Source organism: Leptopilina heterotoma, unplaced genomic scaffold, assembly GCF_015476425.1.
Source record: "Leptopilina heterotoma isolate Lh14 unplaced genomic scaffold, ASM1547642v1 Lhet_10, whole genome shotgun sequence".
Classification (NCBI taxonomy): Eukaryota; Metazoa; Arthropoda; class Insecta; order Hymenoptera; family Figitidae; genus Leptopilina; species Leptopilina heterotoma.
The window spans coordinates 1,427,306-1,571,484 of record NW_025110813.1 but is presented as its reverse complement, the minus strand read 5'-3'; the positions used below and the strand labels follow the sequence as shown (position 1 = coordinate 1,571,484).

The 144,179-nt window shown below is 26.4% G+C and overlaps 1 protein-coding gene across 1 annotated transcript; it reads right to left on the bottom strand.

Moving 5' to 3' along the window:
* Positions 1–73,703: 73,703 nt before the first annotated feature.
* Positions 73,704–134,876, bottom strand: LOC122498137 (lateral signaling target protein 2 homolog). The gene is made up of 2 exons (XM_043605743.1): positions 133,383–134,876; positions 73,704–74,983 (listed from the first exon to the last, which is right to left on the bottom strand). Exons 1-2 carry the CDS (start codon positions 134,437–134,439, stop codon positions 74,616–74,618), a joined length of 1,425 nt encoding a protein of 474 aa, XP_043461678.1. The 5' UTR covers positions 134,440–134,876; the 3' UTR covers positions 73,704–74,615.
* Between the last annotated feature and the right edge of the window lie 9,303 nt (positions 134,877–144,179).

Below are 144,179 nucleotides of genomic sequence, written 5' to 3'. Positions count from 1 at the left end.
TAGGATAAGAATTTTTTTGACATTTATGAAAATAATTGATTTTTGGAGAAGAATTTTGTTATTTATAAAGATAATTACGATTTTTACTAGAATTTTTTTCAAATTTTGAATATAGTTGAATTTTATTTTTTTTTAAATAATTGAATCTCTGCAATATATATTTGTAGTTTCTCCAAAATTTAATTTTTTTAGTGTTTTCAATAAAATTTTAAATTAGAAACTTTTTAAATTCTATTATTTTTAAAATTGCTAATTTGATATATGCATTTATAAGTCAACAGTGATACTTAAAGTGTATAAAAAATGAAGCTAAGCACAAAAATTAATCTCAATTTCTGCTGTCATCGACAAAAAAGAAACAACCGGAAAAGATCATTTTCTTAAACCAGTAGCGGATGTATTACATCGATAGAGAAAAAAGCGTATTTTTCCGCCCACAAGAATTGTCATTTTCTACTTTGTAACACTTAACCGCGGCAGACAATTAGTGTAAAAAGGGTTTTTCTAAAATAGAAGGAAAAATATGATTATTATCGTTTACCGGGAAAATAAACTCTTGCAGCTGATCGTTAACCGCATAATAAAAACGCGCCTTTGACAAAAGTGCGTTAACGCAAACTGTAGACAAAAGCCTACATATACAATACAGTTACTAATAATGAATCTGGATGGCAAATTATGTTTGCGTGTTAAATAGCAACCCGAAGTCATTGGCACAAGTACTATATGATTACACTCTATTTTCCAAAGTCGTCGCAGTAAACCCCGCATGTCGTATATTATATCACAAGGGAAAAAAAGTGTATCAGTATAATATATATACACCAATGTTGCTTGACCCCTAGTTAAACACCTCTATACTTATACCGGATATATTTTCTTCAACATAATACACCACTCATTGTGTACATACACATATATGTGTTGCACATACGCGTATATGTGCAATTGTCGTTATGTACCAAGGACTCGCATATCGTGTGAAGATATATAAAATTAGCGTCAAAAGATAAAATAAAATTTAATGACATTTAATAGCATTGCATTTTTCTTTTTTCTCCAGAGAGAGAGACAGACAGAGAGACCGTTTCTCAATATAATTATGAATTCATCAACTCCGCTAAGTGATAATGACAGCAAATTGAATAAATTTTTCATAATTATATATACGTACAATATACAAGAGTGAATTATATAATTAAAAACTTGTAATTCTGATATGGATAATTCCCTCTCAAACAATTATAAAAGGAATGAGAAAAAATAAGAGGACATTAACAGCCACGTAATTAAAGATTATAATAATGATTCACGCTCTTTTACGTTAATTTCAATTTCAATTAGAAGAAATAAACTTTCTAGTTATTTTAAATTTTCAAAGAAAATTTAAAAATTTTAAGCAGCAGCAAGGTTGAGATTTTGTATTTTTACTTTTGATTGTTTTTCACTTTGTCAATGACTATGACTTTAAATATTTTAAGTTTTATTTACACTTTCATTTTGACATTGACTTTAAGTTTGGTACTGACTTTCAATTTGACGTTCACTTTCACTTTGACATTCATTTCGACTTCAACTTTGACTTTGACTTGAATTAGATTTTAAATTTAACTTTAACTTTGATTATAAATTTGACTTTGACTTTAAATTTTACATTTTTTTTCATTGATTTTGACTTTAACTTTGTTTTTGACTAATGACTAATGACTAATGACTTTAATTTTGACTTTAACTTTGACTTTCATTTTAAATTTGACTTTAAAGACATTAACTTTAAATATAAATTTGACTTTAACTTTAAATTTGACTGTAAATTTGACTTTGACTTGAATTTGATTTTAAATTACACTTTAACTTTGATTCTAAATTTGACTTTGATTTCAAATTTTATATTTTTTTTTGTCATTGATTTTGACTTTAACTTTGACTTTGACTATAACTATGACTTTAATTTTGACTCTAACTTTGACATTAAATTTAACTTTAACATTGATTATAAATTTGACTTTAACTTTAACTTTGACTTTGACTTTGACTTTGACTTTGACTTTGACTTTGACTTTGACTTTGACTTTGACTTTGACTTTGACTTTGACTTTGACTTTGACTTTGACTATAACTATGACTTTAACTTTGACTTTAACTTTAAATTTGACCTAAAATTTGACATTATCTTTGACTTTGACTTTACATTTAAATTAGATTATAAAATTCACTATAAATTTGACATTAACTTTAACTTTGACTTAACTATTAACTTAACTTTAACTTTGACATTGATTTTAATTTTAACTATGACTTAACTATGATTATAAATTTTGCTTAATCTTTGACTGCAACTTTAACTGGAACTGTGACTTTGATTTTAATTGTGACTTTAACATTTACATTTTACATTTTTTTTTGTCATTGATTTTGACTTTAAAACCTTGACTTCGACTATAGCTATGACTTTAATTTTGACTCTGACTTTGACTTTAACTTTAAATTTGACTGTAAATTTGACTATGACTTGAATTTGATTTTAAATTTAACTTTAACTTTTATTATAAATTTGACTTTGATTTTAAATTTTACATTTTTTTTTCTGATTGATTTTGACTTTAACTCTGACTTCGACTATAACTATGACTTTAATTTTGACTCTGACTTTGACTTTAACTTTAAATTTGACTGTAAATTTGACTATGACTTGAATTTGATTTTAAATTTAACTTTAACTTTTATTATAAATTTGACTTTGATTTTAAATTTTACATTTTTTTTCTGATTGATTTTGACTTTAACTCTGACTTCGACTATAACTATGACTTTAATTTTGACTCTAACTTTGACTTTAAATTTAACTTTAACATTGATTATAAATTTAACTTTGACTTTAACTTTAAATTTGACTATAAAATTTGCCTTTGACTTGAATTTGATTTTAAATTACACTTTAACTTTGATTATAAATTTGACTTTGATTTCAAATTTTATATTTTTTTTTGTCATTGATTTTGACTTTAACTTTGTTTTTGACTATAACTATGACTTTAATTTTAACTCTAACTTTGACTTTAACTTTAAATTTGACTTTAGATTTGACATTATCTTTGACTTTACATTTGAATTAGACTACAAAATTGATTATGAATTTAACATTAACTTTAACTTTGACATTGATTTTAATTTTAGCTTTGACTTAACTATGATTATAAATTTTGCTTAATGTTTGACTGCATTTAACTGTAACTTTGACTTTGATTTTAATTGTGACTTTAACTTTGAATATAAATTTGATTTTAACTTTAAATTTGATTATCAGAATGAAAGTCAAAGTAATAGTCAAAGTCAAATTCGAAGTAAAAATCAAAGTCAAATTAAAAAATCGCACCTCAAGTAAATTTTACAAAAATTTACATTAATTTTTTAGTTTTTAAGAATTTTTGCGTTAGTTAAGAAAATATTTTGCGATATATTTAATAAAGAATATAAAAATTCCGTGTTTATTAAAAAGATGTTTGTGTTATATATATTTAATACAAAAATATATTAAGCCACTTCGTTAATTTTATGTTAAAGTTATAATTCTTCTGCGAATTAATACACAAAAGTTTTGTGCGTTATATTTATTAAAAGATATATTTCACACAGAAAAAGCTTACGCGTTAATTTTGTAGAAAAAACAATAATAAGTTTCCATATGTGAATTAGAAAAAAAAACATTAAAAAAATAAACACAAAAAAAAGAATATTCAATAAAAAAATATGTTAAGCTGTGGCTTTAATTCTAAATTAGATATAATTCGACGTTAATTATAAAAAGCTTCAGCTCTCTTCCCTTATATTTTAAAATCCTTATGTGTTAATTTTATTAAAGATAAAAAGCTTCCGCGTTAATTTGCAAAAAAAAGATCCTGCGTTAATTTCAAATAAAAAATAATATCTCGAAGGATAATGAAGAGATAATAATTAAATTTAAGAAAGTAATTTCAATATGAACTCATTTGGAGTGAAGATAAATTACAAATTTATGCCCGCTTTTTTTCGGAATTAAGGGGGAGGGGGCAAATTATATTAGCGCAGAAAGGAAAGACGCTTCGATAAGTATTCACACTGACAATCTAAAAGATCTCACCTTGCTGATTATGCTCCCTTATAAATAGGGCGTAAATGGACGAATTCGATGGTCATATAATAATAAATGTATATAAACGTGCGAGAGTTTTACGCTCAAAAAAAAAAAAAAAAAAAAAAAAAAAAAATGAAGAAGAAGAAAGAGAAAAAAATTTCAAGATAAGAATTTAAGAAGCCGTTTGAAAATTTTGCTGGTATATATAAAAGTTATCGGATGTGTTATAATATGCTTATACATATATATGTGTATACTTGTGCCCAAAGGGTATCGATCAGACATCGTTCAATCACTCCGTAATACGGACGCTTTATACGTTTTTATTCATTTTGCCTGAGGTTATTCGTAAGAACCACTAAATATCCGCACAAGCAATATGTATATACGCGTATGAGCATACATATATATACAAAAGGCTTAAATCAATTTCATTTTTTGGGGCCACTTGTCAGTTTCGAAAAAAATTTCACCAAACATAAATATTATCACGCAACGTGCAGGTAAAAATTTTATAATTGATTATCGAATTACGGAATGTTTTTTTTTTTTGATAAAGTTGCGACATCAGGAATTATGTATGAATTATTGTAATTGATATTGGTTTCAATTATTGATGATAATAATTATCGTTTTGGTAATTAGTTCTCGCTTTTTAATGTTTTTAACAGTCTTAACTGTATTATTTTATTGGGTATTTAAAATAGTCGACTCATCATTAATTTTTTTATATTACAGTTGAACCTCGATAAGTGGGATTTCAAATTTTTGTTTTTTATAAATGACTAGAATTTCTCTAATTTCAATTAATGTACTTGTTGAATACTAATTTCTACACTAATTGAATACTATTTAGTGGACTAATTGAATCTTCTTATTTTGCATACTATTTAGTTTACTAATTAAATACTATAATTAGTACAATACTTGAATACTAATTACTGTACTCTCTAAATTTAAATTAGTAAAAATATTTACTAATTAGAATTAGTGACTGACTTTTTGCTTTTAAATTAGTAAATTTGACTTAAAACTTATAATAGAAATAACTTTTTATTAGTAAAATTTACTAATTCAAAAGCAAAAAGTCAGTCACTCATTCAAATTAGTAAAGTTTTTTACTAATTCAAATTTATAAAGTACTAGTTGAGTTCTAATTAGTATACTCATTAAATACTAATTAACTATAATAATTTGAATGTTCTTTCATTCATTCACATTTTCTGTCCCCCACACTCTGAAGTTGTCTTTTATTTATATTTTTGCTTTTTGTTAACTTTAGATAGATTGTATATTATATTATTATGTTATAATTATTTTTATTTTATAATTAATTCAAAATTGTAATGACAAATAGAAATCATCACAATTTTTTTCACTTCTTTTCATTAAAAGACTAAAATTTTGTTAAATATTATGTTTTGGCAAATTGAAATTATGCAGATTTTTGTTCTTTAGTTCTAAACAAAATTAGAAAATTTTTAAACAACTGTGATTAAGAAATAGAAATTTTTTTTTTTTTTTGCATTATTTTTGTTTATGAATTACAATTTTTTTAACAAAATCATTATTTTGTTTTAGAAAAAGAAAAAAATATTTGCACAATTTCTATTTTTAATCTTATTTTTAAAACAGGATTTTCCACAGGAATTGAGAAATTCAAAAATTTCAAATTCAAACCTTTTTTAAATATTAAACAACTTATAAAAGTATTGTTATAAAACATGAAGATATCGATTGCTCCGAGTCGAAGACTCGGAGTGATCGATTTCTTCATGTTTTCTAATAAATTAAAAATGACCAGATAATAAAATTATTATTTTATATTCTAAGAATATTGTTACTGTAACATCATGAAAATTATTTTCATCATTTTAATTCAATTATTATTTTCTAGAATTTTAAATATTATTTTTTATGAAAATAATTGAATTTTTGTAAAAATTTAATTATTTATGAAAATAATTAAATGTTTGCATACAATTTTATTTAAAAAATTTTAAATAATTGAATTCTTTTCAATTAAATTTTATTAAATAGTAGATATTGAAAATAATTGAAATTAGAAATTTTTTGAAAATAATTGAAATTAGGACAAGAATTTTTTTGACATTTATGAAAATAATTGAATTTTGGAGAAGAATTTTGTTATTTATAAAGATAATAATTGGGATTTTTTTCAAATTTTGAACATAATTGAATTTTATAAGACGAATTTTATTTTTTTTTTTTGAAATAATTGAATTTCTGCAATTATTTGTAATTTCTCCAAAATTGACTTTTTTTTAGTGTTTTCAACAAAAATTGAAATAAGAAAATTTTTAAATTCTATTATTTTTAAAATTGCTAATTTTATTTTAAAAAAGGCAGTAAGAAGTTAGCCGCTCGCTTGAGCGCGCGAATTGTTGCTAGTTAGTATATTAATTGAATACTGTTTAGTAAACTGAATGAATTTTATTATTTTCCACATTTAGTGTATTGATTGAATACTATAATTATTATACTAGTTAAGTACTAATTATAATAATTATTAAATATAATATTAATTATTTATTATATAATATACACAGAAAAAATATGTGTTAAATTTGTTGGGTGTAGTTTTCAGATGGTGTTGTTATAACACAATTTTGTTGTTATTTTAACACCCATTAAAAATGTATATTAATTTAACACCAATATAGTGTTAAAATCACATAGTGTCGCGGTTAAGAATGTTGCGTGTGGTTTTAAAACTACTTTTAGTTAAAATAACACTTCTTTTTTCCTGTGTATTTAATATTTATTTAATTATTTTAATAATTATTAATAATAATTAATATAATAATAATGTAAATACTAATGTCCGTTTAAAGAGGTTCTACTGCTTCCTTATACATTAAATCTCAGAATATTAAAATTTCTATTACGTATTTTAAATAATTATCAATAAGTTACTATAAATTTATTAATGAAATAAGAAATACCAGAAATATTCCAATAAATCAAAATTCGAAACTATAATTAAAGTTACAATTATTTTCTTCTCTTCAATTAATAGAGGTTTAACTGTGTATCAATTTGCTATTCACAATTTTCACTTTCAATTATTAACAAATAGAATAAATAAAAAAAAAGTAATAAAACAAAAAATAATTAAACAAAAATACAATCAAAATGGTTCGAAGTTAGGGATATATTTCTAATGTGTCCGTTTATGGAGGTTTCACTGCTCTCTTAAACATCAATACCAAAAATATAAATATTTCCATCACATTTATTAGAAAATGCCAATTGGACTAAAAAGTGATGCAAAAAAGGAGAAAAAGAGAAAAAGAATAAAAATTCCAGTGCAAAGAGGATCATTCTCATCCCCTCTAGAGATGAATGCCTCCTCAATTGATATTCGATGATTCGATAAAGACACAGCGATAAAGGCAAATTCGTTATGCACTGAAAAGAAATGGAGAGTCAAAGGAGAAAATAAAAGGAGTGAATATAGAGAGTAAGAGAGAGAGAGAAGGGAGAATGTATTATGGGTGTGACGCGATGTTTTTCTCGCTGTGAGTATACAAAACTTTATATAGTTAAACTCTCGATATCCATTGTCTCATGGATGCTGGAGAGATATATACATATATACTCGGTAAACTCTCTCACCTATCATCCCGAGTCAGGGGGGCCCACTCCTTGTGAGCCTCGTGGTCTCTCGCAGGAAGAGGACCACCCACCCAACCTATACTTAGCGAGGTGTCGGCAAATTGAGCTATAGATGCCCTGGGTAATGCAACGGAGGACCAACATCGTCGATACCATCCGCAACGCGAAAGCTATTAGGGGGTCTTTCAAATCCCTTTGAAAGTGGGAGAAAGAAAATGAAAAAGGGAGGGGAAAGTTAGGGACTACTAATTTGTTACCACCTGGTTCATTCTACCACCGCAAACTAGCAGTAACGGTCTTGTCCCTTCCTTATATTTTTCAACTACTTTCTTCCCTTCTCTTCATCAGCATCATTATCATCGTTTGTCTCTTCTTTTTTTCTCTTTGATTCTTTCTCAAGACCCTTTCTCAATAGATATATAGGTATATAGTCTTGTTCCATGACGAACTTTTCAAACTCATCGGCTCTCTCTCGTTTCGGTTCATCATTTATTCCTTAGGCATAACCTGTCCGAGTGAATTTTTGGGATTTATGGTTTCTGACTGACTACTGGAAATTAGCAACTGTCTACCGTCACAGCTCATGTCAATGGAAATGTGTCTGGTTAATTGATATTACTAATTTGTAATGACCAGCAGTACCGGAACACTCTTTCTTTTTACCTGCACTTTTAGCATATATTGTTCAGGGATATTTGAAAATCGTTTCCAAGGTGATTTTCTCACGCTGGTAGTCAAATAGAGTCATTAGTATAAAGTGTCTTCTTCTGCTGGTATTAATTTTCGTTTCCGCATTCGGCTTTCTACTGTCAGTGAATTTTATGTATTATTTAAATTTTTGAGTTTAAATTTCTTGCTCCAATTTTTGCGAATGTATTTACTTTATTTATTTAGTGTCTTTAATATATTTAGTAATTTCAATAAATTTTTTCCATTGAATGGAAAGTATTTACAATTACGGTGTTCTCTAAATTTGAGTTAGTAAAAAATAACTAATTTGATAGTAAAAAGTTTGTCACTGATTCAAATAGTAATATTTTAGTAATTAATTAGTTAATAATGACTAATTATTTATTAGCTAAAATAGCTACATTCTAAACTTTATAGGTATTTTTGTCATCGGAAAATCAACTGAGTTTTAGTAAGGATTGAGCCTTACAAAAATCCTGAATATAAAAAATTTTGTTTTAACTTTTAAGTAGTAGTAGTAGTAGTAGTAGGTCAACCCGTACGCTATCAGACAATCAAAATTTAAGAAAAAAACATTAAAAACCCGTGTAAAAAATGTTGGCTACCTCAAAGCTCTCAAGGTTATCTCAAAGCTACTCCAAGGATACCCCAAAGCTAACTCAAGGCATAGACTTAAAACTATCGACAAAGGCTCAAGGTGTACCTTAAACTTAATCATTACTCAAGACTCGCTTAAATATCAAGGCTCACTTTAAACTCAACGCGTACCTGAAGCTAAAAATTCGTTTAAGATTTAAGAATCACGTTAAGCTCAAGGCTTGCCTGGAATCTAAAACTGAAGACTCATTCAAGGCTTACAGCATATGACGTAACTGAAACTAAAAACTCGCGGAAAGATTTGAATCTTGCTTAAGGCACAGAAACGAAATAAAAGTCAGGGAAAAGCAAAATTTAATTTTTGTGACAACCTTGTACATTTACAAAATTATTATTTTTGTTATGACAAATTTAGTTATAAATTGATCAAAAAATAATTTAATTAGTAAATAATAACAAATAATTCAGTAATTTCTTTTTTAATATAAACCCTTCTTTTATTACAATTCACAATCTAGGATACTCAGGGTTGCCATAGTTCAGGGAAGTCAAAGAATTCAGGGAAAAGTCAGCGAAAGTAGAATTAGTCAGGGAAAAGTCAGGGATTTTTATTAAAAGTACTGGAAACAATTAAATTTTTAGAATTCATAAGAAAATTCCGAATTTTTGTGTCTTTTTTTTTGGTTGCCTCATAAACTATATGAAATTATCACGAAACCTTAAATTTGTTCTATTTATGATAATAATTTCTAATTAAATAACTTGATTCATAAATATATGAACTTCAAAAGTTTGAAATTTTAAAAAACTTCAATTTGGAATCAATTTAATTAGAAATTTGAAAGAACTTAGATTTTTGAAAAATTGTAATATTTTAAATTCTTCTGCAATTAGTTAAATTTTGTAATATATAAATATCTAACTTATTATTAAAAATCATGGATTTATAGAAGAATTTTAGTTAAAAACACTAAAAAAATTGCATTTTGGAGAAGTTACAAATGATTGCAAAAATTCAATTATGTTCAAAAATTTAAAAAAATTCTCGTCAAAATTTCAAATTCCTAGAAAAATGTAATTTTTCTTAAAAATTCTACGGAAATTCGTCGAAAGAATTTAATGATTTAAAAATTTTTTGCTAAAATTATTTATGAGAATTCAATTTTGAGAAACATTCAATTATTCAATAAATTATTTATTTTTGTATTTAGTTGATTGTAAAATAAAGAAAGAAATAAATAAATAATTGAATTCTCGTAGAATTATCTAATAAATATTTATTAAAAAATGGATTTCAGTTAAAATTTTAGATAATCATTGAAAATTAAAAGCATTACAGAGTAAATTTTCAGAAATAATTTAATTTTGAAAAGGTTTCAAATTAATATCTTTGAAAATCTGAAATTTCCATACTTTTAACTAACAATTCTGCAGAATTAATTTTTTTGAAAAAGTTTAACTGAATTTTCTAAAAAATTATTTCATGTTTTTATTTTCTAATATATTATTAATTGAAGAATTTCCAAATATACAAAATCCAGTGTCAAATTGAATTGTATAAATAAATGCATTTGAAAATTATTAAAAAACTTTTTCAAAAATTATTAAAAATAATTGATCTAAAGAAAAATTTTAGTTAAAAATTGTAAAAAATAATAATTGAATTGAATTGATGAAAATAATTTTGAAGAAGTTACAGTTTAACAATAGGGTCATTTGGGGTAAATGTAAACAAGGGGTAAATGTAAACAGTAGATGTTTCAGCTAAATTTACAAATTTAAAAATAAGTACGACGTCAATATATTTTTACCTCAGCTCACCTACAAGATGTTCTGAGTATTGCCAATATTTTATTTTGACAATTGGCAATGCTATAGTGTAAGTTATTTTTTAATGCAAGAAAGATTGAAAATCAAAATTTCACTGTTTCAGTATTTTGTCTCGCATTTGCATAAAAATAAATTTAAAAATCAAACAAAAATATGTAATTCTTTCTTATTAATGCTCTAACAAAAATTGACTTTGATTTTTGATTTTCGTCAATTTAGTTAATAAATAATTAAGTGTTTACATTTACCCCGAGAATTCGAAAACTCGGGGTAAATGTAAACAGAACTTCAACTACATTTTAAAAGAAAATAATTGAATAAATTTGCTTCTATTTCACAGTTTCATTAATTTAGCAATGTAAAATTACATAGAAAAAAAAATTAGGTCCTCTTTGAAAAAAAAATTTGATAAAAAAAAAAATTTTTTTTTTGGAAATTTGATCAATTTTTAAAAATATTTTTAGGTTCATCCGCCATTTTGAAAATTTAAAATTTGACTTTAAATTCGTATTCAGCGACCTCAAAAACCCCCTAGTAACCAGATTCAAACAAATTTGATCAATTTTTAAAAATATTATTTTTAGGTTCATCCGCCATATTGGATCCACCATTTTGAAATTTAAAAATTCGATTTTAGATTTTTATTCAGCAACCTTAAAAACTTCTTTTTACCAAGTTGAATGAAAATCTATTAAAATTTGTTCAAGTTATTCAAGTTTTTACATTACTAATTTTGTATTGGTTGATTGTTTATTTATATGATACATTATCAGTCAACTGGTTGATTTACTATACATCCACGAAGAATTTTTTTTTCAGTTTTTCCATCCCTTAAAACAGTAGTATACTTGAAATAACTTGTTTCTTAAACCTCGCTTAACTACAGTGGTGTTTACATTTACCCCGAATTTTAGGAAAATTTCAAAATCTCGGGGTAAATGTAAACAGTCAGTTTTAGGCGATTCAGGTGCATCAATATTTCTTTGTACCTCATAAAATTTTTCTAGGGAACACTAGCAACAAGTTCATGCAAAAGAAATTCGTCCGTTTTACCTTTTAACAAAAAAAACTAAGGTTTTTGGTGAAAGATACATATTCTGTTTACATTTACCCCAATTGACCCTATTCTTTTATAATATAAAATAATGATTTCGTCACTCGGTCATGTTTAATTATTATATTATTTCTTATACTTTAAATTTGAAATTATTAAAAATCTTATTTCCTATGGAAAAATAATATTGATTAAATATTTATTTAAAAAAGAAGTTATTGTTGTTTTCGAATAATTTTCCGATTAAACAAATTCGTAAATAAGTAATAAAAAATTTCTTTTGAGTATCTAATATAGTTTTTAGAGTGAATCAGGATATTCTTTAGGGTCAGGGAAAAAGACAATATTTTGTCCAGAAATCAGGGAAAAGTCAGGAAAAAATCTAATGATGATTCAGTATATGGGTAGTTCTACAAACGAGGGAATATATGATGTCCAAAGTTGTTTTATACATTAATTTTAGAAAAAATTAAAAAGTATTTTTTGCAAAAAATAAGCATTCAAGTGCTAAATTCTCAGTTTCCTGGCATGTCCCAATGTGAAAATGAAAGTTAATAAATTATATAAATATTATTTTTAAGCGATTAAATACAAATTTACACTTTGATAATAATTTCAAATAGTTGTACTTTACAAAGATTAAAATAATTGTTACATTACTTGATATTTTATTTAAAAAATATTATCTTGAATTTTGTCCATCGAATTAATTCTCAGTTTCCTGGCATCATAAAAACCGTTAAAATTATTAAGAATTTTCATTCCGATTAATTAACCATTTTTCACAGTGCTTAGTAAAGGTTAACTAAATATGATATCGCTTGCATCTTATTTATCTTGCAGTTCAATTAACTAAAATTGTGTACTTTGTGACCGAAATGGCCATTTGGTCAGACAAATTCTCAGTTTCCTGGCACGCATTTTAAAAAAAATATTTTATGTTTTTATACTTTTGTTGTTCTAGGTGTCGTAGAACCTTATTCCCTGTTGACCAGTATTCTTTATTTTGTTATTAAGCATTATTTTTCAATTTTTTAGACGAAAAATGACCAAATTCTCAGTTTCCTGGTTCTCAGTTTCCTGGCACTTTCTGACAGAATACACATGTGCTTAAGATGTAAAATTTACAATTTTTATTTTTTTGACTGGCCACTTTTAGGTAACTTTGATAATACTTTTAACTTCAATCTAACCTACTTTTTAAAACCTGAAGGTAAAAAAAATATTGTGCCAAAATTTTCTTCATTTTCGTCCTGCGTTTGTAGAACTACCCATATATAAACAATAAAAATTTTATTTTTCGAATAATTAAATAAAAAATGCGAAAAAAAATTGTTTCTGAAAATATTAAAGAGGGGCAATAATTTGAAGCTGGCCGATTAGTCGCGATATAGCGTACATATTTATTTATAATACCATACTGTATATATGCGGTTTTAGCATTACCGCAGTGTAACCTTTTTCCGGCATCACCGTGATGGTTGTACATCTTGTCAATGTTTTGTATGATAATCGCAAAAGGTGCGGAGGAAATAAAAGTCATATTCGAACGAATGGGAGACAGTGCGCGCCCCGGGTATTATGAGTATGCGCGAGTGGAACATTATAATACAAAAGAGTGGGAAAGACAAGTGGCGAATGGAAGATGCGACGTTAGAAGCGCGGTCCTTTTGATGATCTTTGTCGGTTCTCGCGGCACTACTCGATTTGCAACTAAAATCATCCCCTACGACGCCGATTCCTCGTATAGTCGAAAACGCGCTCGGATCCATATTTATGACAAATTTGTCTCTCTACCCCATGAATTTAGATATTAATAAATTCGTGACAAATATTTTTTTTTATAAAAATTGATCCATACTTTTTCATATACTCTCACCTGCACCCGCAGAGGGAAATTTCGTTCAAACCAAGTATAATTTATTTTAATTAGACAGATATTTTATTATCGAAAAAAAACAGGAAAAAAATACACAGAATTTAAAAATGTTTTATTTTTTAAACTGAATTACGCAGTAATAAGAAAATCCCGTTTTTTATTAATTTCTTTTTTTGAGAGAGGGGGGATTTATTATTATAATCCCTGAAATTGTTTTTGATTTGTACTTTGTTTTTTTCTTTAATATTATTATTTATGGAATTGATATTCAAAAAAGTGGGAATTTATTATTGGAGAGAGAATATTCCATTGACATGCTTAATGAGAAAGCATTTATTTATTCAAGCGCGTACAGTAGCAGGCAAACTCGACCTTTTCAAACACATTTTTTTTCGAGTAGCATTCCTCAAATAAAATCATAAATAAACTTCCTTAATTAAGTGAAAAACGTAAAACGTAGTATATGAGAGAGGTTCTAATGGATAAGCAGATTTAAGTCCACCGATAAACGTGCGCGGCAAAGCTTTTATAAAACTTAGAAGAGAATATAGCTGTATATATATACGGAATCTTTTTTTTATGTATGTATCAACGATAGACCACACGAATGAGCTAAATCCTAATTCACACCGCATTCCTAATTTCAGTAGCCGGTCTCGTGCGTTATATGACTTTTAGTATTTAGATTTCTGTCGTTAATCAACCATGGAACAGGTAACCAGGTGGGAAAATATATGTCTGGAATTATAAAATATGTTCTAATTGGCGCCGCAATTTTTTTTTTAAATGTTTCTTTTTTTTGGAATTGTGAACTGTTTTTAGTAGAGATTTATAGAATTTACTGTTTGATAATAATTATAAGTACCTATAATTATTTGCAGTATTTGTATTGTGAAATAAAAAAAATCAGTGACAATTATAGAAATTGTTAATTATAATTAATAATAATAAAGTACATGTTCCGGTAATTTGTTCGCAGTTTGAAGTTAGTTTTTTTTTTGTTTCTTAACTTTTTTATAATTTTTCTTTTTTAATATTTTCAACTTTAAAATTAATGTATTGAAAATCATCGAATTGTTGCAAAGAATTTTATCAAAAAATTTGATGATAATAGAATTCCCTCAAAGAATTTTATTATTTAGGAAAATAACTGAATTCTCGCAAAGAATTTTATTAAAAGTTTTAAAAATCCTAATTAAATTCTTTTGAAGAATTTCTTTGAATTTTTTTTAAACTAATGGAGTTTTTTTTAATAAATTTAATTGAAAATTTTGAAAGCAATTAAATTTTATGAAGAAGAATTTTATTTAAATTGAATTGTATTGAACTGTTTTGAAGAATTTATTAAAATTTTAGGAAATAATTCAAATTTATGGAAATATTTAAAAATATTTGAATTCATCCGAGGAATTCAATTAAAATTGTTTTGAAAATAATTGAATTCCTGCAAATAATTTTACTATTTATTATAGTGAAGTAGAATAAAACGAAATTTACTATTTATAAAATTAATTGTATTCTTGCGAAGAATTTTAGTATTTATAAAAATAATTGAACTTTTTCGAAGAATTTATTAAAATTTTAGAAAAAAATTGAATTTTTTCGAAATGTGTTAAATTTTTTTTAAAAGATTGAATTCTTCCAAGAAATTCAATTAAAATTGGTTTGAAAATCATTGAATTATTGTAAAGATTTTACTATTTAAAAAAATAATTTAATTGTTTACAGGATTTATTAAAATTTTAGAAAATAATTGAATTCTTTTGTGAAATTTTATTAAAATTTTTGAAAATTTGAACAGGAATAATTAATATTGTATATATTGTATATATTTGCATAACAATAATAAATTGAACATCACGTTCCGCGCACTAGCGCGCATAACATTTGCTAGTATTTTATTAAATTAATAATAATAAATAAAGATGATTATACAGTTAGATCACTTTATCTAAATCTATTTCTTGAATCTTTGAACCTTTTGCCCTTTTTTTCTTTAAAGAAAAGTTTTAAAAATTGTAATTTTTTTGTAGACTAGAAAAATTTTTATAATAATTTTTTTAGAAATTTTTTTTAAATATTTTGCAAATTTTGAAAATTTTTTGGTTTTTTGAAATCTAAAAATCTTTTTGTATTATTTTGGCAGAGTTCTGAACTTAAAAATTTTTTAAAAGTAACAAATACAAAATAACTTTTATATCACTTACAAAATACAACCCAAACTGTTTGGAATTTCCTGTCAACTTTTACTATTTCCAGAATAGATTTTACTAAATTGAAATCATATTTTACAAAATTTTTTATTAAAATCTATTATTATACAATTTAGCCTAGAAATAAAGATTTTTAACAAAAAATTTCACAATTTTCATAGTTAATTGTTGATACAAAAAATTAAAAAAATTTTTTTTCAAACGCAGAACAAATTGTTATTAAAAACTATTATTTTCATGGTAAATTTTACTATTTTTGGAGAAGATTTTATTAATTTTTACTGAAATTTGCCTTCGTTAAAGTAAATTTTACTCTACCTAAAAATAACAACTTTCCATTGCAATTTTTACTATTTCTGCTATTAATGTTTATTTAAGAATTTTTTATATTTCCTTGGAACGTTTCGAACGTAGTACAATTTGTTATTACGATTTTTAATAACAAATTTTAATATTTTCAAAATCAATTTTTAAACAAAAATTGTTTAATTTTTCTTTAAATTTGGTGCAATTTGTTATTAAAAATTATTGTCTTCAGAGTGAATTTTACTACTTTTCAACTAAATTTTTCTACTTTTTATGAAGAATTTTATTTTGAAACTATAGTACTGAATTAATAATTAATTAATAGAAAGTTATTCTGGAAATAACAATTTTCAATAGTAATTTTTACTATTTCCTACTAATTAATTTTACTATTAAATCTCTTTTTATTTTAATATTACATTATACATGAAAAAATTACTGTGACTATTCTTCAGAGAAAAAATAAGAACAAATTTTAGAAAAAAATTAATAACTATTTTTTTCCAACAAAATATGAAAATTATGTGGATTAAAAAAATTTTTCCCCACAAATCTATTAAATCACTGGCTTATAATATTATTTATGAATAGCAATAGACATCGAGTTTCAACCACCACGACAAAGTGGACCCGGTCATCCCGGATTTTCATTCAAGAAATAAGCGCAATACACTTGGTTATAAAGAGAGAGAAATGTAAATCGCTCTGTAAATCAATTAAGATTCGTGGCAAGATTCATATAATAATAAGTATATAGTATACGAGCAGATGTTATGCATTTCATTGCATTTAACTTTTTTTTTCTTTCTTTCTGTCTCTCTCTCTCTCTTTTTCTCGATACAAAATAAAAAATGGTTGATTTTAATTAAGTTTTTAATGGATCAAATTTAAAGGAAGATTGGCACATTGACAATGTACAATTTTTTTTCTTTCTTTTTCATTAACACATTATTATTTGAATAACCGTTTAAAGAAAAAATTAATATTCTTTAAAAGAAAACAATTTTCCGCCATTTAATTAATTATATACATTATTTAATTGGTCGATTAAAATTTTAATTGGGAGAAATTAACGTTGAAAATCTTTTAGAAAGTATAAATATGAGAAACAATAATTAGTCGGGATAATTATTAAGAGAGAGACTTCATGACGTGAATAATAATCAAATCGGGCTTTTAAGGAAACGTTCTAGTTTGATAAAATTTACAGGAAAGAAATTAATTTCAAAAAAGTGACTATATTTGTAAAATATAAAATTGGTCTGTACTTTTGAATCGGTCTACATTTTTTCATCCAGATTATATATTTTAATCAGTAAATTTTTTTCGGTTTATATTTTAATTTTAAATTTTAATTTCTAAATTTTTCTATTCGGTTCATAATTCAATGTCTAAATTTTTCCATTCTGTTTATAATTTATTCTCTAAATTTTCCCATTTTCGTTATAATTTGATCCCTAATCTTTAAAATTATTCATTCGGATTTTTATTATAATTTCTAAATATTTTTACTCGGTTTGTATTTTAATGTCTACATTTTTTTATTTGGTTTATATTTTAGTGCTTAAATTTTAATGTTCAATTTATTATTCAGTGCCTAAACTTTATTATTCAGTTTATACTTTAAAGTTCAAATTTTAAATTCGTTCTGTATTCTAAACTCAACTTGAAAATGAAAACGGTCGAAATTTTAGAAATGATCTCATTTTCTTCTATCATCGTTGAAGAAAGATCCTTGAAAAATTTTCAAACATAACATAACATTATTTAAAAAGATATAAAAATAAACTTTTTTGGAAGAAAAAAAATTCTTCTCAATGTCACTCTGTTCAATTTTGAATTGACTTGAATACACGTGGAAAATAATTATATTCAACATATTTTAAACACACGTAAAATATCTTTTGAAGAATAACGACCGAAATTATAGCTTTAACCCGCACGTGTTAAGAGGTTACGCGAACACATTATTCTTCCTAGTTTTCCTTCCGGGAATCATTTCCTACCTCAACTCTGTTTGTATTCCGCCCTTTTGTCCTTGGACGCAATATTCTCGGCGAACTCAAAACTTTTATTACCTTCCTCTGCTCAGAATTCAATAATAATATTTCTGCTTAATGAAATTCGAAAAAATATTTTGCTCACACGTGCGCGCTCACGGGAATCCTTGAGATTATGTTGGAAAAAATTTGAAAATTTTAATTAATAAATTCAATAATTTAAGTATCTAATTACTTAATTATGAACTTAATTAATTATGTAATTATTAAACTTAATAAAAATTACTGACTAATTTCAGTTTTAGAAATAAATTGGAAATTTGGTACTGTAATAAATTTTACTTTATAATAAAAAAGTAAATATTGTTTATTAATAATTATTTTTTATTATCATGCAACTTACAGATTTTTTTATTTACAACGCTATAAATTTTTGAATAATTTTAGATTCAAAATTTGAAAAATTTACTTATTAAGTACATAAGTTATGATTACTGTTTATTAATTTCAAAAATAGTAATAATATTATTCGGTAGAATTCAATTATTTTTATAAATAGTAAAATTCTTTGAAAAAATTCAACTATTCTCAATACAATTTTAATAAAATTTCACGAAAGGATTCAATTATTTTTTAAAAATTTTTTATAAAATATTTCGAAAAAAGTCAATTATTTTCTAAAATTTTAATAAGTTCTTGAAACAATTCAATTATTTTTAGTAAAATTGCTCACAAGAATTAAATTATTTTCATAAATAATAAAATTTTTCTCATGAATTTAATTATATTCAATATAATTTTAATGATATTCAATAATCAAATTTTCGAATGATAACTATTAACAAACACAATTATTTTAAAAAGTTAATAAAAAATTCTTTGTTTAGTAATAAAATTCTTCTCAGGAATTTGATTATTTTTAAGTATTTTGATAAAAATTTTTGCATAAATTGAGTGATTTTCAATACATTAATTAAAAAATTTAAAAAATTTAAAAACAAAAATTATTTAAAAACTCAGGAAACAAAAAAGCAAACAAAAACAATTATTAAAATTAATTTTATATTAATAATTGTAGTACTATTAATAGTTATGGTTTTGATAACTATAATATTAATAATTATATTACTAATGATTATTGTAATAAATATTATTACAAAAACAATTAATAATAATATTAATAATAGTAATAATTTTAATGAATAACATTAATAATAATAATATTATTACGATTGTAGTACATTTTTCCCGAAATACGATTTCCGAGAGGATATTTTTTCCAAAATCAAGTTTCCCAATCAATAGTGGTTGAATTATTTTCATAAATAATAAAAATTTCACAGAAATCGAATTATTTAAATTTTTTTTGTAAATTCTTTCATAATAATTCAATTTATTTTCATAAAAGAGTTTATGCTGGGATTCAATTATTTTCGTAAATTATAAAATTCTGCTTTGTAATTGAATTATTTTCATAAATAAGAAAACTCATCGCAAAATATCAATTATTTTCAATACAATATTTTAATGGGATTCCTTGAAAAATGTAATTATTCTTAAAAATTTTATTAATATTCGTCGAAAGAATTTAATTATTTGAAAATTTGTTGGTAAAATTCTTTATAAGAATTCAATTTTAAGAAACATTCAATTAATAATTTACTTTTGTATTTAAATAATTGAATTCTAGTAGAATTTTCTTATAAAAAAAATTGATTTAAAAATGAATTTCAGTTCAAAGTTTAGATAATAATTGAATATTAGAAGCTTTATATTATAGAACTAGCTGTCGTACCCGTCTTCGACGTGTTTTAGTTTCTACCAATACATTTAACAGTGTGTCTACCAATTTGGAAAATAAGGAAATAGCTCAGGAATTTAATTTGACCGGAAAAAAATAATAATTAGTTAGGTACCATTATAGCTATTTCAGTAGGAAAATATTACTATTTGAATCAGTGATTGACTTTTTATTATCAAATTAGTTATTTTAACCAATTCAAATGCAGAGAACAATATTTGTCAATTTGTAGTACTTTAATTAATGCATTAAAAATTTATCAAATTTCCCACCCAGTTTTTGGAGTTATAGTAGAGTCTAATTGGAACTAATTGTATCGCAAAGGTTACGACTGCTAAAACCTAACATAAGACCTATATTTTAGACTGAAAGTAGGGCTTAAATTTTGACCCGGGTCTGTTTTCATAAATATTATACATCAATAAAAATTAAAGTAAAAAGCAATTTTTTAAAAGCGAATTAATATAATGAAACTTTTTCTTAATTTGATTGGAAAATTCCCAGCTTTTTCCAGCTTTTCCCCGTTTGGTAGTTACCCTGTTAAATGTATTAGTAGAAACAAAAAACTGTCGTAGACGGGTACGACAGCTAGTAATATAATCTATATTTTATATGAACTTAAGAAAGAGTATTTTCATAAAAATAAGTAAATTTTTATAGCCATTTGTAGATTTATTTATGGATAAAATCAAGTAAATTTAAATTTAACAAAAAAAAAGATAAACCGTGAAAAAGGACAAAGCAGGAAATTTTGTTAAATAAAATAGACACCGTGTTAACTTTTGTCTTTACATTGCTCAAAACATCTCTAAAAGTTAAATCTAGAGTTAAAATAAAAAAAACGTTTTAACATATAAGTTTTTGCCTAGTGGCATATAATATGCTTGTATATTGTATCAGAGGTGACTTACAATTTCTTGACATCCTGCAATATCATTTTAATCATAAAAAATTTGCATTTTCAATATTTCTGAAATTCTTGAAAATATTAGATTAATTTGATAAATAATTCTCAATTACACTATTTTTACGTCAAAATAATAATCAGAGACTCCAAAAATACTACTGAATTAAACTTCATAGTAATTAGTATCGATTTTTTGATATTGAAAATATTTTTATATTTACTTATAGGATAGTATTTTTTGCAAAATTATGCTAAAATCTGACTAAATAACATATAATATTGAATTTTAGAAAGTTTAAAAGCTATCCATTAAAAATGTGAAATTTGGAAATTTTCCATTTTTTGAAGTTTTTGAAAATATTTTTATATTTACATCTTAGTTATAGGATAGTATTTTTTGCAAAATTATTCTAAAATGTGACTGAATAACATGTAATACTCAAATATAGAAAGATTAAAAGCAATCCATGAAAAATGTAAAATTTTGAAATTTTTGATTTTTTGAAAACATTTGTATACTTACATATTAGTTATAGGACTTTATTTTTTGCAAAATTATGCTAAAATGTGACTAAATAACATGTGATACTCAAGTATAGAAACTTTAAAAGCAATCCATGAAAAAATTAAAAATTTTGAAATTTTCGATTTTTTGAATTTTTTGAAGAAATTGAATATCGCCCGTTCTAATTAATATTTTTTAAATCTGTAAATTTATAAACCTTCCTTGGGTCAATACCTAATAACCTACCAAGTTGGACTTAAATCGATTTACATGTTTTTGTGTGATTGGGGTACAAAGTTTTTGTGACAGACATACGTACATACATACGTACATACATACGTACATACATTAAATTTTTTAAGAATATTTTTGGAATCCCTGATGTCCATAATAACTAATCATGTTAACATTTTGAAGTTTTAAGCAATGTACAGACAGACATCTGATTTTATTAATAAGGATAAATTTTGAAAATATTAATTTTAATTAACAATTCCATACAATTAATTTTTTTGACAAAGTTTGATGGAAACTTTTTTGAAATTATTTCTAGTTTTTATTTACTAATATATTTAATTAAAGAATTTACGAATAATCGAAATTACGTAAAATTAAAATGTGTACAAATGGATTTTAAAATTTCCAAAGAACTTTTTCAAAAATTATTAAAAATAATTTATTTAAAGAAAAATATTGTTCTCATAAACAATTTATTTTGTGAAAAATAAATTTTTGGGAAAAAAGTACTTTGGGAGAGACTTTCCTTTGGGAATACGATTTTTTTTTTGGAAAAATGGGTTTGGGAAAAGTGACCCCCTACCATTATTACTATAATTAAAGAGAAATTGATTGTCCTGTCTATGAATAAATAAAATAAAAGAATAAAATACATTACTAATTATACAATTAATAATTATAGACACTGTAAATCTAAATTCTTTTGTTCTTCCACAAAAAGATTTAAAATAATTCTCTAAAGAAATACTATACCAAGAAATCAGTTTTTTGAAATAAAAGAAAAGTTGTATATGTATATATATTTTTCCCAGTGATAAAAGGGAACAGAGTTTTTTTCTCTTTCCTCAGAAGTATATATATAGGGACGCAGATAATTGAGTATCTGTAAAAGATTGTGTTCCATCAATTGCTATCATTTTAATATGTAATCAATTTATTAAAGGAGGCATTGTCGAGGCTAACAATTTCTTTTGATTCTAAATTTTCAAGTCTCTGTTTCCCTTGGAGTAAATCATCAGGTGGATTGAAAAGGGAACGAGATGAATCATTAGCCAACTGAAGAATCATGTTCACTAGAACGAATTTATAATAAGACCTATTTAATCATGATACTCGAGTCCTATTAAATGATCATGAATCTTATCATCATTGATCGACAGGCTCACTGGAGAGGAGAGAGAAATAGAGAGAGAAAGAGCATCCACAAGTACTTAAAACGGATCCGTCAGGCATATCAGCTACAAAGTGGCCGACCCTGGGACGTATGGTAAAAGAGCGTAGATTGTCGAACCACATAGTCAGGGTACATGAGCGTGGAAATATGAATAATATAGGTAAGAGAGACAGAGAGAGACTTTTCAGTCTCTCTTTCTCTTTCTTACAAGAGAAAAGAGAGAGAGAGAGATTTTTCAGTCCCTCTTTCTCTTACTTTCGAGAGAGAAAAAGAGGGTAGGCAGAAGAGAAGAAGAAGAAGATGATGATGATGATGAAGAAGAAGAAGGAAGAGTGGAAGGAGCGCGGGTAGAGACCACCCCGTGGTTGGTCGGCTCGTTTGATCTTCTCCCACCCTAAAACTCTTTTTTTTCCTCCTCTTCCTCTTAACCACGCTCTCTCCCTCTCTATCCATCTCGCGCTGGAAATCTCATCCTCTCACTGTTGAAATCGGTCCTCTTTCTTTCACTCCCTCTTCCTTTTTCATCTCTCTCCCACCTTCACAATGCATTCACTTCTCGCGGTCTCACCTGCAGAGAAGAGGCGTCCGACACGTCAGAATCACACCTTCAACGACTACCCGCTTACTAATAATATTTCGACCTCCGTGGTCCTTCTGATCCCGGGAATCCTGCCAAAAACTGATTTCATTTTAACAACACCACCGAAACCACGAATTCCTTCCTCTTGTTTATATCCGTTTTTTGGGCAGGTAAATCCGTTTGAAACTCACTTTTGCTTATTTGCTAGTGGGAATTATCACTAGCAACTGACAACTGTTCATTGCTAGTAGCTGCACGTAGAAGTTGTTAATTGTTAGTTACTACTGGTTGTTATTTAGCCGGAGTTGTTAGATGCTAGTGGTTTTTGGTAGTAGTTGTTAGTGATTGTTGTAGTGGGAATTGTTAGTTGCTAGAGGTTGTTAGTAGTAATTTTTACTTGCTAGTGGTTGTTATAGTCTAAGTTGTTAGTCGCTAGTGGTTGTTAGTTAGCAGAAGTTGTTACTTGATAGTGGTTATTAGCTACTAGAATTTGTTAGTTGCTGGTAATTGTTAGCTAGTAGAAATTGTTATAATTACTAAGTAGAAAAAAGGAAAAATTTAGTTTGAACAATTTGCGAATTTTCGCATATAATGCATTTGTGCTCTGAGAATTAAGTGATGGGCAGCTGTTGATGACGAGCATTATGAGGCCAGTAGGAGGTTGGAGTTAACAAACGAGTTATTCCTATAAGCATCAGAAACTTCCGCTCCTCTAACGAACTCATCACCTGCACATGATTAAAACTGCGAGCTTCATTCTTAAATTATTATACTTTAAGGTTCGTGTCTAGTTTATCCAATCTTGCTTTAAATTTATACTGTAACATGTTTGTAGTTCTGATTTTCCCTCAGCGAAAAGAGGAGCATTTTCTTTTGACAGAAGGCGTGTTCTATATTTTTAGCAGATAACATAATGTTTCTTCTGCTAACATAAGTAAATTATATGAATATCTCTTTCCCCTTTAGCAAAAATAAAATTAACACACATTTTTCTTCAGCAAGAAATAAATTGTTCTATTAATATTTGAGTTCCTCCTTTTAGAGAAAAGATGTTCTTTGTTTATAGCAGAAAATACGTTCTTCCTTTAACAGAAAATGTTCCTTTACTAAAAAGTATGGTTCTGATTAAGATAAAAGCAAATTTTTTATGATCAATTTCGTTTTTGCTTTAACAGAAGCTATTAAACTTGATTTCTAGCAGAAGATATGTTTCCTCTTTAGCAAAAAGTAATAATTTTGCAGAACACTTGTTCTTCTATTAGCACAAAGTATCATCGTCTTCTGTTTGCTAAAGATATATAGGCTTCAGGGTTGCTACAAAAATTTAATTTTGTTTTTCCCTGATTTCCAGACAAAATTCTGTCTTTTTCCCTGACCCTAAAGAATATTTTGTTACACGCTGAAAATTATTAGATACTCTAAAAAATATTCTATCACATTTATTTACGAATTTCCCTAATTGTAAAATTATTCGAAAACAACAATAACTTCTCTTATAAATAAATAATTAGGGGAGAGTGGGGCAAAATGGGGTACCTTTTTGAAATTGGCTGTTTACAGAGAACCAAACGAATAAATCGATTCAGCTAAACTTCAGAATTCTTCTTTGTACACTTAGCTTTGAAGAAATTATGATAATAGCGGAAAAAAAATTTTTTGAAAGAACTTATATCGTATTTTCTAAGAAAGTGCTAAAATCCCATTTTGCCCCACCCGTGGGGCAAAATGGGGTGGCATCAAGTAACTATACAAAACATTGAGTATTTTTTCAAAATTCATTAAATTCTTGTTGTATGAGATTATAAATACAAACAAAAAGTAGGATTCTTTATTACTATGAAAAAACAAGTAATATTTATTAGAATTTAACAAAAAAAACATGGATATTGCAAAATATCGATATATCGATAATGAAACATCGATAGTATAAATGCCTCGAAGCAAAAATATCGATTCTTCTGCAGGAAACCTTTAAATATGCATAATATAATGTTTTTAAATAGTTTTAGTGAAACGGCGTAGCTTCCGGCATGCCCCACACTTAGGTACCCCATTCTGCCCCACACTGCATATTAAAACAAAATGCAATGTTTACAAGTTATTGTAAACAATTAAACAATCTATTCTATTGGAAATTACTCTAGAATAAGTACTGAAAAAGATACCACACTTGCCAAATTAAATGCATTATCCCAAAAAGTTTGGTAAGCACTTTAATTTTGAAAAAAATTCATATTTTTTTTGCTTAAAACTTAAAAGTTGTATAACTTTCAAAAAAAAATTTTCTTTGGAGTGTCTTCATAATTAATAACAGTTTCTTATCAACATTAATGATATATGTCGAGGAAAAAAAAATTAAAAGTACCTATCATGGAAAAACAGAGGTACCCCATTTGACCCGCCTACCCCATTTTGCCCCACTCTCCCCTAATCATTATTATTTTTCCATAGGAAATAAGATTTTCAATAATTTAAATTTAAACCTTTTAAAATTCAATGACTTTTAAGAAACCGAGTGACGAAATCATTATTTTATATATTATATACTATAGAAATATTGTTACTGTAACTAACTTCAAAATTATTTTTATCAGTTCAATTCAATTATTATTTTTTAGAATTTTGAACAAACATTTTCTTTAAATCAATTATTTTTAACAATTTTTGAAAAAATGTTTTAATAATTTTCAAATCCATTTGTTTACAATTCAATTTGACACGGAATTTCGTTTATCCGAAAATTCTCCAATTAATATTATATTAGAAAATAAAAACATGGAATAATTTTTAAAAAAATTCAGTTAAACTTTTTAAAAAAAATTAATTCTGCAGAATTGTTAGTTAAAAGTATGAAAAATTCAGATTTCCAAAGATATTAATTTGAAACCTTTTCAAAGTTAAATTATTTCTAAAAATTTACTCTGTAATGCTTTTAATTTTCAATGATTATCTGGAATTTTAACTGAAATTCATTTTTTAATCAATATTTATTAGATAATTCTACAAGAATTCAATTTTTTTTTATTTTACAATCAATTAAATACAAAAATAAATAATTTATTAAATAATTGAATGATTCCCAAAATTTAATTCTCATAAAGAATTTTATCAATAAATTTTGAAATCATTAAATTCTTTCGAGGAATTTTAATAGAATTTTTAAGAAAAATTACATTTTTGTAGGAATTTGATTAAAATTGAAATTCTGCGATGAGTTTTATTATTTGTAAAAATAATTGAATTCTTAAAAAGAATTTTATTATTTACAAAAATTCCATTTGTAAATAATTGAATTCTTGTAAATTTTTATTATTTATGAAAATAATTAAATGTTTTTGTAGAATTTTATCAAAATTTGTTTTAAATAATTGAATTCTTTGGAAAAATATTATTAAAATAGTAGACATTAAAAATCATTGAATTGAGGAAAATTTTTTTAAAAAATTGTTGTTGTCCAAGAATTTTATTAAATTTTTTTAAAAATAATTGAATTTCGGATAAGAATTTTATTATTTATAAAGATAATTAAAATTTTGACGAGAATTTTTTTAAATTTTCGAACATAATTGAATTGTTGCAATCATTTGTAACTTCTCAAAAATGTAAATTTGTTAGTGTTTTGATCTAAAATTCTTCTATAAATCAATTGCATTTTTTAATAATTAATTAGATATATATATATTAAAAAATTTAAATAATTTCAGAAGAATTTGAAATATTAGAATTTTTGAAAAATCGAAGTTCTTTAAAATTTCTAATTAAATTCATTTAAAATTGAAGTTTCATAAAATTTAAAATTAATATACCTTTTGAAGTTTATCGATTTATGAATGAAGTTATTAAATTAAAAATTATTATCTGAAATAGAAAAAATTGAAGGTTTCGTGGTAATTTCATAGTTTATGAGGCAAACACAAAAAAATCACAAAAATTCAGAATTTTCTTATGAATTCTAAAAATTTAATTTTTTTAGTACTTTTAATAAAAATCCCTGACTTTTCCAAAACTTCCCTAACCAATTATACTTTTTCTGATTTTTCCCTGATTTCCCTGACTTTTCTGACCTGTAGCAACCCTGGTCTTTCTTTAGCCGAAAGGATGTTTTTGCTTTAGTATATAGTAGCTGTCATCATCTTTTTTTAGCAGAAAATATGTTCCTGTTTTAGGAAAAGGGGAAATTTTTTTTTATTGGAATATGTTACTAGATACGTTAGTATAATTATCATAGTAGATATATGTGTAGATACCATAGTTCTTCTGATTTATCAAAAGATGTAACTTATATTTCTCCAAATTTTATTAACATCTTCTTCATTTTGTATTAATATTTTTTTCCGTTTCTGCAAAATTATCAGAATTTCTCAGATGAATTAATTAATCCAAAAGCAGAATTTATCTCCTATTCCCCTAAAGCAAATGCAACGGTCATTCATAAAATATTTCCAGCAAAATAAAACACAAAATATTATTGAATGCTGCACCAGCAACAATGAAGTAAAAAAAATCAGCATCCCTTTATGTTACACCCATATTTCCATATAAAGTAATAAGTACACCGAAATCCTACACCTGTCTTTCTTCAACTTCATATATCATGCAACTGTCATAACCAATCATCATGAACCTGCGGTGTATATCGAGACATGCTCGACCAATAACTTCCTATCATCACATATGGTCACCATCTGTTTCATCTGTTCTTGCTCGTCCCGCCTGATATTGTCTACCTGAATACACGAATGTCTTCTCCACCAATCAAAGGGAAATCGTCTTCCATTCGGAAATGACGTATGTTATCCTTCTCTGAGAAGACCGGATAAAGAAGACACATAACAGAAATTGACAGATTGGAACACACCACGTCTTTTAGAATAATATATTAGATTATAGATGATGAAGAAGAATAAGAAACGGAAAAGGAGAAGAAGAAGAAGAAGACGAAGAAGAAGTGTTATTCGGACGGGGCAAAACCTTTTGGCTCATCTATAGGGAAATCCTGCGAAGCACGAAGATCTCGATCGTTCTGTGTCTTGTATACCGGGGCGTTATTTGAAGGCGCTACTTAATTATCCTCAAGCCTTTAATCTGCCTGCGCCGACATACACGCCATTCTATGCACCTAGTCGCTTTGGTACCAACCTATACAACCAACCCTAAATCCATAGCTGTTCTATACTCTAAGCCGACTGACAATAAGTGGCCAAAGAATTACTCCTCATGTGATGGATATTCTTCACTCTCATCATATTTATCTCAATTCACCGCACAAACATATTCGACCTGCTGCAATACATACTTTTTTTCGGATTCTCGCATCCGGTTCTCTTTTCTTTTTATGAAAAATTACATTTAATAACCTTCATTACAATCATTTTATGCAATCCCCTTCATTTTTGCTATTCCGAATATTCCATAATTTTACACTCGTAATTTTGTTTTGTCTTTAATTCACTTATCTTTTTTTAGAAGATTATAATTTTTCTATAAATTAATAAAATAAATTGCGCATAAAAATAATGCGCATTTCGTCAAGAGTGGCAAATTCGTAAACGAGACACGAAACTGATTGGAAATAATTAACCCATCCAAAAGTTAATTGCGTCTCATTTCAAATTAAATGAATTGGCATTCGTTTCATTGATCCGCTACTGATATTATTATTATTATTATTATTATTGCTTATATCCATTTAATGAAACTAAAAGATTGGCCATACGAATGAATTTAATGTTCCATTTTAAAAGGCGAAATGTAACGATCGCGAGGTTGCTAATAAATAAATTCGATGGGGCGCTAATTACGATCAACATAAAACTTGTATATGTATGTATATGTATATATAGCTGGATCATTTGAGTGTGTCGCTTATTAGTCTTTGAGGAGAAATAACATTAAGAGCCGAAATACACACGGCATCGATAAATTTCTTGAGAAACTGGAATGTCGAGGGGACCACCTTCTAAATGGTTACGTGTTACAACACCTCGACCAATTGGACAAACTGTCGGTCGCGGTGTGAACTATAGTGATAGTCCAAGTGAATTGACTACTATACGAAAGTAGAGAGCGAGAGTGTAGAAGATATTCTCAAGTCTGTAATCAGGAGCCAAAGCCGCTGGCAGACTCTGACTCTTGGACCCGGGGGGCTTCTTATACCATTAACCTATCTTTCTCTCTCTCTCTCTCTGTCCTTCTCTTGGTCTCTGCTTCCCCGACCCGTGTGACGTCACCCCAATTATTGTCCGCGTTCATAGATCTCACCGATGTCCGCATTGTTTCATTATATAAGCAAATTAGTCCCTTGCACATGGAACGAATAATTCAAATGCAGTGAATTATGGAATTTAATGGGATGGATAAATATATTCTTGACAGAATTATTATATTTACATTTAAAATCTGGAATAGACAAATAATAGTGAAATAATAGTGAAATTTTACTAATTGTTGCAGGGTTCCAACAGGTCACGGAAGTCGGTGAAAAGTCAGGGATTTTTATTAAAAGTACTGGAAAAATTAAATTTTTAGAATTCATAAGAAAATTCTGAATCTTTGTGTTTTTTTTTTGTTTGCCTCAAAAACTATGAAATTATCACGAAACCTTCAATTTTTTCTATTTCTGATAATAATTTTTAATTAAATAACTTGATTCATAAATATATGAACTTCAAAAGTTTGAAATTTTATAAAACTTCAATTTGGAATCAATTTGATTAGAAATTTGAAAGAACTTAGATTTTTGAAAAATTGTAATATTTCAAATTCTTCTGAAATTATAGTTAAATTTATTAATATTTATATATCTAATTAATTATTAAAAATAACGGATTTATAGAAGAGTTTTAGTTAAAAACACAAAAAAATTTGTATTTTGGAGAAGTTACAAATGATTGCAAAAATTCAATTATGTTCAAAAATGTATAAAAATTCTCGTCAAAATTTCAATTATCTTTATAAATAATAAAATTCTTCTCCGAAGTTCAATTATTTAAAAAAAATTTAATAAAATTCTTTGCCAAGTTGCAATTATTTGCAAAAAATTTCCTCAATTGAATAATTTTGAATATTTTAATAAAATTTTCCCAAAGAATTCAATTATTTAAAACAAATTTTCATAAAATCCTACGAAAACATTTATTATTTTCATAAATAATAAAAATTCACAAGAATTCAATTATTTGCAAATTTGTTATAAATTTCTTCGTAATAATTCAATTATTTTCATAAACTATACAATAATTTTTTACAGAGATTCAATTATTTTCGTAAATATTAAAATACTTTTTTAGGTATTCAATTATTTTTAAAAATAATAAAAGTCATCGCAGAATTTCAATATTAATCAAATTCCTAGAAAAATGTAATTTTTCTTAAAAATTCTATTAAATTTCGTCGAAAGAATTTAATGATTTAAAAATTTATTGATAAAATTCTTTATGAGAATTCAATTTTGAGAAACATTCAATTATTCAATAAATTATTTATTTTTGTATTTAATTGATTGTAAAATGAAAAAATAAATAATGGAATTGTCGTAGAATTATCTAATAAATATTGATTAAAAAATGTATTTCAGTTAAAATTTTAGATAATCATTGAAAATTACAAGCATTGCAGAGTAAATTTTTAGAAATAATTTAAGTTTGAAAAGGTTTCAAATTGTTTTATTGATATTTAATTAAATTAATCTACTAATTTTTATTGAACGTCTACTAATAGTTAGTCAAATTCTACTTACAATTACGAAAATTTGCAAATTGTTCTTAAAATTATTATAAAATCCTCTTTATTTTCCATTGTTGCAAAAAGCACGTTTTAGAGTTAGTATTGAAAAGTCATTTTAGTTCGACATTTACTTTTCTACAATTATAGAATTAGTAGTAAAAGTCATGTATAGCCAGACTTGTAATTTTGAAATTAGTAGTCTAGGTCAATTCTAGTTAAATATCTAATTTTGAAATAAGTAGTAAAGGTCCGTTTAAATCAGCCTTGTAATTTTAAAATAAGTAGTAAAGGACAGTTTTGGCCAGACTTGTAATTCTCAAAAGTATAGTAATATAAATCAATTCTATTCAGTTTTATAATTTTTCAATTAGTAGTACAGACCCGTTCTAGTCAGACTTAGAATTTTAAAATTAGTTCTAAAGCTGACTTTCAATTAAACTGCTTATTTTTAAAGTAAGTAGTCAAAGTCCGTGCTAGAAAAACTTGAATTTTTCAAATAAGGAGTAACAGGCAGTTTTAGTCGGACTTGTAAATTTAAAAAATAATTAGTAAAGGTCATTTCTATTTAGTTTTATAATTTTGAAATTCGTTGTAAAACTACAGTAAAGTATAATTTACTGATAATTTCAAATTTCCAAGTCTGACTAAAACCGTCTTTGACTACTTAAGACGGTGTCAAAGTCGATGCGATTTTTCCATTGAAGCTCAATGCAAAAATCCAATCGACGATGCTTTTAATTTTTGAATCATATCTTACTGAAAATTACATTTATTGCAGATCAAGGAAATTTCTTGTCTACGGATAACAATTTAAAAAACATTTAGTTTTGACTATGACTTATAATCTAGATCTAATTAAAAAATTACTGTCTGACCACGGTCGACTTTTACTACTAATAAAAAAGTTTTTCTGTTACGAATAGGTCATTTAAAAAAACTGAAGTCTGTCTGTAACTTTTACTACTAACATACCAACTATCATATAATTGTCTGACTGTATCTTCCTTTTTCTACTAATATCAAATCTTTAGAATTTTTCTGCATCTTTTACAGTGAACGACCTATACTACTTGAATTATATTTCTCTACACTAAACCACTTTATACTAGAAATTACTTATTACTACTGATAAAAAACCCTTTTGTAAGATATGGAAATTCACAAAAATATACGTCTGACTATAACTGACTTTTACTACTAATAGACAGATTATATAGACTTTTAAAAAAAATTGACTGCCACTGATTGACTTTTACTACTAATAAAAATTGACAATAATTTTAGTCTGATTATAAATAACATTCCCTACTGAAAGCAAGTAATTGTGAGTTTTAAAAATCTGTTGTTTGATAGGGATTTGACCTTTACTACTGAAACCAAAACTTACAAAATTCAGGAATGTTTTATTTTTGTCTGACTATAATGATTGACCTTTACTACTGAAACTAAAACAAATAAAATTTTCAGGGAAATGTTGTCTGACTAAAACTATATTCTGCTATTATTATAATAGGTACTTATTAACAAAATTTTAGTAATTTGAAATAAAATAAAAAATAATTAAAAAATTAAATTCAATTACATTTATTATTTATTATTTATTACTTATTTATAATTTTTACTGCACGGAGAAAAAAGAATTTAATTAGAACAAGTTTCTTTTAATGTTATTACAAAAATTTTTAGTACTTAAAGAGAATTATTTTGATTCAGTACATAAGTTTGATTCAATAAAAATTACGTTTAATTCCACTATAAAATATGTTTAATTAAAACATATGTTTTGTTGGCTACATTTTTGGATTAAAAAAAAAATTTTCTCAGTGTACTTGCTGTCATATAGTTTTAGAGCGATTACACAAAACCTTCTCTCCAAACTTTTATATATAATACACAGTCATAGAAATTTTCCATTTCGCGAAGAAATATAATTTCCTCAAAAGAAGAAGAGAAAGAAAAAAAAGTAAAACGAATCTTTTTAATATGGAACGTGCCTTTAAAACAAAGTGAAATTCATCTCGAATCCTGTCTGCGTTTTCCTCTCGTGAAAAGTGTGATAAATTGCAGTTAGCCTGGAAGACAATCTGAGACCAGGAAGTAATTTATCAGTTTTGTATTCAATTAGATTTAGCCATTTCAAAACTGGATAGGCATATTTCTCCGACTGTATATATATATGCATACAGTCGCAGAATTTATACTATATAGGTATACAGATTACTATACATGTATATAGTATAAACACTATATATGTGTACGTGCAGTAAACACCATAGGGAATATCACCAGTCGAAGGAACACATCTTCAATCGCGTTTTGTAATACAAGAATGGGACAGCTGATGCGGCAATGTCCCCGAAGGCGATTGGCCGAGACCAATCAGCCTTCGTCCGTTCGTCCATCCGCACTCTAATGACACCTAGAGGCTAAAAAGCCATGATATTCAACAAACGCTAACGAAGCCAAAACACGATTGTATAAGTGAATGTGCGTGCGGCTCTTTTTACACAGACGCACGCACACTAATGCATTCTTGATGTGTGAAGAAAATATGGGCGTGTTACCTAAGCGTGTGTGGTCATAAATGAAAAATCAAAAAACTCCGAGTAACTCCTTTTTTCCACTGAGCCTTCGAGCTACCAGAATCATCAGTCAATGTGTTAGGTTTAAATTCGATTGTTTGAATTTATTATTAAAAAAGAAAGTTTTTAAATTAAATCGAATTTAGACTTAACTGTATCGAAAAGAGATTTTCGATAAATTTTTAAATAAAAGAAAATACTCAGTATTTATATCTTTAGAAATAAAACCTTAAATTCTTTAAAGTAATAATTATTATTATTATTAGAATTTAATAAAGGATCCCCCCTTTAAGTGCACTATTACTTCAGTGCCTCCGATTAGACGGTACTTTAATTGAAAGAAGTAAAAAAAGGAAAAGGTGGCAACAGTATAACAACTGTAATAAAACACTAAATGTAATATGAGTGGAATGTAATATACTCAGTTTTATTAATTTTAATGCGATTGAAATTAATATAAAATCTTACAAATGATCAAGATTTTTAATTCCCCTTAAAATCTTTTATGCTTATAACAAGTAATAATTATTGTAAAATATCCCTTCTTAATAAAACATGATCTATTTGAATTCTCAAATCGTGTATAACAATACAACTTTTATAATAACTTAACTATTATTTGTTGCATACAAGATAATTTTTTGTATATATATTTTTATACGTGTAGAATATGGTTATGTGTAAATGTAATCATGTATAAAATAATGTGATAAATAGTAATCGACTCACCAACTTACAATTTTATTAATTTTTGTATTTAAGTACAGAAAAGTATCCTGTTACTTTTCTCAAGTGAATCACTCAGATTCACACCTGGGACAGGTTCCTTATATGAATTATTTCTTCCTCTTTTTTAATTATTTTCTTCGTATTTTCCTTCAATTGTTTCTTTTTTGTTTCTAGTTCCTTGTTATTATTATTATCAGTATTATACTTTAAATTACTTTTATAAAAAAATTATATCAAAAATTGATTTTAATGTTTAAAGTTCGGGGTCACCGAATTTAAACTTGTAATCAAACCTGATATTATTTTGACAATGACAAATGATAAAATATTCTTAAAAAGCACTAGACGGAGGTTTCATATTTAACACTCCCTTTTTACTTAGCTTATTTTAATTTCACTTTTCGTTAATTCACTTTATCAACACAATGTATTCTTAACTGATTATCTTTTCTTTAGTTTCCTTTTTTATTTTTTTAAATAGTATTTCACTTAGTATTCACTTTTAGTATTTGTATTCTTTTAAATTATTTATTTCTTTAATTTCGCGTAAAATATTAGAAATTCTCAATTCAATTCACTTTATTCAATCAATTAAAACAATTCAAAATCAACCCTTATTTCTGGGGACAAAAAAAATATAAACCTCCGCCTTTTGCGGGAAATAAAACAAATAAAATATATCAAACATCCGCCTTGCGGGAAATGATAATTAAGACTCCTCGATTATTCCACCTGTGATTTTGGTCACACCCTCGAATTCGGTTCAGAATCGGTAAAGTGGGGGATTCCGTTGCACACGGCCCCTCGAACTTATTGTTACTAGGCAAGCTTTTTGCAAGCTTGCAAATTCTTTAAAAATGGCGTGATAGAGTTCGATGTTCTCTTTTCTATATTGCCAATGTGTAGGTATTTTCTTTTCCTTGGTATTTTACCAATACATTTAAAAGTCTTTCCTGTGAAATTGTTTTTTTGATGATTCTGACAATTTCTTATAGATGTTGAAAGATTTTATATTCTTTAAAAATTATAATATTTTGTAATTTTTAAAATATTATTCTGATAATATTAAAAAGGTAAAAAAAAGCAATTGAAGTTAGGTTGCTTATTTTTAATGTAGGTTAATGATTCGAGATTAATTAATAAATCGTTAATTGTTGAGTGGATTAATAGTAAAGAAAATACCTCTTTTCTATTAATTGTGTGAAAAATACTTAATTCTAAAACAATAATAATTTCCAAATTTCCTTTGAAGTTATATAATATAAAAGTTGTCTTATTTCTTAATAAAATAAAAATAAAAATCGTTACGAGTTTAAACGTAACAAATACCCCCCTTTTTTGGGCTGACGTCCCTTGGCAGCCTTTTGCGTAAATTATCGGTTTTTTATATACGATCCTTTCTTCTCTTATTTTTTATAAGATGTACCTTGTGGAGTTTTCTGCTGAAAATAAAGTATTTTTTTTTTTTAACAAAGGCAAACTTTTTGTCCTATCTTTTGTATCGTTTCCCTTTTTTTATGAAGATTTTTTTGAAAATAAAGTTTGCTTTTGTTTATTGACTTTGTAGTTGATTTTTACAATACTCGTTGACTTGAAATTCAATGCCCTTTTCTATTTTTTTAAATCGAGCTTGGTGAAACGAACAAAATTTCTTTATAGGAAGACTCATTTCTGACATAGTTTGTAGTAAACAGAACTTGTTTATTATACATATTTTAAAAATATTTGTTCTGTTTTACCAAACTGGATATTTATTCTTATTTAGAGTAAAAGAAAAATTTAAAAAAAAATGTTTAGTAAGAAAAGATCTTTGCATTTTATAGTTTTTTTTTTAATTTTTAAAATCAAACATGGTTAAAAATTGAGTTTAAATATATATATTTTTACAAAATTTCCATTAGTTAATTAACTGAAAATTTAAACAATTATTTATAGTTTATATATTTATTATATTTTTACCATGTTAGATTTTGTTGGTCCCACTTTATATGACATAATATCCATTTAATGAAATTTAATGAACCATAGCTTTTACAAAACGAACAAAATTCCTATAAAAAAAAGAAAAATATTTAAACCGAAACAAAACGTCAATACCTTTTTTTTTAAAATTATCGTTTACCTTTTTTTTAAGAAGATTTTTTTTAATTTGGATAAATACGGTTTGCTTTTGTTTAATTAAAATGAAAACTACTAAGAGATTTTGACGGTCAATACATTGAATGTTTAGTCTGACAGGATGCCTTTTTAAGTTTTAATATCCAGCTTGGTAAAATGAATACATTTTCTTAAAAAAACTTATGATTTATTTAATTTACTGAGAACATCATGTCACTTTAATCATTCATAAATATTTATTCGATTTTAACAAGCTGGATATTTGTTGTAATTAACATTTACATTTCTATTGATTTTTCTCTTTTTATTATTTACAGTATTTAATTGAACCATTACCTTAGATTCGTAGATTTATATTGTTTCAAGAAGGTAGTATCTATTTGTATTTTCAATGTAAGTGCCCAAACTTTATATTAGTTTTAATTCAAGAATGCATAAGAATAACATTTTGCCCAAAATATTGATATAAAATTTTAGCACTAAATTGATATTTGAATTTACTTAACATTTTGTTTAAGGAATTATAATTTTTCATAAATTCGTTAATTATTGCTAATTATTATTCGTCGGCAAAAATAATCCTAAAATGTTGTGCTTTAAAATAAAGTGTTACGTCGATTACAAAATTCTGTTAATTAAATTAATGTCATTATTTTAAACTTCTATGATCTGAACAATACTAAATTTGTCTTTTTTTCAATGAATTATTTGTTAAAATATTGCCTATGGATTTGAAATTATGTCTATAACAAGATTTTAACAAGAAGTATGTTTCATTTATAGATATTATGCTCTTAAAATTTTGAGTAATTTTTTTTTTAAATCAAACTAATCGCTTAGGTTAATAATTCGTGTATTAACCACCAGTTTGTATAATTTTAAATGCTGAAGAATGTTAAAGCAATAATGTTAGTTTTAAACATTGTTTTTCTAATATTATTTTGTAGCCGTATACCAAGAGTTTTAATGGAGCAAAAAAATAATGATCGCAAAATGTATATAATTTGTATATCGTATTTTTAAAGCAAATTGAAAATTTTGATTTTCTACCTCATACCCCCCTTTTTATGCACTGTCGTCCCTTAACAGCCTTTTTTTACAAATAAATTATTTTCGTTGTTTTCTATTAGCATTTGAAATATTTCTTTTAAATAAAGGCAAACTTTTTATTAAATGGTTTGTTTCTTCTTACTTTATTTTATGACAATTTTTAAAGAAATGTTTGCTTTTATTTCATTTGGTTTACAATGTCAGAAAGTAATGACGTTGATTAGTACCTTCTTTGTTTGTATTGAATGTAAAACTTTTAACATTTAGAATTTAATCCAAAGATCTAGCGTGGTAAAAAAATGTTTTTTTTTTTAAATTTAATTTTACATAAATTTATTGTATTTTACCAAACTAGATATTTTTTATTTTCGGATAAATAACCTAGTTTATTTGATTGACAATGTTTAAGATTTGGATAATTTTGGTTGCCTTTAATTTCATTTCTATTTTAATTTGATAAACGTACATATTATTTTATAATTAACAGTGTAAGTACACCTTTTTTATTAAATTTAAACGAAGAATACATATGAAAAATTATTCTTTTAACAAATTTAATAACGTAACTTCACAATATTTAAATTTAATTTTATAATTTGTTGCGTTCAACTAAAAAAATTACTTTGTATACAATTTTTGTTTTCTAAATTAAGCGAGAATTATTAGTTTTTTTGGAAAAGTATAATTTGTACTGGTTTTATAAAGTTGTTTACAAAAAAAGGAAAATTTTATTATACAACATTAGAATATATATTTTTTGTATTTTCATAATAAACTTAATTTTGGGTACTCTTGATATTTTTTCTTGATTTTTTTCAAAATTTTTTATTTTTAAATCAGTTCAGGAGAATACAGTTTTTTGAGTAATGACGTTTTTTTACGTAAAAAATTTTTTTTTAATGCTTATAACTCGGGTAAAAATTGATCAAATTGGACGTTTTATAATCAACATTTTTGTTTTCACACGTAGTTTGTAAATCATTTACTATTTTCTTTTGAATTTTATAATACTTCTGACAAAGGAAACGTATTCAAAATAGTCCTTAAATTTTATGTTTATTGAATCTTTACAAAACAGAGTAGCGAGAAAATTTTGGTTTAATTGGGACTTTAAAAAAATGTGTATATTTAGCCATAGTTTATCTTGATTTTGTTTATGAAATGTACTAAGATTTATAAAAAAATGCTAATTTTGTGCTTCTTTTTAAATTTTTTTTTTAATACGAAATGTAATGTTTATAATAATTTAATATTCTTCTTTTTTTTAATAAAAAGAGGAAGAATTAAATTGTTTTCTTAATGTAAAAGCACTGTGTAAAATGTTTTTAAGAATTTGCTTTTGCATCGTATTTCGATTGATTTATCCTTATTTTAGCTTTCAAAAAGAAATAATTTTATTTCTGCTTTTATCTTTTACAAAAAAAAATTTCAATATTAAAAGTTTCAATTTAATATTTTTAAACTTGATAATTTATATAATTTGTTATTGATGTTACAACAGTTTCATTTATGCTCGAAATGTAGTGTTCTTTCTTTGATATTACTGTTTTATGGTTTTTAAAGTGTTATAAGAAAATTAGTTGCATTTTCTAGAAGTATTTTAAGCATATTTTAATTTACAATTCAGCATATTTTAATCAGAGCATCCATAAAACGTAATTATTAAATATTTCAATGAATATTATAATTATTCATTATTAAGACATATTACTGATATTTTGAACTTCAATTTGAACATAAATTTGGTTAATTTTTTAGTATTAATAAAGATTATATATACAGTTGTTGTTTGAAACAATGTTAGGGCTTTCTTGATTTTATACATAACGTTGAATAAGTATTTTAACCATGCAAGTTTTGTTTTAATTAAAATTTTTATTTTAATAGCAATCTTTAGTGTAGGTGTTTTATTTATGTTTTTAGAATTTGGACAAAACCATTTTCCAAAGCTTGTTAAGCGGTTTAATTTCTATATTTTTTTAATTTTTATGAGAAATTGTTTTCTTATAAATTTGTGTTTTCAATAATGTTCTAATATTTAAACCTTTTTTTTAATTTTAAAATTTTAAATAGAATTCTTGATTTTTTGAAATTGTAATTCAATTTTTTTTGCTAATTTGAAATTATTTATTTGCCTCAAATTAATGTTTAAAGAAAAGTTATGTATCCTAATTTGAAGGTTATTAAAATGCTGAGATAGATTTTATTGTTATATGCGTTATGACTTTGCTTTTTAGACACTGTGTATATTTTGATTATTAATTTCATTAAAATATACTTTTTTAATTTGTCGCCTATAATTTTTAGAGAACAAGAATAATAAGAAATGTATATTTCATTTAAATTACGTAAAAGTGAATGAGAATTTAATTGTCTATGTAGGTATTTCTTTCAATGTATACTTCCTCCTGACCTAGTCACCTGAGATGTAACCTTACACAGTGTCGCGTATCCAAGTTCGTACACCTGTCTAATTTTATACATTTTTCTCTATATTTTATTTCAATTATTAATTTTTGTATTTAAAAATTATACTGTGATAGGACCCTCCAAAAAATTGATCCAGAAATTAATTTTAGTTTTAATTATGCATAATATTGAACAATAAAAACATTGTAGCATGGAACTCAAAAACATTGAAATCTTTGAAAATCTAAAGTTCATTTTTTTTAGTATGACAAATGACTATAAGCAAACCTTTCGAAAATTTTTTTTTGTATTAGTTGAGTCTTTGTTAAAATTTTTTTTTTAAATGTCTAACAATATTTGAGTATATTTGTCTTTCTGTGATTAAGTCATTAGAAATTTTTTTTTTAATATTAGTAGTTTAATGTTAGCTATTTATTAATGTTAGTGACATATGTTTACTGTTTTTTTTAAACTTTAAGGCTTATTTTCTTTAGTGCTGTCTTGTATTAAAGAATTCTCTTAAAAATATTATTTGCAAATATTTTACATTTTACAAGTTAGTCAAAAGCATAATCTGATTAGTGCTTAAATGTCATTTGTTTTATTAGTAATTCAGCTTGAAATTTCGATGGTTATTCAATAAAATAATAGTATTCGATATTTCCTTGTAAAAAAAAGTTGTATGTAAGACTTTTAATTTTAATTATTTCATTAAATATATTCAATTACGAATTTAATACAGTCTATTATGAATAGAATAAAATCCTTAACGAAAATTACTTGAAAAGGACAAGTGTTATAGTTAAGTTATCATTTGACTTGTTTGTCAATATTACTAAAAATTGGAATCTAGTTTTACTCTTATTTTAAAACATTAATGTTGTGTTAAATGAAGTTTATGTCTATTTATAGCATCAAACTGAATATTTACAAGTAATTTAATTTATGTTGTTAATTTTTTATACAGAAATTATTTCGGGACAAAAGATATTTACTGAAATTTACCCCAATAACACTCACATGTAAAATCTATAAAAATTTTACACAAAAAAATAACCTACTTCTGTTATTAGTAAACATTTATAAAGCATGCATATTTTGTATTTATACCTATGTATTAATTTTTTTTTACTATGTGCGTCACTTAATAACTCCAAATGCATCTCTTGGAACATTGAGAAAAACCCATTTAAATTCTATATCTATAAGTATTCTATAAGTACCCTTTATTTTAAATTAATCGATTATTATATAGTTCGTTTATGATATTTATAGCCAAATAAAAAAATTTAAGCTTTCTTATGCTTAACCAATGCCCAACCTGTTGAAGCTAAGTTTTGTTTCTAGTATTTTTGGTGTTTTGCTTCGTAATATTTTATTTTCTTGAAAATAATGCACATTTAACTTGTGCTTTAAATTTCTACTAAGATTCATTCCTTTGTCATATATTTCTGAATTCAGGTTCACCAAAATGTTCTTCTGTGTAAATGGCAATAGTCTTGTTGTGCGAAAATTTTGCTGAGTAAGAGTGTTTAGTGTCATTGTCTTCTTTTTCTTCTCTATGTTTATAGTATCTGTTTTCCTTTCTAATTTATATATTTCTTCATTTTTTATTTTGTTTTTCTCATTTGATTCGAGTAAAAATTTATTCAAAAAATGTTTTTGATGTTTTACTGATAATTTGCTATTCCTTTCAATTATTTCTAAACTTTCTTGATTAACACTTTTGTGAGATGAAAAAGTCTTATTTATGGGAAATTCTTCTTCCTCAGCATATGTATCTGCTAAAATGATGACGTTTTCATTTACCATTTGACCACTAAATTCTTCTTCTTTTCTTCCTTCTCCACTTTTCACATCAAATTGTTCTTCACCTAATGATTTGATTTTACCCGGGGGTTTTCCCTTTCTTAGTTTGATAATAGGACTGTCTGAATTTACATGTTTTATTATTGGATATGAATTATTTATACCTGTGATATTCTCATAATTAGTCTCTTTATTATCTAAAAGTTCTTTCTTCTTCTTAATTACTTTTTCATTTCTTTTTTGATCTGGTTTTATTTCATTTAGTCCATGGATAACTTTAGATTCCGAAATATCATTTTTTAGTAGTAAAGTTTCGTTGTTAGGACAGGTATAGGTTTTCAATTGATTTTCTTTCCCTACCTCAATTGTAAGTTTGCTGCTTTTCGAATCAGTATTTTGTGAAGTGTCCTTTTTATTTTTTTTACTGCCTTCCACAATTTTGTTGTCCAGGAAATAATTTTGGTTTTCCGCTTTTAACAAATCTACTTTTTTGATACAATTCCTGATTCTATCTACTATTTTATTATCTGGAAGTTTTTCATTGATACTGATATTTTCTTCTGTAGTATCTGTAATGCGACTTACATACAACGCCGTTTGTTCATTTTCTGAAGTTTCCTCTGGATTGTGAATTACTTTCATGTCACTTGATTCTTCGTTTTCTGTTTGAAGATGTGGTTCTTTTATGGAGAGTGATACATTATGATCTAATTGTTTTTTGTCCTTTAAAGGGCTTTGGTTTCTGGGCGAATCTTTAAAAATAATTGGTGGTATTGTGAAATCATGATTATATATTTTTTTATTTTTAGGCCTGGTTTCTATAAAATAATTTGTTTCGAAATTGTCATTTACAAAATATGGTTCCTCATAGTTCATATACGAGTCATTATAGTTAAAGCATCCATAATCTCTATGTTCCTCTCTTCCGTAATCATCCTGTATGTTGTTGTGTCTTCTACATTCGTCTCTGAGATAAATACTTTCTTCTTCGTCGATAAATCTGTGCTGTAAATTTCTGGATTCAACGTTATATTCTTGCCAATTTTGATCCCTGTTGTAAAAAATTTCTCTTTCATAACCTTCCGATGTCATGTCCCTATTTTGACAATGTTCTTCAAAATTCGTGTTCCTATTTTGGTTATAAAATTCATTATGGCCATGGACCCTTTTACGAACTCGTTGCCTTTGTCGTTGGTTTCCTCTTTTCCGCTGTCGGTTACATGGTTGTTCGTATTTTTTTGGTGCATCTAGTTCATACATTTTACCTTGGTTTTTCGCATTTTTATGGTAGTACCGATTCTCATGATCCATTTGTGGTTTAATATAATTAAAATAATCAAAATCTCGATCATAATCACTTTCTTCCATCCTGTGACTATCCTGCCTAATGTTACAGTTTTCTTGGTACACATTTTTGTAACATTGATCTCTAAAAATACTTTCATAGTCCTTTATTTCAACATTATATCCCTCCGATTTCAATTTTTTTATGTGGCCTTCTTGTAATAGTACTTCATATAGTGATTTCATTTTTTAATTAATACAATTCAAACATAAACAATGAAAAATAAGTGATTCGTTTAACTTCTCTTTAGTTGGAAGAGATTTTCAATTTAAAATATCGATAACAATTTTTTTGAAGCGTAGTGCGGTAACACTATTTTTTTATATCCGCTCAAGTTACAAAATTCTACTGCTTTTTTAAGTTTATACCATTTGACCGTTTTTGATAATTTATAGAATTGCTTGACCGACATAATTACTTGAAAAAAATTTTTTTTTGCAGTTTTTTTTTTACTGTATTAATTGATCAATTATTTTTTGAATTTTAACACTAATTTGTTGATTTATTTTTAAATAAATTATTTTATTCAAAAAACAATATTTTTAAATTTATTTAATTATTATAATTTATTATTTCAAAATGGAAATTAAAATTACAATTATTATTTTAATTATCTTTCAATAAAAAAATGCCAACAGTTTTTTTTGAAATAAATTTATATATATTGTCCTCTTTAATTCTTTGCTAGTTGTGACCGGCCTTGACTTTGCAATTCTACCCAATTTGAATCGTCAGCACTCTTCCTCAATCTTGGAATTATTTTGTATGTTATTTCATGACTCAAGGTGCATTAATCACATTTATACCAATAATGATCAATTATCAATATTTAGTCAATTGATTTTTAAAAGTCAACAAAATTATGATTGGTTTATTTTATTTTAAACTTGATTATTTATTAATAAAAAAAATGCAAAACTTTTTTTTTATTTTAGATTAACAATTCCCTTTTATTTATTCAATCTTTATATTAAAATAAACCCAAAAAAAAGTTTATAAATATTAATTAATTATTATTTTAAAAAATAAAGAAATTAAGATAAATAAAATTGTTTCAGTAAAGTCTCAAATTTCTTCTATAGCATGCTTACGCCGACTAATTCTGCCTTTTTATGAGATTTAAATTTATTATTCGTTAACAAGAATATATAAATATCTTAATTATTTAAATTAAACTTTGTTGCAAAAATATTTTTATTAAAAAATCTTGAATACTTATTTCTTTATGTATAGGTTTATAAACCTTTTTATATACTTTATTTTTTAATTTTGAGTCAATCCTAAGTTGCCCGACATCAATTTTTGTAAATTATTTTTTTTTTTAATCCTCTCACTTGTCCAAGTGGCTACACACTTCCGACAAGGTTGTTTTTCTATTCGAGGAAAAAAGAGCCGATTTTATTGAGGAAACCAGAGCTTGCCGATTGCAAGGGTAGTTACCGTTCTCTAAACTCGACTTTAGCGAGTAGACAAAAAAAAATCTACACACGCACTTTTAATAATTCGATATTTTCTGAAAATAAACATTCATTTATAATAAAATCTTTTACATAATTTCCCGTGCATTAGCACAAAAAAAAATCATTTCGATATGTATGTTTGCGTTTTGTGTAATTGTATAAGTGTCAAAAAAAAATATTTTCTTCTAAAAATAACTATTTCCAACCTTTATAAATTTTTATTCTTTCAATAAAATATAAAAAAGAAATCCCACCGCTGCCACCATTAATGTTAGGTTTAAATTCGATTGTTTGAATTTATTATTAAAAAAGAAAGTTTTTAAATTAAATCGAATTTAGACTTAACTGTATCGAAAAGAGATTTTCGATAAATTTTTAAATAAAAGAAAATACTCAGTATTTATATCTTTAGAAATAAAACCTTAAATTCTTTAAAGTAATAATTATTATTATTATTAGAATTTAATAAAGGATCCCCCCTTTAAGTGCACTATTACTTCAGTGCCTCCGATTAGACGGTACTTTAATTGAAAGAAGTAAAAAAAGGAAAAGGTGGCAACAGTATAACAACTGTAATAAAACACTAAATGTAATATGAGTGGAATGTAATATACTCAGTTTTATTAATTTTAATGCGATTGAAATTAATATAAAATCTTACAAATGATCAAGATTTTTAATTCCCCTTAAAATCTTTTATGCTTATAACAAGTAATAATTATTGTAAAATATCCCTTCTTAATAAAACATGATCTATTTGAATTCTCAAATCGTGTATAACAATACAACTTTTATAATAACTTAACTATTATTTGTTGCATACAAGATAATTTTTTGTATATATATTTTTATACGTGTAGAATATGGTTATGTGTAAATGTAATCATGTATAAAATAATGTGATAAATAGTAATCGACTCACCAACTTACAATTTTATTAATTTTTGTATTTAAGTACAGAAAAGTATCCTGTTACTTTTCTCAAGTGAATCACTCAGATTCACACCTGGGACAGGTTCCTTATATGAATTATTTCTTCCTCTTTTTTAATTATTTTCTTCGTATTTTCCTTCAATTGTTTCTTTTTTGTTTCTAGTTCCTTGTTATTATTATTATCAGTATTATACTTTAAATTACTTTTATAAAAAAATTATATCAAAAATTGATTTTAATGTTTAAAGTTCGGGGTCACCGAATTTAAACTTGTAATCAAACCTGATATTATTTTGACAATGACAAATGATAAAATATTCTTAAAAAGCACTAGACGGAGGTTTCATATTTAACACTCCCTTTTTACTTAGCTTATTTTAATTTCACTTTTCGTTAATTCACTTTATCAACACAATGTATTCTTAACTGATTATCTTTTCTTTAGTTTCCTTTTTTTATTTTTTTAAATAGTATTTCACTTAGTATTCACTTTTAGTATTTGTATTCTTTTAAATTATTTATTTCTTTAATTTCGCGTAAAATATTAGAAATTCTCAATTCAATTCACTTTATTCAATCAATTAAAACAATTCAAAATCAACCCTTATTTCTGGGGACAAAAAAAATATAAACCTCCGCCTTTTGCGGGAAATAAAACAAATAAAATATATCAAACATCCGCCTTGCGGGAAATGATAATTAAGACTCCTCGATTATTCCACCTGTGATTTTGGTCACACCCTCGAATTCGGTTCAGAATCGGTAAAGTGGGGGATTCCGTTGCACACGGCCCCTCGAACTTATTGTTACTAGGCAAGCTTTTTGCAAGCTTGCAAATTCTTTAAAAATGGCGTGATAGAGTTCGATGTTCTCTTTTCTATATTGCCAATGTGTAGGTATTTTCTTTTCCTTGGTATTTTACCAATACATTTAAAAGTCTTTCCTGTGAAATTGTTTTTTTGATGATTCTGACAATTTCTTATAGATGTTGAAAGATTTTATATTCTTTAAAAATTATAATATTTTGTAATTTTTAAAATATTATTCTGATAATATTAAAAAGGTAAAAAAAAGCAATTGAAGTTAGGTTGCTTATTTTTAATGTAGGTTAATGATTCGAGATTAATTAATAAATCGTTAATTGTTGAGTGGATTAATAGTAAAGAAAATACCTCTTTTCTATTAATTGTGTGAAAAATACTTAATTCTAAAACAATAATAATTTCCAAATTTCCTTTGAAGTTATATAATATAAAAGTTGTCTTATTTCTTAATAAAATAAAAATAAAAATCGTTACGAGTTTAAACGTAACACAATGTACATTAATGATATGCTTCTCTCACATGCCATCTTATCTTGCTGGGTTTATCGAAACCCGATTATAAAAGATTCGTCCCGATCTTTTATACTCCCTCTCCATTAATATATATTTGCAACTTTGTACGTATTTCGCCAAAAAAAAATACTTCACATTTTTTATTTTATTCTACACTGAGAAAAGCATTTCATTTATTTGGATCGGACTTATTTTGTAAGTAACTATTTTTTTTGTCAGGGTTGCCACAGGTTAGAGAAATCAGGAAATTCAGGGAAAAGTCAGGGACTTTTATTAAAAGTACTGGAAAAAATTAAATTTTTAGAATTCATAAGAAAATTCTAAATTATTGTGTTTTTTTCTTGTTTGACTCATAAACTATGAAATTACTACGAAACCTTCAAATTTTTCTATTTCTGATAATAATTTTTAATTAAATAACTTTATTCATAAACAGATGAACTTCAAAAGGTATTAATTTGAAATTTTATAAAACTTCAATTTTGAATAAATTTGATTAGAAATTTGAAAGAACTTAGATTTTTGAAAAATTGTACTATTTCAAATTCTTCTAAAATTAGTTAAATTTTTTAATATATATCTAATTAATTATTAAAAATAATGGATTTATAGAAGAATTTTAGTTAAAACCACTAAAAAAATTTGCATTTTGAAGAAGTTACAAATGATTGCAAAAATTCAATTATGCTAAAAAATTTAGAAGAATTCTTGTCCAAATTTCAATTATCTTTATAAATGACAAAATTCTTTTCTTAAATTCAATAATTTTAGAAAAATTTAATAAAATTCTTGGCCAAATTGCAATTGTTTTCAAAAATTTTCTTCAATTCAATGATTTTCAATATCTACCATTTCAATAAAATTTTTCCAAGGAATTCAATTATTAAAAACAAATTTTGATAAAATGCTACGAAAACATTTAATTATTTTCAGAAATAATAAAAATTCACAAGAATTCAATTATTTACAAATTTTTTATAAATTTCTTCGAATAAATTCCTTTATTTTCATAAACTATACAATTTTTTACAGAGATTCAATTATTTTCGTAAATAATAAAATTCTTTTTAGAAATTCAATTATTTTTATAAGTAATAAGACTCATCGCAGAATTTCAATTTTAATCAAATTCCTAGAAAAATGTAATTTTCCTTAAAAATTCTATTAAAATTCGTCGAAAGAATTTAATTACTTAAAAATTTATTTATAAAATTCTTTATGAGAATTTAATTTTGAGAAACATTCAATTATTCAATAAATTATTTATTTTTGTATATAATTGATTGTAAAATAAAGAAATAATTGAATTCTAGTAGAATTATCTAATAAATATTGATTAAAAAATGGATTTCAGTTAAAATTTAAGATAATCATTGTAAATTAAAAGCATAAGAGTAAATTTTTAGAAATAATTTAATTTTGAAAATGTTTCAAATTAATATCATTGAAACTCAAAATTTTTTATACTTTTCACTAACAATTATGCAGAATTAATTTTTTTGAAAAAGTTTAACTGAATTTATTAAAAAATGATTTAATGTTTTTATTTTCTAATACATAATTAATTGAAGAATTCCCGAATAAACAAAATTTCGTGTCAAATTGAATTGTAAACAAATGGAAGAATTTTATTTAAAAAAAAAAAAAAAAAAAATTTTTTAAATTTAAAACAAATTTAAAAAAATTAAATTAATTAAAAAAAAAAAAAATTAAAAATAAAAATTATAAATATATAATATTATATTATATAATAAATAATATATTATATTATAATATATTATATTATATTATTATTATTATAATATTATATATTATATTTAAATTATATTATATATATTAATTAATTAATTAATTATTTTTTAATTTTTTTTAAATTAATTTTTTAAATTTTTTTTTTAATTTTTTAAATTTTTTTTTAAATTTTTTTTTATTTTTTTATTTTATTTTTTTACTAAAAAATTTGCATTTTGCAGAAGTTACAAATAATTAACAAAATTCAATTATGTTTAAAACATAAATAAACATTCTCGACAAAATTTCAATTATCATTATAAATAATAAAATTTTTCTCCGAAATTCAATTATTTTCACAAAATTTAATAAAATTCTTGGCCAAATTGCAATTATTTTTAAAAAATTTTCTCAATTCAATGATTTTCAATATCTACTATATTAATAAATCCCAAAGAATTATTAAATTATTCAATTATTTAAAATAAATTTTGATAAAATTCTACAAAAACATTCAATTATTTTCATAAATAATAAAAAAAACACAAGAATTCAATTATTTACAAATTTGTTAAAAATTTCTTCATAATAATTCCATTATTTTCATAAACTATACAATTTTTTTACAGAGATTCAATTATTTTCGTAAATAATAAAATTCTTTTTAGAAATTCAATTATTTTTATAAATAATAAAATTCTTCTCCGAAATTCAATTATTTTAAAAAAATTTAATAAAATTCTTGGCAAAATTGCAATTATTTTCAAAAACTTTCCTCAATTCAATGATTTTCAATATCTACCATTTCAATAAAATTTTCCCAAAGAATTCAATTATTTAAAACAAATTTAAATAAAATTCTATGAAAACATTTAATTATTTTCATAAATAATAAAAATTCACAAGAATTCAATTATTTACAAATTTGTTATAAATTTCTTTGTAATAATTCCATTATTTTTATAAACTATGCAATTTTTTACAGAGATTCAATTATTTTCGTAAATAATAAAATTCTTTTAAGAAATTTAATTATTTTCATTAATAATAAAACTCATTTTAAAATTTCAATTTTAATCAAATTCCTAGAAAAATGTAATTTTTCTTAAAAATTCTATTGAAATTCGTCGAAAGAATTTAATGATTCAAAAATTTATTGATAAAATTCTTTATGAAAATTCAATTTTGAGAAACATTCAATTATTTAATAAATTATTTATTTTTGTATTTAATTGATTGTAAAATAAATAAATAAATAATTGTATTCTCGTAGGATTATTGAATAAACAAAATTCCGTGTCAAATTGAATTGTCAACAAATGAATTTGAAAATTATTAAAAAACTTGTTTAAAAATTATTAAAAATAATTGATTTAAAGAAAAATTTTATTTAAAAATTGAAAAAAATAATAATTTATTGAATTGAATTGATGAAAATAATTTTGAAGAAGTTACAGTAACAATATTCTTATCATGTTTAATTATTATTATAAAATATGAAGAAATCGATCACTCTATGAGTCTTCGACTCGGAGTGATCGATATCTTCATGTTTTATAATAATATTCTTAAAATTTATTGAATTTTAAAAGGTTTAAATTTAAAATTGTCGAAAATCTCAATTCCTATGGAAAAATAATAATGATAATTGTAATAGAACATTTGTTTGAGTAACTAGCAAAAATTATTATTTTAACTAATTTTTTTTTTATTTGAATTAAGTAAAATGTTTTCTCAATGCAAGAGGCAAGAAATTAGAACAAATTTATATTTTCAAAAAAAAAGAAGAAGAAAATAAAACAGTTTCTACCGCAACTTTCATCAGATATTCCATCAATATATCATCGTATTAAACATTTTAGCATAAAGTGTGAAAAGAAATCCAATAAATATTACATTTATTTGAACGCGCTCATAACTTCAAGGCTCATTCAAAATCATTGAAAAAATGTTAATGTGAGAAAATCTTGAATTTAATAAATTGCTGATTTATGATAGAGATTTTTATTTATCCAATATTCTATAGAGACGCATATTTCTAGTTTTTCTATTTTTCATCTCCCTTAATTTTTTTAAGAATGGAAAACAATTTTGTGTACACGCACTCATACAATAAATATACTTGAAAAACCCATATATCAGAGAAAAATTAAGACTGCGTGAACAATTGTTTGGAAAATAACCGTATCTAAGTCTATATATATTCTAACGGCATTATATATATGGGCTTTGAAAATAAGCGTTTATGACGCGCCTTTCTCCGCGCATACGCAACGCAAACTAACATCGATGAAACATTATAATATCAACATTCTATTACCGATTACCGTGTGACCATAAATATAATATATGTATATGTATATAGAGGAGTTGGAAGAGAGATACCCGCCTGTCATGTTGCATTTATTTCGTGACATAACATGTCGAATGTCATGACGATACACGCGCGCGCACAATATTCAATTATTATATTGGATCGCGCACAAAAGGGAAGTACGTCAAGTGGAAAATTTTAACCACAATGAGGATGAATATCATATAAGGAAGTAATAATGTTTTCCTGTTTTCAAAAAAAAAATTAGTGTTCTTGAGAATTTATTGTTTAGGGAGACGGTAAAAATTCAATTGCAAGCTTGCGAGTGAGTAAAAGTTGAAAATTATACTGTAGGTTGAAAAAAAGTGCAATTTGTAATGCAGTACATTTTGCACCAAGAGCGAAAAGAAGATTTTTTTATGCATATGGTGCACATGGTGTTTTGTGACATTTGTTTAATCAGGGTTGCCACAGGTCAGGGAAGTTAGGAAAAAGTCAGGGGTTTTTATTAAAAGTACTGGGCATAAATAAAATTTTTAGAATTCATAAGAAAATTCTGAATTTTGGTGTTTTTTTTGTTTGACTCATAAACTATGAAATTACCGCACGAAACCTTCAATTTTTTCTATTTCTGACAATAAATTTTAATTAAATAATTTCATTTATAAATAGATGAAATTCAAAAGGTATTAATTTGAAATTTTATAAAACTTCAATTTTGAATGAATTTAATTAGAAATATTGGAATATTGGAATATTGGAATATATAATTGGAATATTTCAAATTCTTCTGAAATTAGTAAATTTTTTTAATATTATATCAAATTAATTATTAAAAATAATTTATTTATAGAAGAATTTTAGTTAAAAAATAAACTAAAAATTTTTCATTTCGAAGAAGTTACAAATGATTGCAAAAATTCAATTATGTTCAAAAATTTAAAAAAATTCTCATCAAATTTTCAATTATCTTTATAAATAATAAAATTCTCCTCCGAAATTCAATTATTTTAAAAAGATTAAATAAAATTTATGGCCAAATTGCAATTGTTTTCAAAAATTTTCCTAAATTTAATGATTTTCAATATTTACTATTTTAATAAAATTTTCCCAAAGAATTCAATTATTTAAAACAAATTTTGATAAAATTCTACGAAAAAATTTAATTATTTTCATAAATAATAAAAATTTATAAGAATTCAATTATTTTCAAATATATTTTAAATTTCTTTGTTTATAATTCCATTATTTTCATAAACTATATAATTTTTTACTATGATTCAATTATTTTCGTAAATAATAAAATTCTTTTTAGGAATTCAATTATTTTTATAAATAATAAAACTCATCGCAGAATTTCAATTTTAATCGAATTCCTAGAGAAATGTAATTTTTCTTAAAAATTCTATTAAAATTCATCGAAAGAATTAATTTAATGATTTAAAAATTTATTGATAAAATTCTTTATAAGAATTCAATTTTCAGAAACATTCAATTATTCAATAAATTATTAATTTTTTTATTTAATTGATTGTAAAATAAAGAAATAAATAAATAATTGAATTCTGGTAGAATTATCTAATAAATGTTGATTAAAAATTGGATTTCCGTTAAAGTCTTAGATAATTTGAAAAGGTTTCAAATTAATATCTTTGAAAATCTGAATTTTTCATACTTTTAAAGTTTTAACTAATAATTCTGCAGAATTAATTTTTTTGAAAAAGTTTAACTGAATTTTTTAAAAAATTATTTCATGTTTTTATTTTCTAATTTATAATTAATTTCCGAATAAACAAAATTCCGTGTCGAATTGAATTGTAATAAACAAATAAGTTTGAAAATTATTAAAAACTTTATAAAACATTATTAAAAATAATTGATTTAAAGAAAAATTTTAGTTAACAATTCTTAAAAATTAATAATTGAATTGAATTGATGAAAATAATTTTGAAGAAGTTACAGTAACAATATACTTTTTATGTTTTATAATAATATTCTTAAAAGTTATTACATTTTAAAAGGTTCTAATAATTTTTAGAGTAAATCAGAATATTTTTCAGGATCAGGGAAAAAGACAAAATTTTGTCTGGAAATCAGTGAAAAGTCAGGTAAGACAAAATTAAATTTTTGTAGCAACTCTTTGTTGGTAATTTTTATGAATGTCTTTTCTCTATTTTGATTAGGAAAATATGAGAAATGTTACTAATTGTTAGTGAATAATTTTTTATAGAAGAATATTTATTTTTATTTTTAGTGTAATTTCACTAATTTCTAGTGATTTGATTGAATAAATTATTGAGAGAACTTGCTTTATTGATATTTAATTAAATTAATCTACTAATTTTTTTTAACGTCTACTAATTGTTAGTCAAATTCTACTTGCAATTACGAAAATTTCCGAAATTACGAAATTAAATTAAATTACGAAAATTTTAAATTATTATAAAATCCTCTTTATTTTTCATTGTAGCAAAAAACACGTTTTAGAGTTAGTATAGTAAAAAGTAATTTTAGTTCGACATTTACTTTTCTACAATTATAGAATTAGTAGTAAAAGTCATGTCTAGTCAGACTTGTAATTTGTTTTTGTTCTCTAGTTAGAAGTTGAGAAAATAATAATAGAAAATTACTAATATCTATTAGTTCGGAAAGAAATAACTTTGTCCACTAGTGAAAAAGTGATACCAGTAAGAAAACTGATTTGTTTGTTAACTAGATTTAATTCTAGTTAACTTGTTAATAAAAATAAAGTCGTGCTGTTATCCACAAGTGCGGGAAAAGTTGTTCTTTTGTTTGCTAGTGAAAAAAGTAGTGTCATTATTCACTAATAGGAAAAACTATTTCTTTGTCCACTAGTGGAAATTTGACTTTTGCAAATACAAATAAAAAATAGAAATAAAAATGGAAACGATATGAAAAAAAACAAAATATTCGAAAAAATATAATCCTCTTAATTTTTTTCGCCCTGGGCGCAAATGATAATTCATAAAGATATTCCAGACATGATATTCAAAGAATAATTTTATTATAATAACCGAATATTCTCATATCAAAAAGACGATTGCAATACCGATCCAGTCTTGATCAGATAAAAAAAGACGAATGAAATAATACAAATTCATGACATCCGCGCGCATAAAATGTAAAGAAAATTATTGACTACCACAACACTGTTACCAGCTTGTTATTCAATCATTCAATCTTAATAGCTTCCCCTCTTCTGTATATTTACACATTTCTCAGAAGACAAAATAAAATTTTCGATCGTAATCGGAGTTTTAGAAACAAAAAAACATTATTTTCTTTTCTTCTTTTTTTTGTGCACTTGTAAGAATTACCAGCTCAGGGAATATATAGATTATCCGCATCGTATCACGTGAACCGCACAATATTGGAGGAATCTCGGACGACTTGCAACAATATATCTTTCGCTGAGTGTAACAAGAAAGGCGGTAAATGAACATGATCACTTTAAATGATCCGGCAAAGAATGTTCAATGACGGTTTTCAAGGGATCGCTCTCATGGAATTGACACGCCCACGTAATGCGGATTCATTTACTCGTTGAGTCGCTTAACCTGATGCTAAGCGTATATGTGAGAGAGATAGTTTGAGGGTAAAAGAGTGAATGAGGGAGAGACGTTGAGCCGCATGCGTCAGTCATCTTCAGTAACAGCGCATCACGAAACAAGCAAAGATCCATAATTTCGATGCGAACACGCGAGAAACGTGTTTCCCTGGCATTGGTAATTAGACGCAGATCGAGGTTTTTTGCCCCACCTCATCGACAAACCTCGTTAAATGCGAGTCTCATGTCTTCTGATTCTTCTTCTTTCTTTTCTTCTGTTTCTTCTTCTTCTCCTCCTTTTTCTACTTCTTCTTCTTCTACTATATTACTGCTACGTCTTTTGCTTCGTTTTATTCTTTTTGCTTTTTTTCTTTATCTTTTTCTGCGTTAATATCATCATCCAGTTTGATCCCTTTCGAAGTGGACTATACACGCGTCAGCGACATCGTCGCATCTTTACATTGACTCCGTCATTCGAATAGAATTACTACCTTGGCTGTAATTAGAATCGTGGCTCCGTACAGAATGTATATAGCTTCAGCTTATAATCGTATAGCATGATCGGGGAAATGCATATAATTCTTGGATTATGTCGAGAAATAAAGTCATCCATGTGTCTCTTTAAATCTTGCAAATTGATCCTACATTTAAAAAAAAACCGGACATTCTGTTTCGCATTTACATTCTATCTCTTCATTATCGCGAAAAAAAAGGCGTTGGAAGGAAAAACTTATTTTTAGACAGAAAAGAAGTCATTGCTTGAATAAGCACCAATTAAAAAATAACTTAAATTTCCAATATTATGTGTGACAGGAATTTCCAGTAAATTTTCATTTGGCTAATCAGTAAAAAATGACTGATATTTCTTTACTTTTTAACTGATCAGTTAAAAATAACAAAATATTTCAGTAATTTTTAACTGATTTTCATTGAAATATCACTTATTGAAATTTTGAGAATCAGTAGAGCATATTGATTCTCAGCCAAATTTCACTATGCTTCAGGATTAAAGGGTTACAGTTTTTGGAAAAAGGGGATTTATATAGAGTATAAAACTTCTTTTATATAGTATAATTTATATTTTTTCACAATAAGTTTATATAATTTTATAAATTATAAATAAATGAATAAATATAATCATTTCGAACACTGAGAAAAATAATCTTAATAATTATAATTTAATTATAATTACTCTAATTTTTATTAATAATACTTACATAAAGTTCTAATTTTTCTAAAAATTTTTATAGAAGTCAATTCTGCAAGATAAAAATTTTCATTCTATTATTAAACAATCAGTTATTGATAAAACCTTTTAAGAAATTTAATTATTCAATTAGTGTCGAGGCAGGGTTGCTACTTTCTAAATTTGAATTAGTAAAAATGTTTACTAATTTGAATTAGTGACTGACTTTTTGCTTTTGAATTGGTGAATTTTACTAATAAATAGTAATTTCTACTAATTTATTAGTAAACTTTACTATTTCAAAAGCAAAAAGTCAGTCACTAATTCAAATTAATAAACATTTTTACTAATTCAAATTTAAAGAGTTCAAATCAGAGATAAAAAAGGGGATAAAATTAATCAGGGCATTTAACCAAAAATCAAGGAATTTTATCAAAAAGTATTAGAAAAAGTATCAAATTTTTAAAGATTTGATAAGAAAATTTTGTTTTTTTTCAAGTCCAGCGACATTTGAAAATATACAAAATATTGTCAAAAAAACCAATATAAGAAAATCGTTGCGCAGGCCAAAACAGAATATAATGGTCAAATTCAGGTTAAATTAAGTAATTTAAGTAGCAGCAAAGAGTTTTGGAATACGGTTAAACTGTTTAATACTAAGGACTATCGATCCAACGGTGTGGAATTGGATGCATGGGTAGAATTTTATAAGGATGTTTATCCCGGAAGGTGTATAAATGATAGAATTTTTGTAACTGTTTTGCATCCTTATTTGGATTCTGAATTTAGTTTAGATGAACTAAATAAGGTTTTATCTAAATGTAGTAACAATAAGTCACCTGGTCCCGATAAAATTGTTAACGAATTTCTAAAAAATTTGCCGTCGGAATGGTCTCATTATTTTCTCAATATGATTAATAGAATTTTTGAAAGTGAAAACGTGCCGAGATCGTTTGCAGAGGCGAATATGTCTATGTTATATAAGAAGGGGGATCACACCGATCCAATGAATTATAGAGGCATTGCCTTGTTAAATTCTGTCACAAAGGTTTTTACCTCTCTCCTTGCAAAGAGGCTTGGGGGATGGGCGGAGTCTTGCCGTCTAATTCCTGAGAAACAAGCGGGCTTTCGAGCAAAGAGAAGTTGTGTCGAACAGTTATTCACTCTCTCCTGTTTAATTAATACAAATCTAGAAACTAAAAAAGATTATGTTTTTGCAGTATTCGTGGACTTTAAAAGGGCCTTCGACTCCGTCCAACATAATAAATTATGGTCTAAGCTATTTGAATTGGGGATTTCAGGAAAATTTTTAAGAATTTTAAAAAATTTATATGATGGGGCAAATTTTAGAATTAAACTCGGTTATCGGAAATCTGCTACTATTGATGTAACTGAAGGGGTCTTACAGGGCGACTCTCTTAGCCCTCTGTTGTTTATTTTATTTCTCGCTGATATAATTCAATTCTTTAAGGAGAGGGGAGTACAGGGTTTAAAGTTAGATTCATACAAGGAGGTAGTGATGCTTTTGTTTGCAGATGATATTGTCCTATTGGGACGCTCATGGCATGATACACAGTTAAAGCTCAAAATACTTAAGGAATACTGTGATCTTAACGGCTTGATTTTAAATGTATCAAAAACTAAAATAGTACGTTTTAGAAAATCTGGAAGGTGTAAGAAGTTAAAGCCTCTATTTTGGGGAAGTGAAAAAATTGAGTATGTAAAATCTTATATTTATCTGGGGGTTCCTTTTTCTTCTTCTGGTAAATTTAAATTAGCAAAGGATTCTTTTTTGGCTAAGGGACTTACGGCGGCAGCTAATGTTCGCAGTATTCTATATAGAAGTAAAAACAAATCCTGGTATACTATTGTGAGTCTTTTGAGCAGTGTAATTAATGCCACAGCTTTCTACGGAGGTGAGGTGTGGTCCCTATCTTACTTGAATGATTTAGATTGCGTGCAAACTCGTTTTTTTTTAAATATTTTAGGTTTAGCAAAAAATACTCCCAATCATTTTGTGCGCCTGGAATCTGGTATTCCATTTCCTAATGTAATTTTATTTCGACGTATTCTGAATTGGTGGATAAAATTGCTTGAGATGCCGGATGATAGACTGGCAAAGTGTTGTTTTATAAGAATGTATGAGTTGGATCGTATTGATGGCTCTTTTCCAGTTGGTTCTAATTGGGCTTCGCGGCTTAGAATGCTGTTGGATTCGCTGGGGGCTGGATATTTGTGGGAACACCAATTTCAAAACGTAAATTTTATAAAAAATGAAAAGAAAAATATAATAGAAAAATGGTGTAACAATGAGATTAGTTTGGCAATAGATAGAGTGATAAATTCTAATTATAATCCTAATTATAGATTTTTTAGTCAATTAAACTCAACAGAAGAATATTTAAAATATAATATGTCCATAGGAAAAATTAGAATAGTAAGTCAGTTACGGTTAGCAAATTTAAACAGATTAAAATTAACATATAAACAAAATATATATACATGGAACGCAAATGTCACATGCTCCTTGTGTAATTCCAACGAATGGGAAAATGTTCAGCATTTTTTGCTGCGTTGCCCGATATACGAGCCTCTGCGAACAAGGCATCTTTCTTGTTATATATACACTGAAAAATCAGATAATGAAAACCTCAACAACTTGTTAGTTATTAAATGTCCAAAACAAGTTAACGATTTATTTTATTTTGTTGTAAACGCGCTTCTCTTGAGATCTTTTATTATAAATGAGTAATGTGTGTTCTGTATTGTTTTGTACGCCGAGTTTAATATCTTATGTTTAAGTTTGTTATTCTTTTTATACATTTGTAAACAATTTTAAAAAATTTTATTACAAATAAACTAAACTATTATTGTCAAAAAAGAATTATGAATAAAAATTTCTTAGCATTTTTTTTTTATTTTTGAAAGTTTTTAAGACAAAAAATTCAAAAAAAAATCAAATACCTCCAAATTGGTTACTTATTTACCCCATTGACAATTATTTTTTTAAATTTATTAACAAATTTCATTTGTTGTATTCATTTTAAATAGTTTACTTCGCAAAGAACTTTCTTTAAATTATTATTTATAGCTGTTTTCAACAATAATTTTGCTTAAAAATTCTAAAAAGAATTGGATTTATTTTTATTAATAAAGGAAAAAAATGTTTATAAATTATATTTGTAAATTAGAAAATTGAATTGAAAATGAAAATTTTTGAATTTTTAGAAAATAAAGGAAAAAATTTTATTGAAAAAAATGTTCTGTTAAATTTATTTACGAATATCTTTAATTGTAAAATTATTCGAAAGCAATAATTTTTTATTTAAATTTTTATTAGAACACTCTACAAGCATTCAATTATTTAAATACAAAAGTATATTATTTATTGAATAATTGAATTTTTCTCAAAATTTAATTCTCATAAAGAATTTTATTAAAAAATTTTTAAATAATTGAATTATTTCGATGATTTTAATAAAATTTTTTGGAATAGTTATCATTCTTCAAAGAATTCGATTAAAAATATATTTGAAAAAATGAAACTTTGCGTTGAGTTTTAATATTTCTGAAAATAATTGAATTATTGAAAAGAAACTTGTAAAAAATTTGTAAATGTTTGAATTTCTGTAAAATTTTTATTATTTATGAAAATAATTGAATGTTTGCGTACAATTTTAATAAAAAAATTTTTAAATAAATGAATTCTTTTTGGGTAACTTTATTAAAATATATAGTAAATATTGAAAATCATTGAAATGAGGAAAATTTTTGAAAATAATTGAATTATAAAATAATAATTGATTTTATAAAGATAAATAATTGGAATTTTGTCGAGATTTTCTTGTAAATTTTAAACATAATTTAATTTTGTGATAATACTTTTATTACTTTTGAAAATAAATGAATTTTTGCTATTATTTGTAACTTCTTCAAAATTCAATTTTTTTTTAGTGTTTTTAGCCAAAATTCTTCTGTAAGTCCAATTTTAATTTTTAATAGTTAATTAAATATTTCTTAAAAAATTTAATTAAATATTTCTTAAAAAATTTAATTTATTTCAGAAAAATTTGAATTATTAAAATTTTTCTAAAATCTAAGTTCATTAAAATTTTTAATTAAATTCATTTAACATTGAAATTTTATAAAATTTCAAATTGAAACCGTTTGGAGTTCGTTTATTTATGATAATTGTAAACAAAACTCTTTTAAAATTAAATTAATTTTAAAATATTTAAGTAAAATTATTCATTAAATAATTTATTTATTTTATGATAGAGTTGTTTAAGATTTAAGTTATTTAAATAGAAATTTTTGTCAGAAATTGAATGTTTTGTATATAATATTATAGAATTCGTGTGGTAATTCATAAGGCAAACAAAAAAGACACCAAAATTCAGAATTTTCTTATGAATTCTAAAAATTTAATTTTTTTAGTACTTTTAATAAAAATTCCTGACTTTCCCCTGAATTCCCTATGTTAGAAAGTAAAAATTTATGATTATTATAATTATAATAATATTAAAACTATATTCCAATTCATATTTTATTTTTAGAAAAAAAAATTTGAATTAAAAGTCTTTACGTTTATTTTTAAAAAAATAGAGGGAGAAGTCAGCCGCGTGCGAATTATTGCTAGTAATATTATTAACAATAAATACAAAAGTTCCAATTATTATCCAATTTTTTCGCCGAATTATAAAGAAAGAGAATTCCCCCAAATAATGCAAATAATTCCACAGAAAATTGTGCGCATTGTAAAAGGGAAGGAAGAAAAAGAGAAGAAGATAAGAATTGAAGGACAATAAACGATCATGCTCGACACGATGGAATCAGTTGAGTTATTGGTGTATCAGATATATTGAGAAAATTGGCGTTGGTCATCATCGCCATTATGAATTCTTTATTTGGATGTAGCGGCGTCTGAATTACAAGGCGGTGCGAGCTACCTTGCTTACTGCTTCATATATGGCTCCTCGGACCATAATAGCAAAGGGAATAAACTGCCATCGGTCTGTACAAACCAAAAGTAATACTACTTTTTCTCTTTCATTCAAACGTGTATCAAACACATCCCGCTTCTTGTGCGTTGCGTTGTTGATCAAATCAATTTTATTCTCTTAAAATAAAATAAATGCGCGCGCCCTTCTACGAAAAACACTTCATTCTTCTAATTTTCAGAAAAATTCTCCTCCTCCTTTTCAAAACGATGAGTAATAAATTATAGAAATAAAAAAAAATAATCATTTAGAAATTAGAATTCAAGAAAAATTGGATCCAAATTAGCCCGCACAGATGCCTCTGTTTTATTTCTGAAAAAAAACAGTTTGTTACCGAAAAATATTTTTCGAAAACACCAATTAACAATCATTTTTATTATATTCCTTTAGCAAATGAATTATATTAGATTTTTAAATCCGATGATTTACCGTGCGCGTGTATATATATAAGAACAGTGATCTTAATTTTCGGGGTGTGAAGCTTCATAGAGCCTGTTTACACCGCGTCGCATAAATGTATTCCTCCGCGCGCATAAACGTATATTCCTCCAGGAGAATAAACTCGCGTCTGCGCAAAGTGCTTCCCAGCTGTGTTGTGAAGAGTTAGAAACCGCTGGGAAGCACTTTGCGCAGACGCGAGTTTATTCTTCTGGAGGAATATACGTTTATGCGCGCGGAGGAATACATTTATGCGACGCGGTGTAAACAGGCTCATAGTATAGTGTAGATATACAGTACGAAAACCTACCACGTCAGTCATGTCCCATGAGTGGGAGTGAGACAGACTTATGCGATTCCCATACTTTCCTATGACTGACGGATAGCTTTTCTTACTGTATATAGAGAAACGCGTGTCTAACGAAAACCCATAACCTGTACTTAACTAAGATCGCTCTAATAGTTCCGACAGCTGGCAGACTGCTACAAAAATCATTGTGTGTGAAGTCTTTATTTGTCGTTAGTGTCTTTCGACAATAATTTTTCCCCTCCCCTTTTTTTCCGAAAAAATAATGTAAAAATTTGTGGTTTCCCGAAGGCTAGGAACACAATTTCTTCACCTTTGTGTGTGAAACCCATTGCCTCCGGTCACACCCCATTTATTCTTTTTTCCTCAAATCAGGTGGATTCTCATGTTGAAACGTCTCACTTCGAGGAAACTACAAAAGATCCAAGAAATATATATATATATATATATATACTCGACAAATTCAAAAGTTAACGATAAAATCAAAATTTGTTTCACTTCGTTGACTTTTTTTGTCACTAATTTTTGTTTCTGGTTAACATTCTTTCAATTCTTTTTTTGGAAATAAATTTTGAGATAAATTTTGAAATCTAAGAATGAATAACGAACTATAAAATAAATAAGGAGGAATATTATTGATATGAGGTGAATTTTTATTATTTTAATATTTTTTTAATTTTATCTCTTTTTTACTGATTTTCTAAAATTTGATTAACTCAGATAGTTTGTTAACAAAGCGCACTTTTTCACACTAAAGAGAAAAACTATCGCTTTTCTCTCTAGTGAGAAAAAGTGCGCTTTTGTATGATCTACTGATATCTTTATGATTTACTTTTCATTTCTTTTTTGTAACTTTTTTTCTCATTAGTTTAGACAAAGAAATAATTTTTTTATACTTAATTCAAATAGAAAAATAATTTTAAGTGATTTTTTTTCATATTGAAATTAGTTTGTAATTTTAATCCCAATGTATAGAAAATTTCTACTGCTTTGATTCAAAAATATTATTTGTTTGAATAATTATGTTTAATTCTTTAATTTAAATATATTTTCTATTTTGATTTAAACAAAAATTATGTTTAAAAATTTGATCTTTAATTCAAACATAAAAGTTGATTATAAATAATTTAAAATCAACCATAACTTATGTTTAAATATTCAAAAATAAATTTGAATATTCAATATTCAATTTAATTGAATATTCAATTAAATGTATTATTTCTTTAAATGAACCAAAAAATATGTTTCGATTCAACTTAAATTTGTTTGACTGTATAGTAAAGATATTTTAAGTCTGATTTAAACAAAATATGTTTGAATCAAATAAATCGTTTTTTTCAGTGCAGAATAATGATAAAATCAGAATTCTACAAGTCATGGAAAATCTGGAAATCATGGAATTGTCATGGTATTTCATTTTGATTCATGGAATCATGGAAATCTCATGGAATTTCTAATCGGATCATGGGATTTTTTTAGTTTTTGTTGTAAACCCGTGTGATTGAAATTCACGCTCCTTTATTACTCAGGCGGTGGTTGCAAGTTTCAGTTTATTAATTTCCTTGACAATTTACTGACATTAAAATTACTTTCCCTAACAGAATTCTTTTTACAGTAGTAAAACATAAATGTTTACGAAAAATGAGTAAAATTTATAAATTTTAATAAATTTTAAAAATTACAATTATAACCCTTCCTGAATTTAATTATTTCCTACAATTTTCAACTAAACTTCATCTCTGAATCAATTCATTTAAATAATTTTCCACAGGTTCTTCTAGAATTCTATTATTTAAATACATAAACTCAATTTTTTATAATAATTGTAAATCACCATATTTTTTTCTCAAGTTATTAAGGTATAATATTTTCAATAAATAATAATAAAGAAATTCTTACAATTAATTTTTTTTAAATATTTCAAAATAATTTTTGAACGATAATAGTTTTTCAATTTTGAAAAATTTCCAAACCATTAAAATTTTATAAAATCTTTTAAAAATAATTGAATTTTTGAAAAGTATAAATGAAAATGATCAAATTTTTGAAGAATTTTTAATTATAAACAGGACCATGATTTCTCAAAAATTTTAATAAGTCCAAAAAGTAAATTTTGAATCTTGAAAAATTATTACAAACAAATTCGAATAATAAGTTTTTAAAAATATTGTATTAATGTAATTTTTCGAAAATAATTGTATTTTTTCAAAGAATTTTTGTATAATTTAAAAAAACTAATGAATTTTTTGAAAAGAAAGAATATAATTAATAATAAAAATAAATTAATAATAATTAATAATAATATAATTAATTTAATAATATAATAATATAATAATATAATATTATTTATTAATATAATTTTTTGAAAGAATTTTAATTAAAAATTTTGAACATTATGGTTTTCTTCAAAATGTTAAAAATCATTCTAAAATGTTATTATTTTTGGAAATATGTAGGGGAATGTAGTCAAGGTTGGTCTACTGTCTAGGTAGGCCATCGCGATTTTTTGGACAAGTTCACTAGCGCCACCTACACGCATGCTTGTCGAAGCTTATCTTAGTGTAACCTAACTTTTTGTTCAATTACATTTTCGGAGGATCGAAAATTGTGTTTTCTGTGACGTCGGTACAAAAAAAGCTCAAAAAAAGTTTTGTGCATAATGTGAAAAACCATTAATAAAAGATAAAAAACAAATTGAATCGTCAAGGCAAGTATGCAGAAAATTTGTGGGACTCATGGTTGAAAGGAAAACAAAGTAAAAAATCGAATCCCGAAACGTATTTCTTTATGGTTACAACAATTCGGTAATGTTACTTACTGTCAAGGTCGGCCACTATGTGTTTAAAATGCGCAAAGTTGAGGACGAGCTACTTCATTTGCAAAAACTGCAATTCTGTATAACTCATAATATAATTGATCATCTTATTAATATTTTTATTTAATTTTATTAATATTTTAGTGCAGAATTTTTTTTTATTTATATTTATTTTTTTATATTGTTTATTGTTATTATTTTGTTATTTTATTAAGTTACAAACTGTAAACAATAAAGAATCAATATTCCGTAACTCCAAACATGTTATTTTATTTTTTAACGATTAATGCCCTTTGAATTTTAAACATGGCCGACCTTGACTGTAATGGCCAACCTCGACTACAAATTTTTTTTTTTTTAAATCTTTATAACTTTTTCATTTTAAAACCAATCAATTTACTTTGTACAGAAAAGATGTTCCTATTAAACAGGACTTTCCAACCATATACTTCAATTGTCCAAATTCATTTTTAAAAAAAAGTTATAAACAAAAGTCAAAAAGGTGGCCGACCTAGACTATGTTCCCCTAATTAAAAATATTAAATATATTGAATTTTCAAAAATTAGAAGCTAATTTTTATTTTTACATTTTCCTTTAAAGATTTTTTATTAAAATTTTTGATAATTCAATTAATTTCATAATTTGCAATTAAAATTTTTACAAAAATTTTTTTAAAAAATTGTAATAAAATACTGGAAATAAATTAATTATTTTCAATTAAATTTTACAAAATTTTAACTACTCAAAAACAAGTTTTGAAAAAATTTGTTTATAGTTATTCTTTCATTATAAAAATCAAAATTTTTTTTGCACTTTTGTTTTTTTTTTTTACTAAAAATTGTGGTATTTTGTTGCAATGTTTGGAAAAAAAGTTTAAAAAGTCGCAATTTTCTTAATTTCCCTAACAAAAAATTCTTTTCCTGACATTTACCTGACTTAACTGACAAAAATTTTGTTTTAATGTGTCATAGAAATTTTATCATTTATCACCTGGAAATCATGGAAAAATCATGGAATCTTATAAGGATAAATTTGTAGAAACCCTGTTATTCACTTTTAATTTCTTTTTTGTAACTTTTCTCATTAGTAGGCAAAGAAATAATTTTTTTGTCTAGTGGTAATATAAATGACAGTATACGTTAATGGAAAAAGTAATATTTTTGTTTACTAGTGGGAAAAGTTGTGCCATTGTCCACTAGTTAAAAAAAATTTAGTCATTATCCATTAATGAGGGGAAAATTATTTTTGTTTTTCAGTGAAAAGTTGAATAAGTAATAGAAGAAAATTACCACTATCTACTAGTGTGGAAAGTAATATCTTTGTTTACTAGTAAAAAAGGGGTGCTATTTTTGAATAACATGAAAAACGATTTCATTGTTTACTAAACTTTGCTTACTTTGTTCTCTACAAAATGGTACTAATATATACTAGTAGAAAAGAGTAATATTTTTGTTAACCAGTGAAAAAGTGGTACCATTATCCCCTAGGGAAAATAGTTTCTTTGCCCAATAGTGAAAAAATCGATATCATTATCCTTTGATAAAAAAAGATTTTTTTTCTTTTCTAGCGAAAACTCGAGAAAATAATGCTAGAAATTAAAAATTGTCAGCAAGTACGGAAAGTAATAACTTTGTCCACTAGTGAAGAAATGGTTTTCTACCTCTTAGTTTTTTATTTCAGTAGGGAAACGAATGTCTTTGTTATCTGCTTCTAATACTAAATTAGAAAAATAATCTTCTAATACTAAATTAGTTAATTAGTATAATTAGTGATACTGTTATTTACATGAGGAAAAAATAATAGTTTTGTTTACTAGTGAAAAAAGTAATGCTATTATCCACTAATAGAGAAAATAATTTCTTTGAGCACTAGTGAAAAAAATTCAGACTATTATCTTGTAACAGAAAAGGGGTTATTTTTTTCTGTAGCAAGAACTTTAGAAAATATTGGTAGAAAATTACCATTATCTACTAGTACAGAAAATAATAACTTTGGTCACTAGTGAAAAAGTGGTACCAAAAAATTAGAGATCATTGTCCTTTAATAGGAACAGGATAATGTTTTTCATTATTTAGATGTCGAGAAAGTAACAGTAGAAAATTACAAATATCTATAGTAACTCGGAAAGTAATAACTTTGTCCACTAGTGAAAAAGTGGTACCAGTAGGGAAACTAATATTTTTGTTAACTAGTTCTAATTCTTCAAATTTTCTTTAATTTTTCTAATTTTAACTTGTTAGGAAAAATAAAAGGTGATGCTTTTATCCACAAGTGGTAAAAGTAGTATTTTTGTTTACTAGTGAAAAAAATAATGTCTTTATCTACTAATAGGAAAAATCACTATAGTTACATGATTCAGAATAGTGATAAAAGTGTATTCATTTGATTTAAAAAAAAAAAATTTTTTAAATACTTTTTTTATTTTTTTTCCAACGCCAATAGAATAAGCGTGAAACATGCAAACCTCGACAAAATAATATTTATTGTATTCTAAAAGATTTTGCTTATATATGTGCGCGTCTCTCACAAGAAAAGTCATCCGCAAGTTCTGATTTATACATTTTAGTGTTAAAGAGCGTGCGTATATCGCTTTTTGGAGCAAAAATGTTTTTGTTATGTCAGGTATTCAGTTATGACGAGTTACAGACTTTACGCGAATGAACGTTACAGAGGCAAACATATAATGACTTCATCTTAATAAATTACAGACCTGGGTAAACCCCGCGAACCGCATCAAAAAGATTCTGAGAAGAACCGGACGCTTTGCGCTATTTTTGGCGAATAATTTTTTTTTTCACTTCTTCACCTCGCACACTATATACGCCGACCTTATATAGATGCATGACTGCCGTGCAGAAACTTTCATGCGTTTCTGTATTATACCTTTTGTCATTTTTTCCCTCTCAATAAGCTATATACGTATATATTTGTAGCTTTTGTGCTTTTTTTTACTGTTGAACTTCACATTTTAACAATAAACCTCTTCACAATTGCCTTTCACGATAATATATTTACATGAAAATAATAAAACTCCCGCAGACAAAGCTAACAAAAAGTTTAAAAGTTTATTTATCTTCGAACTGCTGAGAATTAAGTTGTTTATTCTCAGCATTCAATTTGCGATAAGAACTTCTTTTTATTTGATACTTAAAATAAGTTATTTTGGAAAAATTAATTAATTATTCCAAATCAATTATTTAATAATTTAATTATTTATTACTTTGAAAACTAATTATATATGCGAAAATAAGTTAAAAATTACTAAATTAATACTTCATTAATTACAATGAACTAAATATAAAATAATTATATATGGAAAATCAATCGAATAATAAATAATTTATTCCAATTCAGTAATTAATCATTTGAACGAAATCAAAAAAATTACAAGTTAATTCCGTTATTGAATATTGCAATTGACATGAAAATTGACAGGCAAATGTCATAATTTAAAAATGAATATTTAAAAAATATTGTTGCGATTAGTTGTGTAATTATAATCCTATTAAATCCCGCGCAGACATTTCAATTTCTTTATTGTTCAGTTGGTTACTAATGGTCTTGAATATGTATGTATGTGTACACGCACGTGTGCACGTGTGATGTGTATTGCAGTTACACGAGTCGAGAGTTGAGATGACAAGCGAGTGACAAATAGCAAACGACCATAAGAGTTTCCTATCTTTTGTTTTAAAAATATACCCAACAACAATTGGTCGCTTGCCATTTGTCACTTAATTTTTTTTCTTCCTTTTTCCTTCTCTCACACCTCTCTCATGCTACTGTCACATTCTAAACGTTGTTCATTGACATTTCCATTGCATATTCATAAGGTAATATAAAACAAAACCTCTTTTACTCGCAATTAGCGTTAATTAAGTATTTCTTCTATTCTCTCTCATGAAAGTAAAATTCAAAAAAGTATTTCTATTTTTACCCACAAAATGATGTATAGTCGAAAGTGCACAGATTGAAATTTTTTAAATTCGAATGTTATTTTATTTAAAAAAAAATTATTTATGTAGTTAATCACAATCAGTTATTAAACGAATTAATTAATCTAGTAATTAAGTACTAGCTAAAATAACGCAATACGCGCTGAAGCGCGCGTATGGTTTTTTTTGTGGTACATAAACATACTTAAAAACATTTTTCATTTTCATATTAAATTATATTTTGAAAATAAAAGTAAAAATTATTGTATAAGCAAAGAAAGATTAAATGCATACATATGAAAAATCTTCTCTAAAATTCAATTTTTTTTAAAAATTTTTAATAAAATTCTTGGCTAAATTCAATTTTTTAAACAAAATTTTAATTATTTTCAAAAAATTTCCTCAATTTTATATGAATTCTATTATTTACAAATTTTTTATAAATTTCTTCGCAATAATTTAATTATTTTCAATAAATAATCAAATTTTTTACAGGGATTGAATTATTTGGCATCATAAATAATAAAATTATTTTTAGGAATTCAATTACTTTCATAAATAAAACTTATCGCAGAATTTCAATTTTTTAAAATTTTAATACAATTTTAATCGAATTCCTCGAAAAATGTAATTGTTCTTAACAATTTTATTAAAAATCGTCAAAAGAAATCAATTATTTAAAAATATTTTGATAAAATTCTTTTTGAGAATTCAATTTTAAGAAACATTTAATTATTTAATAAATTATTTATTTTTGCATTTAAATAATTGAATTCACGTTGAATTTTCTAATAAAAAATGATTTAAAAATTAATTTCAGTTAAAATTTTAGATTTGAATATTTATTATGCAAACTAGCTGTCGTACCCGTCTTCGACGGGTTTTAGTTTCTACCAATACATTTAAGTGTGTCTACCAATCTGGAAAATCAGGAAATAGCTAGGGAATTTAATTTGACCGGAAAAAAATAATTATTAATTAGGTACCATTATAGCTATTTCAGTAGGAAAATATTACTATTTGAATCAGTGATTGACTTCTTATTATCAAATTAGTTATTTTAACCAATTCAAATGCAGAGAACAATATTTGTCAATTTGTAGTACTTTAATTAATGTATTAAAAATTAATCAAATTTTCCATACAGTTTTTGGAGTTATAGTAGAGTCTAATTGGAACTAATTGTATCGCAAGTAGACCCTACGTTACGACTGCTAAAACCTAACATAAGACCTATATTTTAGGCTGAAAGTAGGGCTTAAATTTTGACTCGGGTCTGTTTTCATAAATATTATACATCAATAAAAATTAAAGTAAAAAGCAATTTTTTAAAAGCGAATTAATATAATGAAACTTTTTCTTAATTTGATAGGAAAATTCCCGGTTCGACATATTCCCAGCTTTTTACAGTTTTTCCCGTTTGGTAGATACCCAGTTAAATGTATTAGTAGAAACAGAAAACTGTATACGGCAGCAAGTAATATAATCTATATTTATATGAACTTAAGGAACAGTATTTTCATAAAATAAGTAAATTTTTATAGCCATTTGTAGATTTATTTATGGATAAAATCAAGTATGTAAATTTAAATTTGACAAAAAAGAGATAAACCGTGAAAAATTTGGACAAAGCAGGAAATTTTGTTAAACAAAAATAGGCACCGTGTTAACTTTTGTCTTTACATTGCTCAAAACATCTCTTAAAGTTAAATCTAGAGTTAAAATGAAAAAACGTTTTAACATATAAGTTTTTGCCTAGTGGCATAATATGCTTGTATTGTATCACAGGTGACTTACAATTCTTGACATCCTGCAAAATCATTTTAATCATAAAAAATTTCCATTTTCAATATTTCTGAACTTCTTAAAAATATTAGATTAATTTGATAAATAATTTTGAATTGCACTATTTTGACGTCAAAATATTAATCAGAGACTCCAAAAATACTACTGAATTAAACTTCATATAGTAATTAGTATCGATTTTTTGATATTGAAAATATTTTTATATTTCTTATAGGATAGTATTTTTTGCAAAATTATGATAAAATCTGACTAAATAACATATAATATTCAATTTTAGAAAGTTTAAAAGCTATCCATTAAAAATTGTGGAATTTGGAAATTTTCCATTTTTGAAGTTTTTAAAAATATTTTTATATTTACATCTTAGTTGTAGAATAGTTTTCTTTTGCAAAATTATGCTAAAATGTGACCAAATAACATGTAATACTCAAATATAGAAAGTTTAAAAGCAATCCATAAAAAAATGTAAAATTTTGAAATTTTCGATTTTTTGAAAACATTTTTATACTTACATATTAGTTATAGGGCTTTATTTTTTGCAAAGTTATGCTATAATGTGACTAAATAACATGTAATAGTCAAGTATAGAAACTTTAAAAGCAATCCATAAAAAATAAAAAATTTTGAAATTTTCGATTTTTTGAATTTTTTGAAAAAATTGAATATCTCCCGTTCTAATTAATATTTTTTAAATCTGTAAATTTATAAACCTTCCTTGGGTCAATACCTAATAACCTACCAAGTTGGACTTAAATCGATTCACATGTTTTTGTGTGATTGGGGTACAAAGTTTTTGTGACAGACAGACATACATACATACATACATACATACATACATACATACATACATACGTACATACATACATTAAATTTTTTAAGAATATTTTTGGAATCTCTGATGTCCATAATAACTAATCATGTTAACATTTTGAAGTTTTAAGCAATGTACAGACAGACATCTGATTTTATTAATAAGGATTATTCAAATATTTAAATAATATTTGAACATTAAAAGCATTATAGCATGAATTTTAAGAAATAATTGAATTTTGATAAAGTTTCAAATTAAATTCTTTGAGAATCTTAATTTTTCATACTTATAACCAACAATTCTGTAGAATTAATTATTTTGAAAAAGTTTAATTGAATTTTTTTCTGAAATTATTTGAAGTGTTTAGTTTTTATAATACGTTCAATTATTGAAGAATTTCTGAATAAATGAAATTTCGTAAAATTGAATTGTAAACAAATGGATTTGAAAATTCTCAAAGAACTTATTAAAAAAAATTATTAAAGATAATTGATTTAAAGAAAAATTTTATTTAAAAAATCTAGGAAAAATAATTGACAAAATGATGAAAATAATTTTGAAAAAATTACAGTAAAAATATTCCTATTATATAAAATAATGATCTTATCACTCGGTTATCTTTAACTTATTATAAAAAATGAAGAAACAATCGTTTTTACAAATAGAAATTTTGTTAATATTTTTTCCAAAATAAATTTAAAATTTCTTAAACAAAATTTGAATTATAACATTTTTTTTTACTTAAAACTTGTAGGGGAGAGTAGTCAAGGTTGAATAGGTGGTCAAGGTTGGATAATGGCGCTTATTTCGTTTTATCACATATGACACCAACTTTTTTACAATGTTTAGCAAAAACATTGCATTTTGGTAGAACTTTCCAATAATATAAGAGGAAATCGTCAAATTCGGTAGACAGGAGAAGTTATAGAAAACAGTCAGTACCTGATCCAACCTTGACTACACTCCCCTACTTTGTTTATGAATTGTAATTGAGAAGCAGAAACTGTCAAACAATTAAGTTGTTAAAAATATTTTATTAATGTAATTTTTCGAAAATAATTGTATTTCTCCAAAGAATTTTTGTATAATTTAAAAAAACTAATGAATTTTTTGAAGAATTTTAATTAAAAATTTTGAACATTATTGTTTTCTTCAAAATTTTAAAAATAATACTAAAATATGATTATTTTTGGAAATATGTTATAATTAAAAATATAAAAATATTGAATTTAAAAAAATTAGAAGCTAATTTTCATTTTTAAATTTACCTTTAAAGATTTTTCATTAAAATTTTTGATAATTCAATTATTTTCAAAATTTGCATTTAAAATTCTTTAAAAGTTGATTTTCAAAAATAGTAACAAAATACTTGAAATAAATGGATTATTTTCAATTAAATTTTACAAAATTTTAACTACTCAAAAAGAATTTTTGAAAGATTTGTTTATAGTTATTTTTCGCATTATAGAAATCAAAATAAGTTGCACTTTTTTACTAAAAATTGTGGTATTTTGTTGCAATCTTTAGAAGCAAAGTCGTAAAAATTGCAATTTTTGAAAATGAGTCGAAAAAGTCTCAATTTTCTTAATTTCCCTGACAAAAAATTTTTTTCATGACATTTACCTGACTTAACTGACAAAAATTTTGTTTTAATGTGTCATGGAAATTTTATCATTTATCACCTGGAAATTATGGAAAATTTAAATTATGGAATTTTATAAGGAGAAATTTGTAGAAACCCTTGTAGACTAATCGATTATAATACTAATTTCGTATTAAACCAATTAATTAGTAAACTAAAAATCAAGAAAAGCAATGTTGAAAATTAATTTTTCTGTCAAATTTAATTCTCATTTCCTTTAAAAATAAAAATTTACTGCGCAAATAGTAATAGCATAATTAGAAACAATTTGAAAGATTGGAAAGTGAATATTTAGGAGAAGGATATATAAAAGAAGGGATAAAATACGAAAGCATTGAGTAATTATGATATAATGAATTTTCTATTTATTTTTTGGATCACTATACACTGTCCTAATTTTGTTTGTACAGACATTCTTTGCTTGGTTCACAGGTTCATTTGTCATCTCATCTTGAATATAACATTCATACGATAGAATTTACATCATAAAAAATCGTAAAACTCCCTAATTAAACTGACAATTAGGTATATTGCAGTGCCCCATCTATATGGCTCTACGTTTACCTACACAGGGGAAAAAATCTTCTAATTAATGACAAATATGCTATTTACAATATTATGTACACGAGATAGCCGGTGAAAGCGACTCATAATTTACGAGCTATATATATATATATTTACTAATAATTTATTATCATCGATTTAATCCGATCATGCGGACATCAATTTTCTTTTTATATAATAAATACATTATAATACATCCACCTAATTCGATCGCCACAATGTTCCATATTAAAGCGAAGAGGGGAATTTTTTTTCTTTTTTTTTTTGAAATCAACAAGAGACACGTTTATCTATATATTTGCGTTATATATAATGTCTAAAATTGAAAGCGAATCTAGAAATTTTAATTGTTAGTTTTAGAATCACATTGGAATTAGACTCATTAGTTGAGTTTTTTTCTAACACTGAGAAAAATGGTATTCTTAATTTAATTGTTCTTTATTTTAAATTTATTTATTTGAAATACACCCCGAGAAATGTTTTATTTGAACAAAATAAATGTACGTACAAAAAAATAATTTTTTTGAGCGGAAACAAAATATTTTTATTTATTATTTAAATATTTTCAATTATTTATTATTATATTCATTAAATAATTATTATTTATTATAAATTATTAAATTGAAATATTTTTAAAGTGGAGGGATTCAAATTCAAATTCAAACTGTTAAATTAAGAATAACATGTAATTTCAGTGTTTATTTGATTATTCCCACAAATTCGTTGTGAGACAGTCGCACAATATAAAAATCTTTACATTTATAATAATTCACTGAGATCTTACAAATTTACAGACAATAAGATATACATAAACTTTTATACGAGATATTTTTACCTAAATCGATTAATAACAATTCTTTTTTTCCGAAGATTTTTAATGTCGATTAGAAATATTTGATTAAAATACAATTTTTTGTTTTGAATTTTAGTAAAATTTTCTGTTTGAAAAAATTAATATCGAAAAATTTATTCTTCTTCTATTTTTTTATTCTTATTTAACTATTTATTTGTTTTATTTTTTCTTTAAAAATTTATTTTCCGTTCCTATCGATTAAGAATTCGCAAAATAAAATTATTTTCGACAAATGGGGAGATTTTTCAAAGAAATTTTTGAGAAAGAAATATTTTTTTCGTCACGGAGAAGCAAAAAAAACATGTTCAAAAAAAGTAAGATTCGTTGGGAGATTTTTTGAAAAAGAAATACTGAGGGAAGCAAAACAAAAATATCTTCGAAAATGGGAAGATTTGTTAAAAGATTTCTTCGAAAAGGAAATATTTTTTGGTCACAGGGAAGAATATATTATTTCTTTCCCAATATACAAAGCTTCTTGAAATAATTTTGCAAATATTGAAAGAAATCATCGCGCTTTCTTTTTCGGTCACAAATTTGGTATTCAATTTATTTTTTTTTCCTTTTTTTTAATTTTTATTTCTTATTTTTTCGTTTTGAATAGTGATAGGAAAAACAAATGCTCTATAGTTTTTCTTCCATCGAATTTGGTAGTGGCCTCTTCTTCAATATCCCGAGATCCTGAACATTTTCAAGAAAAGTCTTGTGGTGTTGAGCCACAATAAGAGGATTCACAGTCTGCACATCTTTCTTCAGTTCCTCCATGTCCCTTTTCAATTTCGCTCGTCGATTTTGAAACCACGTGATCACCTGAGCATTACTTAGTCCCAATTGCGCGGCAATTTCGTCTCTGTCAGCTGGACTCAAATATTTCTGATACAAAAATCTCTTTTCTAATTCAAAAATTTGTTGATTCGTGAATGCCGTTCGACTCTTTCGCTTCTTCTTCGGTTGCTGTCGATTGTTGAAGAGGTTCAAATGATTGGCTTGCTCTGTAACAGAAAGAATAAATTTAACATTAGAAAAATATGATTTTTTGTTTATAGTTGAGGAAGAAATAATTTAAGCAAAATTGAAGAATTTTTATGATCAAATTTTTGGTAAAAAATTTGATCAAAAAAATTCTTCAATTTTGCTTTATTTAACATTTTCGTAATATTTTTTGACAACAAAATATTAAAAATGTTTTGATTAATAGAAATTTTTTTGTTTAATAAATTTTTTGATTAACAACTCTTTACTAACAAAATTATTTAAATAAATAAATAACTTTTTATCACCAAAGTTCTTTGATCAACAAAATTCTTTGATCAACGAAACATTTTTATCGATAAATTTTTTTAATGAACAACTTTTTACAAACAAAATTCTTTGAGCAACAAAACATTTTTATCGATAAAATTTGTTGATCAACAATTTTTTAGCAACAGAATTCTTTGATCGACAATTTTTTTTGGATCAAATTACACTTTTAGATAATTTTGATGATAATTTGTTTTAACACCATGTTTGGGTAATCAATAAAATTTTGAGAAGTGAATAGAATTTTTTCCTCGATTGAATATATATAGATTTCAGTTTGAGTGAAGAAAGGAATAGAAAAAAATTCGTATACACAAAATGATTGGGAATTATTCCCGTTGTGGTGGGCAGATAAAAAAGTCATAATCGCCTTTGGTGGCAAAGGTGAGAAACGGAACAAGTTACGAGAGGGAATAGTAGAGAGCGAGCCTTTACTCATATGCAAAAGCAAGCCACAAATCAGATGCATCTCGAGATGTCGAGAGAAATCCCCCCATAAAAGTCGTATTACAGATTCGTTCCGGACCCATCACGAAATTCCGAACTCGCCACATAGATATACTATATATCAAAGAAAAAAGAATATCCTCCAAACCCAGAAAGACATCAGAAAACAGTTTTCAATTTACAACTTTCTATACAACACTTAATTCTCATTGATTTTTTTTTATAGTTTCATCAGTCGATTTCCGTCATATAGTCGGATTAAACCAAAAAAATACAAAAGCTATTAAAATTTGTGGTATTTTTTTATTAAAAAAAAAAAATTAAGTCTTGTGTAATTTTTCTATAAAATAAATAAGGCGAAATTATGATTGATATCTGGAATTTTGATTCGAGGGCAGGGCAATGTTTTTCGTGATAAGAATTAGATGAAAGAATTCGATTGTAGAAAATTAGTACAGGAAATCATTGAGGATATCTACTAGTTCATGGAAGGTGTTATGGATCAGATTGGAAATAATTGGGTTGAAATAGGGCAGAAGCTCGATGAGTCGCGGACAAAGTAGCCGGTCGTTTATGGAGATCAAAGAGTGCCGCCATCGGTTACACCTGCGCGCAACTCGAGTACAGTCATCTTCGAAAGCAGGTATTATTTCTTCACCTCTTCGTTTTCTTCTCCCTCTCTTTGACTTCTCTTCCTTTTTTTTTTGGTCTTTTACTTATTTTCTTTGATTTTTTATTTTTTCCTTATTTTTTTTCTATTCTATACTAACTCTAATCTCTTCTATTCCCTTCAATAGTTTTCCTTGCATTTTTTCTTCTGCTTCTCCTTTATTTCTATCTCTCTTTTTCTTACTTTTTTCTTCTTTTGTTTTTTTTTCTTTTTCGTATTTTTTATTCTCTTGTTATAATTTTCTTTTGTTTCTTCTCATTTTCCTATAATTTTCCATCTTTATTGTTTCTTCCTCCGAGTCTTCGACTCGGAGCAATCGATGTCTTCATGTTTTATAATAATTAAAGATGACCGAGCGATAAAATCATTAATTTATATTATACTTTATAAAAAAAAATTTTTATTATTTTTTATGAAAATAAACGAATTTCAGTGGAATTTTCATTATTTATAAAAATAATTAAATGTTTGCGTACTTATTTTATTAGAATTTTTGCAAATAATTGAATTTCAGAAAAGAATTTTATTATTTATAAAGATAATTGAAATTTTGAACAGATTTTTAAAAAAATTTTTAAAGGTAATTGAAATTTGAAGAAGAATTTTGATATTTATAAAGATAATTGAAATTTTGGTGAGAATAAGAAGAAACATTTTGAAAAAAATTGAATTTCTGCGAAGAATTTTTTTACTTTTGAATATAATTGAATTTTTGCAAAGAATTTTATCAGAACTTGTGAAAATAATTAAATTTTCAGGATTAATTTTTATTATTTATAAAAAAAATTAAAATTTCGACGAGAAATTAAAAAAAATTTTTTGAAAATAATTGAATTTCTGCGAAGAATTTTATTACTTTTAAAAATAATTGAATTTCTAGGATGAATTTTATTATTTATAAAGATAAATGAAATTTTGACGAAAATTTGACAGAAATTTATAAAAAAAAAATTATTAAGTAATTGAATTTCTCTGAAATTTTCATTATTTAAGAAAATAATTAAATGTTTGCGTACAATTTTATTACAATTTTTGAAAAAAATTGAATTTCAGAAAAGAATTTTATCACTTATAAACATAATTGAAACTTTGACGAGAATTTAAAAAAAATTTTTGAAAATAATTGAATTTTTGCGAAGAATTTTATTACTTTTGAAAATAATTGAATTTTGCAAAGAATTTTATCAGATTTTAAAAATAATTAAATTTCCGGGATGAATTTTATTATTTATGAAGAAAATAAAAATTTTGACGAGAAATTTAAGAAAATTTTTGAAAATAATTGAATTTCTAGGATAAATTTTATTATTTATGAAGATAATTGAAATTTTGCCAAGAATTTTATTTAAATTTTTTAAAATAATGGAATTTCGGAGAAAAATTTTATTATTTATAAAAATAATTGAAATGTCAAAGAGAATTTTTAAAAAAACGTTTAAAATACCTAATTAAAATTTTGCTCAGAATTTTATTAAAATTTTATTCATGATTGTTTGAAATTAAAGTATGTGTTGTCGAGAAATGTGATTTTCTTTACAATTTTTACAAGTTCGTGTTTCTTTTTTGTCGTCTTTTCTAAAATTTCATCCGACTTTTTCGGAAATTTTATGCGACTTTTCGTGACTTTTGTTGTGAATAAATAAATTTTTGTGCGTGTATTACTTATTTATTTTTATTCTCTTTTTTATGTTGTAATAAAAAAAGCTTAAAAACGAGAAATATTTTTACTAAATATTTAGATATTTTTATTATTTATTAAAAGCGGTTCTAGCGAATAGCAAATACTAGTAGAAAAAGCAAAGAAGAGTAAACATTGGAAAAGAAGAAGAATCAAGAGAAGAAAAAATAAAGAGAGAGTAAAAATAGGAAAAGAAGATGAAACAAATGAAGAAAAAAGAAGAAACAAAAGAAGAAGAAGAAGAAAAGGAGAAGAAACAATAAAAAAAATTCCATTCTCTCTCCATTTTTTCTTCTTTTGTTTCTTCTCTCATCATTTCCCTATATTTTTTACTTCCCCCCCCCCTACTTTTTCTACTTCCTTTCTTTCTCCTTCTCTCTCAATTATTTTTGGTGAACCGAAGAGTCGACGGTGAAACTTTACATTTTGGTGAGTAGTGTGGCATCAACAAAAACACTTCTCCTTTGTCCTGTCGATACATTCTACTGAGAAGATTTATCAATTTTCTTTTTCGTTAGGATCTCCTCGTCCCATAAGTAATCGACATGATTCATTCAACGAGCCAATTCAGTGTGCTGTCAATTTTCATTATCCACCAACCACAGCTTCGACGAAATTAAAATTCGATTAGCCTTATTGAATGTTCATTATCTTTTTTCTTCAATCTTCAATTCCTCATTACCTCGCTCTTAAACATTTATCATTCGAAAATGTAATCGGCAGGGATTTTTTTTTAAGTTAAAATTATGCTTTCAATTTTTTTTGCAACTATACTTTTTTTTCGTGAATATACAGTCCAACTTTCAATAATAAAAATTTCCGCAGAAATTAAATTTCTTGAAATTGATTTAGGGTCCTTGGAAAAAATCTTGATATTTAAAAAAAATTGGATAAATAAAACCCTTGAGAATTTGAATTTTTTTCTATGCGTACCTTGGGTTTTAATTTATCGAGAGTGGACTGTATTTAACAATAATTAAATAATTTGATGAAATTTTTTTTTTCTATTTCAAATTTTGCGAAATCATTTGAATAAAAATTTTTAAAATTAGTTAAAACTAATTTGCAAGCACTTGACTTGATAGAAAAATTAATAAGCTCAAATTATTTAATTAACACCAGCGATTGAAAATAATGATAATGATAAAATGATAAATGAGTGATAAATTCCGAATAGTACGATATTAGAGAATAGTTTTATAAATTATATTCTCTTTCCCAGTATCATCTTCACCTGAAGTAAAGTAACACCCCTTTTAGTTTTTATAGCACACTGCAGTATTGAGAAAATCTCGGAAATGAAATAGAAACATTTCACAAATTATTCCACTTGTAAAATGGCTTTTGCAAAGAAGTACTTATCGTACTTGTACTTTTGCAAACTAAAGAAGAAAAAGAAACTTCTATTAAGAAAATGACATATTATTTTTATAGTAGAAAGAAACGGTGGAAAATTGAGCAACTCGAAAGACAGATGATCTCCTTTCTTCACCAGAAAAGTTATATACTATGATATACAAGAAACAGTTAATGGTTCCCTTATTTCCAGGAAAATTGTATATAGACATAGATATTTGCAACATTTTCTCTGTGTGTGAGAGAGAAAAAGAGAGAGTATAGAGTAGCTGAGGTACCAATATCACGAGAGAGAGAGAGCATAAGCACAACACAGTGGAACAAAACTGACGAAGAGAGGCGCTGAGATATTAGTTTCTGCGGTCGACTCGCCGCGGAGATTTAATTCGTTTGATGTTCACGAATTTGCCGCTGCCTTTTTCGCAACACGTTCAGTCCAAAACCTCTCTTCCTTCAAACGACGACCTTCCTATGTTCCTCACCTCTTTTCTCCTTTTCCTTTAACCAATGACTCTGCAGCACTATGCCGCACACACTTCCTCCTTCTTTTCTTCTTCCTTTTTTTTCTCCCTTTTTTCTTTTCTTCATTTTTGTATTCTCATTAGATAACAGCCTTGGGGCCACGTTTAATAGTCGTTTTTGAACTATTCAATTTTAAAAACATCACTTAATGAAGTTCACCAAAGGTGGATTTCTACCCTTTATTTTCTCCTTTTGCTCTAGTCGGGAAAAAAAATTCTTTCTGCGCAATCAAGCATAATTTGACCCACGTCGAAAAATTCCATAGAAGTACTCCCTGGTAATTCTATGGAATTTCCATGGAGTTTCCATGGGAATTCTATGGAATTTCCATGGAGTTTCCATGGAAATTCTGCAAGTTTTTTATTTTAGAAATATTTTAACATTTCCAGGGTTGTCAGTGGTCAGGGAAATCAGGGAAAAGTCAGGAATTTTTATTAAAGTACAGGAAAAAATTGAATTTATAAGAAGTTACAAATGTTTGCAGAAATTCAATTATTTTCAAAAGTAATAAAATTCATTGCAGAAATTCAATTATGTTCAAAAATTTTTTAAAATGCCACGTCAAAATTTTAATTATCTTTCAAAATAATAAAATTCTTCTCCGAAATTCAATTATTTTCAAAAATGTTCTTTATTTCAATGATTTTTGAATACTATTTTAATACAATTTTTCAAAAGAATTCAATTATTTAAAAAAATTTTAATGAATTCTACGCATACATTTAATTATTTTCATAAAATAATAAAAATTTCACAGGAATTCAATTATTTACAATTATTGTTTTATAAATTTCTTTTTTTATTATTTTCATAAATAATAAAATTTTTACATGAATTTAATAATTTTCATATTTCTCATTCTCAATTTTGAGAAACACTCGTTTATTCAATAAATTATTTATTTTTGCATTTGAATAATTGAATTCTCGTAGAATTTTCTAATAAAAATTAATTTAAAAATGAATTTCAGTTAAAATTTTACATAATAATTGAATAGCATAAACTTTCAAAAAATAATTAAATTTTGAATACTTTTGAGAATAATTACATTTTTCGAAAAATTTACTTAAAATTCGATTAAAAATAATTGAAATCTTGTGAAGAGTTTTATTATTTATGAAAATAATTGAATTCTTGTAAAGAATTTTTATTAAATTTTTTTTTTAAATAATTGAAATCCTGTGAAGAATTTTATTATTTATAAAAATAGTTCAATTCTTGCAACGAATTTTTATAAAATTTTTTTTTTAATAATTGAAATCCTGTAAAGAATTGTATTATTTATGAAAATAATTGAATTCTTGCAACGCATTTTATTACATTTTTTTTAAATAATTAAATTCATTTAAGAAATTTTATTAAAATAGTAGATTTTGAAAATATTTGAATTTCAGCCAAGAATTTCATTATTTGTGAAATGTAATTGAATTCTTGCAAAAAATTTTTGAAAATAATTTAATTTTTTGAAGAATTTACTTAAAATTGTATTAAAAATAATTGAAATCCTGAGAAGAATTTTATTATTTAGGAAAATAATTGAACTTTTGTAAAGAATTTTTATTTCCATTTTTTTTAAATAATTGAAGTCCTGTGAAGAATTTTATTATTTATGAAAATATTTTAATTTTAGCAAAGAATTTTATTATTTGTGAAATGTAGTTGAATTCTTGCAAAAAATCTTTGAAAATAATTACATTTTTTGAGGAATTTATTTAAAATTGTATTAAAAATAATTGAAATCCTATGAAATATTTTATTATTTATGAAAATAATTGAATTCTTAGAACGAATTTTATTACATCTTTTTAAATAATTGAAATCATGTGGTAAATGTTATTACTTTTAAAAATATAATTGAATTTTTGGGAAGGATTTTATTAAAATTTTTGTAAATAGTTTAATTTTTTTTTTTAATTTTATGAAAATTTAAATTATTACAAAACATGAAGATGTCAATAACTCCGTGTCTTTGACTCGGAGGGATCGATATCTTTCAGTTTTATACTAATATTCTTATAATTTGATGAATTTAATAAAGGTTTGATTTTGAAATTTTTTGAAAATCTTAATTCTTATGGAATAATTAATAATGATTAAATATTTATTAAAAAAAAAATGTATTGGTGTTTTGGAATAATAGAGTCAGGGAAAAATCAAAATTTTGTCCGGAAATCAGGGAAAAGACAAGAAAATTCTGTAAGTCTTTTTATTTTAATAATATTTTAACATTTGGGAAAATTTGTTGTTGATTAAATAATTGCTAATTTGAAAATAATTTTTCAATGAAAGAAGGTGAATATTTTAATTGACTTGCGACATTTTTTTCGTTTTTAAATATAAATTATTTATTGCTGATAATTTAAGAAGAAAAAAATATCGTCCTCGTTTGAACGTTCGAAACTTTAGGACCAAATTCTACGACAAATTAAAATTTAGAGAGAAGTTAAAGTTTTTAAGATAAGTTTTCAGTAGTAGAAATAAGTTTAAGTCAGACAGAAGAAAATATTGGAATTTTAGAATTAGTATACAATATACTAATTGTAAATTCCTAAAAAAATGCGTTTTGTCAGTTCGGAAATTTATTGATATTTTCCATGACAGTAGTAAAAGTAAGTTTCGGTCAGACAAACTGACAAACTATGTTTGCATTTCGTTCTACATTCAAGTCAAACGATTATTTTCCTAATTTTCATTTTTATTATGAAAAATATTTTTATATAGTTCAATTTCTTAATTTCGATCAAAATGACTTTAGATAGTGCCAAGGGGGGAAGATTTAGGGGAAAAATTACAGGTACACATGGACCAGAAATTTTATCGTTCCGCATGATTCGTGTCGAAGTTAAAAGCCGCGAAGTTGTTAAATCGATTGTATCGTCTAATGGATTATTTAGTAACCGTTTTCTTTAGTTTCTGAATTTAACGGTCAATACGAAATGTATAGCGCCGCATTTCTCTCTTTCTCTCTTTTAGGAAATTGAGAAAAGAAGCGTCTAATTAATGAATTGATTCAGCCGGAAAATTGCAGATCATCCGTAAAACACGCATTTTTTTTAAACATACTATATCACCATTTAATAGATTGTTTCGCTCCTTTCTTTTATAAATTATAACTTGAAAATTTCCGTTCCACTGGCTTTGTTTCGATTGCCGAAATCTCCTGCCCAAAAATCAGTGGGAAAGTTTTTTTTTTCCATACCACTTTCTGTACATATTTTTTTCAAGATGTATTCTAACGTTTAAGTCCCAATGTGCACAAGCGGAAAGTGTTCGCGCGAGAGTTGTCGGAAATTTTTTAGAGCGCGATACTTTCTTTGGAAAAAAATTAGAATGAAACGAAGAGTTAATTTGATTTCTATTAGAAAAATGATGAAAGAAGAAAATTAAAATTCTGACACAATGACACCAAAGAAGAGATTTTACTTTGAAGTATAAAAATTATTTGTAAATCATTATTTAAAATCTATTTTGTTTTGGTTAATTTTTAAATGACTATTTAGTTATAGCATAACATTTTTATGTTATGCTATAACTAAATAGTTATTTAAAAATTGAGCAAAACGAAATACATTCCAGAAATAACTTCGCCCACTTGATTTTGGAACTCGAGATGAGCGTAGAATGAGGAGTGATTTAAGGACGAACGATATATTAAACAATGCGATTTTTGCGAGGTTGGAAAAAATAGAAAAAAACATGACAGACCAATTGGGAAGGCGACAGTCATTTGTCTCCCTGAAGCCAAGTCGGGAGTTTTGCTCCCGAGAACTGGCTTTTTATTCTCTCTCTCTCTCTCTATAACTATAAGAAAGAGAAAGAGAGAGAGAGAGAGAATGTATAAGAGAAGAGTCGATCCTCAAGCGCCTTTGCCCACATGTCAACGATATATTTTCTGCCGGCCCACAAATCGCTTAGCGGGTAATTTTGAAATTGGAACACTTATTTAGTCGTTTAGCCCTAAGGGCGTATCCATGAGCCCCACTCATATATACATATATACGATTCAGCAACGAAGATTTATCGTTGGATTTTCGTTCTCTGGGCCACCGGACGAGTCACTACCTTTTCCATTCTTTTTTTATTCTCCATTTTGAACAAAAAAACACATCATGTCTCCATTCAATGAATTCAATTTCCAAATACGGTCAAAATATAACGGTTCATATTTTATTTTTGAAAACGCCCTCGAAGGAACTATTATATTGATACAATATTATCGAACCTAGGGTGCGATTTTTTAATTTGACTTTAACTTTTCACTGTAATTATTTTGACTTTTACTTGGACGTTAACTTTGGCTTTGATTTTTTACTCGAATTTTATTTAACTTTGAGTCGATTTTGACTTTAACTTTGATGTTAACTTCGATTTTGACTTTGACAATAACTTTGACTTTAAATTTAAATGCCAAAGTTAAAGTAATACTGAAATTATTGGTTTAAATTTAATTTCTTGACTCGAATAAAAATTATTTTACTAAAATAAATATTTATTTATCAAATAATCGTTTAACGGAATCGAATAAATTATAGTGCGCGGCTTACTTCTTACTGCCTTTTTAAAATAAAATTAGCGCAATTTTAAAAATAATAGAATTTAAAAATTTTCTAATTTAAATTCTTTGTTGAAAACACTAAAAAAAATTCAATTTTGGAGAAATTCCAAATAATTGCAGGAATTCAATTATTTTCATAAAAAATAATTTAAAATTCTAGAAAATAATAATTGAATTAAAATGATGAGAATAATTTTTATGAAGTTACAGTAACAATATTCATACAATATAAAATAATGATTTGATCAGTCCCGGTCATCTTTAATTATTATAAAACATGAAGATATCGATTACTCCGAGTCGAAGACTCGGATCTTGAAAAATCTTGTTTTATAACAATTTATACTTTTATAAGTTGTTTAATTTAAAAAAGGTTTGAATTTAGAAATGAATATCCTTACTTCTGTGGAAAATCCTGTTCGAAAAATAAGATTAAAAATAGGAATTGTGCAAATATTTTTCTTCTTTTTCTAAAACAAAATAAAAATTTTGTTAAAAAAATTTTGTTTGATAAACAAAAATAGGTAATGAAAAATAAATAAATTTTCCATTTCTTAATCACAGTCTTTTAATCAAAAGAAGTGAAAAAAATTCTGATGATTTCTATTTGTCATTACAACTTTGAATTAATTATATTTAATTGCTTTTTGTTTCTTAACTTTTTTATAATTTTTCTAAATTATTTTTTGAAAATAATTGAATTCTTTCAATTTTTCTGACGAATATATTTAAAAATTGCATTGAAATTAATTTAATTTTTATATAAAATTTTTTTAAAATATTTTCAAAATAATTGAATTATTTTTTGAGAATTTTAAATTCTTGTTAAAATTGCATTTGATGGACATTTTTGAAAATAATTAAATTCTTTTATGTAACTTTATTTAAATTTGATTAAAAATAATTTAATTCCTGCAAAGAATTTTTGTATTTATAAAAATAGTTGAATTGTTTCGAAGAATTTATTAAAATTTTAGGAAATAATTGAAATTTATGGAAATATTTTAAAATATTTGAATTCATCCGAGGAATTCAATTAAAATTGTCTTGAAAATCATTGATAACGTTTGCTTTAAATTAATAATATAATATACATTATATAGATAACAAAAAACAAAAGTATAAACAAAAGACAACTTCAGAGTGTGAGGGACAGAAAATGTGAATGAATGAAAGAACATTCAAATTATTATAGTTAATTTTTGTTATTGTACCAAATTGATTAAGAATTGATAGCAAAAATTTGAGTCAAAATTTATGATTTAATTCAAATATTTTGGTATAAATTCGATGCAATCCGATACTTTCAAATTAAAACTGTAGTTGAAAATTGAGAAAAAAATCTTATATTTTTTCCACATAATGAAAAAAAAAATTGATTAAATATTAATTAAATTTGATTAAGTATTTATTTGAAAATAAAAAAGTAATCGTTTTTTGTAATCAAATAAATTTTTTTTTCCGTACAATTGAGATTCTTTTCAATTAATATTCATTACACCTAATTTGTATATTACAACAAACTTGTAAACTAATGATAATTGAGCCCAGTCTATTATAATTTTTGTTTTTTAAATTAATATAATTAAGATTAGTTATTACGATATTTTCGTCTAAATTAATGGTAATTGAGATTAGTTTTAATAATTTTTTTCCTTTAAATTTATGATAATTGAGATTAGTTGAGGAGGGTGTTTGTATATATATTATGCATACACAGGAGCAGAATATATAAATGAAAAAGAGAATAAATCGTGTGAGGGAAATGAAAGCGAAAAAAAAGTCGGTCAAATTGATTTTGTTTTCTATATATATAATACGGCAGCCAGGAAATAGTTTCGGACGCCATTTTCAGTTGGATTTGTCTTCATTAGGACTTCCTGCGGGGCGCCCAATCCCACCTGGCTATTACGAGGTGTTGAACCACTCGAAGATACACCACCAATATTCCCTTCTGATGAAACGATATACATATATTATTTGAACCCAATGGGTGGTCTAAATGTTTAAGCTCCCGATGAAGACCAGTTGGCTTATTTCCTTCTATTTCACCTTCTGTTCTCCTGTATATATGACATTCATATTTTCTTTCATCAGTTTGTAACAAAAAAAAAAGAAAATTTATCTCCAGCAACGTTTAATTAAAAATTGTTTTTAGTTTACATTGTTTTTTTAAAATAGCTTTTATTTTAAAATTAGGTTTTGTTAAACATTTATTTATTGTTAAAAATTGGTTCTAGTTGAAAATTGTTTTTTATTAAAAATTGTTTTTAGTTTAAAATTGGTTTTTCTAAAAATAGTTTATTAGTAAAAATTGATTCTAGTTAAAAAATAGTTTATTAGTAAAAATTGATTCTAGTTAAAAAATAGTTTATTAGTAAAAATTGGTTCTAGTTAAAAAATATTTTTTGTTTAAAATTGGTTCTTATTGAAAAGTATTTTTTATTAAAAATTGTTTTTAGTTTTAATAAAAAAAATAGTTTTTTCACTTTAAAAATCTGAAATACTTGACAATTTTTTATTCCTATTTTCATATATTTACTTAACCAAACTTTGAGTTTCGCTCTTTATCTACATATATTTAAATGCAGTCGTAAAATATATTTTTTTTTTATCTTTTTTGCAAAAGATATTTGCAATTTGCATTTACACTCATCCAGCGTCATATACTGTAAAATGTATTATTTTAAAAATATATGTCATTTTTATAAGAACGTTTTTAATTTATTCTTTTTCTATATTTGCATTTTTATTATTTATTTCTTTATTCATTTTTTTATCTTTTTTCTAACCGAATTTAAATTTTTTTTCCATTTATCCAAAAGTCTTGGATCTATCCGCGCCTCTCCCATCATCAACTGTACATATATTTCTGTCTATTTCCGGAACTCTGAACCCTTCTATGTACTAAAGTGGTGGTCTCAATTCTTTAAACCAAGGGCCCAACCCACGTGCCACTGATTAGCGTAATTATAAAAAAAAGAACTGCTGAAAGGCACGCAGGTCTTCTACTTTTGATGTATATATATATATTTATTGCATATATATATATATATGTTGTAAAATATCAGAAATGTGGAAAAAGAAAACGATATGATCAGATATAACGTTTTTCAACAAGACTCAATGTTAAAAGCTATTATTTCGTATATACAATGTTTAAGACGTTGTAAAAAACGATATCTAACTGGTATTTAGCTTTTTTTCGAAAACTAAACTTCCACTTTATTACGGTTTATCGCAGTGGTATATATGTGAATTAGATAAAAATTTCTTCTTGAAAACGGCTAATTTTATTGCTCTATTACCTTTTAGATGTAAAAACGAATGGAAATTTATGTGTGTATACAATCATTGTAAAGAGGGTAATCGAGATGAAATTCTAGTGGCTGCAATATTGTCGTTTTTTTAGAACAAGATTGGGTAGAACAAGAGAAAAATTGTAAATAATGTAAGTTTTTTTGTATTTTTTTGTTTGAAAATTTTATTGTCAGGTTATTTTCTCTACTAATAGAGAGTGATTCCAGAGTGACTGTTTTGACACTAAAGTGACAAATTGTGGTAAAATTTAAGTGGCTGCTGGTTTACTGTTGCTGGAGTCACTTTGGAGTCATTGAGAGTCATTAAAAGACTGATTAAGAACACTACGTTGTTATTTTTTATTGACTGAATTCATTGAATCAATTTTTTATTCATTCAGGATTCAAAAAAAGTCACTTAGCTGTTATTCGTACTTTATAGTTACTTAGGAATAAAAAGAGTTAAAAAAGACACTTGAGAGTCACTTAGGAATAACTAAGTGACTTTTTATAGACTCGAGCCACTTATTAATTAGTAGAACAAATTTTTATTAACTTTAGTCACTTAGGCATCAATAAAGTGAAAGTCTATAGTCACCTAGAAGTCAAAAAAATGACTTTGCAATCACACAAAGTGACTTTTACTCCTAAGTGACTCATAACGTTTGTAAAGCAACTTCTGCAGAAAAAAGTCCACTAGAATAATAGTTGGGAAAAAATCTCTCACTACAAACAATCGTTTATCTTGTTTCCTTTTATTTATATATTTCATTTTAAATACTTAATTTCTGGCACACGACGCTGTATCCGCACCTCGTTTCTTATAAGCGCTCTGAGATAGTCGACGCATTGCGATGACTGATACGACGTTTGCATTCCGGTCATTAGTTACGGCGTCGTCACTTCTGCAATTAGAAACCACTAACCGCTCTTCTTTTTGTCCCCCGTCTTTTTCTTCTTACGCATTATTCGCATTTTTACAAGGACATCAAGTCCGTTGACGCGTGGACAAAACCATCATTTCTAAATTCACAATTTAAATTTAAATTTAAATTTCAAATTCAAATTTTACTGCAAAAATGCCAAATATTCAGGGTAAAATAATGTTAAAATGAAATACACGTATTCGTATGTGGTAAAAAGAATGCACAATGAGGGGTTGGAAGCCTCCATTTCGTGTTTAAAGGGCGTTTACAAAAGATGAGGTTAGACTAGACGAAATGATAGAGTCTGATTCGAAGGGGGCAATATGAAGGGCTGTACAAAATTTTTATAGTGGCGAGCTATTGCCGCAGATGCGGATGATGTATTAATTGCACACGAAACAGTCGGCCCTCAAAATTGATACTTTCAATTCAGGGCCCAACCTCGAGCACCTGTCGCTATTGGGTTCTCTTTTCTTTACCAGGGGACCAAAGTACAACGCCTCCTGCATATATATATATGTATATATAAACAACCTTCCGCTCATCCAATCCACCTTTTTCCTTCTTCCGTCCTCCATTTCTTTTGCATCCTCCTTCGAAATCGAAGATTTTTTTATCCCTACATATTAACCTCTCTTTCTCTAATTCCATGTTTTTAAAATGTAATTCCGTCTACAGGCGTTTCTAATTTCTAGTTATTAGAGTTGAAATTGTTTTAAATATCTGGTTCGCTAACCCCAAAGTTTCAATTTCTATAATGAAAACAGAGGGGCCTTTTTTATGAATTATTTATTACTGTAAAAATTAATGCTCTTTTCGATTTAAATTTCGCGACAATTCCGCCACCATCCGACAGATGTCAGTCGAGGTAAAAGGCTCGGCGCTCATTGGCGGCTAGGAGTGGAAGGGGTAGAAGAATCGAGAAGCTCGTCGAAACTCCAGTTCGCTCCCTTTATTTGTTTATTGGTAATATAAAAATTGTAGTTAATAATATCCGGTAAAAATTAATAGTTCAAAAAATTAGCTTATTTATACAATTGCCTACAAAAATTATAATTGAAAATCCAAAAGACATTTCAATTTCGTCGTGGCTTAATTAAAATCTTTTTTTTTCACTTTGACGAAAACATTGTTTTAATTAAATTTAAGAAAAACAAACTCACAGTTAAAATTGTCATTAAAAGTATAAGAACCATTAGCAGCGCGTTTACAATGCAATGACCCGTTGCAGAAATCTATTATTGCGACATAGATATATATATAAGAAACGGGGGAACTTTGAGACTAGCGAACGAGGAAAATCGCCATCGAGCCGCGAAGTCTTCCCAATTAGCATGAAACGAGACACACAAAAAAAAGAGCAGGAAAAAGAATTGAAATAAAGAAAAGAACAAGCATCGCCAAGAGAACAAAAGTTTTTGATTCGGATTATCTCTACTGTTCTTATTGCAGTTATATCCTTACCTGCCCGAGGTAACGAACCATGATGATTAAGAAATCGTAGGGAGGAATTTAATCGCATTTTAATCATGGCAGAGTAATTACCACTGTAATTAATCCTCCTTTTGATTTCAAAAACAAAGACTCAATTATTATTCGCATTTCACAGCGGGTGATAAATATACGAATGTTTTGCAAAAAAAGAATTTTTTTTCTTTACCAAACATTTTTCGAGTCAGCTGTCTTCGAACATTAATTTTGGAAACAGTGAGACAAACTTTGGAATGAAAGACGTAATTGCTGCGGGAGGACAGTGGAAATATTTTACTACTCTTTCTTTTTTTGAAACTTTTTTGTTATTTTGTAAAGACGAATTAATTCACTTTTTGAATCTTAAATATTTAAACAATAGTTAAAAAAGGGAACAATTAAATTCTGGTATAGGCAATCGAGAAATTAACGAACAATTCTGAAATATTAAGAATAAGATTGTCAAACTCATTCTGTTTTATCGTTTAACGATAATATAAAAGTATTTATCTTTTTTCTTTTTTTTCTCTATATTTTAAACGTTCATTTGTGTTACTATGTCAAGGACCGAAGAAGCATAATGATTTTACAACAAAACGAGCCTTATAACAATTCTGATGATCATCAGTGTGGTAATTTGCAGAAGTATTAAAAAAAAATTATAGGAGAAATTTAAAAATAGAAAAGTGCTATAATTTTAATGCCTGCATAAAAAGAGTAATTTTTCCATTTTTTTCAATAAAGAAAAAGTAGATTTCTTACGTGAATATAATATACGTGAAAAAAATATAAAGCTGCTTTTACTGTATTTATTGTTTTTCTTGTACTTCTACGCATTTGTAAGTTTTTGCAATTACCAAAGTAAATTTTATTAATAAATTAATTGAAATAAATATATTTTTTGTCATTTTTAGTAGTAAAATTTTACATTTTTAATTCAAATTTTGCGCCAGGAAATTTAAGCAAATGCAGCGCCATCTTTATACTCTTATTCCATCAAGTATGCCCTTCTACATTATAAATTCTTAAGAACTTCATAAAGTTAATAAAGGTTTTAAAAAAAAAAAAAAAATGAATTTTTAAATTAAATGTTACTTTTAAATAAAAATTAGAAAAATTTCATGCATCAAATTTTCTTTGACATCATTGGGGATGTCAAAGTCGATTAGATTCAATGTGAAAATCGCATCGACTTTAATATTTTCAAAAGTTGCTTTTTTTAAAGTGTACAGAAAAAATCACTTTTTCTTTTTGCTCCCCATACACAAACAGTGTGTTAAAAAAAGGCAAAATTTCTCCTTTTTAACACAAAACGACACGAACGTGAGATTTAACAAAGAGGGCGCGTCCTCCGGAGAAATAATAACTTAACTTGGCGATAATGACGCGCGCTATTTCTTCATTTCCTTAACGACAGCTACTCACAAATCCCTGGAAACATATGTCGTTTTGCTTTCTTAACGAGTATACATTTGAACCTGAGTGCGCACGCATATGTATTTTTCTTTTTTCTTTCTTTTTTTTTTTGTTTTGTTCTTTGCTACCGCGTGCGCGTTTCTCGTCCTTTTCTCCCATATTCACTGTATACTCTCTGTTATTTTCTTCTCTATATTCTCGTATATATCTATATACATACTTATTTTTGTCTCGAAATGATGCTCGAGCGACAAAGCGCGCAGCGACTCAGTCTAATTAGCATCAGTCTAATCTTCCGACGAATAAATCTGCTAGAAGAACCCATCGGCCAACAATAATGATTCTCTCGTCGTAAATAACCAGCTACTGGCAAACGGTTTAGAACCGGTCCACGCACAGGGCCCTTCTGATGTAGCTTCAAAAACATTCTCTCTCTTTCTTTCTGTCTCCAGAGAAGAAAAAATCTCTGTATATGTATGCGAGAGATTCCCCCCCCCCCCATCGCACGCAACGTTAATTATCTCATCGATTTCCAAACATGCCAATATTGTCATTATATGGATTTTACAAATAAAGACATTACTTCGTACAAATTGTCCAGGAAATGTTTTTTTTCCGCAATTCTGTTTGCTTTCGTGCTTTATTTATTTAGTCCTCACTCTCCATTCGGAGCAATTTTAACTCTAAATTGTTAAAATAATTTTTATTGACGTTCAACAAAAGAAAGGAGTGAAAAAGTAAACTGGAAATAGAATCTCGACGAGCTCTTTGATTTTTCTACCCCTTCCAATTTTCCTACGCGCCAATGAGCGCCGAGCCTTTTACCTCTAGTGCCATCTGTCGGATCGTGGCGAAATTGGCGCGAAATTCAAAACTAAAGACAAGTAATAACTAATAAAAGTTCTAACTAGCAGAAATAGTAATTAATAAAAATGCTAGCCAATAAAAATTGTAGCTAATAAAAATAGTAATTAATAAAAATTCCAGCTGATACAAATTCTAGCTAATAAAATCAGTAACTAATCAATAATATACTAAACAAAAATAATAGTCAATAAAAATTGTAGCATTTTGTATTCTACGTTCCATATCAGTAATACAAACAAATTAAGACGATTTTGCCCGATTGATATACGAAATGTCATCATTGATAGAAATCAGTGAAGCGCGATTTAAATTTATAGCAGGGCGATTATAATACAAATGTGTTAGCAAGTGTAATGTGTATAGGTAAACGTGTATATACACACGCATGTACATACAATGAAGTGCTGAAAGTGTAAGGGCAAATAATCCTTTAAGGATGATGGTGGAGTTCAACATAAAGACAGCTGTATCAACAGGCATTACTTAAATACAATTTTAATTCGTTTATTTTCCGCGGATACTGGGCGCGCAGCGACAAAGGTGGACCCAGCCACTGATCCCGATGCTTCATCTCGTCCCCCGGAACAAATCGTTCTCATCCTCTTCTCGTTCTTGCTCGTAACCGCGCGCTCTTTATTTCGTTTTACGGCGTGTCGCCTACTGGCTCCACAAGCCTTTATTCGCTCGATATCCCCCGCCTCTTTCATCCCTATAAACGCGCAACTCTCTCTCTGACATTTTCCGTTTGACATCCTCTAAGCGTTTTGTTTATTATTTTAAGTTTCTGCGTTTAATCTCAAATTATCCTCATATCTAATCTGTTCCCGCTTTTTTTATTTTTCACTATGACTTAATGTGTACGTGAGAATTCTGCTTTTATTGTTATTCTGTTTTTTTATTTTTAGTTCTTTTTTAGATTAGTTTTACCTATTTTTTCCTTCTCTTTTTAGAGGTTGTTTAGTGTGTTACCTGGACTATCCAACGCATGTGTTGGATAACGATTAACAAGAAAGGGAATTTTAGAAAAGAAAAAAAGAGTTGGAGTCAGTTTCGACGAGCTTCTCAATTCTTCTACCCCTTCCACTTCCCCCAGCCAATGAGCAACGAGCCGTTTACCTCAACTGCCATCTATCGAACAGTGGCGGAATTGGCGCGAAATTCAAATCGAGAAAAAGGTAAAATAGATTTATTAGAAAAGTGAGTAGACGAAAATCCACAACTGTTTTCACAGAATTCGTTTTAAATTTAATTCTCCTTACTCAAATTGATCCTATCTTCTAACTAAATTTGATTTAAAATATTAGCTGCATTTTGTGTGCTTCAAGGTAAAGAAAAAAGTGTTGCACTATTGCAAAAAGAAGTGTATGTAACAATGAGATGACGGAAGTCATTAAAATTGTATTTATAGTTTTGTATCACGCTATGGAACAGTTAGTACATTGTATTATGACAGTGAATGACTATGCGAACATTTGTAAAAGTTTCGCTGATGAAGTTGGAAGTTTCGTTAACAAGAATTTATTATGCGAGTAGCAGAAAAGAGCCTGAAGGTATTTTTTTGCAAATTGTCTACGTTTATAGATTAGCAAGGAAAATAATTTCTCTCCACTCATTTTCAACTGTCACACACGTGTCTGAAATGTGGAACAAACAAAAAAAAAGAAACAAATAAAAATCTACCGTATACATAGATACATTGAAAGTTCGACATTGTAATGACTTATCTGGTCCATTAAAGCGCAAAACATTCATGATGTATCTTTTGGTATATGTATATATATAGAGAGAGATCTACGCCCCTTTAAACTCGATCCGAAACAATTCCAATTTCCTCGCGTTCAAACTTCCATTCGATTACACTTCTCCCCCCAAGAAAATTGAATCTTCGACATTAGCAGGTGTCCAGTTTCCAAGAGACTGGACACCCCCCCAATTTACATGCGTGTCTAATTCCCGCAACAAACTTTTGCTGTTTCATTTTACAAATCGCTTAACATTGTCGATTGCGTATCAAAGTATTTCAAAGATGTTATACTTTTGGGTTCATCAAAACAAGATTGATCGAAAACCGAATTATCAATATGCTTAATACAATAATTTAAATTAGTAATTTAATACTAAATGCAAATTTAATTGTTTACAACTATTTTGTCAACAATTATGAAAGTGGAATCAATCATTAAACAAAATATATGATACCAAAATACTTTGTTGTTTCAATTTGGACCAAATTTGATCCGCTGCTAAAAATATTTTTGCTTTGATGCATTTTCCATCTTTTGTCAAAACGAAACCAACATAACGTCTAAAATATTATCCGCAGAGAGTTGATGGGACTTTAGAAGTGAGCGCAAGTCATTAAAATATCATCTCCACTTCCTTATCATTATCGTATCACTTTATTCATTCCATACTTTCATACAAGTCTATTAATCCTCAATCATTCACATCTTTGAATTTATTTTCCCTCTTTTTAATTTCTCTCCTTCGCTTTGATGTTCTCTTAATCGTCGTACGCATTTATATTCCTTCAATTATCCTCTTTAATTTTTTATTTTTCTTATTCCTTATTACTCTGTTAACATTAAACTAAATGTGCTTCAAATCCTAATGAATTGATATCAATATTTGAATTCAAAGTTTGGTATCAATTCACTACAATTTTGTAATAATTTTATCCGATTTTATATCAGTTTAATCAAAGATTCACAATTTTGTATTAATTTGAAATATTTCAGTATCGATTGAATACAATTTGGTAACAATTCATTCATACATTTCAGTGAAAATTAGATCCAATTTGTTATCAATTTATTGATACAGTTTGGTACCAATTGGTACAGAAATCAAACATTTGATACAATTTGGTAGCAATTTTGTATTATGCATATACAATTTTACCGCATTTTTTTCACACTAAAGTAAAATAGAACCAGTTTGTTTTGGGCGATTTTTCTGACACCTTCGCACAACACATGCACATATACAAATTACGCGCATGTGAATTGGGTTTTCGTTAGTTTCTCAGCATGAGAGAGAAGAACATGATATGCTATATAGTTTACCGGCTGCAAATCTTTCCTCGCGCGTATGAGATGAAGCAAAACGACTTAATTCCTCTCAAGTTGCGAGGAATTTTAGTTAAAACGCACAGAGGTCGTCACACTTGTGTATATATGTGCGATATTATAAACGTAGGTACAAAATAACGTGTGTATCGCGAGTTACATACGCATGCACGCAAAATGCGCTCCGATGAACACAAATTTAAACTCCGCCTCTTTTCCCTCCTCTTAATCCCTTCTCGTCATCGTCCATAAGACTCGATCTTTCTCTGCATTTCATGTACGTTCTGTTTACATATCCTTTGCTATCAATGACTGTATGGCATTTACTATGGTATTATACTAGGATTCTTGAAACCGTTAGAGTCATTAATTGTATTATCAATTGTCATTATTGATTCTTTTGTTAATTGTTCCTTTTTTTATCATCACATTTTTTCTAAAGATAGCAAATTGAGACAAAAAAAACTTTGCTTTTATCAAAACTTTGCTTCGTGACAATTGTGATACGTTTATTGTCTCAATTTGTTATCGTTAGAAAAACTATGAACACTTCTTCTAAGTATGATAATTATCATGATTTATACTTAATTAATACATTTAGTTATCATTAATACCTACTAAATTAAATCATAAATGATCATTAAGATTAACTGTTGTTTAATTTAGGAATAAATTTACGTTCTTAAGTTTAAAAATGACCTTGAGAATTTTTGGGTGCCTGCCTCACAAGTAGTCGAGCAGATAATTAATATATCAATCACCATGAGCGCAGTTGTCAGTGTGTAAAAAACTGTTGGTTGACACATTTGCCATCCGCTTTGCAATTTGACGCTGTTAGCGAGGTTGTTTACAGATTTTGATTTCTTTAGCGAACACAGAGTGGGAAGAAGAGGGAAGCAAAAAAACTTGCAAAAATTTTGCTGAAGAAAAATCAAACTTCAACACTCAAATACATTTTTTTTGGTACAAGTATGACTAAAATAATCGAGATACAAATTCCAGTCATTTATACGTTCCTAACAACAATTTGCAGAACTTTGCGACTTTCTGAATTTCAATTTGATCCGATTTCGCGAAATTTGCATTATTTGGCCGAAATGTTTAATCAATTGAATTATTCTTTAACAGAATTTTAATGCGTTTTCGAGAGAAGAAAAAAAAGATGAAACATTCAATAAATATGGAAATTAATCATTTATACAGAGAAGTGTGTAAAATATTCCCCAGAAATATATATAAATACACGGAATGTACACCATAGATAATTGAAAACCTATACATCCATATGTGATATTAAAATTAGAAAAGGTAGGTGGTCGAGCGGCAAAATAATATGATAATTTAAAACTCTCCACATATAGCTTCGACTAATATCTTACCCAATCGATACACTAATCCAATTTCCAGCGAGGACCATGAATGGAACTATATTATAATGTCTACTTTAGATAAATAAGTTATTCAAATAGATTATTATATATATATATCTACCAGTTGTCGAAAAAGATGTATAGTTCTCCTTCGTTCTCCTCGATAATTTCCTTTCTCCGCGCGCACGAGAGAGAAATATGAAGCAATCATTTGTAATTCAAAACCTGTTTTAATTATCCTTGGAGGATTCGTGAAAGTGTTCGGGTGTCAAACGCGATGTTTTACAAGGAAAGGGTTATTTTATTCTCTTTTTTTTCCAAGTGGAACGTACGGTAGCCCGATCGACGATCATCTTGCGAATTGGACGGATTATCAGGATCTGCACGAACGTCCAAATTAGGCCCGTCAATGAAGATTAGCCCAAGGCGTCAGTAAATCGGTGGGTGCGAAGAACGAGCATGCGAAAAAAAGGAAGAAATAGTGTGAGAGTGAGAGAGAAGGAGATAAGGAACATGAGGCTTACGACAAACCCTCAAAGGTGCCGCGCGTTAACTTCATATTCTATCCCACGATTTTAACTTTTACTATATATGGAGGATTATAAAATCGTTTACTCCTTTCATGCGTGTAGTAAAATCTAAATTGACAATATTCTTGTTAGCAAAAAGAACAATTTTTTTGCAGTAAAAATAAAGAATGAATATTGTTGATAACTTGTTTTTGTGACTCTAAAGCACTGTTCTTCAAGCTCTATTAATTTTGCCGCAAGCTTACCTTGGAAGTTTCAAAAATTTGCATTCCAAGCTTACCAGGAAATATTGCAGAAAGCTTAAAAGACCTTGAATTTTGAATTTTTTTTCAATTTTGAATTTAATAAAAAAAAACACATTATAAATCACAATCATTTTTAAAATAATATCTTCAGTTTTTCTCTTTCTGAAAATAATTAAATTTATTTTAAATAATTGAATTGTACCTAATTATATTTTTTCAAAATTTATTAATTATAAATAACTAACAAAAGATTTTTGTTAAAAAAATGATTCCAATTTTCAAAAAACAATTATTTCAGAATATAAACTATTCAGAATTTCTAAAAATATCAATTGCTGTGAAGAAATTAAAAATAATTAAAACTTTATTTAAAAAATTATTTAAGTTTTAAATAATATTTTGTCTAAAATTTAGAAATAATTAGCTTTGTGAGAAATTTAATTTAATTTTTATAAAGATATTTAAATTTTTAAAGAAATTTTATGAAAGAATTATCAAATTCATTATTGAAATTTTGTCAAATTAAATTGAAAACAATAAAATTTGTTACAAAATTTCAATAGAGATTTTTTCGACGATTGAAATTGCGAATAAATTATTTTTAATTTCTAAATAATAATTGTTTAAATCTATAATACTTATAGTTCTATTTTTTAAGATAATTAAATTTTTTTAAAAACAAGTGATTAAATATTTTTTAAATTATTGAAATTTCTAAGAATTATATTAAAAATAATAGAATTTTTTTTTTATAAATTTACTGAAATTAAATTGAAAATAATTTTTGTTTATGATTTTTATTAAAAATTTTACTTAAAATTAAAATTAAAAAAATTATTTTTTTAAATTCTTTTTTCTAAAAGCCTAATGGCTTTTAAGTTATTTTAGTTACTTTTTTCAATGATTATTGAATGTTTATAGACAAATAATTAAAAAATTTTCAAATAATTGAAATTTTCATTCAAATTAAAAATCAATGAATTTTTTCAAAAGTTTACTACAATTGAATTGAAAATAATAGAAGGAATAAGCTATACTTATAATTTTTTCTAGAATTTTTGCTAACAATTAATCATTCAGTCAATTAAATTATTAGTCAAATTTGACAATTTTGATTTTTTATTAATAATTTGTCATTTTATTCATAATAATTGATTGGTTCATGTTAATGATTAGTTATTTTGTTACTAATAATTAGCTATTTTCAACCAGTAATTAATTAATTAGTTAATAATTTTTACTAATAATTAGTTACTTTATACCAATGATTATAGTTATTTTTTATTAATAATTTGTCATTTTATGCCTAATAATCTTCTACTACACATTAATTATTCTCTGCTAATAATAATTAGTTATTTTTTACTAATTACTGAAAAAGTCAGACAAGATTTCACTAAAAATTAATTATTTTTAACAAATTGTGATTTAGCGAGAGAGGGTGAAATGTCAGTACTGATAAATTTTTGACTATTTAGTTAAACAATCAATAAAATGAAAATAGAATCCAGTTGTTCCGGTGATTAAAGTTTTCGATCAAGTTACATGTCTAACAGCGTAGGATGACTAGTGACACGAAACACGCTCGTTCATAGAGGTTGTTTTTGCTGTCGCCCTCATAGTAAACAGATTGTAGACCTAATCGGCCGTGAAGAGAGTAAATCGTTTCATGCGATTATCCCCTATGGGCTTATCGTGTCTTTTCGCCTCCACCGATTTTCAAAATCACAGCTCACATTTCCTTTCTCCTTCGTCAAAATAAGAAGAATCATTATTTTTTTATCCTCCTTTACATTCTTCAAATTCTTGATTTCTAGTTCGAAAAAAATATTTTTTCAATTTCTATATATATATTTGGTTTCCTTCTCATTTGCAAATAGGTACAATAAAAAAAAAGGTGGCGCGATTAATCTTTAGTCGCACATCCGATTTGTAACGGACGTTAAATTGCTCCTGGGGATGAGAGGAGTGAAGTGAAAGTGAATTTAGGGGTTCGTGCGACAGCAAAAGACATCGGGGTGTATTAACAGGAGGAGGTCAGACAGAAAGGGGGAGAAAATGATATCGGCAAACCGGGAATGGGACTCGTTTAATTATTCCCCAAGAATTCAGCAATTTTCCGTTTTATCGCTCTCGTTTAACACCGCGCGAGCGCTCAACATAAACCAAGGGGATGATGATTCTTTATCCGCGTGTGACTTAGGAATCCATAGGGTTCAGTGAGAGGGCCATAAAGCACGGATTGAAAAACCAAACTGCCGTGACTTATCAAGTCAATTACATGAATAAAACGCAGCCAATTTTCTTTCTTTCTTTCTTTCTTTTGACACTTACACTATAATTATTCAAACATTTGTACCTTTCTCTTATAATTCCTTTAATTCTTCTATGACTTTCAATAATTATTTGTTTCAAATAAATATTATTTGCTGTTTAACTAAGATTTTATTTGGTTCAAATAGAAGTTTTATTTATGTCTCTGAGACAAATTTACTTTTAATTAACTCAAATAAATTATATTTGGTTTAAATAAAATTTTTCTCTGGAGTGTAAAGGCCTCTGATGAGCTCAAATTATCTTTCTACTGGATGTACAAGCCATGATTTATCATTAAACTAAGATTATAATTTTTCTGCAGTAAAAAATTAACAAATTCTAATTAGTTGAGTAAATTTCAATTTCCAAGCAAAAAAAAAAATCAAAAACTCTCTGAAAAATTGAATTAAGTAAAATCGTAATTTGAAAGTCGAGAACCACTCACTAATACATTGTTATTAAAAGAGAAGTTAATCCTTTAATCCCTAGACATTTACAGTGAATTATAAACGTCTAACGATTAAAAGATTAATAAACCATATACTGTAAATGCTACTTTCTGTTATGAGATCGCAAAAACTGACCTAGATTTTCTTGAAATATTTCAATATATATACTAAATGGATTTTACTATGATTCAGCGTTAATGCGCATCGAATATAAAAATATATAAAATAATGCAACCTAATTTATACCGTATAGAATAAATATACACGTTGGAAATAAGTATGAAAATTTCTAATTCAAAGCTGATAAACTGACGATAACAAGATTACTTCTTAATAACAGTCATTAAAAGCATCAAATTGATAGACGCGTATATGAAAATAAAAGACGTAGAAAGAAAAATTGAAATCATAAAAGACATTTTGTAATAGACTGTGTGATAATTATTGGAGCGGAACAAATTATCACGGACAAGGTGTATTACTTTAGAGGACTTTATCCGAGAAGACAGTTCTAATCAATTCTTAAATACTTCCTTCTTTTTCACCTGCTTTTTTCCCCGCGTTACAATTATAATTGCCGAGAGTTAATTGCTTTTTTCAAATTTTCAACATTACAATGACAATCACTATGTTTATATAGATATCGATTGTTTTCTCGTAAAATATATTTTACTTGTTGTTAATTAAAAAAACATTTTTGTTCAAAATTACTCATTTTTAGTGAATCATTGTTAATTAACTGGAAATCACGAATATCAATAATCAGTTAATCATTGGTGATTAAAATTATTAATTATTAATTAATCATTGTAAGTTAAAATTATTAATTAACAGGAAATCACGAACCACAACTATTAATTAACCATTTTTGTTTAAAATTGCTTATTCTTAGTCAATCATTATTAATTAAAATTACTAATTAAGAAGAAATCACGTGGTCCAGCTGTTATAATTAATCATATTTGATAAGAAATTTACTATAACTATAATAGTTAATCTTTCTGAATTAAAATTACTATTTACATAGGGTTGCTACAAAAATTTAATTTTGTTTTTCACTGACTTTTCCCTGATTTCCAGACAAAATTTTGACTTCTTCCCTGACCCTAAAGAATATTCAATTATTTTTAATAATTTTCAAATCCATTTGTTTACAATTCAATTTGACACGGAATTTCGTTTATTCGTAAATTCTTCAATTAATTATAAATTAGAAAATAAAAACATGAGATCATTTTTTTAAAAATTCAGTTAAACTTTTTCAAAAAAATTAATTATACAGAATTGTTAGTTGAATGTATGAAAAATTCGGATTTTTAAAGATATTAATTTAAAACCTTTTCAAATTATCTAAAATTTTAACTGAAATGCATTTTTTAATCAATATTTATTAGATAATTCTATGAAAATTCAATTATTTATTTATTTATTTATTTTACAATCAATTAAATATAAAAATAAATAATTTATTGAATAATTGAATGTTTCTCAAAATTGAATTCTCATAAATAATTTTTAAATCATTCAATTCTTTCGACGAATTTTAATAGTAGGTATTTTTAAGAAAAATTACATTTTTCTAGGCATTCGATTAAAATTGAAATTCTGTGATGAGTTTTATTATTTATAAAAATAATTGAATTAAAATAATTTGATTAAAATTATTAATTATTAATTAATTACAAATTGATTATTTTCAATTTCTTTTCCTACTTTAAAAATAAATATTTTTTCTTCTTATTCATCAGCAATTATTATATCAGAGTAATTTGTACTTGAAAAGTAATTTCAAAGAGATTGTAAAATTTTCAGTTATGGGAAAAAAGTTGATATTGCAATAGGTGAAAATACGATCGCCCTTAAAGTCTCCCACTATATAAATCCAACAAAAATGTCTCTTCTGTCCGACAGCACAATGGAACGAAGCCTGTAAAATAAATTGCTCGATTCATGACACTTCAAGCGAATCAACACTCTGATTCGGTTGATAAACTTTCAGCAATTTCAATCCAGCAGCTTCCATATAGTATTAAACGATGCTTTTATCATTTTTGCAATGAAATCTCTCTCGCACACTGTCCTTTTCTATATTATATATGATAAATCAATTTATTGTCATTTCAAAAAGAAAGGACAAATTTTGAGAAGGATGAAAAATTCAACCCTAAAAATAAAGTGAAGCCTCCCTCCATCTTTTTATTTTTTGGGAAATGAAGAAAATATAGTTTCAAAAAAGCCGCAACAATTGTAAAATTTACAAATTAATTTTGTTCAGAAAAGTTTCTAAGTTGATTTTTTTTCGATTTTAAATATTGTAAATTGATAGGGTTAAAAATAATTTTACTTGTCAGGTATAAACTGTTGCGACAATATAGTGACTTATGGGATTATCAATACAATTTATGCACTGTATATCGCGCAGACAATTGTAATTACAAAAAGTTTAAATAATTCAAATTACATAGACCAAGTTCCAGACTATGTATATGTATATATATAAAAACTTATTCCTATGAACTTCGCACAATTACTTTATGCAATCAATTCTTATGGCAATTATCTTATACCTTATTGATTAACCCTAACCATTGCTTGCTCCATAATACTTCTCTCTAAAGACAAATTTTACATTCGATATGAAATATATAAAGCAAATGTAAAATGTATATGTAATAACTCTTGGAAACATTAAATTTCTTGCCGCAACTGATTTAGTTGAAACGAAATTTCAATTTTTTATGTATTATTAATACAAATTTTAATAATAAATATGATCATTAAATCTTTTCCTCTTTTTGGACCTGTTTTTGAAATAAATAAGTAACAAAAATTTCAAATAAAATTTTCTTCTCTAAAATTGTATAACTATAAAGACAATTTTACATAATAAATATAAAACTTAATAAATTACGAAAAAATAAAAAATAAAGAAAAAATTAAAATGATGAATTGTTGTTAGAATCTCTGTTTCTCTCTCGCTTTGCATTATACATACATATAATAAATGTAATTAAGTAACTCATTATTTGACTTAAGTAATTTCTGTCCTCCCGCGATAAGAGAGAGTTGCGTGTAAAATTTGCTATTTCCCCTCCCCCTCGCAAGCCCTTATCCTGTTATTTCTAGCCGACAATGAGCGCAGGTTTACCTACTATTACCACTACTACTACTTTTGCCACTAGTGCAACTACTATTATTATTATTACTATATGTATATACATATAGTGTAAAATGCCAGCGAGTAACGGGCGCGAAGTTGCCCCAGGATCAACCATTTGTCACCGGGTCGCTGGGTTTCCTATTTTCCAGCCGATTTCCCGCGACAAAACGGAACCCATCCGAGTTGCTCGTTTCCCCCCATTTTCACCGCCCTCTTGTCACCGACACTAAAATCCCTTTCCACCTAAACACTCCAACACACACACACACAGACACACACCAGAGGGAGAAAAGCTCATTTTCACGTCAGCACTGACGCGAACGCTCGTTTATTTCCAAGCACTGCACGTCCTCTCCGAAGAGGGAGAGAGAGAGTGTATGTGCTCTCAGATCGATAGTCCGAGGGCATTTAACCCTTCTCTCTTTATAGGCACTTTAAAAAATAATTTACACCAGAAATTTTTGTCATTAACACTCTAATTGATTTTCTTTTTTCTTAAATAGAAAATTTACATATTTTTTTTTATCATTTTTGCGGATAATTATAGGATTTGGGGTTTTTGATAATTGATTGCGGAAATTTTAGAAGTTTATGGTTATTATTAATATAACTAGCAACAATTCGCGCGATAAAGCGCGCGGCTACCTTTTTACTTCATTTTTTAAATAAAATTAGCAATTTTAAAAATTCTCGTCAAAATTCCAATTATCTTTGTAAATAACAAAATTTTCCTCAAAAGTTCAATTATTTTCAAAAATGACAATAAAATTCTTGTTCTAATTTCAATTATTTTCAATATCTGCTAATAAAATTTTCCTGAGAAAAATTCAATTATTTAAAAAAAATTTAATAAAATTGTACACAAACATTTAATTATTGTCAAAAATAATAAAAATTCCACAGGAATTCAATTATTTACAATTTTTTTTTATAAATTTCTTCGCAATAATTCAATTATTTTCATAAATGGTTAATTATTATAAATTATTATAAAACATGAAGAAATCGATCACTCCGAGTCTTCGACTCGGAGCAATCAATATCTTCATGTTTTATAACAAAATACTTTTATAAGTTGTTTAATTTCAAAAAGGTTTGAATTTGGAATTTTTGAATTTCTTAATTCCTGTCGAAAAATAATAATAATTAAATATTTATTTAAAAAAGAAATTATTGATGTTTTCGAAAAATTTTACAATTAAAAAAATTCGTAAAAATGTAATGGAACATTTTTTTTTTGAGTAAAATTTTTTCCTTTATATTCTAAAAATTCAAAAATTTTCATTTTCAATGAAAATTTGTAATTGACAATTGTAATTAAAAGATTGAAATAATGTAAATTAGTCCCTTATGAAAATTGAAAATTTTCTACAAAAATATTAAGAAACGGGAATATGTAATATTATTTTTTCCCAAAATAAAAGAATGAGCTTGTGAACAATATTGTTATTGAGAAATAAAAATTATGAATAAAATTTTTGTTCGCAAAAAATTTGTTTTAAATAATATATATGCATAAAATTTTCCAAACAATTTTCATGGATTTTCCACGAAATTTATTTAAAGATTTTTACTTTTCTTCTTGAGAATTTCAGCCAATATTACCGGAAATTTTTCAAGAGGGTACAAATATATATTGTTATAAAAAAATACCATAAAAATAATAATTATTAAGTACTGAAATCACAAATTGAATTCAGAAAATTAAAAATTAATGTTTATTGGTAAAGAGAAAATATTTGTAATTTCGAACCTGTGCAGTAAAAATTAAAAATATCTACTATACACAAACATACATATATATATTCTCAAAACCGCTTCATTGCCTCAAAATTCCTTTCAACGAATGGACTCTGTTATTAGAACACCTAACCCTATAATTTAGCTTCCTAAACTGAACACCTTTCTAGCCTAAGCGATTTCGAAGTATATATATATAAAAAGAACTATGAATGATTACAAGAATTTGAAATTCCAATATTCGCCAATGAAAAATAAATTAACTCCCAGCAAAAAATTAATTTGTTAATCGTAAATTTTCACTCTTTGAAAAAGAATTTATTTACATTTCTCAAAAAAAATTCCATTTGATTTTATAATTATTTACACTAAAAAAATTTATTTAAAACAGATAAGTGAATATTTATTATAAATATATACATATTATCCAATTAATATTTACTTAAATCAAAAAAATTTTTATTCAAATCAATTAAATGGTATTAGAAACAATAATTTCAGTATTTAAAGTAAATATTATTTGACTTAAATAAAATTTATTTGATTCAAGTAAATATTTATTTCACTATTAACTCAGAAATATCAAATTGCAACCAAAAATGTGGATTAAATCAAAAATTGATCTAAATTTTTGGTATCAATTTGTTACACTTTAGTATCAATTTGATACTTTCAAGAAAACTCTGTTAATAATACACAAATTAATCAAATTTATTTGAATCAAATAAATATTTTTTACACTGATAAAAATTTCTAAAAAATAAATTTTTATTATACTCCGCGGTGTATGATGCGAAATAAATAAATTAGCAAAGCAAGAAATTAAATCCTTAAGTAAATTACAAGAACAAAAGAAATGTGTCAGTTAAGTCTTAAAAATGCAAAAAATAGAAAGAATACTATAGATTATAATGGATTTTAAATATGTATATATAATAATATTCTGTTCTCCTTTCCCGCAGTTCTCTGAACCATAAAAAAAAATATATATATATATATATATATATATATATATATATATATATATATATATATATATATATATAAAATATTTAATAGAGAAAAACTAACGATGCTGATATATAATATCACGGGATAGGTTTTAACGATCGACGTGTAGTCGAAGAGCGTAATGAGGATCGTGTGTGCCCGATGTGCACTCAAATATATATATCCAAGTTCAGTGAAGGCTTTCTTCGCCTCCCTCCAACCCCCGTTGTTACCGGTCTTTAAGGGGGAAATTTGATATCTTGTGGCTTGTTCGATATCTCGTTATTACTCCGCAACTCGGGCTTTAAGACTACTCGTTAATCTCTCGGAAATATTCTAAATCATTTCCTCTCTCTCTCTCTATATATATATACCTTTATATTTTCCTGCGCAAGTAAATACAGATTTATACATGAAAAGCAGAAAATTATATTTAGTATAGAAATGTGTTTCATATTACCAATGGTAAAAATCTTATCACGTAATACTAAACTTCGAAATGATAATGAAGTGAAATACTTTCTTCTTTTTCACCTACTTTTTTCCTCCGTGCAATTGTAATGCGAAAGTTAATTGTTTTTTTTTTGCGAAATTTTCGACATTGATGACTTAAATCTTTATTCAATTATCCATTATTTTCTTGAAAAATAATTTTTTTTAAATAGTTTAAATTTATTTTTTATTTATTAAAATAATAATTGTATATAGTATGAATATATCACTCAATAAAAAATGACTGTTTAAAATAATAATTATTATTAGCCAATCATTTTTTAAGTTACTATAATTGTTAATTAATTAAAATCATTTAATTGCACTGTAAAAAATTTTGTGGTGAAAATTCCCCAAAATTCTGTTGACGCAACTTTGAAGGCATTTTGTGGAATATGACCCAAAATTTTCTGGGCAAAATTTTCCCTAAAATTTTGTGAGATATTCACCACGATTTTGGTGAAAAGTTTACCCAGGAAATTTTGTGAAAATTTCACAAATTTTTATGAATATTCTGTAATTTTGTTGGTGAATTTTCAACAACAGTTTTAAAAAAATCCACAAATATTGGTAACGTTTTCCTAAAATTTTGTGGTGAATTTTCAATCAAATTTAATGAAATTTCCTTAATATACTTCTTATACTATATTTTTTGTATATTTTCTTCAGGATTATGTGGATTAAATTTAATTTTATTGTATATTTACTTAAAAATGAAACCATGTGTTTAAATAAAAACTAATATATATTTTTTTATTAGTTGTAATACTTAAGGTAATCTTAAGTTATAATACATTATTATATACAATAATAATAATAATATACAATATACAATTCAATTATTTTCAAAAATTTTAATAATCGCAAATTTTGAATTATTTTTAATACCAATTTTAATGGAATTCTTCGAAATTTTTTTAAAAATTTTATTAAAATTATACAAAGAAATTCAATTATGTTAAAAACTTTTGCAACAATTTATTTATTACAATTTAAGTATTATTTTCAATACATTTTTAATTAAATTTCTTCAAAGAATTAAATTATTTTCAAAAACTTTAATGAAATTCTTTGTATCAATTCAATTTTTTTCAAAATAATTTGAATAAAATTCTTTGTAGTAATTAAAATTAATTTCAAAAATTTGACAAAATTCAATTATTTTCAATGTTTACTCCTTCAATAAAATTTTACAAAAGAATTGAATTATATAAAAAGGAATTTCAATAAAATTCTTCTCAAGAATTCAATTATTTTCAAAAGTAATTTAATTCTTCACAAAAATCCAATTATGTTAAAAAATTTACAAAAATTCTCGTCAAAATTTCAATTATCTTTTTAAATAATAAAATTTGTCATCGAAATTCAATTATTTTCAAAAATTTTAATAAAATTCTCGAAAGAATTTCAATTATTTTCAATACAATTTCCATCAAATTTGTCAAAAAATTAAATTATTCTTAAAAATTTTATTTAAATTTGTCAAGAAAATTCAATTATTTAAAAACTTGTTGATAAAATTCTTTATAAAAATTCAATTTTAAAAAACACTTAATTCTTTAATAAAATATTTATTTTTGTAGTTAAATAATTGAATTCTCGTAGAATTGAATATACTTATAATTGAATCCATGTAAAACTTTATTATTTATGAAAATAATTGAATTATTGATAAGAAATTTAAAAACAATTTGTATATATGAAAATAATTGAATTATTGATAAGAAATTTAAAAAAAATTTGTATATATGAAAATAATTGAATGTTTACGTACAGAATTTTAATAAACATTTTTTTAAATAATTGAATTTTGTTTTGAAAATTTTATTAATAATAGTAGCTAGATTAAAATTGAAAATCATTGAATTGAGGAAAATTTTTGATAACAATTGAAATTTTGCCAAAAATTTTATTATAAATTCTTGAAAATAATTGAATTTCGGAGAAAAATTTTATTATTTATAAAAATAATTTAAATTTTGACGAGAATGGAAGTTGACCATTTGAAGTTTATTTATTTATGAAAATTATAAAATGTAAACGCAACTCTTTTGAAATTCAATTAATTTTTAAATATTTAAGTAAAATTAATCATTAAATAATTTATAAGTAATAATTTTATGATAGTTGTTCAAGAATTAAGTAATTAAAAAAGAAATTATTGTCAGAAATAAAAAAAATGGAAGGTTTTGTATTATAGAATTCGTGGTAATTTCATATAGTCTATGAGGCCAATGAAGAAGACTGTGACATTATTTTTACCAAAAAATTTGTCCATTAAAATCAAAAATCAAAAAATCCCTACAATTACTGAATTCCTTAAAGTTTTTTTAGTCTTGAATACATTATGAACTTTGTACAGTCTTGACTGCTTTATTCTTGAATTTTGTAGTCTCTAATTCTTTATTCTTGAATTTTCCGCAACACTTAAGAAAAAATCGAAATAATCTCCTCTAAAATATAAAAAAATTAAAAGCAAAAAAAAATGAAGTTTACCCAACGAGTTAAGAGGGATACTTAAAAATTCATGAATTTGTCTGACGTTTTTATAAATATAAACTGTGTAAATGTATGATAAACCAGAGTTTTATTTCACAAAACTGACAGGATCTTGAAGATTATTCGTTAGCAGAGATCACAGTATATAACAGGCTTGTCTGTCAGCTCATCACGTGCACGAAATCACGATAGAGTCTTTTCGACTGATAGACTGAGCGCGCGAGTATATATATATAGCAAACAGGAATATAATTTTTGCTGCAGTTTTCTGAGCTGAATATTTATTCTATTTACTGCTTGAAATCTCAACCAGATAACTTGGTGTTTTGCAGCATGAATGAAAAACGCAACTCGCTACTATACATTATATTATACGATTTGACTATGCGGAACCTAATGGCGCGTGACACTTATTCGCGCAATTTCAAATATCGCAGATCAAGCAAGCGAAACTCAATAAATTTATTTTAATGCGCGAGAATTTGATACGCATCGGCAATGATTGAGTTTTAAACCGCGGAAACATTTTTTTTTTTTTTTATGGAATTTATTAAAATATAAATATTAACAGAAGGTATATATTTTTAGGATAAAAATTGCTACAGAAAATAAATTATTATAAATAAAAGTAAATTGAAATAAAAATAAAGTAATGTAATAAATATAATAAATTACTTTCTGAATTATGTTTTTAATTTTTATCAAAATATAGTTTTTGCATTAAAATAAATAATTTTTGAAAATAAATAAGTATAATTACATTTAAAAAAACAAATTTCGTTTATTTGAATACGCGCAGAACGCCGGAAGTCTGTGGATCGTTAAATAATTCTAAGAGAAAATATAAGTATTATGAAATAGAAAGAATTTTTTTTAAATAAAAAATTTATATATTGTGAATATGTGGAACAAAATTAATTATTGAGAGTATATAGAGTAAAGGAGAATGCGGTTTAAGAAATGATTTTTTTTTCTTGAATAAAAGGTAATTACGGAATAATTTATCTATGAGTGTATATATTTATAGATAAACTAGAAGCGAGTATAATATATATTTATAAAAGAACTAGATCGACGTCCGTAGTAATCCATTATTTGTAATGAATTAAAATAGAATGCTCGCTGTACAAGTTTACGTTGCGCATCGTTATTGCTTTAAGAGTGCCAATCGCGAGACTTAGCAACCGTGGCTTAATTAAATCCGTTAATTTGAGATGACTAATTCATTTAGCCGATCGGATACCACCTCCGCAACTATGCCATATAACGCAACATGATGAGTTTAACCGAATTAGCACGAATTAGCTCCTAATTTATCGTATAAAAAAATTATGTTTCTCTCTCTTTCTCTCTCTCTCAACATATTCTCATCTCGTTAAGTCTAATGATAGTTTTTCTTTAATAATTATTACCTTGTGTTGGAAAATAACACGTTTCATTGTTTAGACATTATTTTCGTTTATTATCAGTTTATTTTTTCATTTTTCGTTTACTTTTATGTTCTTATTTATTATTATGTTATTTATTAAATTATTATTACATATATTTATGATTGTTATTTATTAATTATTATTTGCAGGGTTGTCACGCTTATGCTCTTTTCAAATTCCCTGACTTTTCCAGGTTTTCCAGGTTAAAAAACGGAATTTTTTCAGGTTTTTAAAACTACATTTGTTGCCAACAAAAATTTAATTTTGTTTTTCCCTGACTTTACCTTAAATTCCAGACAAAATTTTTACTTCTTGACTCTAAAGAATATTCTCAATTAATTTAAAAATTATTACTCAGAAAAATGTTCTATTGCTTCTTTTTTAAATAAATATTAAATCATTATTATTTTTCTATAAGAATTAAGATTTTCAAAAATTTCAAATTCAAACCTTTTTGAGATTAAACAATTTAAAAAAAATTGTTATAAAACATGAAGATATCGATCACTCCGAGTCTTCGACTCGGAGCAATCGATATCTTCATGTTTTATAATAATAATTATAAAGATGATCGACTGATAAAATCATTATTTTATTTTATAAGAATATTGTTACTGTAAACATTCATCAAAATTATTCTCATTTCAATTCAATTATTTTCTAGAATTTTTAACTAAAATTCTTCTTTACATTAATTATTTTAAATAATTTTTGAAAAATTTCTTTCAAAAATTTTAAATACTTTTTGTTTTACAATTTAATTTTACGAAATTTCATCGATTATTCGGAAATTCTTGAATCAAATATATATTAGAAAATAAAAACTTTTAGTTAAAAATATGAAAAATTCAAACTTTCAGAGATTATAATTTGAAACCTTTTCAAAATTTAATTATTTCTAAAAATTCACGATATAATACTTTCTCTTTAAATTTGAATTAGTAAAAATGTATACTATTTTAGAATTAGTGACTGAATTGTTGCTTTTGAATTAATAAATTTTACTATTAAATTAGTAGAAACGACTATTTATTGGTAAAATTTGCTAATTCAAAAGCAAAAAGTCAGTCACTATATAATTCAAATTAGAAAGGATTTTTAATAATTAAAATTTAGAGTTTAATATTCAATTATTATCTAAAATTTTAATTGAAATTCATATTTAAATCAATTTTTATTAGAAAATTCTACGAGAATTCAATTATTTAAATACAAAAATTAATAATTTATTCACTAATTGAATGTTTCTTAAAATTGAACTCACATAAAAAATTTTATCAAAAAATTTTTAAATAATCAAAATTCTTTTGACGAATATTAATAACATTTTTAAGAATAAGAATTACATTTTTCGAGAAATAAGATTAAAATTGTATTAAAAATATCTGAATCTCTGTAAAAAAAATTTGATTTAATTGAGAAAAGTTTTTGAAAATAATTAAAATTTTTCAAAGAATTTTATTAAAATTTTTTTAAGTAATTGAATTTTAAAAAAGAATTTTATTATTTATAAAGATAATGGAAATTTTGACAAGAATTTTTTTTAAACTTTTGACCATAATTGAATTTCTGTAAAGAATTTTATTACTTTTGAAAATAATTGAATTCTTGATACGAATGTTAATGATATATTTCTTTTTAACCCCTTCGCAGTCTAGTTGAAAATCGCTTGTGGTCCAAAAACGGTCCGAAAAAAAAGTTTACAAAAAAATATGATTTCATCATATATAAGGTTTTTGGGGTCGCTGAATTCGAATTTGAGGTTAGTTTTTGAAAATTCAAAATGGCGGATCCAATATGGCGACCAAATATGGTGGATAATTTTAAAATTAAAGAGTTTTAAGGGAAATTCATTTCTCAGGGGTTTTCGAGGTCGCTGAATCCAAATCTGAAGTCAGATTTAAAAAATTCAAAATGGTGGACCCAAAATGGCGACTTCAAAAAAAAATTTTTTTCAGATTCTCTTAAAACTCGTTACTCGGGGGTTTTCGGGGTCTCTGATTACAAATATGATGTCAGATTTTCAAAATTCAAAATGGCGGATCCAATATGGCGGATGATTTCAAGATTGATGCGAAAAAAATATGAAGTTACCTCAAAAACCCCTGAGTAAACATTTTAGACAAATTTGTCAACATTCAAAAAATTTGATCGACATATTGAATCCACAATTTAGCATTTAGAAAAACGAACATCAAATTCGAATTCAGCGACCCCAAAAAACCCCGGGAACCGAATTTCGATCGAAACGCATAAATTTTGAAACTATCCGCCATATTGGATCCGACATTTTGAATTTTGTAAAACGAACATCAAATTCAAATTCAGCGACCCCAAAAAAAACCCCGAGAAACGAATTTTAATCGAATCGCATCAATCTTGAAATTATCCGCCATATTGGATCCGCCATTTTGAATTTTAAAAATCTGACATCATATTTGTAATCAGAGACCCCGAAAACCCCCGAGTAACGTGTTTAAAGCGAATTTGAAATTTTTTTATTTTTTGAAGTCGACATTTTGGGTCCGCCATTTTGAATTTTTTAAATCTGACTTCAGATTCGGATTCAGCGACCCCAAAAACAGTAGTATGTACTTCGCTACTAAAATCAAATCATGTTTAGTATTTTTTTTTGAGATGGCCATATATGGCCACAGACGCGAAGGTGGCACGACTTTTCGTGGCCATATATGGGCCATGGACTGTTAAGGGGTTAAATAATTGAATTCTTGTGTGAAATTTTATTGAAATACGCGTGGATATTAAAAATAATTGAATTTTAATAAATTATTGAAATTAATTTAATTCTACGAAGAATTTTATTAAAATTATTTTTTTAAAAAATTGAATTTCAATAAAATTTTTGAAAATAATACATAAATTATAGGAAGGCTTATTAAAATAATTGAATTCTTTTTTAATAAATTTTAATAAAATTTTTAAGAATAATTACATTTTCGGAAAAATTCGATTAAAATTGTATTAAAAATAATTGAAATTCTGCGATGATTTTTATTGTTTATGAAAATAATTGAAAACCTATACAGAATTTCATTATTTATATGAAAATAATTGAATTCCTGGTAAAAAATATTATTCTTCATGAAAATAATTGAATTATTGCCGAAGAAATTTATAAAAAAAATTTGTAAATAATAGAATTCCTGTGAAATTTTTAGTATTTCATTCATTCAAAATTGAAATTTTCTAAAATTTCAAATTAAAACCTTTTGAAGTTCATCTATTTACGAAAATTGTAAACGCATAACTCTTTTAAAATTAAATTAATTTTGAAATATTTAAGTAAAATTAGATTTCAAGAATAAGCACAATAACTTTAGAAAACAATAATTTTCCTGGATTCCGATCAAAATTCCCTGACATTTCCAGGTTTTCCAGGTTTCCAGGTTGCGTGGCAACCCTATATAGAAGTTGTAATCTACAAACGAAAATTGCGTAAAAATCGGAAACTCCAAAGTATGATCCAAAAAGCATTTCTGACATCCGAATCCACTGGGAAAAATAGTTCGAGATTTCTCTTGAATTGAGAAAAAGGTAATACGACAGGTAATCGTGCGACGTTTCACGGGATATCGCGTTCGTTCCGTCGGCGACGGTCATCATAGGACCAAAATGAGATTTTTTTGGGAAGAAGGCAAGTAAAGGGGGGTATATCGTATATATTCGGACAAGAAAAAACTGGAAGAAACTATGAATCACCGAGTTAACACGACGCCGACAAAGGCTAGCCGAAGATATTATATACACACTCATTCACTGCTCTTTCTCTTCCTCTCTCACTCTTTCTCTCGGGTGGTATAGAGACCATCGCATTTACACATAAGCGTCTACATTATACTCGCATTAGCCAGTCAGGCTGCCGCGATCAGCCCAGCTAACCGAGAACGACCTAGCGGCTGAAATAAATAATGAACGGTAGGTATACATACACATACACATAAGACACGAGAGGGTATCATACAAGAGAAAAGACGGGGTCAGCTCCAAAGTTCTTTCCTAATTATACTCCCATGTTGGATCATGTATATGCACGCACTCTTGCTTTTCCAAACTCATTGGATATGTATATTGAAGTCTAGACCATTTTCTCTCTATAACGTTTTAATTGAAGGTGTAATGAGTTCATCTTGTAATTTATTTAAACCCCAACTGTGAATAGAGACAAAATCATCTATAGGTGATTTTGTCTATATTCATATTCTCCGAGGAGAACGGACTATCGATCTTTTTCGAAAATGCAAAAGGGGTCTATAGTTGCTTATTATAATGTCGCATTTTGGATTTATCATTTATAATTCTTGGACTTGGATAAGTAAAGCTTATTATTGTCGACGGGAATAGGTCTTTCAATGATTCAGTATATGCTTCAGCAGGTGATTTTCTCGGGAATTTATTAAAGCCTTCTGTTCTAATGAAATAAAGAGGATTCTGAGAAAAATTATACGTCTTTCTTTGTATGGGTTCTCTTGTCGATGATTCTTTATTTTTAAACATTACTTTTTATTTTAAATCACTTTATTTATAATCACTTATTTGATGCGCATAAAGAATTTGGTACCTAAATTGTTTGGTCCAAAGAAGAATTTGAAACAATTTTTCTGCTGCAACAGAAATTAAAGAGATCTGAAGTGTTTGCTACTGTATCATGGACAACTCCTCTTGTTTGCAACAAGAATTAGAGGTACTTATCTTGTTTTGTGCAACAATAATGAGGGTCCAAAAGTCATTTGTTTGCTGTAACATGCATTAGGTTCAAAAACTGTTTGGTTTGTTAAGAAACAAAAATCAATTTCTTAGAAAGAAATTATGATACAGAATCAACTGGTTTGCTGCATCAACAGTTTGGTACAAAACTAAATTTTTCGGTAATGCAACAAGAATTATCCGCACTATTTGCTGCTAAAAGAATTTTGTTGTATATTGTTACAGACTCTACAGATGGACCTAACAATTTATTTGAGTATACTCAAATGAATCTGTAGAATCTGTAACAAAAATTTGGATTCAAAAGCAAATTGTTTTCTGCAACAAGAATCAGGTACAAAACCTACTTGACAATTTTGGTTCGCATGCAGTAATTAATTCCACACCATTAGGGTAAAATTTACCATATACCAATAAAACAGAGTCTTTATGTATACAACAAACTCCTTTAAGTCTTCATGAAAAAAAAATGATTGATAGTCTCTAATCCACACCTGTCCTTATCTAAAATCTCCGCTCACAGTTTTCTACTAAAATTCCATCATCAACAATGTATGTATAAAGAACAAAAACAAAAACAAGATTTCCGTTTTCCACAAGTTTCACAGACCATGAAAACAAGTAATGAACGCCTGCTACCCCATATACCTTATATATTTTCTCATCGAGATTGAAAAACAAGATGAAGAATGCTTCCTCTGGAAATTTTTTGATAACTCCTGGCAGATAATAAATGAATTTTCCTTGACTCTCATCGCGTGCGTTTATAAGACAAGCGCGCGAGTTCTTGACTTTTTGGCTATGGGTGAGGGGCCGACGTCCATGTTTTACATGCAAATCAAGCATAGGATAGGCATCTGGCTGGGTTGGCTTGGTAGTGTGCTGAGCTTTATGGCAGTGCTAATTGCCGCCAGGAAAGAAAGGTGTTAACTATACGCAACAAAAGGAGTCCAGAAAAACAATAAAACAAAAATAAAAAAAAAATGAGAAGAAAAAATATATGAAAGAAAGAAAAAGGCCAGCCGCGCTCTTGAATATATATATAATATGGCATATATACACACCCCATATAGGTACACAATTTTTTTTTAATCTTTAATTCAATGATGTCTATCTAATGTGATAAAATATTCATAATTTTCCCCAACGTTCACACTCACCCTCATATAATTTTACAAGAAAAAAAAGTGTATTCTACAAAATGCGTATAATTTTCTAACAACTATATAGATGTAGAAATTAGATCAGCAAATGTATATATGATGTACGAAGGAGAGGAGGACATTTTTAAAATTCGTATAATTTAGCTGTGGCTCGATCAACTAGAGTGATTCTCCTGAAAGGGGCACTAAAACATAAATTTTTTAAATCTGACTTTTTTTCAGAAATAAATTCTAAAGACGTCACTGTTTTCTTAAAGGTATCAAATTGATACCATATTGGATCAAACTATAGGGTTGTCACATGTTCAGGGAAAAGTCAGGGATTTTTATTGAAAGCACTGGAAAAAATTAAATTTTTAGAATTCCTAAGAAAATTCTGGATTTTAGTGTTTTTTTGTTTGTCTTATAAACTATGAAATTACGATGAAACCTTCAATTTTTTCTATTCCTGATAATAATTTTTAATTAAATAACTTCATTCATAAATATAGATGAAATTCAAAAGTTGAAAATTTGATAAAACTTCAATTTTGAATGAATTTAATTAGAAATTTTAAAGAACTTAGATTTTTAAAAAATTTTAATATTTCAAATTCTTCTGAAATTAGTTAAATTCCTTAATAAATATTTAATTAATTATTAAAAATAATAGATTTATAGAAAAATTTTAGTTAAAAACACTAAAAAAAATTGAATTTTGTAAAATTTACAAACAATAATTGCAGATATTCAATTATTCTAAAAATTAAAAAAATCTTCGCAGAAATTCAATTAAAATTTTTTTAAAAATTCTCGTCAAAATTTCATTCATTATCAAAAATTTTTCTCAATTCAATGATTTTTAATTTCAATATCTACTATATTATTAATAAAATTTTCAAAAAAATTCAATTCTTTAAAAAAATGTTTAATAAAATTCTGTACGTAAACATTTAATTATTTAATTATTATATACATATTTTTTAACAAATGTTTAATTTATTATAAACACTAAATAATTTGCATTTTTGAGAAGTTACAAATGATTGCAAAAATTCAATTATGATAAAAAATTTTTAAAAATTCTGGTCAAAATTTCAATTATCTTTATAAATAATAAAATTCTTCTCCGAAATTCAATTATTTTAAAAAAATTTATTTGACAAAAATTAAGGTCCTGAAAACATTTTAAGTTAAAAAAATTAAATAAAATTCTTGGCCAAATTGCAATTATTTTCAAAAATTTTCCTCAACTCAATGATTTTCAATATCTACTATTGTAATAAAATTTCCCCAAAGAATTCAATTCTTTTTTTAAAAACAAATTTTAATAAAATTCTACGAAAACATTTAATTATTTTCATAAATAATAAAAATTCACAAGAATTTAATTATTTACAAATTTATTATAAATTTCATTGTAATAATTCCATTATTTTCATAAACTATACAATTTTTTACAGAGATTCATAATTATTTTTGTAAATAATAAAATTATTTTTAGGAATTCAATTATTTTTATAAATAATAAAACTCATTGCAGAATTTCAATTTTAATCAAATTCCTAGAAAAATGTAATTTTTCTTAAAAATTCTATTAAAATTCGTCTAAAGAATTTAATGATTTAAAAATTTATTGATAAAATTCCTTATGAGAATTCAATTTTGAAAAATTGTTAATTATTCAATAAATTATTTATTTTTGTATTTAATTGATTGTAAAATAAATAAATAAATAAATAAATAATTGAATTCTCGTAGAATTATCTAATAAATATTGATTAAAAAATGCATTTCAGTTAAAATTTTAGATAATCATTGAAAATTAAAAGCATTACAGAGTAAATGTTTGGAAATAATTTAATTTTGAAAAGGTTTAAAATTAATTTTTTTTAAAATCTGAATTTTTCATACTTTTAACTAACAAATTCTGCAGAATTAATTTTTTTGAAAAAGTTTAACTAAATGTTTTAAAAAATTATTTTTTTTTATTTTCTTATATATAATTAATTGAAGAATTTTCGAAGAAACGAAATTCCATGTCAAATTGAATTGTAAAGGGATTGAACTTTTCATACTTTTAATTAAGAATTCTGTAAAATTAATTTTTTTCAAAAAGTATCATGGATTTTTTTTTAATTATTTGAAGTTTTTAAGTTGTAATATATTTAATTGATGAATGTCAGAATGATCCAAATTTCGTAAAATTAAATTGTATAACAAATGAATTTGAAAATTCTCAGAGAACTTTTTCAAAAATTATGTTAAAAAAAATTTACTTAAAGAAGAATTTTAGTTGAAAATTCTAGAAATATGAATAATCGTAAGGATAAAAATAATTTTTAAAGAAGTTACAGTAACAAAGTATAAAGTTTTATAATAATATTCTATATTCTTAAAAGTTATTGAATTTTAAAAGGTTTAAATTTGAAATTATTGAAAATCTTATTTCCTATGGAAAAATAATAATGATAAATGTAATACAACATTTTTTTGAGTATCTAATAATTTTTAGAGTGAATCAGAACATTCTTTAGGGTCACGGAAAAAGACAAAATTTTGTCTGGAAATCAGGGAAAAGTCAGGGAAAAACAAAATTAAATTTTTGTATCAACCCTGACCTAATACCTAACATTTGGCTCAATTTCTTATTTGATCCACTTCCACTTCATAGATCAAGAACAAATTTCAAAAAAGAAAAAGAAAATTAAAAAAAATAAAGACTCGTTAAGTGATGGTCATCCATATACGAATGAAAAATAAAATAATTCCTAGAAATGAAATCTAAAATGCGCGCACGTAAGTTATAACTCATTTCCACAGATTTTCCACGAAGAACTTTATATTTTTTTCTTCCTCTAAGATTAGCTGTTTGTACATAATATATATATATTCACACATGTGCATCATGTACAACTATACCAGCTGACGTGCGTAAACGAGAAAGCTGCCGTGAGAATGAAGAGAGTGTTATGGGCCTAATCGATTCTCGAGTCATTAGCAAGTTGGACATGATACCTTTACTCGATGTAGACTCTTTGCGACGGCCATGTTTGTCCTAGATTAATGTTACATGAACATGAAAACGTTGCTCGTGTCATGTCCTTAATTAGACGATTTATACTCAACGCTATATGCGCGGTACCGCCCTTTATATATGCTGCTGCGGCCAATTTCAATGTCGACTAATACCACTCGGATTTACATTTTTCTATGATAAAAATCAAACAGCGAAGGTGGAGTCTGACAAAAAAAAACCGAATATAATGCCACGCACGATAACATTATTCTATTTTTGGGCGTAAATAATTTGGTAATTTTAAATCACCTCCTTTTGTATATTTAAGGAGAGAGGTGATTTTCTATCGAGAAATACACGGCTGTTTTAAATTGAATATATTACTGAATTTTAATGATTGTAATAGGTTCTACATATAGCGACACACGTTCTGACGTCAATCGTCGGGGTATAAAAATAATTCATCTATGTAGTAAAAAAAAATAATTTATCAGTTAATGCTAAATTTACACTGAATTGTTTGGTTAAAAATAATACTTAATGTTAGAGGAGAAAGTTTTCTTTGATTAAATTTTAAATTCGCGCTGATGCATTGAGGAAGAAATGACGTTGGTTCCGTTGGTTCTACGTCTGTTAGGGAGAAAAATGAGTTTTTCCATTATACTTTTAATACGAATCCTTGACTTTTTCCTGCTTTTCTTGACCAATTCTACTTTTCCTGACTTTCCTGTGCCCTGACGCAACCCTGATAATAAATAATATTTTAAGAAATTGTTGAAATGAAGGAAAACTTGAATTCTACTGTCATGTCAGAAGTTCACATTTTTTGCAGAAATGGCGGTTTCCGCGCAAAAACTGAAGAAAACGAATATTCAGTATAGCGTTTATGGGGTAATAATGGAAGAATTCATGAATCCATACAGTTGTGATGGTTGGAAAAAGAAAAATATTCTTGACAGGAAAATTTATTCAGAAGAAAATGACGTTCTTAAAAGACTATATACATTGGAGAAAATTGCAATGGTGCTGGATGAAAGAGAGAGAGGTTTACGATAAACATGTCTGGACGGAAGCCATGATCGTGGTCTCCACTCTCGTGGCTTCTCCATCGACTCGTCGCTTTACAAACGGAAGTTTCGAATTCGAACGAAACAATGGCTGAACTGAGCTGTAAAGGTTTATGGCTCTATTGCCCGGGACCCCCTTCCCCCTCCTTCTTACGCACGTATAAGTAAAACGTATTCCCTCGTCCGGCTTTTGTGGTATCTCTTCTGTATACGTGCATTTCTCTCTCGCGTATATTTGTCTGTCTGTATGTATTTTTTTACATGTATTTCTATTCGAATGTTCGTATATATATATATGTATACACAGAAAAGAGAGAAACCACTTTTGGTCACTTTTGTTTCTCCAATATAATATACAGAACCCGCAGTTCATATACACACTACGGCTACTGTTCAAAAAAATACGTGACACGCGAAAATCAATTTTAAAGCACGTCAATTCGCAAGATCATTGCGCGCACGCTATCGGCAATTGGGTTTATCTCTCTCTCTCTCTCTCTTCTCCAAGAGAAGAGGAGTCATAAAAATCCTTTGGCATTCAATTTTCTTTTCGCCGCATGATCATAAGATCCGACTTTGGGCCCAGCAACGTTCCTTTTTGCGTCAAGCGCTGACCGCTTTACCGCAAATTCGTGCAGTTTTTAAGAAAGATATTTTTCTTTCTCTCCTCCCTTGTCTCCCATGAACAAGCCGCCAATCGGAAATCATTTGACAAGGGGCAGGGGGGTAGGGATGATTGGCACTCGGCATGAAATGATGCGCGATCATCATAAAGCAACGGATAACGATATATAAGAAATTCGTCGAATCAAAATCATTTCTTTCCTTCAGTTATGCAGTACATTTAATTTCTGCATTTATACCTGAAATGATTTTTGATTTTTTTTCGTATAAAAAATTTAGAGGGTTGCTACAAAAATTTAATTTTGTTTTTGGTTCAAAATCTATTTTAAAAATTAAACAAAAAAAAAATGTCAGCCAACCATAAAGAACCATCGATAGAACAACCTACGACATCATCATCATCGACTGTCACTAATGGTGCGTTGATAAAAAAGTTCCAAATACTTATCAGGTACAACGATTTTTACAATTAGCTAGAGACAACATTTTACTTCAAAGTCGTCTTGGGGATGCAGTTCTGTAACAGCTTTACATGAATAATTATTCATAAGTAATTTCAGCCAGGAAGTACTTCTTTCTTGTACGGATGTGTTCGTTTCTCTTAGGATGAAAGAAACATTATTTAATCGCATGTATTTACCAATACTGAAATTCATATAATGACTTATTGGAAGAAGAGGAAGAAATCTACAACACAATTTATGGCGATGCTGATATTGCCTCAGGAACAAAACATAATTGTTATTGGATTTACAAATTTGTAAAAATTTTGAAGTTAAACCACAGATGTTTATAGAAGTGGTCAAAGAAGGCATTTGTATCAGAAATTTTAATGACGGGGTGTTTATCCGGAAATTGCGAAGACTTGCAGTCCTTCATAAACAATGAATTAACAAAAATACTGTCCTTCGATTATGCGAGAGTGCTAAAATTTATTTCGGTGAAAATATCTTCATTTCTTACAATCATATTGTAAAATACTATGAATCATCATAATACACTTCGTAACACTACGAAGCTACTAGCGTCTCTCCTTGCACGTGGTCGGGAGCCTTCTAACTCGTTCCTTTATCTGCGTACGGCAAGGGCTGCGTTCAGTGCTACCCTCTATACACTACACTAATGTTTTAGTAGAATTCCACTAATTGAAAGTCACTTTTTCACTAAATGAATTAGTGAAACTGTTTTATCGACTATTCATAAAACAGTTCTACTAATTGTTATAGTAGAATTCTACTAAGCAATTAGTAAAATCTACACGGAGAAAATTTCTTTCGTAATGATTACAATAGTCTATATTACAGCTCGAATATGTGACCACTTTTTGTAATGATTACAAAAACTATGTAATTTATTAACCCCTTCACAGTGTTTGACGTCTATAGAGGCCAAAATAATTCGTGCCCCCGCATTAATGAGTAGAAATTAAGCTAATAATTAAAATAACTACCGAAAGAAAAACAAAACAAATCACAAAATACCGAATAACGATTGATTTAAAAACAGAAGAACAGAGAGGAAACGTATAACAAATGACCCATATTTATTAAATCGTATTGTATTTTCTATTTGACAAAGTGAGAGAGAAGGGGGGATAAACAACAGCAGCAGCTCGACACTTGTGTTGACTATGCCAAAATGTCAACTCGTGTCACAAAGTCACTTGGGAGCTATCGTTGGTGTTATATAAGAGAGGAGAGCGAGAATGGCAAATGATTGGATGTTGGCTCACCGCGTGAACAACCCCCCTGGACAAACTGAGACGGATCGGTAACATAAATCTCTGACTCTCTCTGTCCAATATAAATCCCCAGGTCTGTGAAGTTACACGACATAAATACGACTTAGCGACTCGCGATTTACAACTAATTGAGAATTATTTCCCGCAATAGGTGGCGAAAGAGAACAGAGAGAGAGAGAGAGAGAGAGAGAGAGAGAGAGAGAGAGAGAGAGAGAGAGAGAGAGAGAGAGAGAGAAAGCCGCACTCTACTGATTCTTTTGGAATAAATTTTCTCCGCTAATTCTAATGGGCTTCCCGTCGACTATTGACAAGCGTGTATACATATATATAGTAAGAAACAAATGTCGAATTGAATCGAAGTAATAAAATGAGAGGACCCAGGGGAGGATGTAATTTCTAAGAGCAAGATTAGGACGTGAGAAAGTTCTCCAATTTCGTTTGACCCAGTTTTTTTGTTTAAACTTTAAATCCAAATTGAGATTTAAAAATTCCCACTTGTGCTATTTTTATTCCATTTGTTCTGTATTTGACTAAACAAATATGTGACTCGAGAATTTTAGTTCGAAGTGGAAAATTAATAAATTATTCCAAAGTATCCAGAAGAGTTCTACTAAATCAGGGTTGCCACAAAAATTTAATTTTGTTTTTCACTGATTTGGAGAGAAAATTTTGACTTTTTCCCTGATACGTGGCAACCCTGTAAATTCCACTTCACTTGAATTGGTTTTTGATTAACGGCCAATTTGCCTGAACGGAAGTTAAAAAAAAGTGAGGATTTCTTCAAAAACAACAGACTACAAATAATAATTCACTTGAATGTGTGATCTCGAAAAACTCTAATTTCACACAATGTATATTCTATACTGGAAACATGTTTATTGTCACACATTTTGAGACGAATGGGAAAAGAGAAAAGAATTTTGTCTGCGAAAAGCATAAGGCTCATTTGAAAAGTGAATGGAGGGCCCCACTTAACAGCGGGTGCCAGTCTGACGGGAGTAAAAACATTCAAGAGGGCGGATGGTGTTTTGTATGTTCGGTAAACTGTCACAACAACTTGACCTGAAGAAGGACCCTCTCTCTCTCTCTCTCTTTCTCAATCCATATTTGTAATCCGGATATTCGAGTGGTTTTCTCAAAACTTTCAAATTGCTTCTGGTTTTATCGTTACGTGTGAATTCTGCTCTCTCGAAAATTCTCTAAACATTTGGGCCCACAGGCTATAATCCCATAGGCAAAGATTGTGCAATTTGTTGCGCTCGCTCTCTGCGTAGAATTATTATTGTTCTCCATCTCTTTCTTGGGAATATTATGCAACCGAAGGTCAAAATACAAGAATGAAATGACAATTTCTGCAAACGTGTTTCACATTAAGCACAATACTTTTCTGACCTCTAAAATACTATTTTTTGGTTCAAATTTCCGCTGAAATTAAATAAATTTTTCCGAATCCAAAACTACAAGTGAATTTTCGTATCATATTTTTCAACTACAAATAAATTTCCGATTCTTATTTTTCATTTCCTACAAAAAAAGCAAAAAAAAAAAAATTATCTCTGTGTAATGTTATTCTAATTCTTGATAATATTCCAATTACAAAAATAAAAAAAAATCCCTGAGAGAAAGAAATTGTAATATATCAATGAATGATTCTTTGATATGTTCATTCGACAGGAGAATGGAGTGGAGACAAGAATGAAAGAAACAAAAGAGGAAGAGTAAGAGAGAGAAGGAGAGGGATGAGTTGAATCGAAAAGGTACCGCGGAAGGAAAAGAATGCCGCATAAGTATAGAGGGCGTAATAATAAGAAGTAAATTGCGGAAACGTGAGGCTACCGTGCAGAAGGTTCTCCGCCGAGTTTCTCGAGATGAGATGTGCATCTGCTGATCTTCCGCCCATAAACTCGAGAGAGGGAGAGAGAGAGAGAGAGAGAGAAACTATAAGATACCTATATCTATACAGCTATTAGCCATCGATCTACACTCTTTGCTCCTCCAACTCACTATATTGGTGAACCACAATATAAGTAATATAATTTGAATTCTCAACCTTTGAATCCATAATTGAACACGTATCGAATAATGTTGCAACCACTTCGATTCGAATCTTCTCTATATATATTCATATTCTATGACGTAACTCATGATATAGGAACGGGAAAAATTTTATATAAATTAATTTTTCAATGAAATTCAAATTTTAATCTTTTATCCATAATTTGTGTCATTGCTAAACTATTAATCAATACGAATTAATTTAAAACAGGGCTATATTGCTTTTAATATTAAATTATCTAAAATTTTAACTGAAATTAATTTTTAAGTCAATTTTTATTAGAAAATTTTACTAGAATTCAATTATTTAAATACAAAAATAAATAATTTATTGAATAATTGAATGTTTCTTAAAATTCAATTCCCATAAAGAATCGTTGTCAACAAATTTTCAAATAATTGAATTTTATCAACGAATTTTAATAAAATTTTTAAGAATAATTACATTTTTCGAGAAATTTGATTAAAATTGTATTAAAAATAATTGAAATTCTGCAATGAGTTTTATTATTTTATTATAAAAATAATTGAATCTCAAAGAAGAATTTTATTACTTTTGAAAAATATTTAATTATTTTCATCAATTCAATTCAATTATTATTTTTTAGAACTTTTAATCAAAATTTTTCTTTAAATCAATTAATTTCAATAACTTTTAAAAAATTTCGTTAAGAATTTTCAAAATCATTTGTTTACAATTCAATTTTACAAAATTTAAATTATTCTTAAATTCTTCAATTAAAATATTAGAAAATAAAAAATTTAAAGAATTTAAAAAAACCCGCAATTAAAGTTTCTTAAAAAAAAATTAATTCCACACAATTGTTAGTTAAAAATTTGAAAAATTCAAATTTCAAAATTTTAATCTGAAACCTTATTTTCAAAATTAAATTATTTCTAAAATTTTACGCACTAATGCTTTTAAAATTCAATTTTAATCTAAAATTTTAACTGAAATACATTTTTAAATCAATGTTTATGAGAAAATTCTACTAGAATTCAATTATTTAAATACAAAAATAACAATTTATTGAATAATTGAGGCTCCGGATCTTAAAAGGGCACTTTCCGCATAGACTTTACATGGTGAAAGTGCCCTTTTAAGATCCGCAGCCTCAATTGCATGTTTCTTAAAATTGAATTCTCATAACGAATTTTATGTATATATTTTTAAACAACTGAATTCTTTTGACGAATTTTAATAAAACTTTTAAGAATATAATTACATTTTTCGAGGAATTTGATTAAAATTGTACTAAAAATAATTGACATTCTACAATGATTTTTTTATTTATAAAAATAATTGAATTCCTAAAAAGAATTTTATTATTTACGAAAATAATTAAATCCCCGTAAGAATTGTATTAATTATGAAAATAATTGAATGATTGAGAAGAAATTTATAAAAAAAATTTGTAAATAATGAAATTCCTGTGAAATTTTTATTATTTTTTGAAAATAATTAAAAGTTTGTGTAGAATTTTATTAAATTTTTTTTTAAATAATTCAATTGAGGAATATTTTTGAAAATAATATTGAATTTCGGAGAATAATTTAATTATTTCTAAAAATAATTGAAATTTCTCCGAAGAATTTTGAAAAATTATTGAAAATAATTGAATTTCGGAGAAGAATTTAATTATTTCTAAAGATAATTGGAATTTCTCCAAAAAATTTTGAAAAATTTTTGAAAATAATTGAATTTCGGAGAAGAATTTTGAAAAATTTGTCAACATAATTGAATTTCTGCGAAGAATTTTATTACTTTTGAAAATAATATTGAATTTCTGCAATGATTTGTAATTTCTCTAAAATTATCAAAATTATATCGTAAAATTTACGAACCTAGTTAGAGCCATGTTTAAAGTTTATTTATTATATATTAAAGTATTGTTTTTTAAACTTTTCTTTTTTGAATTTCGCGCCATTTAGTTCTGAAAATTTCCGCCTATATGACATGAAAGTTTTCTCACAAACAGAGTGAAGCAAAAAGAGAATATTGATTTTTTTTTGTTAAAACGATATCTTGAAAGCAGAAGTAAAATTAAAGTTCAAAAGAATTAAATTCAATTAAAATTAGTTCAAACCAATTTAATTCAATTAAAATTAGTTCAAACGAATTGAATTTAATTAAAATTAGTTCGAGCTTGAACTGATTTGAACTGATTCAATTCTTGACATTTTTACTAATTCAAATTTTCAGAAACTAAATTAGTATAACCGCGGTAAAAAATTGAAAGAAAAAAATTTGAAATGTCTTGATAAGCTATACTAATTTCGATTATTTGAAACATACAGTTTGAAACACAGAATTATTAAAATAGAAATAGAATTTAATTCAAAGTATAAACACAGAAAAGGATGATACACAAAAAAAATATATTTTTTAATACTTTTTATGTACGATTTAGCCTTTACCGTCGGAAGTCGGCTGTTCACGTTTGTGTATCACGCTATATGTAAATGATGCATATGTTTCGAACTGAGTCGAGAATAATAAATTATCCCTGTATAGGTAGACCTAAAATTACACCAACTCCTTGTACATACGTGCATATATGAGCACGAACCTATACTTGGTATTTTTATTTACGTGTCCTGCTCCTGTCACGTATATTTTTTTTCATTCGGCAATTCTTGCGCGCACATACAAAAGCGACAAATATATCGAAGAAATGGAACTCAAACTCGGATATATAACTAACTATATCTCGATTCCGTTGAGAAAGTCTCATTCGTTTCTTATATACCCCCCAAGACACTGATTAAGATTTACAATCATTCCAAATTATGTGTTAATGTTGGACTTCTTTTTACTAAAATTCGCGCACTCGTTTTTACACTATATACACGTAGGTCGGAAATAAAATATGTTGAAAAAAGATTCACTTTTGAGAAAAGTAGAAAAAAAATTGTGAATATTCCTTTATTCAAATAAAAGAATTTTTTTCCTAAATCTTGTTACGTAACAACCTGCTTAAGTTATTTGCGAGCATTTGCAAGCATTTGCAAGAGAATAAATATTCCGAAAAATTCATGTTATTGAAGAGGGAAATTTTTCAAGAATACTCAGGTCGAAGCCCCTGGTAGGATAAATGTTGACAAAGGATCGGAAAAGAGGTGCCATAAACCGATTTACTTGTTTGAATCGTAAACAATATGGATGATCAGGAGGATAAATATTATTAAGCTTTAAAATTACGTAAAACGAACCCAAAAGTAGAATACACTTTATATATTATATATATATATTCGAGATAAGAGAGCCAACCACTTTAGGTAAACTTTTTTTTTCCCTTCATTTCCAAGCAAAGAAGTAGCATGAAAGAGAGGCCAGAATAAACTTGTGTGTATATATACACCAGTCTTAAAATGCCTCGGGATAGAGACAGACCGAAAATTTTCGTTTAGTTTAGGTTTTAAGTGCTTAGGTATTTCACATCCCCTCCAAACCGCACTTTCCATAAACATTTTTAAGTTTACGACGATCATTTAAAGGAATTTAATCCTGGCAAATTCAATTTACTAAGGGCGACCCGCCGTTTATGAAAAACTGGAATTTATGGTTTTCTATTCATATTGTATACATAGTGTATGGGACAAAAATTTTATTTTTGACCTAATTTTCTTTTTCCCTCCCGAGTGTAGAAGTATATAAAATCCAGGTACTTAATTGGTTCAAAAATATGTACAAAAATAACAAACTTATTCTGAAAATTATTTTGAAAACTTTAAACACTCAACGCTTGGTTCTAAATCTTCAGTTGTAAAAATTTCCTCACTAATTAAAATAGTTTGAATTCAATTCAAATTCAAATTCAGTTCGAACGAATTGAACTGATTAGAGTAAAATTCGTTTGAACCTGATTTGAGTTCAATTCAATAAAATTAAATTTAATTCAATTTAACTGATTAGAATTGAATTCAATTTAAAGATATTAATTTGAATTCAACAAAATTTTATTGAACTGACTTGAGTTTAATTCTTTTGTCAAAAGAATTAAACTCAAGTCAGTGTCTACTATTTTCGTTCAACATAAAATTCTCGGGTTTTTCCCGGCTTTGTCCTAATTTTTCCCGGTTTTTTTCTCATCAAATTTAAATTTATTTGATTTCGAACATAAATAAATTTACAAAAGACTTCCAAATTTTTTGAAAATAATGTTTTTTTAATAATTTTAATTAAAATTTTGGAAAATAATTCACAGGAAAAAAAAAGTCTGACTCCGTTTACACCTTAAATTCAGCCCATGTATTTCACATAAGTCTGTCCTTGTTTAACGGGGCTGACTCCGTTTACATCATAAATTCAGCCTCAAAAAGAGGCTGAAAGTAAAACTTTTTTTTTAGTGTGTTGAATTAAAAAAAGAATGTTTTCAATTTTTTTAAATAATCTTGTCTGTTCATAATTATAATTGAAAATTTTATTAATTCAATTTTATTAAAATGTATTGATTTGATACTAATTGAATTTCAGAAAAGAATTTTACTATATTTATAACAGTAATTGAATCCTTCAAAAGAATGTTATTATTTATGAAAATAATTGAATTCTTGCGAAGAATTTTATTAAAATTTTTGAAAATAATTGAATTTCGGAGAAGAATTTAATTATTTATAAAGATAATTGAAATTTTGAGAACTAAAAAAAATTTTTAAACATAATTAAATTTCTGCGAAGAATTTTATTACTTTTGAAAATAATTGAATTGTTTTTTTAGAATTTTATGAAAATAATTGAATTCTTGTGAGGAATATTTTTTAAAAATAATATTCAAAATAATTTAGTAAATCTAAAGAATTTCGCTATTTATGGAAATAATTAAAGTCTTGAGAAGTTTTTTTTCAGTTTCTAGAAATAATTGAATTCTTTCGACGAATTTTAATAAAATTTTTAAGAATAATTACATTTTTCTAGGAATTTGATTAAAATTGTATTAAAAATAATTGAAATTCTGCGAAGGAATTTTTAAAAATAAAATTATATAATTACGGTGACTATAACTTCCCTTGATTATTTAAAATTTCGAAAAATTTAAATGAAATTTTTTAAAAGAATTTAATTATTTTTAATAAAATTTAAAGAAATTTCAATTATTTAAAAAATGTTTCAATTATTTGTATATAAAAATCCAATTATCTTGAAACAACAGAATTGAAAAATTTCAAAAATCTTATTTTTCAGAGTTTTCAAAAAAACTTTGCAAAAATTCAGTTTTATTAGAAAAATTTAAGTGTGTTTCTTTTTTTAAATTAACTTATAGAAATTTTAATTATTAATCTTCGCACAAAGAAACATGAATACATTAGAATGTGAGTCTTTATAAAATTCAATTATTTATCAATTATTAAATTAAAATACTTTGAAAATTCGAATTGTTAAAAAGTTTTTTTAAAAATATATTTATATACTATATTTGAATCAGTGACTTATTTTTTTCTATCAAATTAATTATGTTTAACTAATTCAAATTTATAGAGAACAGTATAAATATCTATTTATTTAATTTAATTCATTAATATTAATTTCAATTCAATTCGTTTAAACTGATTTGATTTAAATTCAATAAAATTAATTTCAATTCAATTCAATTCAATTCGTTTTAACTGATTTGGATTAAATTAAATTCAATTAATTAGAAAATTTTGACCTAAACACTTAAGTGTTTGGTTAAAACTTTTGCAAATAATTTTCTGTATTCTTTACTGAATTATTTTTAAAATAATGTTCCCAACTTTTTACTATAAATTTAGTATAGTATAATTTTTTCTAGTTTTTTTTTGCTCCGCGGCATGAAACAATTATGCAAGAAATTTTTTAACTCAACAAGCAATAAATTAAAAACTCGGAGGGGGAAAACATAATTCTGGAATAAAACACGACAAATCCATTTGAATGACATAAAACGTGCAATGCAATTTAGATAAATGCATCAGGTATATATATAGGATAAATATTAAAAGAATATTCTTTTTCATGAAAAAATAATCGCACACGAAGAGTGTGGCATGAATAATGCTAATGATCAATTATCATCTTGTTATGACATACACTGTCTTGTTATAACAAGTGATTGATTCATTTACGTGGTTAATATGCATAAGCTTTTTGATACCTTGTAATATTTCGATATACAAAACACGATAATATTTGAAAAAAATTAACTATTCGAAAAATTTACTTCTTCTTTCAAACACAGAGTTTTAAAAGAGTATATATTTTTGAATGTACCGAAAAGGTTCGTATTTTTCCGAATTTTTAGAAAAGAAAAGGGTATTTTTTCGAATCTATATACAAAAATTTCAAAGTTGAGGGATTGTTTTAATCAATTTCCTAGAAAAGAAAAAGCTAAAAGTTAACATTACCCTGTGGTCCTATAATACATTAATTTAATTCAGATTGCATTTACAAATAAGGCGCATGTTATTTTCCTCTCAAATTATCCAAATCATGAAACAACTTAATTTTGCGTTTACACCTACTATTTAAGATAATAATAGATCCATTATTGCTTTCGTGGCCAAAGAAATTGTAGTCATCTAATTACGAATCGGCTCGTAAGACGAAAATGCAAATGTCCCGCATGTAACAGTCATTTATATTATATGTGCGTTCAAAGAAATATTTGTCCCTTCTCTTTAATGATCGACTCCGCGACCAAGTGCCGATGACAGGGAAGTGAACTCGTTGACGACAAATTATTCACATCATTGACTACTAATCGGAATATTTTTACCGACAAAAAAAAATACATAGAAAAGGAACGATAGAGTCGTGAAAGGGAATTTTTTATCACGTATCACTAACGCGGCGCGAGTATAATAACAGGAAATTAGTCAACTTTGTATATTTCATTTAAATTTCGTAAATTTATTTCGTAACCAGAATTATTTTCAATTTTACTGTTATTAATATTGTTAATAACAAAAAAAATTTTGTTGGGGAAAAAATTTATCTGACTTACAATATTATAATTAATATTTCTTTGCTTCAAGTAATTATTTATTTGCTACAACACAATTTGATAACCTTAGAAAAACTGTGAAGTAAATATTTATTTGATACAAATAAATAAATATTTACTTGTAGTAAATAAATATTTTTTTGTATCAAATAATTTTCATTAAATTCAACTAAACAATGAGACAGAAATCCGCAACACATTTTTAAAAACGAAAATGCGACAGTAATAATGCGAAGGTTTTATTGTTTCTTGGCTTCAAATTTAAATTATTGTTGAGTAATTGTCATTGTTACAATTAATATCATAAAAATTTACACACATAAAAATTAGAGATAAATGAAACTTGAAAAAATTTCTGTTTTGATTTTTCGGTTTTAAAAACATTAAGGACTTCAGCCTCGAATTAAATGTGATATTTACACGTGTGAAGTTCACAACGATCATGATTTAAAGATTGAATATTTTTTACCCATAAAACAATATTTTTTGTTTGCAAATTTTTATTTTTTCAATTGTTGGTGAAGAAATTTTATTATAAAAATGTTTTTAGCCAAAAATTTGAATAGAAAAGTATTTTTTTCTATTAAATTGTTGATTATAAACGTTTCGTCTTCATCAACTTGTATACTTCGCAGATACTATAGAATTATTGGTTCAAATGTAGTTTATTGAAATTGCATATAAAAATTATTTGATTAAAAATATTATTTACATAATAGACACGTGATATTAAATTCATCTTTAAATCCAATTTTTTCAGTGAATTTCTAATTTTACATCACTCGGAACTTCGGAAGAAACTTTGTTTAACAACCAAATTTTGGTTGGTTCAACTAAATAAATCCATTGCTGTACCAGTTAACCAAAGGTTTGTTTGATTTACCAAAAATTTGGTTGATTTACCAAACATTTGTTTGATTTCCCAAACATTTGTTTGATTGACCACAAACATTTGTTTGATTTTCGAAAAGTTTGTCTCAATTGACCAAATTCTTTCTCAAGCAAAATTTATTAAACTGAACCAGATGTTTATTTAACCCAAGTAAATATTTATTTTATTTAAACAAACATTTGGTTTATTATACCAAATATATTATATACAAATAAGGTTTATGCAACAAAATAGACTATAGAAAAAAATAGAGCATATACATAATTTTTTTCTGAGTCAACATTTTGGATTCAAAATGATAAAAGTGGTAAAATAGCAAATTGGTAAATTTGCAAAATTGCTTCATTGTTAATGAGGTAATTACCTTGACTGTGCTCGCCAGCGTCGAAAGTTTTGCTCGTCATTTGGAAGAGAGCATCAAGAGGACTTCCCTGTCCGGGTTGTCGTTTTCCATTCTGTCCACTTTGCGAATTGTGTTGCTGGGATGCTTTCCGTTTAAATTGCTGCTGCATCGCCGGATGATGTAAACCGGGATGTAAGCCATGATGAATACTGTGATGATGATGATGATGCACCAAAGGATCAGGACTTCCCGAATCGGAAACAGAACTCCTACCGGATGAAGACGAACTACTTAGTGGTGGTTCGCTAATGGATCCGGAAATAGAGGCCAATGACATTCCCATTAAGGAAAGATCTCTAGGTCCCGTGTGTGGCGCATGATGATGATGATTGTGATGATGATTATGATGATGATGCGAATGTCGATGATGATTTAAATTCGACTCCGCCGTATCCCAGGGTCTCACAATTTTAGCCTTTGGTCTATGAGACAAAATGTCGAGAATACTGAAAGACTTGACTCCACGTTCATTCGTTTCCCTCTCACGCTCGTCCTCCTCGTCCGACTGTTGAATCGGCACCATTTTCAGTCGTTTTAGAGGCTTAAAATAATCTTCACCACCGCCCGTGGTACCATTACCATTCCTCTTTCTACCATCCTCCTCAGTCTCTTCATCAATGTCCCTCAATGATGTCACATCACTACCCATAATTCGCGAACCGGAAATTCTTCTATCGCGAATTCTGTAATGATCATCGTCCCTGGAGTACCTGTCGTCATCGTCGATTGTATCCTGATAACTCCTTGGACTCAGTCTCTCGCTATATTCCTCTCGCGAGGAACTCAGTCTCTCCTCGTCATCATTAGGCGTCACCACCACAAGTGGCAGAGGACTCGGACAACCCACCGATATCTCGTCATCGTCATCATGCACTTCGGGTCGATTTGGTGAATTTCTCGAGGTTGTCCTATGATGATGATGATTACTCGGCGATCCTAGACACCCAGTGGTTGTGCCACTGGAAGAAGCTGTCGACGGTGACATTGTGAACGTTTCCGTCATTTCCGTCGTACACATAATCACAATAAGTTCCTTGCGGTTAGGTACTCGATGTACTCGGTACCTTTTTCCACAATTCTCGTTCCATCTAGAAGAACATATTTGCACTCAACACTGTTTTCATTTGATAATAATATATTTTTAATCCAATGTAACAAAACTTCCCACTTTTAATAAAAAAATTCACTTTCTTTCAGTAACTGAACTTCATCACCGAACTTTGTCAACATCACACAAAAACACCTTTGGTTTGTTTAGAAAATCTTTTTTTTTTTCTCTTCTCCGCGCGAGAGAAAAAACGTGTGCCGAGAGTAAGAGAGAGCGATTCGAATAGGCGCAAAATACACAGTCAGTTCGCTCGAGTGACTCGAAGTGGTTTGAACTGATCCTGCTTCCAGTTGCTCCTTCTCGTCTCGGTGTGGGAGGGAGTCTTCTTCTGGCTCGGCCACACAGTCGTGACTTTGACGGCAAAGATCAAAGCGGCGAGGGGCGTTCGGCTACGCCAGGAGGGCGGACTCAATGTGAGGCCAACCCACCAATCCCTGGTACCGTCAGCCCCTCGGCAAAATGACGCTGGCTCGATGGAATTTTTACGAGACGTACTTAACGTCCTGCAGGTCTCTATAGTGTATACGATCAAACAATTCTGTGTGTGGGTTATCCACCTCGATATACACCACGTAATGTATTTATACATATATATATGTTGAGAATATGAATTCGTTGCTTCTGCACAACAAACACTAACGAGGGCTCTACCAAGAAGCAAACCCTGCATCAGCAGCGATTTTCGACGTTATTAACGACACACATGCTTATAATATTGGCAACAGATGCCATATTTTTTGGAGTAGATGTTCATCAAAAGAAAAAAAAATGGGCTGGCTGACCTAAAATTACAATGGGCCCTTGGGCATTGATGAGTATACGTTCTTATAAGGTGTCCTTGCGAGTTCACCCTTTTCCGGAGTTTCTGTGCCCACGTGGCAATTGTTCGACTGACACAATTACATAGTAGGTGAACATGAATTGTCTTGTTATGAAAAAAAAATTCTTTTCTTTAAATTTTCAATTTTTGATTATCATATTAGGGTGGAGAAAATGTTGGATGAAGGTGGAGGGAGTATTCAAACTTTAAAGTGATTGGCGCGCATGTATATAGAGAATGACTGACATTCTTGACTGATGAATCTCATGGTTTTTTGCGGGAGTCGCTTTGGAATCAGTTTGAATCAATCAGGAATCAAAAAGAGTCAAATAGATTCAAAAATAATCACTTAGGAGTAAAAAAGAGTCACGCGCGTAACTCTTTTTTTTACCCCTAAATGATTATTTTTGATTCCTAAGTGATTTTCCAATTCCTAAGTGATATACCTTTTCACTCCTAAGTGACTTCTTTTTAATCTTATGCGATTCTTTTTCATTTCTATATGTGACTTATTCTTATTATTCCTAAGCGAATTTTTTATTCCTATGAGTGACTCCTTTCTATTCCTAAATCCTAAGTGAATCGTTTTTTATTCCTAAGCGACTCTTTTCTATTCCTAAGTGACTCTTTTTTTAATTCCTAAATCACTTTTCATTCCTAAGTCGCTCTTTTTTATGAAAGCGATTTCTAAGTAAATTACTTTTTATTTCTAAGCAAAGCTTTTTCTCATTTCAAAATCCAAAGTGATGTTTTTATTCCTAAGTGAAAGTATATATGATTCTCTCTAATTATAAAGTGATTCCTTTGACTCCTAAGTGATTTCTTGGTTTTCAATGAGACTTTTTGATTATTCTTAAGTGACTTTTTTTATTCCTAACTGATTTTTCTTATTCCTAAGTGACATTGTTTAATCCTAAGTGACTTTTTGATTCTCAACCGATTCTTCTAGATTCCTATAATTGATTCTTTCTCCTCAGTTGACAAAAATCATTTTTAATTTCAGAAAAGTTACTAAAGAATATGTAAATCTTTCCGATTTATATTTTACTTCTTCAATTTATTAGTAATTTTTTTCATTTCCAAGTGGTTTTTTTTATTCCTAAGTAATTTTTTTATTTCTTTAAGGGTCATGTACAAAATACGTTACACTCTAAGGGGGGATGGTAATTAGTAAAAAGAGTAATTTTTACTAATTTAAATTATTGGTGGACAACATTTATTTATTTTGAATTTGGAGAGTTCAAATTATCAGCAGATCATAAATAAAACACAAAAAAGATATAATTTCAATTTAGTATTGAGAGAAGTAAACTATATAATTAAATTAAGAATAATTTTCTTTAATTAAAAAAAAATTCGTTAACGTCCAGTATACATTAAAAAAAATGTTTTTAATTTGTGGTTAAATTGACATAGTATAATTATTTTTCTATAATGAAACATCCGATTTCTGCTTTTCATTATTGCCGATGATGTTTTTCAGTCGTTCTCGGTATAAGAATATAAAGTCTATGCGGTTTTGTGGTTTCATGTCCTGGAGAGTATTAATGAGAGAATATAAGGCTATATTGATAGCAAGTACGCGCATACATATATACATTATGATGCTGGTACGCTGCATATATATGCATCATGAGAAAGCATTTCATTTCAATATTTAAAATTGTTTTTCATTTTTTTCTCACGGAAACGTATATTTAATATATTTAATGCAACTCTAATTTAATAATTAATAGTAATTACACAACCAATAATGTAATAATCATATAATGTAATAAATAATTATAGCTTGTAATTTGTATAGATTATAATAATTATGGATTGGGAAATATAAACATTCATCGTTATACATAAAAAATACTCGCGTGCGTAATTTGTAAGTCAAATGTATGACTGATCAAAAATGTATAACGAATATGAATAATAACTTTCAATACATATATTGAATTTCTTTAAATCAAAAAAAAAAAAAAATCTATATACTCAAAGGGATTCTTTCCCCTTGGTATATAATATTGAATTAAATTTTAAAGAGAAAAGAAAATTTAATTTTGGACTAAGAAAGCTATTATTAATTTAAATATACAATAAGGGAGTAAATAATCATATTTCTTTCTATTTTTCTATTGAACTTTAAAAATGAAAGAAGAAGAGAAAACTGACGATTGTTCCTTGAGGTACATTTCTATTCATTACCCCATTTTTTTATTGTTTTCTGTGTCTTATAATCCAATAGTTTAAGAACTAAACTATCTTTCATCCAGTATTAAAAATTCAAATTCAAATTACAGACTTGAATAATCCAGATGTTATATAAACTTGGCTCGAAGTTTGACCAAAGGGTTAGAAATATAATAATGAAGAAAAACCATATGAAAAAGTTTTGAAAATAATCATGAAAGAACCTGAAAATAGTAATTTTTATTTAAAAAAAAATTTTTTTTTAATATACTCTCAAAAGAATAGAGTATATTTCCTTTAATTTATTTTTATTCTTTAATAGTTTAATAATTGTATAATAATACAAGACAACTTTTTTGAGGTTTGGATATCAAAAAGATTGAATTCAAGTAAAATAAATAAATCTATTAATTAATGTAAGTAATTAATTATTAGTTATCAATTATGTTTGTTTATTTAAAGACAATTTAATTATTATTACGTCAAAATAACTTTTCTTTATCAGTTCACAACCTTAATTTTGATACAATACACTGAAAAAAAATGTATTTGATTTAAATAATTATTTGAATCAAATAATTTTTATTCAAATCAATTAAATGGTATTTGCTTCAAATACAGAATTTATTGGTTCAAATAAAGTCTATTTGATTTAAATAAAAATTTATTTGATTTAAGTGAATATTTAATTGATAATAGTGAAATAATCGGCTATTTGAATCAAATAAATTTTTTTTCAGTGCATTAAGAGGAAAATATTTATTAAATTTAGAGAAATCCGTTATTAGATTTTATATACCGAAAAAAAAGTTATTTTAATTTAAAGAAATTATAGTTTCTTAGACTCATTTTATTTTATTTAAAATAAATTTTCCTTTTAATCAAAAAGAGGGTTTTTGATTTAAAGAAAATTTCTTTGATTTAAACAAATTTTCTTCGAATCCAAAAAATTTTTCCTCTAATCCAAAAGAAATTTTATCGTTAAGTTAAAGAAATAATTCTTCATTTATGCAAGAGGGAAAATTTCCTGTAAACAAATTGCGTTTTTGAATCAAATAAATTTGGTTTTGAATCAAAGAAAAATTAATTTCAATCGAAGAAATAAGTCAAAGCAAATGATTTCTTTAATGAAGTTAAAAGTGGCTCCCGCAGTTACAAACACCCAGTACTTAATTGTGGAAATTAAATTCTAAAGTTTTGTTTTTTGTTTAACAAAATTTTAAAAAATCAAGTTTCAGCTTAATTTTTGTTTCGGTACCAACTTGAATTTTTAAAAATTAAATGGGTGTCAGCTTCAGCTTAAAGCAACAGAAACTTTTTTCTGTGTGTACTTATTTTTTAGGGAGTAATTTAGATTAAAACTATAATAAATAAAATAAATAGAAAAAATAAAACTTCAAATTAAATATGAAAAAGAAAAATTGAAATAAAGAATAAAAATTGAGACTAAATTGAAAAAGCAAATGAAGAAAGCCTAATTGAATAATATTATGATATAAATAAAAGAAGCGAACAATATAACTGAAAAAAATAAGAAACTGACGCATCGATGGTATGGGTATTTATAGCTATATATATAAAAATGATTCAACGTGATTACTGTCGCGGTATTCCCAAATCAGTAAAAGCTTTTTAGAACCCTTTCAGCTTCAATTTAGCACCGTCGGCCGACCCTTTTTCTCAAGAGATGGTCGGCTTTTCTATCCTAATACAAAGAGGCGCGAGCGAACCAAATTATTATGATAGGTCGCCACTGAATTTGTCGGTTCCTTTCATCTCCCGTCGTTTAGCATGATCCCTCGACATTTAGGTGCGGGTTTCTCGAGGAGAGAATAAGGACCACTGGCCTAGGAAGAATAAAACGCAAGGATATAAGACCCCAATAAACCAGCATCAACTGGCTACTCCTTTTCTATTCTCTTCATATCTCTTTTCTACAACCAAATAACATCTTCAACCGAATAACCTCTGTATATGTGTGATGCCTCCACAACCGAATAACCTCCATACTTCTACAACCAAATACCTCTACATGTATATTGTATATATATACTCCCACAACCATATTCCTCTATATGTACAAAAAGATGAAATAGTATATATATAGTACATAGTATCCTCTATGTATTTATTAGTGTATGGTTGTATGTATAGTATCCTCTCTACAACCATATAGTCAACCATATATATAACCATTTACATATACATATTATATACACAACTATTCGGCTATACAATATACTTCTTATTATCACGTCGTACATTGACCCGCTAATGATTCCTCCATTTATATTTCGGACATTCCGATTCTTCAGTTCTTCACCAATGGAGCCTTTAAATCATGTTTACTCTTTTTTGATAATGAAATATATAAGGTTAGAAAAATTAAAAATCATATAATACTGTCTGCTGTGTGCTATAAAAGTTACAATATCTCCTCTCTATACTTTTTTGTATACAACTTTTATCGTTTTATTTTGTGGTCCTTTTATGACAATCGTTAAGTTTGACTTTTAAAAAGTAGAGAAAATACAGATCAAAAACATCTCGGAGAGAATTTTTTCTTTCGTTAATGTTATAGAGAGAAAATAGCTGCGTATACAATGTTTTATCTTTTATTGCATCTTTTTCTTTATGTATATATAAAATCGAGTGGTTTTTCTATTATCATTCCATCTGAATAATTATATTGTACATAAATGCCTATGATCACTAAAATGACAATTAGGAAGACAATGTAATTGTAATAATTAAATTTCGTTATTATTTATAATTATTCATTGTACCAAAAATAAATTTATGAATATATCTTAATGATGTATGGGACAGTTTTGCTATTTTATTTAGTATACCCCTACAGATTTAAATTAATTATAATTCAATAATTTACACTACCGGTCAAATAATTGAGAGACCACCCATTTTCAGGCGAATGAAAAACTTTTTAAAACATAAAATTTATTGAAACTAAAATTTTTGTTTCTGTTAATTTTTTGAAAGGCGATAAAATTTTAAAAAGAACAAAATATTTCAGAAGTCGTTTGACCAATAATTTATTAAGATATTTTTAAAAAATCGTAATTTTCAATGTTTTACAAAAATTTGAATAACTTCTAGAATAATAAACGCTTTCTAATGATCTTATGTTTATTTTAAAGGTCTTTTCCTACACTATATAAGAATTACTTATAGGCATTAACTTGTAATTTTTTTCTTATAAAATGCAGTTCGTCAAACTTAGACCAAAAAAATTCAAAAAATTTGGAACATTCTTATTAACAGAAAAATAATTTTTAAAATTCAAACGTATTTTTTTATTAAATTTTCTTAAAAAACCTACACCATATGATATGTTTCATATATTTTCTAGAATAGTTTTTAGTACAGAAAAATTGTTCCAATTTTTTTTGAATTTTTTTGTCCCAGAGTTTGACGGTCGGCATTTTCTAAGAAAAAAATTACACGTTAGTGCCTATAAGTAATTCTTATAATGTAGTAAATGACCTTTAAAATAAGTCTTAGATCATTAAGAAGCTTTCATTATTTTAGAAGTTATTCAAATTTTTGTAAAACATTCAAAATGACGATTTTTTAAAAATATCTAAATAAAATATTGGCCAAATAACTTCTAAAACATCTTGTTCTTTTCAAAATTTTATCAATTTTTAAAAAATAAAAAGAAAAAAATTTTAGTTTCCATACCATTTTATGTTTTAAAACTTTTTTCAATCACCTAAAAGTGCGGGTGGTCTCTCAATTTTAACCATAGTGTAATAAATTATAATTCAAATTTATAGAAATACTTCAATGTCGATTTACAAATAATTTTCTTTTAATAAAGGAAGTCGACGCTTCATTTTATTTTAACAAAACTATTGGTGGAAAATTAAGATTTAGGAAACAAAGTCCTGAGATGTGATTTTCTAATCTGACCTTGACTGCTTTGAATCAATTTTGACTTTGACATTATTTTTACTCTATAAAATATCTGAATCAGTAAAATTCCATTGAAAATCAGTCAAACTTCACTGATTTTATTTTAGAAAGTAAATACCTTTCTCTTTAAATTTTAATCAGTTAAAAATAACTGAATTAGAAGCAAAAAGTCAGTAATTAATTCAAATAGTAATATTTCTACTGAAAATTAGTTAAAAATAACTGATTGTTAGTTGAAAATAACTCATGTTTCATACTCTCTAAATCTGAATTAGTATAAAGTTATATATATACTATAATGAAATGACAAAAAGTCTTCCACCAAATGATTTAGTAATAATTTTACTAATAAATAGTGAAATTTTACTAATTGTTAGTAGATTTTACTAATTGCTTAGTAGAATTCTACTAACAATTAGTAGAACTGTTTTATTAATAGTCGATAAAACAGTTTCACTAATTCATTTAATTCTATACTAAGATTCTATATTAGTTAATATTTTTTTGACTGATGATTATTTTAATTAGTCAAGTTTAACTAATTTTTCAGTTAGTTTTGACTGAAAATCCGTTATTTTTAACTGATGCCGAAGCAAAAAGTCTGTTATACCGATTGTCAGTTAAAACCCTAATTTTTAACTGATTCAAATTAAGAGAGTTGACTTTGCTTTTCATTTTCACTTTGACTTTCAAAATCAATGTTAAAGTGAACATCAAAATAAAAGTCAGAATGAAAATGAAAGTTAAAGTCAAAGTCAAAATGTAAAATCGCAACCCTGAAATCCTTTACAGACTGAGAGAAATGGATGGTAAGATTTTGATGTTAAAAAGTATATAGATGTTACCCCCGGTACCATCATTATGTTACTGAGTACCATCAAAGATGTTATAAAATTATGGTTATGTTACTCCGTACAATCTGATTGTATACCTGATACAATCCAGATCGTTGTCCGTATTTGTAACATCATAGATGGTACCCCGTACCATCATTATCTTACCCGCAGTAACATATTTTTCTCTCTGTGCATATTTTAAACCAAAAATGCGATAATTGAATAAGAGATTTTTTTTAAGGTTAAAACTTAAATTAAGTCAATTTTTTAGAACTTAAAGTAAAATTTAATATAAAAGGTAAAAAGTTAGAACTCAAAATCATGCTCATGCTCTCAAACTGCGTTTTAGAACCGCATTTTTGACTGAATTTTACCCCTGCGAGAGCATGATTTAAGAAGAAAGTTACTTCTTTTTATAAACGGTTTAAGTCAAATAAGTGATCAGAAAGTAAAATTTCCCTTCATACCTCTCAATACAAAAATTGGTTTCAATTCAGACACGCAACATTTATTTCAATGAAAACCCATATGGATTCAAATAAGAGAATTGCATTCTAGTAGGTGATGAATTGGATTAAAATATGAGAGCACTCTGCATATCTTATAATGTAATATATTTTAATAAAGAATAAAATTACAATAATGCACTGATTTATCACTGTCTTGTAAAATAATAAGAGTTTCGATGCACATAATGGTAATTATGCTAATCGAAGTATGACGATGGATAAGTACATACAATGTATATACATGTGCCCTGTCCGACAGATATTGTCTATTCGTCTTATCGACCATTTCATATATATATATATATACTTACACACATTTTTCTTGTCTTACACATATTACACAAGACATATATAGAATGTATTTATCCTTAATTGACGAGAACATACAAGACAACACTCACGCGATATATATGCGCAAAAGTCCATAAGAACCCTTCTCTAACTTTTCCCTCTTTTATGTAATTCTCAACCCTAATCTCCCTTGCTCCTCTCTCTACTTTGCTTTCTTCTCTCCCCTGCCATCTTTCTCTCTCCCTTGCTCTCTTTCTCTATCTTTAGTCTATTCTCTCCTTTGCTCTCCTCCTCTCTTCTTCGCTCTCTTCTCTTCCTTATCAATCCCTTGCAGTACAAGAAAGCGACAGAGAGAGAGAAAAAAAGAGTAATTCCTCCCTCTTTCTCTCTGGAAGGGAGAAATAGAGACCGAGAGGAGAAATCTTGCATTGGAGGGGAGAAATAGAGAGAATGATCCCACTCCTTTTCTCCCAGCGTATTTCCTCCCCTTTCCCCCATTTGATTCATGCTCTCCTTGTCCAACAACAGAACAACATTGTAAGTCTCTTTATTCATGCAACCTGACAATGTGCCTCGCAGTCTCGAACAGTAGTTTCTCCAACTGGCCACTCCTCTCATGAGCGCCGATTGGCTCTTGAATTTCCCGCCTCTCATCTGGCCACGGGATTCAGAATACCTCACACGATTTATTCAATGCGATTTTTTATACACAAACGCGCGCACACAACAGCGACAGGGGAAAAAAAATTCACCTACCCGACGCAAAGCGATCGAGCACATACTTGCCTGACGTTTATAATTTAATAAGGTCGTCTTATTTTCTCGTCATTTTATTCCATGTAACTTTTTAATTCTCTACCAACTCTTACACGATTCTTGCTTGCGAATTACAAAGTTCCATTCGATTTGTGAATTTTTTCTTTCGCCTCAAAAGTTTAATAATATTGGATAAACTATTAATGATCATGTTTGGAGAAATGCAAGATAATTTAGTGTCGAATTTAGAACATTGCAAATGAATTTCCAGTTTCAAGTTGCGATCACAACTTTAGTAAGCAAATAATGATTATTTAGAGC

What these genes read in the sequence shown, in the direction of transcription:
- LOC122498137 (XM_043605743.1), bottom strand. Translation starts at nt 134,439, where the DNA reads ATGTGTACGACGGAAATGACGGAAACGTTCACAATGTCACCGTCGACA. An exon ending in CGCTGGCGAGCACAGTCAAG is followed by an intron (nt 74,984 to 133,382) that starts GTAATTACCTCA and finishes TTTCTGTTACAG; the next exon opens with AGCAAGCCAATCATTTGAAC.